The sequence below is a fragment of the Pristiophorus japonicus genome, chromosome 2, assembly GCF_044704955.1.
Source record: "Pristiophorus japonicus isolate sPriJap1 chromosome 2, sPriJap1.hap1, whole genome shotgun sequence".
In the NCBI taxonomy this organism is placed as follows: domain Eukaryota; kingdom Metazoa; phylum Chordata; class Chondrichthyes; family Pristiophoridae; genus Pristiophorus; species Pristiophorus japonicus.
The window spans coordinates 51,322,453-51,466,631 of NC_091978.1; the positions used below are offsets into that span (position 1 = coordinate 51,322,453).

Here is a 144,179-nt window from a genome sequence, read left to right on the forward strand (position 1 = left end):
CCCTCGAGAGCCGGTCGAGGGCACCGGTCAGCTCCGCCAGGCTTAGCGGAGCTTCCAAATTTTCACCGCCCTCCGGGCTGACTTTCAGCAGATCCTCCCACAAAACTCTACGCGCTTCCTCGCTGGACGGATCCGGAGAGAACAGAGCCCCGTAATATTCACGGGCCCTGTTGTTGACGCCCTCCGGATCCGAGACGAGAGAGCCGTCGTCGGCCAGCAGCGTCAAGAGCTGCTTACGGACACTCTGCCTTTTTTCCAGCGAGTAGAAGAAGGGGGAGCCGCGGTCCAGATCCCGCAGGAACCGGATCCGCGACCTCACGAACGCGCCTCGGGACCCGACGAGCTGCAGGTCCTTCAGCGCGGCCTTCTTCGCTTCGTACACCGTCCGCAGGGTCGGGTCCTGGACGACTTGACCGAGACGGGCTTCCAGGTCGAGCACCTCTTTTTCTAGGCGCCCGACTCCGGCCGCCCGCCTCTTGGTCGACCCCCTCGCGTACTCTTGACAGAAGACGCGGACGTGAGCCTTGCCCACGTCCCACCATAGCCTCAAGGAGGGGAAGCCCCCCTGCTTCCTTCTCCAGTCAGCTCAGAATCGACGGAACAAGTCCTGGAACCGCACGTCCTCCAGCAGCCGGTTGTTAAAGTGCCAGTACGCGGACCCCGTCCTCGCGCGGAGCGAAGCGAGCTCCGCCCACACCAGGTGGTGGTCCGAACACGGCACCGGCCGCATGGAGGCCGCCGGGACGCAGGAAACGTACGCCCGAGACACGTAAAGGCGGTCGACTCTAGACCATCCTACTCCAGGCCTCACCCAAGTAAAGGCGCTGGAGTCGGGGTGGAGATTTCGCCAGACGTCCACCAAGTCGAAGGACCCGACCAGGTCCCTCAACTTCTCCATCGCCGTCATGCTCTGCGGGGCACTGGAGCGGTCCCTCGCCTCGAGGGTGCAGTTAAAATCCCCCCCGAGGACAATGCAGTCGCCGACGTCGACGGAGCCAAGAAGAGCAGACACTTCTTCGAAGAAGCGCGTTTGCTGCGGGCCGGGCTGAGGGGCGTACACGTTCACGAGATGGAGCGGCACGTCCCCCAGGCGAACCGTTACGTGCAGCAAGCGGCCTGGCACGGGCTCCTCGACCCCCAAGATCTCCGGCTGAAAATGCGGGCCCAGCAAGATGGCCACCCCACTAGAAGTGGCGGTGAGGTGGCTCATGCGGACCTCTCCTTGCCATTCCAGGAGTCACGTGGCTTCGTCTCCCGGAATGGTGTGGGTTTCTTGCAGGAAGCACACCGCATATTTCCCCTCCCGCAGGAGCGAAAAATTGTCAAATCTACGACGTGCCCCTCTGCCGCCGTTGATGTTGAGGCTGGCTATGGTTATCTTCATGGCAAAAGCATAGTGCAACCTCTACCTTAACCTATTGCGGGGGAGGGAGCGGAGTCTTTTGTTGACCTCCACTCCTTCAGCAGCCCAGCGAGGAACTTTTTGAGCCGGCGCAGCTCAAGGCCTTGCGCCCTTGATAAGGGCCCGCCCGCGGCCATGGTTTTAGCGGCGACGCGGATGGAAGCGATGAGCAGCCCCGGCTCGGACCATCTTTCCCGGGCCAGATGGGCTCGGTTGCGGCGACCCTGGCTCTCGACCAAAAAGTCCCGGAGATCCTCTACGGGAGTGAGGGGGGACTCAGCGGCGGGCACGAGGAGATCCACCGCCTCACTGGCGATGGACTCGAGATCTTCACCCGCGTCCTCCACCGAGTCCCCGTCCTCCTCCGGGAGGTCGCCGCTAGCAGCCGGCCCGTCGACCGCACGAGGTACGGCAAACAGCCCGGCCGCTCCATCCGGCCCTGGCTCTGCCCCGATCCCACCCCCAGGATCGTCGGCAGAGGAGTTCCCACTGGGCTCTTTTAGAATTGGTGCTGGGTCGGGAAGCGACAGCGGAAGGGGTTCCTCCTCCGCCCCAGGAACCGGGGAACAAGGAGAGACCCGGCCATAGAAAATCCCCAGGCCCTCCAAGCGCTCCAGCTCCAAAGTAGGGGGCGAGGGTTGTTGTTCTTCCCCCTCCCCACCGCCACACCCCAGCCCAGCGTGTACAGATTCATTAAAAGTGCTAATACTTTGTATTTCTGCCGAGTCGAGCAAATCCTGGGGGAAGTTGGATATTGGCTGGGCGGGCTCAGGTTTGGCATTTTCGGCCCCGCCCGCCTCAGTCCCCGTGACGCTCGACCCGGCAGCTACGCATTCCTCCGCTGGCCCCACGCCCCCCATGACAGGCAGATCTTTCACGCCATCCCCGGGAGGCAGCGGCTGGGCAGCCTCGACTGCCTCACCCTCCCCGGGGACAGATTCCTCGTGCCTACGGCGCAGTTTGAGGGCGCCGGTGGGGGACACGGGACACGCGGCGGGCACCGACACCTCCGCGGAGGGATGTTGTTCCCTCCCCCGCCTCATTGGAGCGGCGCCTCCTTTTTTTCCTGGGGGGGCACGGAGACAGTGAGACACCGTGTCTGCCGAGGCCACCCGCTCCACTCCCCCCTTTTTCTTATCTTGCCTGCGCCCGAACCCCTCTGCGGTATTAGTCAAGGGCTCGGGCACGGGCTCAGGGCACCCCGCGCTCGCCGGTGATGGGGTTGGGCCGAGCGCGGTGAACAGCTTGTCTGGCGCACTAAGGGGACCCGCCTCTAGATGTTTCGTCTTCTTCCGCGCCTTCTTTCCAGCTGGACGCTCTCCCTCCCCCCCGCCGGAGGCCGTGAAAACAAAGGCCCCCGACGATGCCCGCGCACCCACAGCTCCCGGCACGCGGACGCTACTAGGGGGAGGGGTGGCGGCGGCGCCAGCCTTGGCCGCCCTCGGTGGTTTGGCGGCTTTGGAGGCGGGGCAGTTCTTACGAACATGCCCCACCTCCCTACAGGCATGGCACCGCACGCCGTCCGACGTCCAAAAGACGCGGTAGGCAGTCCCCTCGTGCACCACATTAAAATTGCCCTCTGTCGTCTCTTCCCGCGCCAGCCGGACAAAGAGCTGGCGGCGGAAGGAGAACACGTGGCGCAGGCTGTTCTCCCTGAGGCCGAGCGGTATGGGGTTGATCCCCGACTTTACCTCCCCCAGTTGATGTAGGTGAGGGAGGAGGAGCTCAGCGGGAACAAAGGGCGGGACGTTTGATAGAATGACCCTCTGCGCGGTGGCCTCGAGAGGGTCCACTGGCAGGAACACCCCGCCCACCGTGAGACCCTTTTCAATGGCCAGGGACACCGCCCGCTCCGACCCCAGGAAGAACACGGCCTTCCCAGACATCTTGGAGGCTGCGACAATGGCCGTGGGGCCGACTACCCCAGCCATCGCCCACATGCACTCCTCAATGCTCATTGTGGGGTGAGTGTAGCTCTTGACCCCATGTTTCTTAGTTATAAGTCTGAATGGTGGCAGGGCAGCAGGTGGCGCAGGAGGTGCCGTGGATGTGGATGCCGCCTGCGCATAAGTCCTAGCTGGTCCTGCCACCGGCGTAGATGGGGTCGCCATCACGGGGTCCCTTTAAGGGCTACACCCACCCCAAAGTCACAGGCCTTAATGGTCTTTAAATGGCCTCGTTTAATAGACTGAGCAGAGGAGCTCTTAACGAGGCACACCTCTCCCCTTGTTGACAATTGGGGAGGGGCCTTGCTCCCTCTGCTCAGTTGTCTTAATTGTTTTATATTTTTCCAATCAATTTGGGAGGAAAGGGCTCTCAGAGAGAGAGGGGAGAGACAGAGAGTAACAGAGAAAGAGAGAGGGGTGTGGGAAGGGGGGGAACTGCGAGGGCAGGTCTCCCCTCGCAGCTGTGGGTGGGTGCAATCCCCAGATGGCAAACAAAAAATAGTCTTTGGGGTGGTCTTCGGGTGAGGGGAGAAGGTGTCTTCACCTGGTGCAGCTGGAGCCACACAGGCACCCTCCCAACGATGTTAATTAGGGTGGATTAATTGTTTCTTCAGCTTGGTAGCTCCAGCTATCCCAGGCTAGGCAATGGGGGAGGGATGCTTCAAAGGTGTGTGGGGCCTAGTTGTAAGCAAGGCCCCCACACACACACACCCCCCGCGATGTTCCGGCCCCCCCGACTGGTCTTCTTTCCTCCCCCCACCGATACAGCAAAGTCTTTTAGGGACTGCACCAATACACCCACCTGTAGAATGGTAGAGTCTCCCTCCTTCCACACTGGATGTTGTTGTTGGTCTTTCCCCCTCTCTCCAACTCTTTGTAGAAATGGTGAAGTTGTTAAAGTTTTCTGCTTTTTCCTCCTCTCCCTCTGGGTGAAAGTTGGTGGTGAAGCCCCTTCCTTCCTTCCTTCTCTTCCTGGGCTGATTCACAGGCCCAGCCAGGAGCAAAAGCAGCAGCTCCTTCTCTCACTGCTCACAGCTCCAACTGTTTAGGCCACGCCTCCACTGCTCCACAATTGGCCCAGGTGCAGCAGGTAATCAGGAAGGCGAATGGAATGGTGGCCTTCATTGCGAGAGGGATGGAGTACAAAAGCAGGGAGGTCCTGCTGCAACTGTACAGGATATTGGTGAGGCCGCACCTGGAGTACTGCGTGCAGTTTTGGTCACCTTATTAAGGAACGATATACTAGCTTTGGAGGGGGTACAGAGACGATTCACTAGGCTGATTCCGGAGATGAGGGGGTTACCTTATGATGATAGATTGAGTAGACTGGGTCTTTACTCGTTGGAGTTCAGAAGGATGAGGGGTGATCTTATAGAAACATTTAAAATAATGAAAGGGATAGACAAGATAGAGGCAGAGAGGTTGTTTCCACTGGTCGGGGAGACTAGAACTAGGGGGCACAGCCTCAAAATATGGGAAAGCCAATTTAAAACCAAGTTGAGAAGGAATTTCTTCTCCCAGAGGGTTGTGAATCTGGAATTCTCTGCCCAAGGAAGCAGTTGAGGCTAGCTCATTGAATGTATTCAAATCACAGATAGATAGATTTTTAACCAAAAAGGGAATTACGGGTTATGGGGAGCGGGCGGGTAAGTGGAGCTGAGTCCACGGCCAGATCAGCCATGATCTTGTTGAATGGCGGAGCAGGCTCGAGGGGCTAGATGGCCTACTCCTGTTCCTAATTCTTGTGTTCTTATGTTCTTATGCCCCAGGGAGGGGACAGTGTGTGAAACCTCTCTGGGATGCAGTATGTTTAATGTCTGGTCCTGAGCTGCCCCAGGTAAAAATGAAACTGTCCCCAGTATTCTTGGGAAAGGGGATTAATTCACACCGAGGATAATGAGCAGCCACCCACCAGTCTCTGTGCTTTATTGCCCAGTGATCACCTCACCATCATTCAGAAGATCCTGAGATTTACCGTCGGTGTGTGATGATTGGTGCAATTAATGGTAAAAATAAAACTGTACCTATACCTGACGTGAGGTTAATAAATCTGTCATTCTCTGACTTATTATGTCCTCTGTTTGGAAAGGAATTAAACACTTGCAACTCTCCTGCAAAATTTACATTTTTCTATTTCCACAGTATTCTTTGTGCTGGCTGCCACATTCGCTGTTTCCTCCCCAACCACTTTTAATATTTGTGGGCATCATCTAGTGCAGTAATAACAGAGACAGGGTCTAGTGTAATATAAATAGAGACAGGGTCTAGTGTAATATAAACAGAGACAGGGTCTAGTTTTACACTAGAAATAAGTCTTTAATAATTGAAACAGTTTTTTGCAATAATAACTGAAAGAGGTGATAGTGTTACACTACAGAAGCCGGGTCTACTTTAACAATATCAGAAACATACTCTATTGAATACAACAGAGACAAGGTCTTGAGTTATAATAATAGAGGTGTGCACTAGAACTGGAATAACTGGGGCAGCTTATTTTGTAATAATAGCAGAGGCTGGGTCTAGTGTAACAATTGCAAAGACAGGGTCTCCTACATGATGAGTGGAGGCAGGGTCCAGAGTAACAACAGCAACTGCATGGACCACTGAGAGTAACAAAGACAGTGCTTTAACCAATAATAACAGAGGCAGACTAATGTTATACTGAACACAATGCTGGATCTAGTGTGATGAGCACACAGGCAGTATCTAGTGCACTCAAACAAAGATTGGGTCTCATCTAACAGTGTGTGCAAGTCAGGGCCTATTGCTATAATCTCATTCACCATCACCCCTGTGCTCACTGACCTACACTGGTTCCTAGTTAAGCAACGCCCCGATTTTAAAATTCTCATCTTTGGTTTCAAAACCAAAAACAGCAAGAAAGTTCATTAATATAATGCCTTTAACACAGTGAAATGTCTCATGGCGCTTAACATGATCGATATCAATAAAAAAAACATTTTGGCACCGAGCCACAGAACAAGATATCAAGATAGATTACCAAAAGGTTGATTAAAGAGGTCGATTTTAAGAAGAGTCTTAAAAGAGGTGCAGAGGTGGAGGTTTCAGTGGGAATTAGGGCCTCAGCAGTTGAAGGCCTCGCTCCTCCAGTCCCACAACCCTCGGAGAGCCCTCATTTTATCTGTCGTATTGCCCATCCCTGATTTTAATCACTCCATCATTGACGGCCGTGCCTTCAACTGTAGCGAGTTGGTCTTACTGCAGGAGAAGGGTCCACAGCCAGCGAGGGAATGGAAGACCAGCAGGAAGAGTAGTGCAAGGAAGGTAGTGCAGGGGTCCCCTGTGGTCATCCCCCTGCAAAACAGATACACCGCTTTGAGTACTGTTGAGGGGGATGACTCATCAGGGGAGGGCAGCAGCAGCCAAGTTCATGGCACCGTGGCTGGCTCTGTTGCACAGGAGGGCAGGAGGAAGAGTGGGAGAGCGATAGTGATAGGGGATTCAATTGTAAGGGGAATAGATAGGCGTTTCTGCGGCCGCAACCGAGACTCCAGGATGGTATGTTGCCTCCCTGGTGCAAGGGTCAAGGATGTCTCGGAGCGGGTGGAGGACATTCTAAAAAGGGAGGGAGAACAGCCAGTTGTCGTGGTGCACGTTGGTACCAATGACATAGGTAAAAAAAGGGATGAGTTCCTACGAAATGAATTTAAGGAGCTAGGAGCTAAATTAAAAAGTAGGACCTCAAAAGTAGTAATCTCGGGATTGCTACCAGTGCCACGTGCTAGTCAGAGTAGGAATCGCAGGATAGCTCAGATGAATACGTGGCTTGAGCAATGGTGCAGCAGGGAGGGATTCAAATTCCTGGGGCATTGGAACCGGTTCTGGGGGAGGTGGGACCAGTACAATCCGGACGGTCTGCACCTGGGCAGAATCGGAACCAATGTCCTCGGGGGAGTGTTTGCTAGTGCTGTTGGGGAGGAGTTAAACTAATATGGCAGGGGGATGGGAACCAATGCAGGGAGATAGAGGGAAACAAAAAGGAGGCAAAAACAAAAGACAGAAAGGAGATGAGGAAAAGTGGAGGGCAGAGAAACCCAAGGCAAAGAACAAAAAGGGCCATTGTACAGCAAAATTCTAAAAGGACAGAGGGTGTTAAAAAAACAAGCCTAAAGGCTTTGTGTCTTAATGCAAGGAGTATCCGCAATAAGGTGGATGAATTAACTGTGCAAATAGATGTTAACAAATATGATGTGATTGGGATTACGGAGACGTGGCTCCAGGATGAGCAGGGCTGGGAACTCAACATCCAGGGGTATTCAACATTCAGGAAGGATAGAATAAAAGGAAAAGGAGGTGGGGTAGCATTGCTGGTTAAGGAGGAGATTAAGGCAATAGTTAGGAAGGACATTAGCTTGGATGATGTGGAATCTATATGGGTAGAGCTGCAGAACACCAAAGGGCAAAAAACGTTAGTGGGAGTTGTGTACAGACCTCCAAACAGTAGTAGTGATGTTGGGGAGGGCATCAAACAGGAAATTAGGGGTGCGTGCAATAAAGGTGCAGCAGTTATAATGGGTGACTTTAATATGCACATAGATTGGGCTAACCAAACTGGAAGCAATACGGTGGAGGAGGATTTTCTGGAGTGCATAAGGGATGGTTTTTTAGACCAATATGTCGAGGAACCAACTAGGGGGGAGGCCATCTTAGACTGGGTGTTATGTAATGAGAAAGGATTAATTAGCAATCTCGTTGTGCGAGGCCCCTTGGGGAAGAGTGACCATAATATGGTGGAATTCTGCATTAGGATGGAGAATGAAACAGTTAATTCAGAGACCATGGTCCAGAACTTAAAGAAGGCTAACTTTGAAGGTATGAGGCGTGAATTGGCTGAGATGGATTGGCGAATGATACTTAAGGGGTTGACTGTGGATGGGCAATGGCAGACATTTAGAGACCGCATGGATGAACTACAACAATTGTACATTCCTGTCTGGCATAGAAATAAAAAAGGGAAGGTGGCTCAACCGTGGCTATCAAGGGAAATCAGGGATAGTATTAAAGCCAAGGAAGTGGCATACAAATTGGCCAGAAATAGCAGCGAACCTGGGGACTGGGAGAAATTTAGAACTCAGCAGAGGAGGACAAAGGGTTTGATTAGGGCAGGGAAAATGGAGTATGAGAAGAAGCTTGCAGGGAACATTAAGACGGATTGCAAAAGTTTCTATAGATATGTAAAGAGAAAAAGGTTAGTAAAGACAAATGTAGGTCCCCTGCAGTCAGAATCAGGGGAAGTCATAACGGGGAACAAAGAAATGGCGGACCAATTGAACAAGTACTTTGGTTCGGTATTCACGAAGGAGGACACGAACAACCTTCCGGTTATAAAAGGGGTCGGGGGGTCTAGTAAGGAGGAGGAACTGAGGGAAATCCTTATTAGCCGGGAAATTGTGTTGGGGAAATTGATGGGATTGAAGGCCGATAAATCCCCAGGGCCTGATGGACTGCATCCCAGAGTACTTAAGGAGGTGGCCTTGGAAATAGTGGATGCGTTGACAGTCATTTTCCAACATTCCATTGACTCTGGATCAGTTCCTATGGAGTGGAGGGTAGCCAATGTAACCCCACTTTTTAAAAAAGGAGGGAGAGAGAAAACAGGGAATTATAGACCGGTCAGCCTGACATCGGTAGTGGGTAAAATGATGGAATCAATTATTAAGGATGTCATAGCAGTGCATTTGGAAAGAGGTGACATGATAGGTCCAAGTCAGCATGGATTTGTGAAAGGGAAATCATGCTTGACAAATCTTCTGGAATTTTTTGAGGATGTTTCCAGTAGAGTGGATAAGGGAGAACCAGTTGATGTGGTATATTTGGACTTTCAGAAGGCGTTCGACAAGGTCCCACACATGAGATTGATGTGCAAAGTTAGAGCACATGGGATTGGGGGTAGTGTACTGACATGGATTGAGAACTGGTTGTCAGACAGGAAGCAAAGAGTAGGAGTAAATGGGTACTTTTCAGAATGGCAGGCAGTGACTAGTGGGGTACCGCAAGGTTCTGTGCTGGGGCCCCAGCTGTTTACACTGTACATTAATGATTTAGATGAGGGGATTAAATGTAGTATCTCCAAATTTGCGGATGACACTAAGTTGGGTGGCAGTGTGAGCTGCGAGGAGGATGCTGTGAGGCTGCAGAGCGACTTGGATAGGTTAGGTGAGTGGGCAAATGCATGGCAGATGAAGTATAATGTGGATAAATGTGAGGTTATCCACTTTGGTGGTAAAAACAGAGAGACAGACTATTATCTGAATGGTGACAGATTAGGAAAAGGGGAGGTGCAAAGAGACCTGGGTGTCATGGTACATCAGTCATTGAAGGTTGGCATGCAGGTGCAGCAGGCGGTTAAGAAAGCAAATGGCATGTTGGCCTTCATAGCAAGGGGATTTGAGTACAGGGGCAGGGAGGTGTTGCTACAGTTGTACAGGGCATTGGTGAGGCCACACCTGGAGTATTGTGTACAGTTTTGGTCTCCTAACCTGAGGAAGGACATTCTTGCTATTGAGGGAGTGCAGCGAAGGTTCACCAGACTGATTCCCGGGATGGCGGGACTGACCTATCAAGAAAGACTGGATCAACTGGGCTTGTATTCACTGGAGTTCAGAAGAATAAAAGGGGACCTCATAGAAACATATAAAATTCTGACGGGGTTAGACAGGTTAGATGCAGGAAGAATGTTGGGGAAGTCCAGAACCAGGGGTCACAGTCTAAGGATAAGGGGTAAGCCATTTAGGACCGAGATGCGGAGGAACTTCTTCACCCAGAGAGTGGTGAACCTGTGGAATTCTCTACCACAGAAAGTTGTTGAGGCCAATTCACTAAATATATTCAAAAAGGAGTTAGATGAGGTCCTTACTGCTAGGGGGATCAAGGGGTATGGCGAGAAAGCAGGAATGGGGTACTGAAGTTGAATGTTCAGCCATGAACTCATTGAATGGCGGTGCAGGCTAGAAGGGCCGAATGGCCTACTCCTGCACCTATTTTCTATGTTTCTATGTTTCTATGCCGAGGCCCTAAGCTCTGTAATTCCCACTGAAACCTCCATCTCTGCACCTCTTTTAAGACTCTTCTTAAAATCGACCTCTTTAATCAACCTTTTGGTAATCTATCTTGATATCTTGTTCTGTGGCTCGGTGCCAAAATGTTTTTTTTATTGATATCGATCATGTTAAGCGCCATGAGACATTTCACTGTGTTAAAGGCATTATATTAATGAACTTTCTTGCTGTTTTTGTTGTTGTAACAAATACTTTGCCTCATGTCTAATAACAGAGTCAAGGCCCACTGCAGTATAAATAGATGGAGTTAGTGTAATAACACAGGCACGGTCTAGTGTAATGGAAACAGGGAACAGACCATGTCAGCGTTGGCTCAGTGGTAGCAATCACGTCCCTGAGTCAGGGGATTGGGGGTTCAATTCCCAATCCGGAGACCCGAGCATATAATGTAGGCTGAGACTCCAGGTGCCAGTACAGAGAGAGTCCTGCACTATCAGAGGTGCTGTCTTTCAGATGAGACATTAAACCGATGCCCCGTCTAGCCTTCAAGTTGGACATAAAAAATACCATGGGCACGATTCTGAGGAAGAACAGGTGGAGTTCTCCCCGGTGTCCTGGGCAACGTGTATCCCTCAACTAACATCACTGAAAACGGATTATCTTATCATTACATGGCTGTTTGTAGGATCTTGCTGTGCACAAATTGGCTGCTACATTTTCAACATTACATCTCCTTTCCAACCCCCTCACCCCTACTCTCCAACCCCCCCTTCACCCTACTCTCCAACCCCTCACCCCCAATTCCTCTTTCACCCCTACTCTCCAATCCCTCTTTCACCCTTGCTCTCCAACCCACCCTCACCCCTACTCTCAACCCCCGCTCACCAAAACTCCTCGTTCACCCGAACTCCCTAACCCCTCATCTTCCATTCACTTTAATTGAAAAGAAAGACAGATTGTACCAGTGAGGATTTGAAAGATATTTACAAGATTCCAGATAGTTCTCTATGCTGTCTACTCAAAGAGTTAGATAACAGAATTTCTCCTGTGAATATAGAGCTGGATTATTGGGCTGGGATGGGCTTACTTGTTCATCTTGTTAATTCGAAATCTTTGCCAATTATTTGATGTGAAACATAGAAAATAGGTGCAGGAGTACGTCATTCGGCCCTTCGAGCCTGCACCACCATTCAATAAAGATCATGGCTGATCATTCCCTCAGTACCCCTTACCTGCTTTCTCTCCATACCCCTTGATCCCCTTCGCCGTAAGGGCAATATCTAACTCCCTCTTGAATATATCCAATGAATTGACATCAACAACTCTCTGCGGCAGGGAATTCCACAGGTTAACAACTCTCTGAGTGAAGAAGTTTCTCCTCATCTCAGTCCTAAATGGCCTACCCCTTATCCTAAGACTGCATCCCCTGGTTTTGGACTTCCCCAACATCGGGAACATTCTACCCGCATCTAACCTGTCCAGTCCCGTCAGAATCTTGTATGTTTCTGTGAGATCCCCTCTCATCCTTCTAAACTCGAATGTATAAAGGCCCAGTTAATCCAGTCTCTCCTCATATGTCAGTCCTGCCATCCCAGGAATCAGTCTGGTGAACCTTTGCTGCATTCCCTCAATAGCAAGAACGTCCTTCCTCAGATTAGGAGACCAAAACTGAACACAATATTCCAGGTGAGGCCTCATCAAGGCCCTGTACAACTGCAGTAAGACCCCCCTGCTCCTATACTCAAATCCACTAGCTATGAAGGCCAACATACCATTTGCCTTCTTCACCGTCTGCTGTACCTGCATGCCAACTTTCAATGACTGGTGAACTATGACACCCAGCTCTCGTTGCACCTCTCCTTTTCCTAATCTGCCGCCATTCAGATAATATTCTGTCTTGGCATTTTTGCCCCCAAAGTGGATAACCTCACATTTATCCACATTATACTGCATCTGCCATGCATTTCCCCACTCATCTAACCTGTCCAAGTCACCCTGCAGCCTCCTAGCTTCCCCCTCACAGCTCACACTGCCACCCAGTTTAGTGTCATCTGCAAACTTGGAGATATTACATTCAATTCCTTCATCCAAATCATTGATGTATATTGTAAAGAGCTGGGGTCCCAGCACTGAGCCCTGCGGCACTCCACTAGTCACTGCCTGCCATTCTGAAAAGAGCCCGTTTATCCCGACTCTCTGCTTCCTGTCTGCCAACCAGTTCTTTATCCATGTCAGTATATTACCCTCAATACCATGTGCTTTGATTTTGTACACCAATCTCTTGTGTGGGACCATGTCAAAAGCCTTTTGAAAGTCCAAATACACATCCACTGGTTCTTCCTTGTCCGCTCTACGAGTTACATCCTCAAAAAATTCCAGAAGATTTGTCAAGCATGATTTGCCCTTCATAAATCCATGCTGACTTGGACTGATCCTGTCACTGCTTTCCCAAATGCGCTGATATTTTATCCTGAATAATTGATTCCAACATTTTCCAGACTTCTGATGTCAGGCTAACCGGTCTATAATTACCTGCTTTCTCTCTCCCTCCCTTTTTAAAAAGTGATGTTACATTAGCTACCCTCCAGTCTATAGGAACTGATCCAGAGTCGATAGACTGTTGGAAAATGATCACATAGAAACATAGAAATATAGAAAATAGGTGCAGGAGTAGGCCATTCGGCCCTTCGAACCTGCACCGCCTTTCAATGAGTTCATGGCTGAACATGCAACTTCAGTACCCCATTCCTGCTTTCTCGCCATACCTCTTGATCCCCCGAGTCGTAAGGACTACATCAAACTCCTTTTTGAATATATTTAGTGAATTGGCCTCAACAACTTCCTGTGGTAGAGAATTCCACAGGTTCACCACTCTCTGGGTGAAGAAGTTTCTCCTCATCTCAGTCCTAAATGGCTTACCCCTTATCCTTAGACTGTGATCCCTGGTTCTGGACTTCCCCAATATTGGGAACATTCTTCCTGCATCTAACCTGTCTAAACCCATCAGAATTTTAAACGTTTCTATGAGATCCCCTCTCATTCTTCTGAACTCCAGTGAATACAAGCCCACTTGATCCAGTCTTTCTTGATATGTCAGTCCTGCCATCCCGGGAATCAGTCTGGTGAACCTTCGCTGCACTCCCTCAATAGCAAGAATATCCTTCCTCAAGTTAGGAGACCAAAACTGTACACAATGCTCCAGGTGTGGCCTCACCAAGGCCCTGTACAATTGTAGTAACACCTCCCTGCCCCTGTACTCAAATCCCCTTGCTATGAAGGCCAACATGCCATTTGCTTTCTTAACCGCCTGCTGTACCTGCATGCCAACCTTCAATGACTGATGTACCATGACACCCAGGTCTCGTTGCACCTCCCCTTTTCCTAATCTGTCACCATTCAGATAATAGTCTGTCTCTCTGTTTTTAACACCAAAGTGGATAACCTCACATTTATCCACATTATACTTCATCTGCCATGCATTTGCCCACTCACCTAACCTATCCAAGTCACTCTGCAGCCTCATAGCATCCTCCTCGCAGCTCTCACTACCACCCAACTTAGTGTCATCTGCAAATTTAGAGATACTACATTTAATCCCCTCGTCTAAATCATTCATTAACAATGTAAACAGCTGGGGCCCCAGCACAGAACCTTGCGGTACCCCACTGCCATTCTGAAAAGTACCCATTTACTCCTACTCTTTGCTTCCTGTCTGCCAACCAGTTCTCAATCCACGTCAGCACACTACCCCCAATCCCATGTGCTTTAACTTTGCACATTAATCTCTTGTGTGGGACCTTGTCGAAAGCCTTCTGAAAGTCCAAATACACTACATCAACTGGTTCTCCCTTGTCTACTCTACTGGAAACATCCTCAAAAAATTCCAGATTTGTCAAGCATGATTTTCCTTTCACAAATCCATGCTGATTTGGACCTAGCATGTCACCTCTTTCCAAATGCGCTGCTATGACATCCTTAATAATTGATTCCATCATTTTACCCATTACCGATGTCAGGCTGACCGGTCTATAATTCCCTGTTTTCTCTCTCCCTCCTTTTTTAAAAAGTGGGGTTACATTGGCTACCCTCCACTCCATAGGAACTGATCCAGAGTCTATGGAATGTTGGAAAATGACTGTCAATGCATCCGCTATTTCCAAGGCCATCTCCTTAAGTACTCTGGGATGCAGACCATCAGGCCCTGGAGATTTATTGGTCTTCAATCCCATCAATTTCCCCAACACAATTTCCTGACTAATAAGGATTTCCCTCAGTTCCTCCTTCTTACTAGACCCTCTGACCCCTTTTATATCCGAAAGGTTGTTTGTGTCCTCCTTAGTGAATACCGAACCAAAGTACTTGTTCAATTGGTCTGCCACTTCTTTGTTCCCCATTATGACTTCCCCTGATTCTGACTGCAGGGGACCTACATTTGTCTTTACTAACCTTTTTCTCTTTACATATCTATAGAAGCTTTTGCAGTCCGTTTTAATGTTCCCTGCAAGCTTCCTCTCGTACTCTATTTTCCCTGCCCTAATCAAACCCTTTGTCCTCCTCTGCTGAGTTCTAAATTTCTCCCAGTCCCCGGGTTTGCTGCTATTTCTGGCCAATTTGTATGCCACTTCTTTGGCTTTAATACTATCCCTGATCTTCCTTGATAGCCACGGTTGAGCCACCTTCCCTTTTTTATTTTTACGCCAGACAGGGATGTACATTTGTTGTAGTTCAATGCGGTCTCTAAATGTCTGCAATTGCCCATCCACTGTCAACCCATTAAGTATCATTCGGCAATCTATCCTAGTCAATTCACGCCTCATACCTTCAAAGTTACCCTTCTTTAAGTTCTGGACCAGGGTCTCTGAATTAACTGTTTCATTCTCCATCCTAATGTAGAATTCCACCATATTATGGTCACTCGTCCCCAAGGGGCCTTGCACAACGAGATTGCTAATTAATCTTCTCTCATTACACAACACCCAGTCTAAGATAGCCTCCCCCCTCGTTGGTTCCTCAACATATTGGTCTTGAAAAACATCCCTTATGCACTCCAGGAAATCCTCCAGTATTGCTTCCAGTTTGGTTAGCCTAATCTATATTCATATTAAAGTCACCCATGATAACTGCTGCACCTTTATTGCATGCACCCCTAATTTCCTGTTTGATGCCCTCCCCAACATCACTACTACTGTTTGGAGGTCTGTACACAACTCCCACTAATGTTTTTTTGCCCGTGGTGTTCTGCAGCTCTACCCATATAGATTCCACATCATCCAAGCTAATGTCCTTCCTAACTATTGCATTAATCTCCTCTTTAACCAGTAATGCTACCCCACCTCCTTTTCCTTTTATTCTATCCTTCCTGAATGTTGAATACCCTTGGATGTTGAGTTCCCAGCCCTGATCATCCTGGAGCCACGTCTCTGTAATCCCAATCACATCATATCTGTTAACATCTATTTGCACAGTTAATTCATCCACCTTATTACGGATACTCCTTGCATTAAGACACAAAGCCTTCAGGCTTGTTTTTTTAACACCCTTTGTCCTTTTAGAATCATGATGTAGTGTGGCCCTTTTTGTTTCTTGCCTTGTTTACTAGGCCTTCCACTATTGCTTTTTACCTTTCTACCATCTGTTTCTGACTCCATATTACTTCGCCCTGTCTCGCTGCATGGGTTCCCATCCCCCTGCCATATTAGTTTAAACACTCCCGAACTGCATTAGCAAATGTTACCCCCAGGACATCAGTTCCAGTCCTGCCCAAGTGCAAACCGTCCCTTTTGTACAGGTCCCACTTCCCCCAGAACTGGTTCCAATGTCCCAGGAATTTGAATCTCTCCCTCTTTCACCACTGCTCAAGCCATGTATTTATTCTAACTATCCTGCTCCCTCTACTCTGATTAGCACGTGGCACTGGTAGCAATTCAGAGATTACTACCTTTGAGGTCCTACTTTTTAATTTAACTCATAGCTCCCTAAATTCAGCTTGTAGGACCTCTTCCCACTTTTTACCTATATCGTTGGTACCTACATGTACCACGACAACTGGCTGTTCACCCTCCCTCTCCAGAATGCTCTGCAGCCGCTCCGAGACATCCTTGACTCTTGCACCAGGGAGGCAACATACCATCCTGGAGTCTCAGTTGCGGCCGCAGAAACTCCTATCTATTCCCCTTACAATAGAGTCCCCTATCACTATAGCTCTCCCACTCTTTTTCCCATCCTTCTGTGCAGCAGAGCCACCCATGGTGCCATGAACCTGGCTGCTGGTGCCTTCCCCTGGTAAGTCATCTCCCACAACAGTATCCAAAATGATATACCAATACATCCACTATTTCTAGGGCCTATTTCTAGGGATGCAGATTATCACGCCCCGGGGATTTATCGGCCTTCAATCCCATCAATTTCCCTAATACAATTTCCCGCCTAATAAGGATATCCTTCAGTTCCTCCTCCTCACTAGACACTCGGTCCTCTAGTATTTCTGGAAAGTTATTTGTGTCTTCCCTCGTGACCCAAGTATTTGTTCAATTGGTCTGCCATTTCATTGTTCACCATTATAAATTCACCTGAATCTGACTGAATCTACGTTTGTCTTCACTAATCTTTTTCTCTTCACATATCTATAGAAGCCTTTGCAGTCAGTTTTTATGTTCCCAGCAAGCTTCTTCTCCTACTCTATTTTCCCCCTCTTAATTAAACCCTTTGTCCTCCTCTGCTGAATTCTAAATTTCTCACAGTCTTCGGATTTGTTGCTTTTTCTGGCCAATTTATATGCTTCTTCCTTGGATTTAACGCTATCCTTAATTTCCCTTGGTAGCCACGGTTGAGTCACCTTCCCCATTTATTTTTACTCCAGACAGGGATGTATAATTGCTGAAGTTCAGCCATGTGATCTTTAAATGTTTGCCATTGCCTATCCACCGGCAACCCTTTAAGTATCATTTGCCAGTCTATTCTAGTCAATTCACGCCTCACACCATCGAAGTTACCTTTCCTTAAGTTCAGGACCCTAGTTTCTGAATTAACTGTGTCACTCTCCATCTTAATAAAGAATTCTACCATGTTATGGTCACTCTTCCCCAAGGGGCCTCGCACAACAAGATTGCTAATTAGTCCTTTCTCGTTACACATCACCCAACCGAGGACGACCAGCTCCCTAGTTGGTTCCTTGATATATTGGTCTCGAAAACCATCCCTAATACATTCCAGGAAATCCTCCTCCACTGCATTGCTACCAGTTTGGTTAGCCCAATCAATATGTGATCTGTTTACTTGTATGTATTTTTAAAAAATACAAATGCTGAGTGGATTCAAATTTAAATTGAGCCAGGTTTTCAGCTGTGATGCTCTATTCACACATCGAAGGTGCGAGGGATGCTGTGGGACACACACTAAGTCTGAAAGTGATTAACAGACTGGGTTTTGTGTTTAGTGATCCCAGACATGTTACCGACATCTTCCCTCGATACGGGGCACTCTGGCAGGTAGGGGGAGCTGGGACTTGTCCATGAGAGTAACCAAAGATATGAGAACTGAAATTATCTAGAGTTAGAAAGGAGAAAGGCTCAAAAATGGAGCAGTCGTTAACAGGACATTAATTACTCTCCTCTTATCTTGGAGACATCAAAAATCGACACAGTGTGTTATTTGAAATATTAAATTTATAGGGGTTAGGAACATCATCAGAAACAAAACCCAACCATCAGAGTGAGCATGGTTCAGTCCTGATGTGATTAACAGCAGCAATAACCGCAGAATCCAATACCTTCAGTCACTTGTGGACTCGCTGGTGTGTCAGCAGGCTGGATGACTGCGTGAATCTCTTCCCACACTCAAAGCAGGTGAACGGCCTCTCCCCAGTGTGAACTCGCTGGTGTGTCAGCACATGGGATGATTGAGTGAATCCCTTCCCACACTCAGAGCAGATGAACGGCTTCTCCCCAGTGTGAATGCGCTGGTGTTTCTGCAGAGTGGATGACTGAGTGAATCCCTTCCCACACTCGGAGCAAGTGAATGGCCTCTCCCCAGTGTGAACTCGCTGGTGTGTCAGCACATGGGATGATTGAGTGAATCCCTTCCCACACTCAGAGCAGATGAACGGCTTCTCCCCAGTGTGAATGCGCTGGTGTTTCTGCAGAGTGGATGACTGAGTGAATCCCTTCCCACACTCGGAGCAAGTAAATGGCCTCTCCCCAGTGTGAACTCGCTGGTGTTTCTGCAGGGTGGATGACTGAGTGAATCCCTTCCCACACACAGAGCAGGTGAAAGGCTTCTCCCCAGTGTGAACTCGCTGGTGTCTCAGCAGGCTGGATAACAGAGTGAATCCCTTCCCACACTCAGAGCAGGTGAATGGCCTCTCCCCAGTGTGAACTCGCTGGTGTGTCAGCAGGGTGGATGACTGAGTGAATCTCTTCCCACACTCAGAGCAGATGAACGGCCTCTCCCCAGTGTGAACTCGCTGGTGATTCAGCAGGTTGGCTGACTGAGCAAATCCTTTCCCACATTCAGAGCAGGTGAACGGCCTCTCGCCAGTGTGAACTCGCTTGTGTTTCAGCAGGCTGGATAATAGAATGAATCCTTTCCCACACTCGGAGCAGGTAAACGGCCTCTCCCCAGTGTGAACTCGCTGGTGAGTTAGGAGGTGGGATGACTGAGTGAATCCCTTCCCACACTCAGAACAACTGAACGACCTCTCCCCAGTGTGAACTCGCTGGTGAGTTACAAGGTGGGATGACTTAGTGAAACTCTTCTCACACTCAGAGCAGGTGAACGGCCTCTCCCCAGTGTGACTGCGACAATGAATTTCTAGCTCAGATGGAGAAATGAATCCCTTCCCACAGTACCCACATTTCCACGGTTTCTCCATGGTGCGGGCGTCCTTGTGTCTCTCCAGGTTGGACGCTCAGTTGAAGCCTCAGCCACACACAGAACACGTGTACGGTTTCTCCCCGCTGTGAATGGTGCGATGTTTTTTCAGGCTGTATAACTGATTAAAGCTCTTTCCACAGGCAGTGCACTGGAACACTCTCGCTCGGGAGTGTGTGTCTCGGTGCTTTTCCAGTCACACTGATGTTTGAAATCTTTTCCCACAGACACAGCAAACATTTCTCCTTCCACTTTCAAAGGCCGACGATATTGAGGTCTTGATGAATCGAGTGACTTGGTCAGACCTTGACGTGATGATTAGTTTGAGTTTCCCGTCTGCAAATCTCCACTTTTAATACCCTGTAAAAGGAGATTACAGAACTCATCACAGACAGAAGTCAGAAAGCAACTGTGTTCAAGACAGAAAGTCAGAACAGACAATTCTAGTCTCTATGAAACATTCTTTCTTCTCTTGTTCTTCCAAAGCTGTAAATCCCCATCCGACACATTGTTCCTCCTCCCTGTGCTGAAATCTAAACACTTTGCACATCTCAAGACTATTTGTCCTCCGCTCCCAGGTTTTGCCACCAACTCTGGCTGGGTTCAGTTTCACACTCACTGGTTCCCCTCCCTCTCCTCCCCTGAAGGTGCTGACACTGGCTGGGTTCAGTTCCATACTCACTGGTTCCCCTCCCTCTCCTCTGGTGAAGCTGCTGACTCTGGCTGGTTTAGTTCTACACTTGTAGAAAAGCAAAATACTGCAGCTGCTGGAAATCTGAAAAAAAAAATCTACAGGAAATAATCAGGCAGAATCTGTCAGGAGAGAAACAGAGTTAATGTTTCTGGTCGCTATCCTTTCATCAGGACTCCTTCTACACTGTACATTGAACTAAGAATGGTCTCAGGGACCAGTTCTGAGCTCAAGGGCCAAATCTGGAGTCCTCTTGTTACAATTCTGTGGGCTGTAAACCGTAACCTGGCACTTACCAGCGCCTTCAGGAGAGATGCTGAGAAAGCCCCAGTCTGCAGAGAATTAAATCAATGAGCCAATGACTTTCTTTCCTCGTCACTGGGACCTTGAAGCCCCGTCCACTCTTTCTTCTTTACAAAGATGGCCGCGCATGCACTTTACAGCTCGATGAAACAAAATTACACATTCTCAGCATTCCTTTACAAACATAGTGGCCGTTAGACTGAGCCTGTTACTGGAGTTTGGTGGCAGATTTGAGGCCCTCCTGTATGGCTCAGAGACGTGGACCATGTACAGTAGACACCTCAAATTGCTGGAGAAATACCACCAACGATGTCTCCGCAAATCCCCTGGGAGGACAGACGCACCAACGTTAGCGTCCTCGACCAGGCCAACATCCCCAGCATCAAGGCACTGACCACACTCGATCAGCTCCGCTGGGTGGGCCACATTGTTCGCATGTCTGACACGAGACTCCCAAAGCAAGCGCTCTACTCGGAACTCCTACACAACAAATGAGCCCAAGGTGGGCGGAGGAAACGTTTCAAGGACACCCTCAAAGCCTCCTTGAAAAAATGCAACATCCCCACCGACACCTGAGAATCCCTGGCCAAAGATCGCCCGAAGTGGAGGAAGTGCATCCGGGAGGGCGCTGAGCACCTCGAGTCTCTCCGAGAGCATGCAGAAACCAAGCGCAGACAGCGGAAGGAGCGTGCGGCAAACCAGTCCCACCCACCCTTTCCTTCAACTACTCTGTCCCACCTGTGACAGAGACTGTAATCCCTATATTGGACTGTACAATCATCTAAGAACTCACTATTAGAGTGGATGCAAGTCTTCCTCGATTTCGAAGGACTGCCTATGATGATGATGATGATGATGTTATCGGAAAATGTCCTGGAGCTGTAAACTCGGAACTTGTAGGTTCTTATCCTGGCCTTGCAGCCTGCACAAGGTACTGATGAAGGCCGCCCGCCGCGTCCATTACTCCACTGTGGCTCGTCGCCTCACCTCCCATAAATCCGCGTCTCCAGTTTCCGTCCGTTTCCGCCGCTCGCACACCTCTGATCAGTCATACTGCGCATGCTCCAAATACCGCCTGCGTGCTGGGCTTCTGTCGTGTGAACCGGGCACATTCTCCCGCGCGCGGTATGTTGGGTAAAAGCCCCGCCATTGGAAGCATAAATTAATGAGTGACAATGGCTTTCTGTGATCCCACTTGCGAGAACATTAATGAATAGTTCACACGGAATCCCCACCGCACTGACACTGCGATGGTTCAGTCCTGGGTATGATTAATAACAGAATCCAAACCCCTGCAGTCACATGTAAACTTATTGACGTCTCAGCAGGTGGGGTGTATTTCTTCCCACACACACGATATTGAAACAGTCTCACTACGCTGAACGTGCATTCGGCGCTTTGAACATTGAAAGCTTTTCTCCCAGTCAGAGAATTTAAAGCAACTGTTCTCAATGTGGACACTCTGGAGTGCCAACAGACAATGGAGTGAATCCCTTCCCACATGTGAAGTATCTAAAGAGTCTCTCTTCGGTGTGACTGAGCTGGTGTGTCAGTAAATTGGATTATCAATTAAATCCCTTTCTACGTAAAGAACACTGAACGGATTCTCCCCATTACGAATATGATAGTGTGGTAATAGTTGAGATGAGCAGACGAACCTTTTTCCACACTCTACACTTCCCAATGTGAATGTATTCATGAATTTCCACCTCAGATGGGCAACTAAATTCGTTTCCAATGTCCCCACATTTGCACTATTGATTCAGATGGGCACACGAGTCAAACAGGCTAGACGATTAGTTCAAGGTGCGAGCACACACAGAACATGTGCGCTGTTGTTGTTTGCTGAACCGACCTCTGCCTTCACCAACTGGAGCATGACCCCCCCTACTGAACATCAAGCCATAATTTCCCAGACCGTCACCGACCTCATCTCCTCTAGAGATCTTCCCTCCACAGCCACCAATCTCACAGTTCCCCGACCCTGCACAGCCCGCTTCTATCTCCTTCCCAAGATCCACACACAGGACTGCCCCAGTAGACCCATCATTTCAGCCTGTTCTTGCCCCACAGAACTTATTTCTTCCTATCTCCACTCTATTTTTTCCTCCCCTTGTCCACTCTCTTCCCACCTACATCCATGACTCCTCCGACACCCTCGTCATTTTAACAGTTTCCAGGCCCCAACCATCTCCTTTTCACCATGGGCATCTAATCCCTCTACTCTTCCATCCCCCATTAGGCTGGCCTGAGAGTACTCTGCTTCTTCATCCACCACCACCCTCCTCCACCTGGCTGAACTTGTTCTCACATTGAACAATTTCTCCTTTAACTCCATTCACTTTCTCCAAATTAAAGGTGTTGCTATAGGAACCCACATGGGTCCTAGCTCTGCCTGCCTTTTGGTGGAATAGGTGGAATGTTCTTTGTTCCAGTGCTACGCGGGTCCTATCCCTCACCTCTTCTTCCAGTACATTATTGACTGTGTCGGTGCCGTTTCCTGCTCTCGCCCTGAACTTGAAAATTTCATTCACTTTGCATCCAATTTCCACCCTTCCCTCACTGACTCTGCCCTTCCTCGACTTCTCTATCTCTGGGGATAAGCTTTCAACCAGTATCCACTATAAACCCACTGACTCCCACAGCTACCTGGACTACACTTCCTCCCACCCTACATCCTGTAAGTACTCCATTCCATTCTCCCAGTTTCTCCATCTCGGTCACATCTGCTCTGACAACGCCACCTTTCACACTAGTGCCTCTGATGCCTTCCTTTTTCCTCAATAGAGGATTCTTCTCCACCATGGTACTCGACTATGTCTGTTCTACTTTCCACACCTCTGCTCTCACCCCTTTCCCTCCCTCTCAGAACCCTCACCTTTCACCCCACCAGCCTCCACATTCAACGGATCATCCTCCGCCATTTCTGCCACCGCCAGCGTGATCCCACCACCAATCACATCTTCCCTTCCCCTCGCAGCGTTCCAAAGGGATCGTTCCCTCAGCGACACCCTGGTCCATTCCACAGTCACCCCGGTCCATTCCGCAGTCACCCCCAGCACCCCTTCCCACCGCACCTTTCCGTGCAAGCACTGGAGACGCAACACCTGCCCTTTTACCTCCTCCCTTCCCACTATCCAGGGCCCCAAATACTTCTCCCAGGTAAAACAGCAATTTACTTGTACTTCTTTCAATTTAGTATACTGTATTCGCTACTCACAATGTGGTCCCCTCTACATTGGGGAGATCAATCGTAGATTGGGTGACCGCTTTGCGGAGCACCTCCTCTCAGTCCGCAAGTGTGACCCCGAGCTTACAGTCGTGTCACTTTAATTCTCCATTGCATTCCCACTCTGACCATAGTCTCCTACACTATTCCAATGAAGCACAACGCAAGCTCGAGAAACAGCACCTCATCTTTCGTTTAAGCACTTTACAGCCTTCTGGACTCAACATAGAGTTCAAAAATTGCAGAGCGTAACCACTGCCAATCTTTGGCTCCCTTTCCCCTCAGAGCCTGTTTCTTTCTTTTTATTTTACTTGTCTCTAATGGCAGTTGGCCATTATCCCACCATTCACACCCTATCTTGACTAATGTTTTTCTAACTCCTGACATTACTATTTGAATTTGGGCCATCATCCCTTTTGTCTCTCTAATCTCTCCTGTCTTCCAACCTATCACAGACCTTCCCTTTGGTTCTTTCTTCCCCTCCCCCTTACAGTGCTTGTTAAGAATCTGTTCTTTCACACACTCTCCAATTCTGACAAAGAGTCAGTGACCCGAAACGTTAACTCTGCTTCCTCGCCACCGATGTTGCCTGACATGCTGAAATTTCCAGCATTTTCTGTTTTTATTCCTGTTTCTCCCCCACTGTGATTGGTGTTTTCCTTCTATATCCAAAGGCCGATGATATTCAGGTCCTGATGAATCAGGTGAAGCTGTCGGATTTTGATGTGATGTTTGGTTAGAGCTTTCTAAATTGCAGATCCTGCCTTTCCAATACCCTCAAATGGTGTTTACAAAGGTTGTTACTTAAAGTGCAGGATAGAAATTCGGAACAAACAATTCTAGATTCTATGGAGCATTCTGTCCCCTGCTGTCCCTCCTAAGCTATAAATTCCCCATTCGAAACATAGACAGGGTCTAATGCAATATAAACAGAGATGTGGTCTGGTGCAGTCATAACTGTGATAAGGTCTAGTGCTAAGCTCTAATGTAAACAGAAACCAGGTCTAGTGCTTTAATAACTGAGACAGGGTCTTAACTAATATAGAGACAGGGTCTCGTGTAATAGAAACAGAGACATGATCTAATGCAATAATAACTGAGACAGGGTCTAGTGTAATATAAACAGAGACAGGGTCTAGTGTAATTTACAGAGACAGGGTATTGGCATTAATAACAGAGCAATAACTGAGACAGCTTAGTATAATAAAAACAGAGAGAGTCTAGTGTAATATAAATTGAGACAGGGTCTAGTGTAACAAAGAGAGTCATAGCATCATAGAAATTTACAGCACAGAAGGCAGTCATTTCAGCCCATTTTGTCCTTGCAGACCGATAAAGTGCTGTCCAGCCTAATCCCACTTTCCAGCTCTTGGTCTGTCACCTTGTAGATTATGGAATTTCAAATGCATATCCAAGTACTTTTTAAATGTGATGAGGGTTTCTGCCTGTACCTCCTTTTTAAGATATCGAATTCCAGACCCCCACCACCCTCTGGGTGAAAAATATTCCCCTCAAATCCCCTCTAAACCTCCTAACAATCACTTTAAATCGATGCCGCCTCTGCTAAGGGAAACAGGACCTTACTATTCACTCTATCTAGACCCCTCATAATTTTATACATCACAATCAGATCTTCCCTCAGCCTCCTCTGTTCCAAAGAAAACAACCCCAGCCTATCCAATCTTTCCTCATAGCCAAAATTCCCCAGTCCAGCTGTGTGTGTGCGCGCGAGGGGATTCAAACAGTCATCCTGTCTGTGAGACTGAGACTATACCTACACACACACACATATTCCCCTTTTGAAAGTTACAATTGAATCTGCTTCCACCACCCATTCAGGCAGTACATGCCAGATCATAACTCGCTGTGTAAATAAATGTCTCCTTATTTCCCCTATGGATTATTTTGCAAATTATCTGACATCTGTGTCAGATTTTGTGTGTCCTTCTCACACATTGCTTTTCCTCCCATCTTTGTATCGTCAGCAAACTTGGCTACGTTATACTCAGTCCTTTCTTCCAAGTCGTTAATCTGGATTGTAAATAGTTAGGGTCCCAGCACCGATCCATGCGGCACCCCACGAGTTACTGATTAACAGAAAACTGAGATTCGGGATAAATGGTTCATTCTCAGGTTGGCAGTTAACCAATCCTCTATCCATGCTAATATATTACCCCCAATCCCATGAACTTTTATCTTGTGGCATCTTATCAAATGCCTTCTGGAAGTCCAAATACACCACATCCACTGGTTCCCCTTTATTCACCCGGTTTGTTACATCTTCAAAGAATTCCAGCAAATTTGTCAAACTTGACTTCCCCTTCATAAATTTATGCTGACTCTGCCTGACCAAATTTTGCTTTTCCAAATGTACTGCTACTTTAATAATGGACTCCAGCATTTTCCCAGCCACAGATGTTAGGCTTACTGTAGCCCCCCTCCCTGATTCCAGCCCCAGCTCGCTCAGCTGCACTCCTCTGGGGACAGCACGTCACAATCGGCTCTGGCTCGCCTGAGCTGGACACCAGGCCCCACCCCTTGCTGCGCCGCCATTGGTTGGAGGACCCGCCACCCAGGCTCTTCCTATTGGTCCGAGCTCCTGTTAGTCAGGCCGTACCGGCCGAAAGAGTGAGATCCAGCCTAATTCCATTCCCCAGCTCTTGGTCCACAGCCTTGTTGTTTATGGCACTTCAACTCCTTCCGCCACCTGGAAATTGCAAAAGGAAACTGCAAATGTAACACCCCTATTCAAAAAAGGAGGCAGACAAAAAGCAGGAAACTATAGACCAGTTAGCCCAACATCTGTGGTTGGGAAAATGTTGGAGTCCATTATTAAAGAAGTAGTAACAGGTCATTTGGAAAAGCAAAATTTGGTCAGGCAAAGTCAGCATGAATTTATGAAGGGGAAGTCATGTTTGACAAATTTGCTGGAATTATTCGAGGATGTAACGAACAGGGTGGATAAAGGGGAACCAGTGGATGTGGTGTATTTGGACTTCCAGAAGGCATTTGACAAGGTGCCACACAAAAGTTTACTGCACAAGATAAAAGTTCACAGGGTTGGGGGTAATATATTAACATGGATAGAAGATTGGCTGACGAACAGAAAACAGAGTTGAGATAAATGGTGCATTCTCTGGTTGACAATTAGTAATGAATGGGGTGCCACAGGGATCAGTGCCAGGACCCAACTATATACAATCTATATTAACGAATTGGAAGAGGGAATGGAGTGTAACGTAGCCAAGTTTGCTGACGATACAAAGATGGGAGGAAGGGTAATGTGTGAGGACATAGAGAGACTGCAGGAGGACATAGACAGGCTAAGTGAGTGGGCAAGAATTTGGCAGATGGGAGTATAATGTTGGAAAATGTGAGCTCATACACTTTGGCAGAAAAAAAATCAAAGAGCAAGTTATTATTTAAATGGAGAAAGATTGCAAAGTGCTGCAGTACAGCAGGACCTGGGGGTAGTTGTGCATGAAACACAAAAGGATAGTATGCAGGTACAGCACGTGATCAGGAAGGCCAATGGAATCTTGGTCTTTATTGCAAAGGGGATGGAGTATAAAAACAGGGAAGTCTTGTTACAGTTATACAGGGTATTGGTGATGCCATACCCGGAATACTGCATGCAGCTTTGGTTTCCATATTTACGAAAGGATATACTTGCTGTGAAGGCAGTTCAGAGAAGGTTCACTAGGTTGATCCCAGGGATGAGTGGGTTGACTTATGAGGAAAGGTTGAGTAGGTTGGGCCTCTACTCATTGGAATTCAGAAGAATGAGAGGTGATCTTATAGAAAGATTATGAGGGGGCTTGACAAGGTGGATGCAGAGAGGATGTTTCCACTGGTGGGGGAGACTAGAACTAAAGGGCATGATCTTAGAATAAGGGGCTGCCCATTTAGAACTGAGGTGAGGAGAAATTTCCTCCGAGGGTTGTGAATCTGTGGAATTCGTTGCCTCACAGAGCTGTGGAAGCTAGGACATTAAATATATTTAAGACAGAAATAGACAGTTTCTTAAACAATAAGGGGATAACGGGTTATGGGGAGCGGGCAGGGAAGTGGAGCTGAGTCCATGATCAGATCAGTCATGATATTGAATGGCGGAGCAGGCTCGAGGGGCCTTATGGCCTACTCCTATTTCTTATGTTCTTATTAAGGAGCTGGTTCTCCCCGGTTGTTCATGATGGGCAGCAAGAGGGAGATGAACACCACCAGGCCAATAACCCATTTCTATCACTGCAGGATTGCCTGGGCCTTCCCCAAAGGACTGGACCTGGACCTTGGCCCACAAGCATTCTCATGGGAACTAGGCTGCAAGGAGGCATTCCTTGCTCTTCAGCCCCGTCTCCCAACCCTTGTCTTATTTGCTGTGATTATTCCTGTTCAACCTGAAATGTAAACTCACTTAAAACATTTCAATTCTTGGGGTAATTCTCAACTAAGGATTCCTTCTTTTGTTTACTCACAGTCTGAAGTCACACTTTGTCTCCTCGATGGCTTTTCCCCGATTGTGAACTCTTCAGTTACAATTCGATGAATTAAAGCAATGAATTTTGTAAACAAACTGTTTTCTGTCTCCACAGATTACGATCAATTTACAAGCTGAATTCTGGAAACAAATTGTTTTGAGCACCAGAAATCCTGAGTTTCAAAACTGAGTTATGCTGACAAATGATTTTTATGTCCACAGATTCTGAAGACTTTGGTAAACTTTAAACAAACTTGCCCCTTACGTAGAGAGCTTTTCAGCATCTGCACTTCAGCTACTGGTGAAACCCACTTCCCTTTTAGTTGCCATGGTTTTCCCTATGATGTCATGTGACATAACCTCCTCAGTTAGAATGTAGAAGCTGAATCAGGCCCAGGTTGAGAGCCCATATAAGGACTACAAGCTGTTTGAGGCTGGCTTGGATTAAGCACAGAGCTGAAATACATTGGGAGAAATTTTAATCCAAGCTGCCGTCAGGAAACTGATGGGATCTGGTTCCACGCTGGTTTCGCACCCCGCCCAATCCCACTCTCCATTGAAGTCATCGTGTGGAGCATAAACACCGGCATAGACCTGATGGGCCGAATGGCCTGTAAATTCTACGTAATTGCATATACAAGTACTTTTTAAATGCGATGTGGGTTTTTGCCTCTACCTACCTTTCAGACCCACAGTGCCCTCTGGGTGAAAAATTCTCAACTCCCCTCGAATCCTTCTACCAATTACTTTAAATCTATGCCCACTGATTATTGATCTCTCTGCAAAAGTAAATAGGTCCTTCCTATCCACTCTCTCAGCACCACATCATATTAGACATAAATCTAGGCCGACACTCCAGTGCAGTGCTGAGAGAGTATGCTACACTGCCGGTGCTGCTGTCTTTCAGATAAGACGTTAAACCAAGCTCCCATCTGCCCCCTCAGTTGGGTGTAAAAGATTCCATGGTGCAATTTTGAAGAACAGCAGGAGAGTTATCTCTGGTGTCCTGGCCAATATTTATCCCTCAAATCAATATAATAAAAACAGTTTATCTGGTCATTATCAGATTGCAGTTTGTGGGAGTTGCTGTGTGCAAATTGGCTGCCACGTTTCCCAAACTACAACAGTGATTATACTCCAAAAGTACTTCATTGGCTATAAAGCGCTTTGAAATGTCCAGTGGTCATGAAAGACACTATATAAATGCAAGTCTTTCTTTTTCAATTAGGTCGCCCCTCAGTCTCCTCTGTTCCAAAGAAAACAACCCGAGCTAATCCAATCTTTCCTCCTAGCTAACATTCTCCATTCCAGGCAACATCCTCGTAACTCTCCTCTGTATTCTCTCTAGTGCAATCACATCTTTCCTGTAATGTGGTGACCAGAACTGCTCACAGTATTCTAGCTGTGGCCTAGTGTTTTATACAGTTCAAGCAGAACCTCCCTGCTCTTGTATACTGTGCCTCAACTACTGCATTATCCTGGTCTACTTTTGCTGTTACTGCTTCAAAGAATTCCATAAGGTTGGTCAACATGACGTTCCCTTTTGAAATCCATGCTGACTACTCTTAATGGGGAGATGTTCAAGCCCTCCATACAGTAGCATTCTCCTGGTGTACTCTACAGTGGAGTACTACTCTCCAGCATGGTTATCAAGTCCACATTAAATCCATTGATGTCCAGTTGAATTTTACTATGAGAATTATCACCAGTATGCTTTTATCGACACCAACACCTTGCCTCCCCGTGCTTGCAAACATCGCACCACCACACCTACGCTGTGAATATGCAATCTCCAGACAATACAACCGCTACACCAGCAAAGACATGCCGATCCAGGCCGACTTGAACGATCTACCACTAACCCATCTCAAATCTAGAAGGGCATTTTGGACCTTCAAAGCCCTTCAGCAATCTCTTCACAGCCTTGATGACCGATGAGAAAATGTTTGGAAGAACTGCGACATAGGGAATGGATTTCTAGAGGACCCCACAGTACAACCTGTAGGATCAAACCTACCTCACAAACAGTGGACAACCATCAACTGCTTCAGAACTGGTCATGGTAGATACTGCCACCTTCTCCATTGATGGAAGATTAAAGCATCTGCATCATGCAACTGTGGAGCTCCTAATCAGACCCTGGAGCACATCATTGAGCACTGCTCTCACAGGAAATTTGCAGGCAGCCTACAAGATATCCATGCTGTTACACCAGAAGATTTGGCCTGGATAGCCAACTTGGATATTAATATTTGATTTGCTTTGCTACTGCCATATGAAAGAAGACGACGACTATTCTTAAATTATATTTTCGGTTTCTAAAAGTTTTTCTATTACATCTTTAAGTATAGATTTCATCATCTTTCCCACCACTGTCATTAGACCAGCTAGCTTGTCGTTTCCTGGAATAGTTCTGTCTCAATTATTAAATATAACATTAAAAGATATATCTTCTCCAACTCTGACTAGCTTATTCTGTCTGATATCTCCTCCTATCTGATCTAAACCAACCCCACAGGCCCAGAAAGATTAAACTCAGCCCGTTACTTGGATTGGACTTGTCTCCATTCCTGTGCCGAGGGGATTGCTGCACCAGACGAAGGGGCAACATTCAGGGCTCTCAATTCTCCACCAATTCCCATTCCCCTTCTTTCTGGCGAATAATGGAGGTGCCACTGTGTGTAATGTACAAGTCAGTAAGTACTGCAGCGAGGATTAATCAGCACTTTCTCACTGGAGATGTTAATCGGTGGAACCTTTCAGACACTGAATTGTAGATTTTGTATCAACGATCAATTTAGGATTGGAGTAAAAGTTCATAATTTTATTGTAATGTAATGTAATTAAGCTAGCATCAGTAATGGTGACCATGAAACTACCAGATTGTCATAAAAACCCATCTGCTTCACTAATGTCCTTTAGGGAAGGTAATCTACCGTCCTTACCTGGTCTGGCCTATATGTGACTCCAAATCCACAGTAATGTGGTTAATTCTCAACTTTCAAATGGCATAGCTATCCACTCAGTTGTAGCTACGACAAAGTCAGCACTGTGGGAGTACCTTCACCACACAGACTGCAGCAGTTCAAGGCAGCGGCTCACCCACCATCTTCTCAAGGGCAGTTAGGAATGGGTAATAAATGTTCGCCTCGCCAGTGGCGCCCACATCCTAGCAACGAATAAATAAAAAAAAATCAGCTAAATATCCATATTAAACCAGTTATAAGGGTTGTCATCAGCAGACACTGGTTCAATCCTGGATGTGATTAACAGCAGCATCCAACCCCTGCAGTCACTTGTGAACTCGTTGGTGTGTCAGCAGCTGGGATGATTGAGTGAATGCCTTCCCACACACGGAGCAGGTAAACGGCCTCTCCCCAGTATGAACTCGCTGGTGTTCAGTGAGGTTGGATGAGTGCCTGAACCTCTTCCCACAGTGAGAGCAACTAAACGGCCTCTCCCCAGTGTGAACTCGCTGGTGCGTCAGCAGGTGGGATGATTTTGCAAATCCCTTCCCACACACAGAGCAGGTGAATGGTCTTTCCCCAGTGTGAATGCGTTGATGTTTCATCAAATCCTTTGTGCTTTTAAAGCTCTTGTCACAGTCAGAACATTTAAACGGTCTGTTATCAGTGTGAACAAGTTGGTGTTCAGTGAGGTGGGATAAATAAGTAAATCCCTTCCCACACACAGAGCAGGCGAACGGCCTCTCCACAGTGTGAGTGTGTCGGTGTGTCAGAAGGCTGGATGACAGAGGGAATCCCTTCCCACACACAGAACAGGTGAATGGCCTCTCCCCACTATGAACTCTCTGGTGTCTCAGTAGATGCCTTGTGGTTTTAAAGGTCTTCTCACATTCAAAGCATTTAAAAGGTCTCTCATCAGTGTGAACAATTTGGTGTGAAGTGAGGTTGGTTAAAGAAGTGAATCCCTTCCCACAGATGGTGCAGGTGAATGGCCTCTCCCCAGTGTGAACTCGCTGGTGTGTCAGAAAGGTGGATGACCGAGTGAATCCCTTCCCACATACGATGCAGGTGAATGGCCTCTCCCCAGTGTGACTGCATTGGTGTTCAATGAGGTTGGATGATTGTCTGAACACCTTCCCGCAGTGAGAACAATTGAACTGTCTCTCAGTGTGAACGAATTGGTGTTTAACCAGGTCCTCGGAGCTTTTAAAGCTGTTCCCACAGTCAGAACAGTTAAACGGCCTCTCATCAGTGTGAACTCGCTGGTGTCTCAGCAGGTGGGACAAAAAATGGAATCCCTTCCCACACTCTGAGCAGGTGAACGGCCTTTCCCCAGTGTGAGTACTTTGGTGTTTCAGCAGGTTGGATGACAGAGCGAATCCCTTCCCACATTTAGAGCAGGTGAACGGCCTCTCCCCAGTGTGACTGCGTCGATGAATTTCTAGTTGAGACGGGTAATTGAATCCTTTCCCACAGTCCCCACATTTCCACGGTTTCTCCATGGTGCGGGTGTCCTCGTGTCTCTCCAGGTTGGACGATCAGTTGAAGCCTTGTCCACACACACAACACATGTACAGTTTCTCCCCGCTGTGAATGGTACGATGTTCATTCAGGCTGTGTAACTGGTTAAAGCTCTTTCCACAGTCAGTGCACTGGAACACACTCATTCTAATGTATGTCTTGGTGCTTTTCCAGTCACATTGATGTTTGAAATCTTTTCCCACAGACAGAACAGAAAAGAAACATTTCTCCTTCCACATTCAAAGACCGATTATATTCAGATCCTGAAGAATCGAGCGAGTCGGTTTGGTTTGGGTTTCCCGTCTGCAAATCCTCTATCTAATTTCCTGTAAAACCAGTTTACAAAAGTCATCACTAAGTATAGGACAGAAATTCAGAGCAGACATTTGAACGATACAGCACAGAAGCAGGACATTCGGCCCATCATAACTGTGCCAGCTCTCTAAATTTATTCATTGGATGTGGGAGTCACCGGCAAGGCCAGCATTTATTGCCCATTCTAGAGAAGGAGGTTGTAGAAATGTGCAGGATATGGCAACATAAGATGGGAAGACCTGAGTGTAAGGTTAAGGTGCCTTGAACATAGAAATTAATTACCAATTGAAATTGAAGTTCAGTCAATCTTTCCTTAGCATCGCCAGTAACAAGAATAAACTAATCATTAGGGCAGACGAATGTGTAATCAAAGAGATGGGACAGATTATAGAATAGTATAAACCAGGAGGGGAAACCCCACCTAGGCAGTGAGAACCTAGGAACCACTCTCGAAAGAAGCTGGACCTTAAAGCAGGACACGAGAGAAGCCGGACCTTAAGCTAGGAGCTTAAAGCAAGACACCAGTGGTGGAGATTGATCACCTCTGTTAATGGGTAATACGAGCACAAGTAGTGAGGCTTGTGCGCTATTTTATACATTGTTTGTACTTTAATTCTATTTTGGGAAATAAAGTTTATTTTGCTTAAACGCAAGGTTTGTCGACAACTTTCATTCAATACTCGAAGTCCCACCAAATTGTTGCGACTGTAGTGACTAAATACCCACCGAGTAAACAGTCTACAAACCTACAGTGAGTTTTGGGCAACAGAGGTGCAGTGCCACCTTTTCAGAGGGCATTTAAGAGTCAACCACATAGCTGTGGGTCTCGAGTCACATGTCGGCCAGATAGGTTTTTACAACAATCCGGTAGTTTAATGGTCACCATTACTGATACTAGCTTTCTATTCCAGAATTATTTATTAACTGAATTTAAATTCCCAAGCTGCGGTGGTAGGATTTGAACTCATGTCTCCGGGTCGCTGGATTACTAGTCCAGTGACATAACCCCTATGCTACCCTACCCATCTTTGAAAGATGCGTAGAGTAGCAATTAATCCCACTCCCCTGCTCTTTTCCCATAGCCCTGCAAATGTTTACACTTCACAAGTATTTATCCAATTCTCTCTGTTCCTGTACCAAGATGGCCACACAGGCACCGTAACCCAGGCCTGTCCCCAGGGAGAAAGCCACTAGCAAGATGGCGGCCAGTCACCCCGCTCACCCGAACCCATCACCGCGGTGCAGACACAAGGCCTGTGGGCTTTCGGGCCGTTATTCGGGGCCTGAGGCCACCACCAAGTGTTTATGAAGCTTCCCAGACCACCCAGGGATCCAATTCCTCCCCTGTGCCCACAATCTCGTACCTCCTCCCGGCACGGTGTCTTCCGCCTTAGACTATCTCCACCACTGGCACAGCGCATGCTCAGAGCAGAGTCAAGTCTCACGCTTGCAACCTGGACTCCTGTAATTATGGATAGGGCTCTTTCTGCTGCAGGAGGAATTCTGGGTAAACACCCCACCATTGGAAGGTGAAGAGAACATTTATTTTTTTTGGCATCCGATTGAGATTGGGTCTTTTTCCCCTGCTTGTAGGGATGACAACAAGTTGCCCCAGTGTCACCAAACGGTAACAAAAACCTTTAAGGCAAGTGCCCTCCTACACCACAAATATGAAACAGTAAAAACTATGTACAAACAAATAATAAGTAAATCATAATGTAATTGCGAGGATATATCATCTCCTTAACCTGCGGTGTCCACCGGTCCCAGAAGTTATCAAGTGTACCGGTGGACATTACATGTTCCCTCTCCCGGGCTACATGGGCAAGATCGCTGAAAAGTGGCAGGCAGCCAGAACGACCTCCCAATGGACCATTCTGTAACTAATTTTTTTTTAAAAAGTCAGATCCATGAGCAGGTCCAGTAGAAGATCTCGTGATTTACCCACCCACCCACTCACCCTACCACGCTCTGCACCGAGCGGCAGAAGATTTGGGGTTAAAGTGATGATGATGAAAGTGTATCCAAAACCGAGGAGCGGTCCCTACAGATACAGGGGCTGCAAACTCTCTCACTGAATATATACATGGCCCATAGAATCATAGAAATTAACAGCATGGAAGGCAGCCATTTCGACCCATCGTGTCTGTGCCAGCCGACAAAAAGCTATCAGCCCAATTCCACCAACCAGCTCTTGGTCCATAGCCTTGTAGGATATGGCATTTCAAGTGCATATCCAAGTAAATGGGTGAGGCTTTCTGCCTATACCACCCTTTCAGGCAGTGAGTTCCAGACCCCCACCACCCTCTGGGTTAAGAAATTTCCCCTCAAATTCCTTCTAAATCTCCTACCAATTAATTACTTTAAATCTATGCCCTCTGGTTGTTGACCCCTCTGCTAAAGGAAATAGGTCCTTCCTGTCCGCTCTATCTAGGCCCCTCATAATTTTATACACCTCAATAAGATTTCCCCTCAGCCTCCTCTGTTTCAAAGAAAAGAAACCCAGCCTATCCAATCTTTCCTCATAGCTAAAATTCTCCAGTCCAGGCAACATCCTCGTAAATCTCCTCTGTACCTTCTCCAGTGCAATCACATCTTTCCTGTAATGTGGTGACCAGAACTGCACGTAGCACTCTAGCTGTGGCCTAACTTGTGTTTTATACAGTTCAAGCATAACCTCCTTGCTCTTGTATGCTATGCCTTGGCTAATAAAGGCAAGTATTCTGTATGCCTTCTTAACCACCCTATCTACCTGGCCTGCTACCTTCAGGAATCCGTGGACATGCACACCAAGGTCCCTCTACACTTCTGAGTGTCCTACCATTTATTGTGTATTCCCTTGCCTTGTTAGCCCTCCCCAAATGCATTACCTCACACTTCTCCAGATTGAATTCCATTTACCAATGTTCTGCCCACCAGACCAGTTCATCAATATCTTCCTGAAGTCTACACCTTTTTTCTTCATTATCAACCACACGGCCAATTTTTGTATCATCTGCAAACTTTTTAATCATACCCCCTACATTCAAGTCTAAATCATTGACATTTATATATACCACAAAAAGCAAGGAACTACTATTAAGCCCTTTGAAACCCCAATGGAAACAGCCTCCCAGTCACAAAAACACCCATCAGCCATTACCCTTTGCTTCCTGCCTCTGAGCCAATTTTGGATCCACACCTGGCCTTGGAGCCCGGAAAGGGGCTTAAAAATGTTTGCACACAACTGCTCCATGCAGCAGTCTCCACCCCAGGTCCCCAGTAGTGCATGGGAGGAGTCCCGCATAGAAGGCCCTCCATTGGGAAACCCCGCCTCCGTTGGAAGATGACCCACCATCCAGATTGAGATTGGGCAATAAACAAACTTAATAAATTATACAGAGACTTGAGTGCCCACATCCTCAGCCATGGTGTGAAGTACACGGTGTTCTGAGATGTGAGTTAGTAATGAAAAAGTGTTGGCCACTCAGTCTGATTTAATTGCTAAATATATTCTAACTGTTTTTTCTAACTTGAGATTTGGCCTGTCATTCAGAGGGAATCTTATGAGGCCCCATTTTGTTTGTGCCCCACCCGAGAGGCTGTTAATGGCTTTAATAAACTGGCAACAATTTTTTTTTTTTTTTTAAATGTGGAAAGGGGTAACAAACACCATTAGCGACGCTTCAAAACACATGGGACAGAGCAATCCAGTTCACAGCACCCCTGCCACAGCACTCAATATCCACCCTCTCCACCATGGAGCACTATATCTGCAGTAAATACAGTCTATAAAATGACCACAGTCAGGCCATGTGGCGTCAAGGGCCAATTTGCAGAATGGATGAAAAGATGGCTACAAACCAGAAATCAGAGGGTGTGAGCTAAGTAAAGTTTCTCAGACTGGCAGGAAGTGAGAAGTAGTGCTCCGCAGGGATCCGTGCCGGGATCACTGCCGTTCACCATTATATGGACTCAGAAATTGGAGGCATGTTGTCAAAATTTGCAGCTGATACCAAGTTGGCCCTCGTGGAGACCAAGTTCTGTCTTCACACTGAGAACAACCTCCATCTTATTGTGTGGCACTACCACTGGAATACACTAATAGACTTAGCAGCTCAAAACTGAGCAGCCATAAGGTGCTGTGGGCCATCCGCAGCTGCAGAATTGTATTCCAACACAATCTGCACGCACATGGCCCGACATATTCTCACTCCTCCATTACCATCAAGTAAGCTGACCAATCTCGGTTCAATGAAGAGTGTAGAAGAGCATGCTGGGAGCAGGCACACCTATATTCAGTATCAAGACAGAAATACAGTATCAATTCGATTTGTACAGACCGAACTACACATTATATACCAGTCCAATAATGTCATATACTATCAGACTGAGATACAGTATCAATTCAACCAATGCAGTCTGAACTACATATTAGATCCTAGTCTTAAAACCTCAACAGTACCAGACTGAGATACAGCATCAATTCCATAAGTACAGACTGAACTACACATTATATACCAGCCCAATAATTTCATTTATTAATCGGACTGAGATACAGTATGAAGTCCATCTGTGCAGACTGAACAACACATTGGGGCTGAATTTGCAATCGGCTGGCTTCCCTTGGGCGATGCCTCAGATAAGCAAAAAATGTATGCACTTGCATCCTGCCTCGGGATCAATGGAGAGTTGCGGTCAGGGGCCTCTACGCTTAGGCCTATGTAGGGGCCCAAGTATCCCAGGGGCACATACAGTTCGCAACCGCCCCTGGGATCAAGTGGACCAGCCCGACCAAAGAACAGAATCCCCATTCATGCTTACGGAGATTACGTATGTACAGCATATGTGGAGTGTAGCAGAGCTGGTCTCCAGTTGTCTTGGTTAATCCTTGCCACTAGATCAAGACCTAGCTCCGTCAAGCCCATGTGGTGGTTGGTGTGCAACGGCCACCACACATTAAAAAAATCCACACACAGGCATCTTCCACCCTTCAAGATGTAGTTCGGGACCTGGAATATTAGCCTCCCAGTCACAAAAGCACCCATCAACCATTACCCTTTGCTTCCTGCCTCCGACCCAATTTTGGATTCAACTTGCCACTTTGCCATGGATCTCATGGGTTATTACTTTCGTGACCAGTCTGCCATGTGGGACCTTATAAAAAGCTTTGCTAAAATCCATAGCGCCACTCTCATCGACCCGCCCTAGTTACCTCCTCGAAAAAGTAAATCAAGTTAGTCAGACACGACCTTCCCTTAACAAACCCATGCTGACTATCCTTGATTAATCCATGTCTTTCCAAATGTAGATTTATCCTGTCGCTCAGGATATTTTTCCAATAATTTTCCCACCACCGAGGTTAGGCTGACTGGCCTGTAATTACTCGGTCTATCCCTTTTTAAACAAAGGTACGTACAACATTAGCAGTCCTCCAGAACCACACCTGTAGCCAGAGAGGATTGAAAAATGGTCAGCTATTTCCGCTTTTGCTTTTCTTTAAAGACAAAATAGTTCAGGTACAGTCGAAGTACATTGCCACCAGGGGGAAAGGAAGAACTTCTAAAGTCAGAGCTCCCTGGATGACGAAAGAGCTTGAGTGTAAGATGAAGCAGCAAAAGAGATGTTGTCAGGTCAAGAATACATCTGAGAATCAGGCTGAACATAGAAAGTTCAGAGAAGTGAAAATAAGGGGCAAAGAGAGGGTATGAGAATAGAATGGCAGCAAGCATAAAAGGTAATCGGAAAGTCTATAGGCACATAAATAGTAAACAGGTAGTAAGAGGAGGGGTGTAGCGCTACTAGGACCACTGCTTTTCTTGACATATATTAATGACTTGTACATGGGTGAAGAGAGCACAATTTCAAAATTTGCAGAGGACACAAAACGTGGAAGTATAGTGATAGACTTCAAGATGATATAGAAAGGCTGGTGGAATGGGTGGACATGTGTGAAGTCATACATTTTGGTATAATGGATGAGGAGAGGAAATATAAACTAAAGGGTACAATCTTAAGGGGGGACATGAACAGAGAGACTTGGAATATATGTGCCCAAATCATTAAAAGGTGGCAGGGCAGGTTGAGAAAGCAGTTAAAAAAATCTTATGGGATCCTGGGCTTCATGAATAGAGGTATAGAGTTCAAAAGCAAGGAAATGATATGAACCTGTATAAAACACTGGTTCAGCCTCAACTACTAGAGTATTGTGTCCAATTCTGGGCACCGCATTTTAGGGAGGATGTGAAGGCCTTGGAGAGGATGCAGAAAAGATTTACGAGAATTATTCCAGCATGACAAACTTCAGTTACATGGCTAGACTGGAGAAGCTGGGGCTGTTCTCCTTGCATTACAGAATGTTGAAAGGCGATTTGATCGAGGTGTTCAAAATCATGAGGGGTCTAGACAGAGTAGATAGAGAAACTGTTCCCAGTGGCAGAAGGGTCGAGAACCGGAGAACACAGATTCAAGGTGATTGGCAGAAGAACCAAAGGCGACATCAGAAAAAAAACGTTTTACATAGCGAGCAGTTAGGTTCTGGAATGCACTGCTTGAAAGGGTGGTGGAGGCAGATTCAATTACAGCTTTCAAAAGGGAGTTGGAAGCGTACCTGAAAGAGAAACATTTGCAGGGCTATGGGAAAGGGCACGGGAGTGGGACCAACTGAGGTGACCTCGCAGAGAGCCAGCACAGGCTCAATGGGCCGAAAAGCCGCCTTTTGTGCTGTAACTATTCTATGATTCTATGAAAGCATCAAACACTGGACAACCCCAATAATTGTAGAACACATGAAGACAGGAAAACTGACCTGCTTAAGAGAGTCAGGCTCAGGAATGAAGATTGGATTGCCAGCAGTGGGGGAAAAGTTCCGGTTCCCAGAAAACTGCCATTTAAAAGTAATGTCTCAGGGAATGAGAACTTAACCCAACCTCAGTTTTTGGAGCTGAAAAGTGGAGAAAGATTTAAAGCCACGACTAAGTGTACTGCAGAGAGAGCCCTTTTAGCCAGAACAGTGCCAGCTCAGTGTCAGTCAGGCACACACAGAATACGGAAATAGATTCTCATCGGTGTGCCTGTGGCTTAAAGCGGTACCAAAAAAAAAAAATCACATCGCGACAAATATGAATAAAATGCTCTGTGGGTTTGCAACTGTTCTCCACATGCTGTATTACCAGTAAATATCGGAGGGTTTTAGTTTATTTTAATGATCGCTGCGATTCTTTGATTTGATAAATTTGCAGCTAATTGAAGATCATGAAAAGCAGCACAATGGTCATTGTAGAGATTTAACACAGTGCAGGGTCATCGATTTGAGAATTTAAACTGTTGGGCGCTGCCTTTGTTTCCTCGCGCAGGTTGGCACCTTGCTCACAGTTGGACTCAATGCTTATATTATTTAATCAGCTCCTCTAAAAAGGATTTTGGACATTTCAATACTGCTTAAAAGGACACTAAAGGATTGTCTGGAAACCTGGATTACCGAGCTGTTAAAGGAGCTGAGTTTGATTAAAGGTGTTAATTCAACAAAGGAAATGTTAAACTTACTGTTGAAGGCGGCATGCTGGGAAGCTTGACCAAATTCAGGTGGTCTGGAAAACTACAGATATGGAGGCCTCGAGAGACTGTGGGGAACTGTTGTCAACACCAGGTGCTGTCTAGTAGTGCCAGTCTGCATAACCATGGGGGCGGGGGAAGAGAGAGAATTGAATGTCACTGAAAAGCTTGTTTTTGTCAGCAGGAATGGTATCAGAGCAGCCAATCTAAAGTGACAAAGAGAACACAGACAAACAGGGAGGAGAGCTTGGAGAAACACCAAGGAGAACATCAACAAAGAATAAACCTCTGTGTCTACTGCCTGATTCAGAGATCATTAAATGTTGGATGAAAACATTAACCCGGTTACATTATTGACATTGGAGTTGAAAAGAATATTCTAGGGTGAATAAAGTGATCACATGGAATAAATACTAACAGGTAAAAACATGACATTCTCGGCACTGGCATCATTAAACAGCCAGTGAGTAAGAAACAGTTCAGAACAATGGGGCTGAATCCTCAAACGGGCAGTGAAGAAGCAGTCATACTGTGGGATTTATATTTACACAGTTAGCGATTGTCCCGAAACACTCACTGACTTGCGTAAGGTAGAAATCATCTTTAGTCCCAATATCGTTCAAATCTGGCTGCATTTTCTGTGAGAAGTGCTGATTTCTGTTCTTCTTGGGAGAGGCTGCTGATCGCTTGATTGGATGCTTGATTTGCACACAAAGGAAACCTGCACCGAGATGCTCAGGTCACAGTATCTTGTTAGTGCCAGCCAGGTGGACAGAGCAGCGAGAGACTTTATTCCCGCTCTTGGTTACAGTAGAACAGAATATATTTAAATAGAGACAGAGATATTGAGGATGAACACTCAGCCATTCAATAATTCAATCAACGTCACTTCAATCATCAAACTCCCTGACTGGACAACCCAATGAGCTGTAGCAGGTAAACTGACTTGTAACTGCAGGAGTCAGGCTCAGTAATGAAGATTCGAATGCCTGTGTTGGTGGAAAACTGCTTTTCAAAAAGTAATGTTTTGGACTTTAAGGGAATCAAGGAATATGGGGATCAGGCAGGAAGGTGGAGTGGAGATCAATGATCAGTCATGATCTTATTGAATGGCACAGCGAGCTTGATGAACCGTGTGGCCTACTCCCGCTCCTAATTCTTATGTTCTTAATGTCTCAGAGAATGAAAACTTAACCCAAACTCAGACTTTATTCAGCTGAAAAATAGACAAATATTTAAACCCATGAGTAAGAGCTGCAGGGAGAGCCCTCTCTGCTGGAACTGTGCCAGCACAGCATTGTACATACAATAGGGAAATAGATTCTAAGCTTTGTATCTGTGGCTTAGAGGTAACACAAATCGCAGTAATGGAAATCACATCGCAACAAATATGAATAAAATGCTCTATGGGTTTGCAACTGTTCTCAACATATTTTTTACTGTTAAATATCAGAGGGGTTAGATTATTTTAATGATCGCTGTGATTATTTTTGAATTGATGAATTTTCAGCTAATTGAACATCACAATAGCAGCGCAATAGACATTGAGGAGATTTAACACACAGTGCAGAGTCGCCGATTTGAGAATTTAAGCTGTTGGGCGCTGCCTTTGTTTCCCCACGCAGGTTTGCACCTTGTTCACAGTGGATCTGCTCAGTGTTGGACTCAATGCTTGAAATAGCTTATATTGTTTAATCAACTTCCTCTGAAGGATTTTGGACATCTCAATACCGCTTTTAATGATACTAAAGGATTGTTTGGAAACCTGGATTACCGAGCTGCTAAAGGAGCTGAGAGTTTTGTTGCACAAACGGCAATTTCGCTAGTCGTGTGACTAGTTGCTGCCTGGGACGATTCCTGAGTTAAATATCAAATTACGCACTGGACAATGACAGTACTGTTAATGTTAGTTTAATGCAGGAGTAGTACAAGACTCACTACTTATACTCTATTTAACTCTGCGGAAAGGTGTTCCAAAAGGTGTTCTTTTCCGCTCAAAGTACTCAGTTATCAATACATCTCCGGGTGATCAATCCGGTCCTGACACTGTCCCTTCAAGGGTCTCTCCCCTAGTCCCTGCTTGTCGTGTGTTGTTCCCAGGTTCTCGCTGCCTCGGTGGAGTTTCCCCTCCTGGTTTATACTATTCTATAATCTGGCCCCTGTCCATTGACTACACATTTGTCTGTGCCCTGGTGATTGTAACCTGAATAACCCAATCTGTCCCATTTCCTTGATTACATTTTGTCTGTACCCTGTTGATTAGTATATTCTAGTTACTGGCGATGCTAAGGAAGCATGACTAATCAAATTTCAATTGGTAATTAATTTTATGTTCAAGGTACCTCAACCTTACTCTCAGGGGTCTTTCCATTTTATGTTGCCATAGCCTGCATATTTCCACATCCCTCCCTTTGATCAATCATTAGTTTGATTAAAGGTATTCATTCAACAAAGGAAATGTTAAACTTACTGTTCAAGAAGGCATGCTGGGAAGCTTGACCAAATTCCCGAAGTGTGACTCAGGTGGTCTGGAAAACTAGATATGGAGGCCTCGAGAGACTGTGGGGAACTGTTGTCAACACTAGGTGCTGTCTAGTAGCATCAGTCTGTGTAACCATGGGGGAGAGAGAAGTGAATGTCACTGGAAAACTTGTTTTTGTCAGCAGGAATGGTATCAGAGCAGCCAATCTAAAGTGACAAAGAGAACACAGTCCATGAGAAAGACAAATAGGGAAGCGAGCTTGAAGAGAGTCAAGAAAAACAAGGATGACATTAACAAGTAATGAAGTTCTTCATCTCGCAAAGTAGAAGAATGGGCCATTCTGAGGTTCGAGTTGCACCACTGACTTAAATGTTGTCTGAATCGCCATCTGTCTGCCGTGGCTCAGCTGGGAGTGCACTCGCCTTTGAGTTAGCATGTTTAAGCCCTCTATTAATTTTATATTATGTTTCAAGGAAATCATCTCTCATGCTTCTAAACATGAGTATATAGGCCCATTTTACTCAATCTGTCCTCATAGGAGAACACTCACATCCCAGGAATCAATCTAGTAAACCTCCATTTCATCCCCTCTAAAGCAAGTTTCTCCTCCCTTAGGTAAGGAGACCAATACTGTGCACAGTACAAATTCTCCATTGTTTTCTCAGCTTTGATGGGTCATGAAGGGAGAGACAGCCCGAATTCTCGACATGAAGTTTGCCAAATGGCCTATTGCTGCTCCTAGTTCTTATGTTCTTAAGTCCCAGTGAGCCGAACTGACTCGGAGCTGCGGGTGAAATTAAATAAAGTTCAGCCTTTAGCAGTGAAATGCTGGAGAGTCCCGACTCGGAGAGATTTCTGTTGAATCTTTACGTGAAACACTCATTAAAATCTTTGCCCAGGAATTCAGCCTAAATATTCAAAGCACAAACCGCCCAATATGGGGCCCGAACCCACATCTGAGAATAAGAGGCTCATACTCCAGCAACTGAGCGAGCCGGGCCGATCTCAATCACTCCTCTGTCTGTTGCTGCAGGGTGGCAGATGTTGGCTTTGCCCAAAGGACTTGCCTTGTTCTACAAACCATGAACCAGCTTCCTCATAATTTGCAGGTTTATCAGTAAATTGACCAACACAAGTCCGAGGGATCGATGGATTCCTCTCACTGATCGATAATAAAACTCAGATCTTCTGTTCTTTTCACCTTCCAAACATTGACATACATTTCGCTCAGTATTTAATTCACTCTGCTTTTTATTCTGTTCGTGCTTTTCCTTAAATAATTCAAACAAAATGTTTATATGTGTAGAAATGAACAGAAGATATTTACCAGATTGGTACTAGGGATGAGGGACTTCAGTTATCTGGAGAAGCTGGGCTTGTCTCCTTAGGGCAGAGAAGGTTAAGAGGGATTTGACAGAAGTGTTTAAATTCATAAATGGTTTGATATTGTAAATAAGAAGAAACTCTTTCCAGTGGCAGAAGGGTCAGTACCAAAGGACACAGATTTAAGGTGATTGACAAAAGAACAAAAGACAACATTAGGAACCATTTTTTACGCAGCGAGTTGTTGTGATTTGGAATGCACTGCCTGACAGGGCAGTGGAAGCAGATTCAACAGTAACTTTCAAAAGGGAATTAGATAAATACTGGAATGGAAACATTTATAGAGCTGTAGGAAACAGTAGGGATTTGGAACTGATTAGATAGCTCCATCACAAAGCTCCACGCACACAGAAGGCCCAGGCTCCATTCCCAGCCTATGTTTTTTAAAATTTTGTATTATTAATTCATGTGATGTGGGTGTCGCTGGCAACGCCAGCATTTATTGTCCAGCCCTAATTGCCCTGAAGAAGGAGTAGGCCATATGGCCCCTCGAACCTGCTCCGCCATTCAATAAGATCACGGCTGATCTGATCATGGACTCCGCTCTTCCCTGCCCGCTCCCCATAACCCCTAATCGTTTAAGAAACTGTCTATTTCTGTCTTAAATTTATTCAATGTCCCAGCTTCCACAGCTCTGAGGCAGCAAATTCCACAGATTTACAACCCTCAGAAGAAATTTCTCCTCATCTCAGTTTTAAATGGGCAGCCTCTTATTTGAAGATCATGCTCTCTAGTTCTAGTCTCCCCCATCAGTGGAAACATCTCTCTGCATCCACCTTGTAAAGCTCCCTCATAATCTTATACGTTTCGATAAGACCACCTCTCATTCTTCTGAATTCCAATGAGTAGAGGCCCAACCTACTCAACCTTTCCACATAAGTCAACCCCCTCATCCCTGGAATCAACCTAGTGAACCTTCTCTGAACTGCTTCCAAAGCAAGTATATCCTTTCGTAAATATGGAAACCAAAACTGCACACAGTATTCCAGGTGTGGCCTCACCAATACCTTATAAAGCTGTAGCAAGACTCCCCTGCTTTTATACTCCATCCCCTTTGCAATAAAGGCCAAGATACCATTGGCCTTCTTGATCACTTGCTGTACCTGCATACTATCCTTTTCTGTTTCATGCACAAGTACCCCCAGGTCCCGCTGTATTGCAGCACTTAGCAATCTTTCTCCATTTAAATAATAACTTGCTCTCTGATTTTTTTCTGCCAAAGTGCATGCCCTCACACTTTCCAACATTATACTCCATCTGTCAAATTTTTGCCCACTCACTTAGCCTGGCTATGTCCTTTTGCAGATTTTGTGTGTCCTCCTCACACATTGCTTTTCCTCCCATCTTTGTAATGTAGCCAAGTTTGCTGACAATACACTCAGTCCCTTCTTCCAAGTCTTTAATATAGATTGTAAATAGTTGGGATCCCAGCACTGATCCCTGCGGCACCCCACTAGTTACTGGTTGCCAACCAGAGAATGAACGATTTATCCCGACTCTGTTTTCTGTTAGTTAGCCAATCCTATATCCATGCTAATATATTACCCCCAACCCCGTGAACTTTTATCTTATGCAGTAGCCTTTTATGTGGCAACTTCTCAAATGCCTTCTGGAAGTCCAAATACACACCACATCCACTGGTTCCCCTTTATCCTCTCTGTTCGTTTGTTACGGGGACCCCAGCTATTTACAATATACATTAATGATTTAGATGAAGGAATTGAGTGTAATATCTTCAAGTTTGCAGATGACACTAAGCTGGGTGGCAGTGAGAGCTGTGAGGAGGATGCTAAGAGGCTGCAGGATGATTTGGACAGGTTAGGTGAGTGGGCAAATGCATGGCAGATGCAGTATAATGTAGATAAATGTGAGGTTAGAGGTTATCCACTTTGGTGGCAAAAACATGAAGGCAGAATATTATCTGAATGGTGACAGATTTGGAAAAGGGGAGGTTCAACGAGACCTGGGTGTCATGGTACATCAGTCACTGAAAGTTGGCATGCAGATACAGCAGGCAGTGAAGGTGGCAAATGGCATGTTGGCCTTCATAGCGAGAGGATTTGAGTACAGTGAGGTCTTACTGCAGTTGTACAGGGCCTTGGTGAGGCCACACCTGGAATATTGTGTACAGTTTTGGTCTCCTAAACTGAGGAAGGACATTCTTGCTATTGAGGGAGTGCAGCGAAGGTTCACCAGATTGATTCCCGGGATGGCAGGACTGACATATGAAGAAAGACTGGATGGACTAGGCTTATATTCACTGGAATTTAGAAGAATGAGGGGATTTCATAGAAACATAAAATTCTGATGGGATTGGACAGGTTAGATGCAGGAAGAATGTTCCCGATGTTGGGGAAGCCCAGAACCAGGGGTCACAGTCTAAGGATAAGGGGTAAGCCATTTAGGACAGAGAGAAGGAGAAACTTCTTCACTCAGAATTGTGAACCTGTGGAATTCTCCACCACAGAAAGTTGTTGAAGCCAGTTCATTAGATATATTCAAAAAGGAGTTAGATGTGGCCCTTACGGCTAAAGGGATCAATGGGTATGGAGAGAAAGCAAGAATGGGGTACTAAAGTTGCATGACCAGCCATGATCATACTGAATGGTGGTGCAGCTATTTTCTTTCCTCAAAAAACTGCAGCAAATTTGTCAAACATGACTTCCCTTTTTGTGTGAAATGAGAAAGGACTAATTAGCAATCTTGTTGTGCGAGGACCCTTGGGGAAGGCTAATCATAACATGGTAGAATTTTTTATTAAGATGGAGAGTGACACAGTTAATTCAGAGACTAGGGTCCGGAACTTAGAGAACGGTAACTTCGATGGTATGAGTCGTCAATTGGCTGTAGACTGGCAAAGGATATTTAAAGGGTTGACGGTGGATAGGCAATGGCAAACATTTAAAGATCACATGGATGAACTTCAACAATTGTACATCTCTGTCTGGAGTAAAAATAAAACGGGGAAGGTAGCTCAACCGTGGCTAACAAGGGAAATTAAGGATAGTGTTAAATCCAAGGAAGAGGCATATAAATTGGCCAGAAAAAGCAACAAAGCTGAGGACTGGGAGAAATTTAGAATTCAGCAGTGGAGGACAAAGGGTTGAACTAGGAAGGGGAAAATAGAGTATGAGAAGAAGCTTGCTGAGGACATAAAAACTGACTGCAAAAGCTTCTATAGCTATGTGAAGAGAAAAAGATTAGTGAAGACAAACGTAGGTCCCTTGCAGTCAGAATCAGGTGAATTTATAATGGGGGACAAAGAAATGGCAAACCAATTGAACAATTACTTTGGTTCTGTCTTCACAAGGGAAGACACAAATAATCTTTCGGAAGGGATACTAGGGAACAGGAGGAGGAGGAACTGAAGGAAATCCTTATTGGTCAGAAAATTGTGATAGGGAAATTGATGGAATTGAAGGCCGATAAATCCCCAGGGCCTGATAGTCTGCATCCCAGAGTACTTAAGGAAGTGGCCCTAGAAATAGTGGATGCATTGATGATCATTTTCCAACAGTCTATCAACTCTGGATCAGTTCCTATGGACTGGAGGGTAGCTAATGTAACAGCACTTTTTAAAAGAGGGAGAGAGAAAACAGGGAATTATAGACCGGTTGGCCTGACATCAGTAGTGGGGAAAATGTTGGAATCAATTATTAAAGATGAAATAGCAGCGCATTTGGAAAGCAGTGACAGGATCGGTCCAAGTCAGCATGGATTTTCGAAAGGGAAATCATGCTTGACAAATCTTAGAATTTTGTGAGGATGTAACTAGTAGAGTGGACAGGGGAGAACCAGTGGATGTGGTGTATTTGGACTTTCAAAAAGGCTTTTGACAAAGTCTCACACAAGAGATTGGTGTGCAAAATTAAAGCACATGGTATTGGGGGTAATGTATTGACGTGGTTAGAGAACTGGTTGGCAGACAGGAAGCAGAGAGTCGGGATAAACGGGTCCTTTTCAGAATGGCAGGCAGTGACTAGTGCGGTGCCGCAGGGCTCAGTGCTGGGACCCCAGCTATTTACAATATACACCAATGATTTAGATGAAGGAATTAAGTATAATATCTCCAAGTTTGCATATGACACTAAGCTGGGTGGCGGTGTGAGCTGTGAGGAGGATGCCAAGAGGCTGCAGGGTGACTTGGACAGGTTAGGGGAGTGGGCAAATGCAATGCAGATGCAGTATAATGTAGATAAATGTGAGGTTATCCACTTTGGTGACAAAAACATGAAGGCAGAATATCTGAATGGCAGCAGATTAGGAAAAGGGGAGGTGTAACGAGACTTGGGTGCCATGGTACGTCAGTCATTGAAAGTTGACATGCAGATACAGCAGGCGGTGAAGGCGGCAAATGGCATGTTGGCCTTCATAGCTAGGGAATTTGAGTATTGGAGCAGGGAGGTCTTACTGCAGTTGTACAGGGCCTTGGTGAGGCCTCACCAGGAATAGTGTGTTCAGTTTTGGTCTCCTAATCTGAGGAAGGACAATCTTGCTATTGAGGGAGTGCAGCGAAGGTTCACCAGACTGATTCTCAGGATGGCAGGACTGACATATGAGGAGAGACTGGATCGACCGGGCCTGTATTCACTGGAGTTTAGAAGGATGAGAGGGTATCTCATAGAAACATATAAAATTCTGACAGGACTGTACAGGTTAGATGCAGGAAGAATGTTTACAATGTTGGGGAAGTCCAGAACCAGGGGACACAGTCTAAGGACCGAGATGAGAAGAAACTTCTTCACTCAGTTATTAACCTGTGGAATTCTCTACCAGAGAGTTGTTGATGCCAGTTCATTGGATATGTTCAAGAGGGAGTTAGATGTGGCCCTTACGGCTAAAAAGATCAAGGGGTATGGAGAGAAAGCAGGAAAGTGGTAGAGGTGAATGATCAGCCATGATCTTATTGAATGGTGGTGCAGGCTCAAAAGGGCCGAATGGCTTACTCCTGCACCTATTTTCTATGTTTCCCCTTCATAATGTGATTGGGATTACGGAGACGTGGCTCCAGGATGATCAGGGCTGGGAACTCAACATCCAGGGGTATTCAACATTCAGGAAGGATAGAATAAAAGGAAAAGGAGGTGGGGTAGCATTGCTGGTTAAGGAGGAGATTAAGGCAATAGTTAGGAAGGACATTAGCTTGGATGATGTGGAATCTATATGGGTAGAGCTGCAGAACACCAAAGGGCAAAAAACGTTAGTGGGAGTTGTGTACAGAACTCCAAACAGTAGTAGTGATGTTGGGGAGGGCATCAAACATGAAATTAGGGGTGCGTGCAATAAAGGTGCAGCAGTTATAATGGGTGACTTTAATATGCACATAGATTGGGCTAACCGAACTGGAAGCAATACGGTGGAGGAGGATTTCCTGGAGTGCATAAGGGATGGTTTTTTAGACCAATATGTCTAGGAACCAACTAGGGGGGAGGCCATCTTAGACTGGGTGTTATGTAATGAGAGAGGATTAATTAGCAATCTCGTTGTGCGAGGCCCCTTGGGGAAGAGTGACCATAATATGGTGGAATTTTGCATTGGGATGGAGAATGAAACAGTTAATTCAGAGACCATGGTCCAGAACTTAAAGAAGGCTAACTTTGAAGGTATGAGGCGTGAATTAGCTGGGATGGATTGGCGAATGATACTTAAGGGGTTGACTGTGGATGGGCAATGGCAGACATTTAGAGACCGCATGGATGAACTACAACAATTGTACATTCCTGTCTGGCATAAAAATAAAAAAGGGAAGGTGGCTCAACCGTGGCTATCAAGGGAAATCAGGGATAGTATTAAAGCCAAGGAAGTGGCATACAAATTGGCCAGAAATAGCAGCGAACCTGGGGACTGGGAGAAATTTAGAACTCAGCAGAGGAGGACAAAGGGTTTGACTAGGGCAGGGAAAATGGAGTATGAGAAGAAGCTTGCAGGGAACATTAAGACGGATTGCAAAAGTTTCTATAGATATGTAAAGAGAAAAAGGTTAGTAAAGACAAACGTAGGTCCCCTGCAGTCAGAATCAGGGGAAGTCATAACGGGGAACAAAGAAATGGCGGACCAACTGAACAAGTACTTTGGTTCGGTATTCACGAAGGAGGACACGAACAACCCTCCGGTTATAAAAGGGGTCGGGGGGTCTAGTAAGGAGGAGGAACTGAGGGAAATCCTTATTAGCCGGGAAATTGTGTTGGGGAAATTGATGGGATTGAAGGCCGATAAATCCCCAGGGCCTGATGGACTGCATCCCAGAGTACTTAAGGAGGTGGCCTTGGAAATAGTGGATGCGTTGACAGTCATTTTCCAACATTCCATTGACTCTGGATCAGTTCCTATAGAGTGGAGGGTAGCCAATGTAACCCCACTTTTTAAAAAAGGAGGGAGAGAGAAAACAGGGAATTATAGACCGGTCAGCCTGACATCGGTAGTGGGTAAAATGATGGAATCAATTATTAAGGATGTCATAGCAGTGCATTTGGAAAGAGGTGACATGATAGGTCAGCATGGATTTGTGAAAGGGAAATCATGCTTGACAAATCTTCTGGAATTTTTTGAGGATGTTTCCAGTAGAGTGGACAAGGGAGAACCAGTTGATGTGGTATATTTGGACTTTCAGAAGGCGTTCGACAAGGTCCCACACAAGAGATTGATGTGCAAAGTTAGAGCACATGGGATTGGGGGTAGTGTACTGACATGGATTGAGAACTGGTTGTCAGACAGGAAGCGAAGAGTAGGAGTAAATGGGTACTTTTCAGAATGGCAGGCAGTGACTAGTGGGGTACCGCAAGGTTCTGTGCTGGGGCCCCAGCTGTTTACACTGTACATTAATGATTTAGACAAGGGGATTAAATGTAGTATCTCCAAATTTGCGGATGACACTAAGTTGGGTGGCAGTGTGAGCTGCGAGGAGGATGCTGTGAGGCTGCAGAGCGACTTGGATAGGTTAGGTGAGTGGGCAAATGCATGGCAGATGAAGTATAATGTGGATAAATGTGAGGTTATCCACTTTGGTGGTAAAAACAGAGAGACAGACTATTATCTGAATGGTGACAGATTAGGAAAAGGGGAGGTGCAAAGAGACCTGGGTGTCATGGTACATCAGTCATTGAAGGTTGGCATGCAGGTGCAGCAGGCGGTTAAGAAAGCAAATGGCATGTTGGCCTTCATAGCAAGGGGATTTGAGTACAGGTGCAGGGAGGTGTTGCTACAGTTGTACAGGGCATTGGTGAGGCCACACCTGGAGTATTGTGTACAGTTTTGGTCTCCTAACCTGAGGAAGGACATTCTTGCTATTGAGGGAGTGCAGCGCAGGTTCACCAGACTGATTCCCGGGATGGCGGGACTGACCTATCAAGAAAGACTGGATCAACTGGGCTTGTATTCACTGGAGTTCAGAAGAATGAGAGGGGACCTCATAGAAACATTTAAAATTCTGACGGGGTTAGACAGGTTAGATGCAGGAAGAATGTTCCCAATGTTGGGGAAGTCCAGAACCAGAGGTCACAGTCTAAGGATAAGGGGTAAGCCATTTAGGACCGAGATGCGGAGGAACTTCTTCACTCAGAGAGTGGTGAACCTGTGGAATTCTCTACCACAGAAAGTTGTTGAGGCCAATTCACTAAATATATTCAAAAAAAGAGTTAGATTAGGTCCTTACTACTAGGGGGATCAAGGGGTATGGCGAGAAAGCAGGAATGGGGTACTGAAGTTGAATGTTCAGCCATGAACTCATTGAATGGCGGTGCAGGCTTGAAGGGCCGAATGGCCTACTCCTGCACCTATTTTCTATGTTTCTATAAATCTATGCTGACTCTGCCTGACCGAAGGTGGTGGTAGTGAGCCTCCGCCTTGAACTGCTGCAGTCCATGTGAAGGTACTCCCAGAGTGTTTGGGAGGGAGTTCCAGGATTGTGACCCAGTGACAATGAAGGAACAGCCGATACATTTGCAAGTCAGCAAGGTGTGTTACTTCGAGGGGAACGTGGATATGATGGTGTTCTCATGTGTCTGCTGCCCTTGTCCTTCTGTGTGGTAGAGGTCACGGGTTTGGGAGGTGGGAGGTGCTGCTGAAGAAGCCTTTGGCGAGTTGCTGCAGTGCATCTTGTAGATGGCACAATGCAGTCACGGTGCGCTGGTGGTGGAGCAAGTGATTGCTTAAGGTGGTGGATGGGGTGCCAATCAAGCAAGCTGCTTTGTCCTGGATGGTGTCGAGCTTCTTGAGTTTTGTTGGAGCTGCACTCATCCAGGCAAGTATTCTATCACACTCCTGACTTGTGCTTTGTAGGTGGTGAGACACTCGCCACAAAATTCCTAACCTCTGACCTGCTCTTGTTGCACAGTATTAGTAGCCTGCAGTATGTTCGTTGTTCTCATTCTGCGAGGTACTAAGCCCCACAAAATAAGGAGGGAGGAAGGGTCCGGGTCCCATTCACAGCCTGTGGTGTGGTACTTGTTCTCATTCGGTGAGGTAATGGAGAGGCTGCTGATTGCTTGACTGGATGCCTGATTTGCACACAAAGGAAGCCTGCACTGAGATGCTCAGGTTACATTATCCTGTTAGTGCCAGTCAGGTGAGCAGAGCAGCGAGAGACATTATTCCCACTCATAGTTACAATAGAACAGAGTAAGTTTAAATAGAAATATTAGAATCATAGAATGGTAACAGCATGCAAGGCAGTCATTTGGCACGTCGAGCCCGTGTCGGCTCTCTGCATGAGCACCTCAGCTCGTCCCACAGCCCTGCTAATTTATTTTCTCACTCACCTATCCAACTCACTTTTGAGAGCAGTAATTGAGTCTGCCTCCACCACTCTTTCAGGCAGTGCATTCCAGATCCTAACCACTCACTGCGTAAAAAAGTTTTTTCTCATGAAGCCTTCGATTCTTTTCCCAATCACCTTAAATCTGTGTCCTTTGGTTCTCGACCTTTCTGCCAATGGGCACAGTTTCTCTATCTACTCTGTCCAGACCCCTCATGATTTTCAACACCTCTATCAAACTTTTTCCGCTCTAATGAAAACAATCTCAGCTTCTCCAGTCTATCCAACGTAACTGAAGTCCCTCATTCCTGGAATCATTCTCGCACTGCACCATTTCCAAGGCCTTCACATCCTTCCTAAAGTGCGGTGCCCAGAAATGGACACAATAGTCCAGTTGAGGCCGAACCAGTGTTTTATACAGGTTCATCATAACTTCCATATTTTTGTACTCTAACTCTATTCATGAAGCCCAGGATTCCACAAGCTTTTTTTTTTAAAAAGTAAAAACTGCTCTCAACCTGCACTGCCACCTTCAACAATTTGTGCACATATACCGCATGGCCTCTCTGTTCATGCACCCCCTTTAGGATTATACCCTTTAGTTTATATTTCCTCTCCTCATTCTTTCTACTAAAATGTATCAAGTCACAGTTTTCTGCAATACATTTCATCTACCACGTGTCCGCCCATTCACCAGCCTGTTTATGTCCTACTGAAGTCTATTATCCTACTCACTGTTCACCATACTTACAAATTTTGTGTCATCGGCGGCTTTTAAAATTGTGCCCTTAACACCCACATCCAAGGCATTATTATAAATCAAGAAAGTCCATGGGCAAAACTTTCCACTGGATTGCTAGCGCCCAAAAAATGGGCGATGTTTCAGCCTTCATGATCGCTGGAACATCGCCTATTTTTGGGATCGCGACATCCCAGCAATATGAAATGGGCCCTAGCGATGTGGAAGGCCAGGCTTCCCTAGCAACGGCCTTCTGTGCATGCATTTTTTTTTGGCAAACAGGTTCTCTCGTGATTCGGGAGGGAGAGGGCACAGAGCATTGCTTAATGCGCTGATGGGATGAGAATCTGTGATTATTCCAGCACATGCAAGTCAGTTTGATCATATGTCAGTAGCTATGTTAGTAACAAGCCATTGTATTTGCAAGGCATGATGGAAAGCTTGGCCATTTGTAAGCTAAAGAATATTAAAACCGCAGACTTCAGCAATTTAGACAAACATGTTTCTAAAACCTTGGAACAAAGGACAATGAGTAAAAGGCAAAACTTGTGACTTCAGATACAGTGGATGAAGAACCACAGAAAGGGAGATGCAAAGGCCTTGAAACTAGGACAGTTGAGATAACAGGACACATCTGCCAAAGCCTACATGTCCAGTAACTAATAGTTGAGCAACTATCAGCCTTATATGGATTTGTCTTTGTGAACTGTCGAGGTGCATTTCCGTTGAATTATGTATAACTAGATTGCCACAGCAATTAAAAATGTGAGACTTTGGTACGTTGAAGGGCTTTCCCCGACATGCTTGTAATAATGTTTGTCACATCAAAGCCTACCCGTGACTCTGTGTGGGTTCTTTCCACAACACCTGCCTTGGAAATATTTGATGACACAGTGTAGAGGGAGCATTACTCTGAATCCAAATCAGTGCTGTACCTGCCCCAGGAATGTTCCATGGGATAGTGGAGAGGGTGCTTTACATTGAACGTACCCCTTGCGGTTCCCTGCCCTGGGAGTATGACGGGAGAGTACAGGGGTGGCTTTACTCTGTATTTAATCCGTGCTGTACCTGCCCTGGGAGTGTTTGATGGGACAAAGTGGAGGGAGCTTTACTCTGTAGCTAACCCGTGCTGTATTTATCCTGGGAGTGTTTGAAAGTGAGTGTAGAAGGAGCTATGCTCTGCATTTAACCCGTAGTGTAGCTATCTTGGGAGTGTTTGATGGGTCCGTGTAGAGTGTGTTTTACTCTCTAGTTAACCCGTGCAGTACCTGCCCTGGGCATGTTTGATGGGACAGTGTAGAGGGAATTTTTTGCTGTGTCTAACCCATGCTGTACCTTCCACAGGCATGTTTGAAGGAACTGCATAGAGGGAGATTTACTCTGTACCTAACTCATGCTGTCCCTGCCCTGGGAGTGTTTGATGGGACAGTGCAGAGGCAGCTTTACTCTGAATCTAATCAGTGCTGTACCTGTCCTGGTAGTGATCCATGGGAGAGATTTTTGCTGTATCTAACCTGTGCTGTACATGCCCCAGGTGTGTTTGAAGGAAACTTGTGCTGTCCCTGTCCAGAGTGTTTGATGGGACTGTCTACAGGGATCTTTATTCTGTATATTATCCATGCAGTACTTGATGGGACAGTGTAGATGGATCTTTACTCTGTAGCTAACCATGTTGTACCTGCCCTGGGAGTGTTTGATGGGACAGTGTAGCGAACATAAGAATTAGAAGCAGTAGGCGGCGATTTGGCCCCTTGAACCTGCTCTGCCATTTTTTTTTAAATAGAGGGGCGATGCACACATTGCAAGCAGGGAGGAGGAGTGTGAAATAATAGATGAAATAAACAGTGAGAGGGGAAGTATTAAGGGCATAGCAGCTTTGAAAGTGGATAATCCCCAGGCCCGGATAAAATGTATCCCAGCCTGTTAAGTGAAGAAAAGGAGGAAATAGCAGAGGCTCTGACAATCATTCTCCAGTCTTCTCTGGCTACACTTGTGGTGCCTGAGGACTGCTAATGTTGTACCGTTGTTTAAAAAAGGGAGAAAGGGATAGACAGAGTAATTATAGGCCAGTCAGCCTAACCTCGGTGGTGGGAATTTAATGAAAAAACTTGAACAGGATAAACCTTAATTTAGAAAGATATAGATTAATCAAGGACAGTCACCATGGATTTGTTAAGGGAAGATCGTGTCTGACTAACGTGACTGAATATTTTTGAGGTGGTAGCAAGGAAGGTCGATGAGGGTAGTGTGTTTGATGTTGCCTATATTGATTTTAGCAAGGCTTTTGAGGAGGTCCCACATGGCAGCCTGGTTACGAAAGTAAAAGCCCATAGGATCCAGGTCAAAGCGGAAAGTTGGATCCACAATTGGCTCAGAGTCAGGAAGCAAAGTGTAATGGTTCATGGGTGTTTTTGTTATTGGAAGGATGTTTCCAGTAGGGTTATGCATGGCTCAATACTTGGTCCCTTGAATTTTGTGGTATACATCAATGATTTGGACTTGAATGTAGGAGGTATGATTAAGAAGTTTGCAGATGATACAAAAATAGGCTGTGTGGTTGATAATGAAGAAAGCAAGCTGCAGACTGCAGGAGGATATCGATGGACTAGTCAGGTGGGCAGAACAGTGCCAAATGGAATTCAATCCGGAGAAGTGTTGGGAAGGGCTAACAAGGCAAAGGAATACACATTACATGGGAGAACACAGAAGTTTGGAGGAACAAAGGGACCTTGGAGTGCAGGTCCACAGATCCCTGAAGGTAGCAGGCCAGGTAGATAAGGTGGTGAAGGCATTTTGAAGAGGGAGGGTGAACAGCCAGTTGTCATGGTGTATATAGGTACCAACGATATAGGTAAAAAAACGGGATGAGGTCCTACAAAACAAATTTAGGGAGCTAGGACTTAAATTAAAAAGTAGACCTCAAAAAGGTAGTAATCTCAGGATTGCTCCCAGTGCCACGTGTCAGTCAGAGTAGGAATCGCAGGATAGCTCAGATGAATATGTGGCTTGAGGAGTGGTGCAGAAGGGAGGGATTCAAACTCCTGGGACATGGGAACCAGTTCTGGGGGAGGTGGGACTAGTACAAACCGGACGGTCTGCACCTGGGCAGCATTGGAACCAATGTCCTAGGGAGAGGGGTTAAACTAATATGGCAGGGGGATGGGAACCTATGCAGGGAGACGGGAACCTATGCAAGGAGACAGAGGGAAGTAGAATGGGGCAGAACAAAAGATAGAAAGAAGAAAAGTAAAAGTGGAGGGCAGAGAAACCCAAGGCAAAAAGCAAAAAGGGCCACACTACATCAAAATTCTAAAGGGACAAAGGGTCTTAAAAAGATAAGTCTGAAGGCTCTGTGCCTCAATGCGAGGAGTATTCGGAATAAGGTGGACGAATTAACTGCGCAGATAGCAGTTTATGGATATGATATAATTGGCATCACGGAGACATGGCTCCAGGGTGGCCAAGGTTGGGAACTCAACATCCAGAGGTATTCAACATTTAGGAAGGAGAGACAGAAAGGAAAAGGAGGAGGAGTGGCATTTCTGGTTAAAGAGGAAATTAATGCAATAGTAAGAAAGGACATTAGCTTGGATGATGTGGAATCGGTATGGGTGGAGCTACGGAATACCAAAGGGCAGAAAACGCTAATGGGAGGTGTACACAGACCACCAAACAGTAGTAGTGAGGTTGGGGACAGCATCAAACAAGAAATTAGGGATGCGTGCAATAAAGGTACAGCAGTTATCATGGGCGACTTTAATCTACATATTGATTGGGCTAACCAAACTGGTAGCAATGCGGTGGAGGAGGATTTCCTGGAGTGTATTAGGTATGGTTTTCTAGACCAATATGTCGAGGAACCAACTAGAGGGCTGGCCATCCTAGACTGGGTGATGTGTAATAAGAAAGGACTAATTAGCAATCTTGTTGTGCGATGCCCCTTGGGGAAGAGTGACCATAATATGGTAGAATTCTTTATTAATTTGGGGTGTGACAGTTAATTCAGAGACTAGAGTCCTGAACTTAAGAAAAGGTAACTTCGATGGTATGAGACATGAATTGGCTAGAATAGACTGATGAGTGATACTTAAAGTTTTAACAGTGGATAGGCAATGGCAAACGTTTAAAGATCACATGGATAAATTTCAACAATTGTACATCCCTGTCTGGAGTAAAAATAAAACAGGGAAGGTAGCTCAACTGTGGCTTACAAGGGAAATTAAGGAGAGTGTTAAATCCAAGGAAGACGCATATAAATTGGCCAGAAAAAGCAGCAAACCTGAGGACTGGGAGAATTTTGTAATACAGCAGAGGAGGACAAAGGGTTTAATTAGGACGGGATAATGGAGTATGAGAGGAAGCTTGCTGGGAACATAAAAACTGACTGCAAAAGCTTCTATAGATATATGTGAAGAGAAAAAGATTAGTGAAAACAAACGTAGGTCCCTTGCAGTCAAATTCAGGTGAATTTATAATGGGGAGCAAAGAAATGGCAGACCAGTTAAACAAATACTTTGGTTCTGTCTTCACGAAGGAAGACACAAATAACCTTCTGGAAATAGTAGGGGACAGAGGGTCGAGTGAGAAGGAGGAACTGAAGGAAATCCTTATTAGGCGGGAAATTGATGGGATTGAAGGCCGATAAATCTCCGGGGCCTGATAGTCTGCATCCCAGAGTACTTAAGGAAGTAGCCCTAGAAATCGTGGATGCATTGGTGATCATTTTCCAACAGTCTATCAACTCTGGATTGGTTCCCATGGACTGGAGGGTAGTTAATGTAACACTACTTTTTAAAAAAAGGAGGGAGAGAAAACAGGTAATTATGACCGGTTAGCCTGACATCAGTAGTAGGGAAAATGTTGGAATCAATTATTAAAGATGAAATAGCAGCACGTTTGGAAAGCAGTGAGGGGATCGGTCCAAATCAGCATGGATTTATGAAATCCTGCTAGACTAATCTTCTAGAATTTTGAGGATGTAACTGGTAGAGTGGACAAGGGAGAACCAGTGGATGTGGTGTATTTGAACTTTCAAAAGGCTTTTGACAAGGTCCCACACAAGAGATTGGTGTGCAAAATTAAAGCACATGGTATTGGGGGTGATGTACTGACGTGGATAGAGAACTGGTTGGCAGACAGGAAGCAGAGAGTCGGGCTTAACGGGTCCTTTTCAGAATGGCAGGCAGTGACTCGTGGGGTGCCGCAGGACTCAGTGCTGGGACCCCTGCTATTTACAATATACATTAATGATTTGGATGAGGGAATTAAGTGTACTATCTCCAATTTTGCAGATGACACTAAGCTGGGTGGCGGCGTGAGCTGTGAGGACGCTAAAAGGCCGCTAAAAGGCTGCAGGGTGACTTGGACAGGTTAGGTGAGTGGGCAAACGCGTGGCAGATGCAGTATAATGTGGAAAAATGTGAGGTTATCCACTTTGGTGGCAAAAACACAAAGGCAGATTATCTTAATGGCGGCAGATTAGGAAAAGGGGAGGTGCAATGAGACCTAGGTGTCATGGTACATCAGTCATTGAAAGTTAGCATGCAGGTACAGCAGGCAGTGAAGAAGCCAAAACCTTCATAGCTAGGGGATTTGAGTATAGGAGCAGGGAGGTCTTACTGCAATTGTACAGGGCCTTAGTGAGGCCTCATCTGGAATATTGTGTTCAGTTTTGGTCTCAATCTGAGTAAGGACGTTCTTGCTATTGAGGGAGTGCAGCGAAGGTTCACCAGACTGATTCCTGTGATGGCAGGACTGACATATGAGGAGAGACTGGATTGACTGGGCCTGTATTCACTGGAGTTTAGAAGGATGGGATGGGATCTCATAGAAACATAAAATTCTGACGGGACTGGACAGGTTAGATGCAGGAAGAATGTTCCCGATGTTGGGGAAGTCCAGAACCAGGGAACACAATCTAAGGATAAGGGGTAAGCCATTTAGGACTGAGATGAGGAGGAACTTCTTCACTCAGAGTTGTTGACCTGTTGAATTCCCTACCGCAGAGAGTTGTTGATGCCAGTTCATTGGATATATTCAAGAGGGAGTTAGATATGGCCCTTACGGCTAAAGGGATCAAAGGGTATGGAGCTCGGAGCAGCGCGAGTCCGGGGTCGGCGAGAGGCCTATAAAGGCCAGCGGGAGCTCGGAGCAGTCAGTCGAGGAGGCGGGAGCTCGGAGCAGCGCGAGTCCGGGGTCGGCGAGAGGCCTATAAAGGCCAGCGGGAGCTCGGAGCAGTCAGTCGAGGAGGCGGGAGCTCGGAGCAGCGCGAGTCCGGGGTCGGCGAGAGGCCTATAAAGGCCAGCGGGAGCTCGGAGCAGTCAGTCGAGGAGGCGGGAGCTCGGAGCAGCGCGAGTCCGGGGTCGGCGAGAGGCCTATAAAGGCCAGCGGGAGCTCGGAGCAGTCAGTCGAGGAGGCGGGAGCTCGGAGCAGCGCGAGTCCGGGGTCGGCGAGAGGCGTACCGGTGCAGCTACAGGGAGAAGGCAAAAAAAAACAAAGGTGACGTCACAGCCTAGGGGGTAAGTGATTGGCTGGTGATTGGTGAGTAGTTTTTCTTTTTCTTCTTATATTGGTCAGTAACTTTTAACATTGTTATTACCAGTTTAAGTGTATCTAAGGGTTAAGTCATGGCAGGAGAGCTCGGTCGGGTGTTATGCTCCTCCTGTACCATGTGGGAACTCAGGGACGCTTCCGGTGTCCCTGACGACTATGTGTGCGGGAAGTGTATCCGCCTCCAGCTCCTGACGGTCCGCGTTACGGAATTGGAGCTGAGGGTGGATTCACTCTGGAGCATCCACGATGCTGAGAATGACGTGAGTATCACGTGTAGTGAGTTGGTCTTACCGCAGGGAAAGGGTCCACAGCCAGATAGGGAATGGAAGACCAGCAGGAAGAGTAGAGCAAGGAAGGTAGTGCAGGGGTCCCCTGCGGTCATCCCCCTGCAAAACAGATACACCGCTTTGGGTACTGTTGAGGGGAATGACTCATCAGGGGAGGGCAGCAGCAGCCAAGTTCATGGCACCGTGGCTGGCTCTGCTGCACAGGAGGGCAAGAAAAAGAGTGGGAGAGCGATAGTGATAGGGGATTCAATTGTGAGGGGAATAGATAGGCGTTTCTGCGGCCGCAACCGAGACTCCAGGATGGTATGTTGCCTCCCTGGTGCAAGGGTCAAGGATGTCTCGGAGCGGGTGCAGGACATTCTGAAATGGGAGGGAGAACAGCCAGTTGTCGTGGTGCACATTGGTACCAACGACATAGGCAAAAAAAGGGATGAGGTCCTACGAAACGAATTTAAGGAGCTAGGAGCTAAATTAAAAAGTAGGACCTCAAAAGTAGTAATCTCGGGATTGCTACCAGTGCCACGTGATAGTCAGAGTAGGAATCGCAGGATAGCGCAGATGAATACGTGGCTTGAGCAGTGGTGCAGCAGGGAGGGATTCAAATTCCTGGGGCATTGGGACCGGTTCTGGGGGAGGTGGGACCAGTACAAACCGGACGGTCTGCACCTGGGCAGGACTGGAACCAATGTCCTCGGGGGAGTGTTTGCTAGTGCTGTTGGGGAGGATTTAAACTAATATGGCAGGGGGATGGGAACCAATGCAGGGAGACAGAGGGAAACAAAAAGGAGCCAAAAGCAAAAGACAGAAAGGAGATGAGGAAAAGTGTAGGGCAGAGAAACCCAAGGCAAAGAACAAAAAGGGCCACTGTACAGCAAAATTCTAAAAGGACAAAGGGTGTTAATAAAACAAGCCTGAAGGCTTTGTGCCTTAATGCAAGGAGTATCCGCAATAAGGTGGATGAATTAATTGTGCAAATAGATGTTAACAAATATGATGTGATTGGGATTACGGAGACGTGGCTCCAGGATGATCAGGGCTGGGAACTCAACATTCAGGGGTATTCAACATTCAGGAAGGATAGAATAAAAGGAAAAGGAGGTGGGGTAGCATTGCTGGTTAAAGAGGAGATTAATGCAATAGTTAGGAAAGACATTAGCTTGGATGATGTGGAATCTATATGGGTAGAGCTGCAGAACACCAAAGGGCAAAAAACGTTAGTAGGAGTTGTGTACAGACCTCCAAACAGTAATAGGGATGTTGGGGAGGGCATCAAACAGGAAATTAGGGGTGCATGCAATAAAGGTGTAGCAGTTATAATGGGTGACTTTAATATGCACATAGATTGGGCTAGCCAAACTGGAAGCAATACGGTGGAGGAGGATTTCCTGGAGTGCATAAGGGATGGTTTTCTAGACCAATATGTTGAGGAACCAACTAGGGGGGAGGCCATCTTAGACTGGGTGTTGTGTAATGAGAGAGGATTAATTAGCAATCTCATTGTGCGAGGCCCCTTGGGGAAGAGTGACCATAATATGGTGGAATTCTGCATTAGGATGGAGAATGAAACAGTAAATTCAGAGACCATGGTCCAGAACTTAAAGAAGGGTAACTTTGAAGGTATGAGGCGAGAATTGGCTAGGATAGATTGGCGAATGATACTTAGGGGGTTGACTGTGGATGGGCAATGGCAGACATTTAGAGACCGCATGGATGAAGTACAACAATTGTACATTCCTGTCTGGCGTAAAAATAAAAAGGGGAAGGTGGCTCAACCGTGGCTATCTAGGGAAATCAGGGATAGTATTAAAGCCAAGGAAGTGGCATACAAATTGGCCAGAAATAGCAGCGAACCTGGGGACTGGGAGAAATTTAGAACTCAGCAGAGGAGGACAAAGGGTTTGATTAGGACAGGGAAAATGGAGTACGAGAAGAAGCTTGCAGGGAACATTAAGGCGGATTGCAAAAGTTTCTATAGGTATGTAAAGAGAAAAAGGTTGGTGAAGACAAACATAGGTCCCCTGCAGTCAGAATCAGGGGAAGTCATAACGGGGAACAAAGAAATGGCGGATCAATTGAACAAGTACTTTGGTTCGGTATTCACTAAGGAGGATACAAACAACCTTCCGGATATAAAAGGGGTCAGAGGGTCTAGTAAGGAAGAGGAACTGAGGGAAATCTTTATTAGTCGGGAAATTGTGTTGGGGAAATTGATGGGATTGAAGGCAGATAAATCCCCAGGGCCTGATGGCCTGCATCCTAGAGTACTTAAGGAGGTGGCCTTGGAAATAGCGGATGCATTGACAGTCATTTTCCAACATTCCATTGACTCTGGATCAGTTCCTATGGAGTGGAGGGTAGCCAATGTAACCCCACTTTTTAAAAAAGGAGGGAGAGAGAAAACAGGGAATTATAGACCGGTCAGCCTGACCTCAGTAGTGGGTAAAATGATGGAATCAATTATTAAGGATGTCATAGCAGTGCATCTGGAAAATGGTGACATGATAGGTCCAAGTCAGCATGGATTTGTGAAAGGGAAATCATGCTTGACAAATCTTCTGGAATTTTTTGAGGATGTTTCCAGTAAAGTGGACAAAGGAGAACCAGTTGATGTGGTATATTTGGACTTTCAGAAGGCTTTCGACAAGGTCCCACACAAGAGATTAATGTGCAAAGTTAAAGCACATGGGATTGGGGGTAGTGTGCTGACGTGGATTGAGAACTGGTTGTCAGACAGGAAGCAAAGAGTAGGAGTAAACGGGTACTTTTCAGAATGGCAGGCAGTGACTAGTGGAGTGCCGCAAGGTTCTGTGCTGGGGCCCCAGCTGTTTACATTGTACATTAATGATTTAGACGAGGGGATTAAATGCAGTATCTCCAAATTTGCGGATGATACTAAGTTGGGTGGCAGTGTGAGCTGCGAGGAGGATGCTATTAGGCTGCAGAGTGACTTGGATAGGTTAGGTGAGTGGGCAAATGCATGGCAGATGAAGTATAATGTGGATAAATGTGAGGTTATCCACTTTGGTGGTAAAAACAGAGAGACAGACTATTATCTGAATGGTGACAGATTAGGAAAAGGGAAGGTGCAACGAGACCTGGGTGTCATGGTACATCAGTCATTGAAGGTTGGCATGCAGGTACAGCAGGCGGTTAAGAAAGCAAATGGCATGTTGGCCTTCATAGCGAGGGGATTTGAATACAGGGGCAGGGAGGTGTTGCTACAGTTGTACAGGGCCTTGGTGAGGCCACACCTGGAGTATTGTGTACAGTTTTGGTCTCCTAACTTGAGGAAGGACATTCTTGCTATTGAGGGAGTGCAGCGAAGGTTCACCAGACTGATTCCCGGGATGGCGGGACTGACCTATCAAGAAAGATTGGATCAATTGGGCTTGTATTCACTGGAGTTCAGAAGAATGAGAGGGGACCTCATAGAAACGTTTAAAATTCTGACGGGTTTAGACAGGTTAGATGCAGAAAGAATGTTCCCAATGTTGGGGAAGTCCAGAACCAGGGGTCACAGTCTGAGGATAAGGGGTAAGCCATTTAGGACCGAGATGAGGAGAAACTTCTTCACCCAGAGAGTGGTGAACCTGTGGAATTCTCTACCACAGAAAGTAGTTGAGGCCAATTCACTAAATATATTCAAAAGGGAGTTAGATGAAGTCCTTACTACTCGGGGGATCAAGGGTTATGGCGAGAAAGCAGGAAGGGGGTACTGAAGTTTCATGTTCAGCCATGAACTCATTGAATGGCGGTGCAGGCTAGAAGGGCTGAATGGCCTGCTCCTGCACCTATTTTCTATGTTTCTATGTTTCTATGAGAGAAAGCAGGAAAGGGGAACTAAGGTGAATGATCAGCCATGATCTTATTGAAGGGTGGTGCAGGCTCGAATGGCCTATTCCTGCACCTATTTTCTATGTTTCTAAGAAGGCATACAGAATACTTGCCTTTAATAGTCGAGGCATAGAATAAAAGAGCAGTGAGGTTATGCTTCAACTCTATAAAACACTAGCAAACACAGCTAGAGTACTGTGTGCAGTTCTGGCCACTTCATTACAGGAAAGAAGTGATTGCACTGGAGAGGGGACAGAGGAGATTTACGAGGATGTTGCCTGGTCTTGAAAATTTTAGCTATCAGGAAAGATTGAATACGCTGGGTTTGTTTTCCTTGAAACAGAGGAGGCTGAGGGGTGACCTTATTGAGGTGCATAAAATTATGAGGGGCCGAGGTAGAGTGGATAGGAAGAACCTATTTCCCTTAGCAGAGAGGTCAACAACCTCTCGATTTAAAGTAACTGGTAAGAGGTTTAGAGGAGATACGAGGGAAAATTTCTTCACTCAGAGGGTGGTGGGGTGGGGTCTGGAACTCATTGCCTGAAAGGATGGTAAAGGCAGAAACCCTCACCACATTTAAAGGGTTCTTGGATGTGGACTTGAAATGCTGTAACCTGTAGGGCTATGGGCCAAGAATTGGAAAATGGAATTAGGCTGGATAGCTGCTTTTCGGCCGACCTCGGGGTAGAGAATTCCTGGGATTCATCACCCTCTGAGTGCAGAAGTTTCTCCTTATCTCAGTCCTAAATGGCCGACCCTTTATTCGGAGACTGACGCCTGGTTTTAGACTCTCCAGCCAGAGGGAACATCCTCCTTGCATCTACCCAGTCAAGCCCTGTAAGAATTTTGTATGTTTCAACCCTCATTCTTCTAAACTCGAGGGAATATGGGCCTAGTCTACTCAATCTCTCCTCAAAGGACAATTTCCCCATCCCAGGAATCAGTCTGGTGAACCTTTGTTGCACTCGTTCAATGGCAAGTATATCCTTCCTTAGGTAAGGAGACTGCAAGAGGAGGAAAACCAATACCCGAACTGAAATTGTAGGGCTTATCAGTATTAGGAGGTTCTGAGAAATTGGGAGTTCCTCTGTCTCTATAGCGATTCTAATTGTATGTAAAACTCACTTAAGTAAAGCACGCTTATACACTTGCTTGAATGGGTTTTAAGAAGGGGAAGCAGCAAAGCTTGCTAGGTTGCAAAGCCTGATGGTTAAATGAACCACCATAAATAACCAACAATAGAAATCACACACTGAGTATAGAGACACACTTGCCAAGAACAGTGGAGAGTAAAGTGTTTGGGAACATAAATTGTAAACAGCATCTGTATCTCATGAGAACTAAAGTCCTCTTGGGAACAGGATAAGAAAGCATGTGTTTTGGGAACAAGGTATCAAACCCTGGGAAGCAAGGTTACTTCACACGTCATGAGAAATGGAGGCAAAGGTGACACCAATGAATAACGCATTCCAGAAGGGGGACATCCTTATTAGTCGGGAAATTGTGTTGGGGAAATTGATGGGATTGAAGGCCGATAAATCCCCAGGGCCTGATGGACTGCATCCCAGAGTACTTAAGGAGGTGGCCTTGGAAATAGTGGATGCATTGACAGTCATTTTTCAACATTCCATTGACTCTGGATCAGTTCCTATGGAGTGGAGGGTAGCCAATGTAACCCCACTTTTTAAAAAAGGAGGGAGAGAGAAAACAGGGAATTACAGACCGGTCAGCCTGACATCGGTAGTGGGTAAAATGATGGAATCAATTATTAAGGATGTCATAGCAGTGCATTTGGAAAGAGGTAATATGATAGGTCCAAGTCAGCATGGATTTGTGAAAGGGAAATCATGCTTGACAAATCTTCTGGAATTTTTTGAGGATGTTTCCAGTAGAGTGGACAAGGGAGAACCAGTTGGTGTGGTATATTTGGACTTTCAGAAGGCTTTCGACAAGGTCCCACACAAGAGATTAATGTGCAAAGTTAAAGCACATGGGATTGGGGGTAGTGTGCTGACATGGATTGAGAACTGGTTGTCAGACAGGAAGCAAAGAGTAGGAGTAAATGGGGACTTTTCAGAATGGCAGGAAGTGACTAGTGGGGTACCGCAAGGTTCTGTGCTGGGGCCCCAGCTGTTTACACTGTACATTAATGATTTAGACGAGGGGATTAAATGTAGTATCTCCAAATTTGCGGATGACACTAAGTTGGGTGGCAGTGTGAGCTGCAAGGAGGATTCTATGAGGCTGCAGAGCGACTTGGATAGGTTAGGTGAGTGGGCAAATGCATGGCAGATGAAGTATAATGTGGATAAATGTGAGGTTATCCACTTTGGTGGTAAAAACAGAGAGACAGACTATTATCTGAATGGTGACAGATTAGGAAAAGGGGAGGTGCAAAGAGACCTGGGTGTCATGGTACATCAGTCATTGAAGGTTGGCATGCAGGTACAGCAGGCGGTTAAGAAAGCAAATGGCATGTTGGCCTTCATAGCGAGGGGATTCGAGTACAAGGGCAGGGAGGTGTTGCTACAATTGTACAGGGCCTTGGTGAGGCCACACCTGGAGTATTGTGTACAGTTTTGGTCTCCTAACCTGAGGAAGGACATTCTTGCTATTGAGGGAGTGCAGCGCAGGTTCACCAGACTGATTCCCGGGATGGCGGGACTGACCTATCAAGAAAGACTGGATCAACTGGGCTTGTATTCACTGGAGTTCAGAAGAATGAGAGGGCACCTCATAGAAACGTTTAAAATTCTGACGGGGTTAGACAGGTTAGATGCAGGAAGAATGTTCCCAATGTTGGGGAAGTCCAGAACCAGGGGACACAGTCTAAGGATAAGGGGGAAGCCATTTAGGACCGAGATGAGGAGGAATTTCTTCACCCAGAGAGTGGTGAACCTGTGGAATTCTCTACCACAGAAAGTTGTTGAGGCCAATTCACTAAATATATTCAAAAAGAAGTTAGATGAAGTCCTTACTACTAGGGGAATCAAGGGGTATGGTGAGAAAGCAGGAATGGGGTACTGAAGTTGCATGTTCAGCCATTAACTCATTGAATGGCGGTGCAGGCTAGAAGGGCCGAATGGCCTACTCCTGCACCTATTTTCTATGTTTCTATGTGATGGGAGATGGACAGGTGGGGAAGAGCAACTCAGAGCTAGTCTGATAAGAGTCAACGAATCAATGGCCCAAAGTTTCCACACACGGCAAAACAGGCGCCCCTCCGAGCTGGGCACCCGTTTTTCGCGCTGAAAACTGTGCCTGAAAAAAACGCGCTATTCTCGAGTGCTTTGCAGCTCGATGTCAGCTTGGCGTGGCGCCCAGGGGGCGGAGCCTACCACTCGCGCCGATTTTGTACCCGAGGGTGCGGGTACCATTTAAATTAATTTTTTTCGTGCCGGCAACCCTGCGCGTGCGCGTTGGAGCGTTCGCGCAGTGTGAAGGAAACATTGGCACTCGGCCATTTTTGTAGTTCTTTGTAGCTGTTCAATTTTTAACAATTTTTAATAAAACCACATTGCCCTTCCATGATCAGCACTGAGGCTTCTTGCAGCAGTGAGAAGGCTGCAGGAAGCCTCAGAAGTTGAGGCAGCCGTTTCCCGACGGGCCCGACCGACGGCAGGGCGGCCTTCCCCCCCTCCCCTGCCTTCGGGAATGGCTGCCTCCTCCCTGCCTCCCCCCCGCCGGGAACGGCTGCCTCATCACTGCCTCTCCCCCGCAACGGCTGCCTCCTCCCTGCCTCTCCCCCCCCCACCCTGCCGTAGGAACGGCTGCCTCCTCCCCCTGCTGCCGTCGGGAACGGCTGCCTCCCCCCCCGCCCTGCCGTCGGGAACGGCTGCCTCCCCCCCCGCCCTGCCGTCGGGAACGGCTGCCTCCTCCCTGCCTCCCCCCCCCCCCCCCCCGCCGTCGGGAACGGCTGCCTCCTCACTGCCTCCCCCCCCCTCCGCCGTCGGGAACGGCTGCCTCCTCACTGCCTCCCCCCACCCCCGCCGTCGGGAACGGCTGCCTCCTCCCTGCCTCCCCCTCCCCTGCCGTCGGGAACGGCTGCCTCCTCACTGCCTCCCCCGCCGTCGGGAACGGCTGCCTCCTCACTGCCTCCCCCGCCGTCGGGAACGGCTGCCTCCCCCCCCGCTGCCGTCGGGAACGGCTGCCTCCTCCCTGCCTTCCCCCCCCCCCACCCCCTCTGCCGTCGGGAACGGCTGCCTCCTCACTGCCTCCCCCCCTCCTGCCGTCGGGAACGGCTGCCTCAACTTGAGGCTTCCTGCAGCCTTCTCCCTGCCTGAAGCACTTTCACACAGGTAGGAACATGGTTTATTTAATCTTTTCTTAGCTTATAAATTTTTATTCAGGTTGGAATTATTTGTATAATATTTGTATAAGTATAACTAAGGATTTATTGTAGAATGTAATGACTTCCCTTCCCCCCACCCCCCACCTCGTTCCGGACACCTAATTTGTAACCTGCGCCTGATTTTTTAATGTGTAGACAAGGCTTTTTCAGGCCTACAAAAATCTTCACTTGCTCCATTCTAAGTTAGTTTGGAGTACGTTTTCACTGTGGAAACTTTCAAATCAGGCGTCAGTGGCCGGACACGCCCCCTTTTGAAAAAAAAATTCTGTTCAAAAGTGAAACTGTTCTACATGACTAGAACTGCAGAAAACTTAAATGTGGAGAATTGCGATTTCTAAGATACTCCGTTCTCCACCAGTTGCTCCTAAAAATCAGGAGCAAATCATGTGGAAACTTGGGGCCAATGTAACTTCACTGATAGCAGTAGGCCAATCGATGGTTTTGTAGGCACCACCTCAAGCAAGAGAAGTCTTCCTTCTACCCCAGAGACCAAAACTGTACACAATACTTCAGCTGTGGTCTCACCAGGGGCCTATATAATTGCAATAAGATGGCTTTACTCTTATTTCAAATCCTTTTGTAAAAAAGGCCAGCATACCATTTGCTTTCTTAATTGCTTGCTGTATCTGCATGTTAACTTTCAGTGATTCATGTATAAAAAGACACCCACCTCTGAACACCAACATTTCCCAATCTGTCACCATTTAAAAAATAATCTGCTTTTCTATTTTTCCTACCAAAGTGGATAACTTCACATTTCTCCACGTTATATTCCATTTGCCATGTTCTTGCCCACTCACTTAGCTTGTCTATATCCCCTTGAAATCTCTTTGCATTTTCCTCACAACTTACATTCCCACCTAGCTCTGCATCATCAGCAAACTTGGATATATTACATTTTATCCCCTCATCCAAATCATTGATACAGATTGTGAATAGCCAGGGCCCAAGCACTGATCCTTGTAGCATCCCACTAGTTACAGCCTGCCAACCTAAAAATGACTCGTTTATTCCTACTACCCGTTTTCCGTTCGTTAACCAATCCATGTTAGTATATTACCCCCAATCCCATGAGCCCTAATGTTGTTCAATAACCTCTAGTGGTGACACATCAAGTGCCTTCTGAAAATCCAAATACACCACATCCACTGGTTCACCTCCCCTCCCCTCCCCCCCCATTTCCCTTTCATAAATCTGTGTTGATTCTGCCCAATCCTATTATTATTTTCAAAGTGCCCTGTTACCACGTCCTAATAATAGATTTTAGAATCTTCCCTACTACTGATGTGAGGCTAACTGGTCTGTAGTTCCCCGTTTTCTCTCACTCCTTTCTTAAATAGCGGGGTTACATTCGCTACCTTCCAATCTGCGGGAACTGTTCTAGAATCTATGGAATTTTGGATTCACTATCTCTATAGCCGCCTCTTTCAAAACAATAGGATGTAGGGCATCAGGTCCAGGGGATTTATCGGCTTTTAGTCCCATTAATTAATCCAGTACTTTAAAAAAAAATACTAATTTCTTTCAGTTCCTCATTCTCGCTGGACCCTTGGTTCTCCACTATTTCCGGGAGGTTTTTCATGTCTTCTTCCATGAAGACAAACACAAAGTATGTGTTTAATTTCATTGCCATTTCCTTATTCCCCAATATAATTTTTCCTGTCTCAGCCTGTAAGGAATATACATTTACTTTTGCTAATCTTTTCCTTTTTACATACAACAACTTGTATTCATATAGCACCTTTAACGTAGTAAAAGGTCCCAAGGTGCTTCACAGCAGTGTTTTCAGACAAAACAAATAAATTTGACACCAATCTTCTTTTTTTACAAGAAGAAATTACACAGATGAGCAAAAGCTTGGTCCAAGAGTGGTAGAGAGGCAGAGAGATTTATGAAGGGAGTTCCAGAGCTTAGGGCCCAGGCAGCTGAAGGCACGGCCACCAATGGTTGAGCAGTTATAATCAGGGATGCTCAAAAGGGCAGAATTTGAGGAGCCCGACATCTCGCGGGGTTATGAGGCGGAAATAGATGACAGAGATAGGGAGGGGCAAGGCCATGGAGGGATTTGTAAACCAGGATGAGAATTCTGAAATCAAGGAGTTGCTTAACCGGAAGCCAATGTAGGTCAGCTAGCACAGGGGTGATGGGTGATGGGTGATCGGGACATGGTGCGAGTTAGGACACGGGCAGCTGAGTTTTGGATGACCACAAGTTTACGCAGTTTATAATGTGGGAGGCCAGCCAGGAATGCGTTGGAGTAGTCAAGTCTAGAGGTAACAAACACATGGCTGAGGGTTTCAGCAGCAGATGAGCTTAGGCAGGGGCAGAGGTAGGCAATGCTACGGAGGTCGAAATAGGCAGTTTTAGTTATGCAGCGGATACGTGGCCAGAAGCTTATTTCAGGGTAAAATATGATGCCTATGTTGAGAACAGTCTGGTTTAACCTCAGATTGATGCTAGGGAGAGTGATGGAGTCAGTGGCTAAGAAACACAGTTTATGGCGAGGACCAAAATCAATGGCTTCGGTCTCCCAATATTTAACTGGAGATAATTTCTGCTCATCCAGTACTGGATGTCAGATAAACAGTCTGACAATTTAGAGATCATGGAGGGGTCGAGAAGTGGTGGCGAGGTAGAGCTGGGTGTTGTCAGCGTACACGTGGAAACTGACTCCGTGTTTTTGGATGATATCGCCAAGGGGCAGTACATAGATGAGAAATTGGAGTTAACAACTTTTACAGTCTTTTTTATGTCTCTCACTAGTTTACACTCATTTTATTTTCCCTTTCTTTAATCAATTTCTTGGTCTTCCTTTGCTGAAATCTAAAATCCTCAGGCTTACTACTCTTTTTGGCAACATTACAAGCCTTTTCCTTCGATCGAATACTGTTGTTTACATCTCTTATGTTTGTTGTAAATTATGTATTAATTCTTTAAATGCTCGCAATTGCTTGTCTACCATCATACCTTTTAATGTATTTTCCCGATCTACCTTAGCCAACTCTCCCCTCATACCTACGTAGTTTCCTTTGTTTAGATTCAAGACAGTAGTTTTGGATTTAACTAAATCCTTTTCAAAATTAATGTAAAATTCTATCCTATTATGGCCACTCTTCCCTAAGGACCCCTTTACTGCAAGATTATTAACTCTCATTGCACAATACAGGTGGAGCGTCCGAAATCCGGAAACCTCAGGACCGAGGTCGTTCCGGATTTCAGAACGTCTTACGGGAAGGGCGGCCGAGCAGGGAGGGAGGGGGGGGTCGGGGAGGAAAGAGGCCCAAGGCGGCGGCCCAAGACGAATGAAGAAACATAGAAAATAAGTGCAGGAGTAAGCCATTCGGCCCCTCGAGCCTGCACCACCATTCAATATCATGGCTGATCATTCACCTCAGTACCCCTTTCCTGCTTTCTCTCCATACCCCTTGATCCCTTTAGCTGTAAGGGCCATATCTAACTCTCAAATATATCCAACGAACTGGCAACAACAACTCTCTGCGGCAGAGAATTCCACAGGTTAACAACTCAGTGAAGAAGTTTCTCCGCATTTTGGTCCTAAATGGCTTACCCCTTATCCCAAGACGGTGACCCCTGGTTCTGGACTTCCAACATCAGGAACATTCTTCCTGCATGTAACCTGTCCAGTCCCGACAGAATTTTATATGTTTCCCTCTCATCCTTCTAAACTCCAGGTGAATACAGGCCCAGTCTCTCCTCATGTCAGGCCTGCCATCCCAGGAATCAGTCTGGTGAACCTTTGCTGCACTCCCTCAATAGCAAGAACGCCCTTCCTCACATTACGAGACCAAAACTGAACACAATATTCCAGGTGAGGCCTCAGCAAGGCCCTGTACAAATGCAGTAAGACCTCCCCCTGCTCCTATACTCAAATCCTCTAGCTATGAAGGCCAACATGCCATTTGACTTCTTCACTGCCTGCTGTACCTGCATGCCAACTTTCAATGATTGATGTACCATGACACCCAGGTCTCGTTGCACCTCCCCTTTTCCTAATCTGCCGCCATTCAGATAATATTCTGCCTTAGTGTTTAACCTCACATTTATCCACATTATACTGCATCTACCATGCATTTGCCCAACCACCTAACCTGTTCAAGTCACCCTGCAACCTCTGAGCATCCTCCTCACAGCTCACACCGCCACCCAGCTTAGTGTCATCTGCAAACTTGGAAATATTACACTCAATTCCTTCATCTAAATCATTGATGTAGATTGTAAATAGCTGGGGTCCCAGCACGGAGCCCTGCAGCACTCCACTAGTCACTGCCTGCCACTCTGAAAAGGACACGTTTATCCCCAACTCTCTGCTTCCGGTCTGCCAACCAGTTCTTTATCCACGTCAATACATTACCCCCAATACCACGTGCTTTGATTCTGCACACCAATTTCTTGTGTGGGACCTTGTCGAAAGCCTTTTGACAGTCCAAATACACCACATCCACTGGTTCTCCCTTGTCCACTCTACTAGTTACATCCTCAAAAAATTCTTGAAGATTGGTCAAGCATGATTTCCCTTTCATAAATTCATGCTGACTTGGACCGATCCTGTCACTGCTTTCCAAATGCGCTGCTATTTCATCTTTAATAACTGATTCCAACATTTTCCCTACTACTGATGTCAGGCTGACCGGTCTATAATTCCTCGTTTTCTCTCTCCCTCCTTTTTTTTTAAAAAGTGGTGTTATATTAGCTACCCTCCAGTCCATGGGAACTGATCCAGAGTCAATAGACTGTTGGAAAATGATCACCAATGCATCCACTATTTCTAGGGCCACTTCCTTAAGTACTCTGGGATGCAGACTATCAGGCCCTGGGGGTTTATCAGCCTTCAATCCCATCAATTTAACTTAACACAATTTCCCGACTAATAAGGATTTCCTTCAGTTCCTCCTTCTCACGAGGCTCTCGGTCCCCTAGTATTTCCAGAAGGTTATTTGTGTCTTTCTTTGTGAAGACAGAACCAAAGTATTTGTTCAACTGGTCTGCCATTATAAATGCACCTGATTCTGACTGTAAGGGACCCACGTTTGTCTTCACTAATCTTTTTCTCTTCACTTATCTATAGAAGCCTTTGCAGTCAGTTTTTATGTTCCCAGCAAGCTTCCTCTCGATTTTCCCCCTCCTAATTAAACCCTTTGTCCTCCTCTGCTGAATTTTAAATTTCTCCCAGTCCTCAAATTTGCTGCTTTTTCTGGCTAATTTTCTGCCTCTTCCTTGGATTTAACACTATCCTTAATTTCCCTTGTTAGCCACAGTTGAGCCACCTTCCCAGTTTTATTTTTACTCCAGATAGGAATGTACAATTGTTCAAGTTCATCCATGTGACCTTTAAATGTTTGCCATTGCCTATCCACCGTCAACCCTTTAAGTATTATTTGGCAATCTATTCTAGCCAATTCACGTCTCATGCCATCAAAGTTACCTTTCCTTAAGTTCAGGACCCTAGTCTCTGAATTAATTGTGTCACTCTCCATCTTAATAAAGAATTCTACTATATTATGGCCACTCTTCCCCAAGGGGCCTCGCACAACAAGATTGGTAATTAGTTCTCTCTCATTACACATCACCCAGTCTAGGATGGCCAGCCCTTTAGTTGGTTCCTCGACATATTGGTCTAGAAAACCATCCCCAATACACTCCAGGAAATCCTCCTCCACTGTACTGCTACCAGTTTGGTTAGCTCAATTATACGTAGATTAAAGTCGCCCATGATAACTGCTGTACTTTTATTGCACGCATCCCTAATTTCTTGTTTTGATACTTTCACTACTGTTTGGCAGTCTGTACACAACTCCCACTAGCATTTTCTGCCTTTGGTATTCCGCAGCTCTACCCACACAGATTCCACATCATCCAAGCTAATGTCTTTCCTTACTATTGCATTAATTTCCTCTTTAACCAGCAACGCTACCTCTCCTTTTCCTTTGTCTATCCTTCCTGAATGTTGAATGCCCCTGAAGAGGTCGGCGGCAGCAGCCCGAGGCGGGGGTGAGGTCAGCGGCGGTGGGTCCGAATTTCGGAACATTTTTCGTATTCCGGACGACCCCGCCACGGATCGGCCCGGTGTCCGGAACATTCGGAATTTCAGACGCTCAACCTGTACTCGATCTAAAATAATCTGTTCACTGCATGGTTCCTCAGCATACTGATCTAGAAAACCATCTTGTGTACAATCCATGAATTCATCCTCCACACTATTAGACTGGGGAAACCAAATTTGTAGTATGTAGATTAAAGTCCCCCATGATTATTGCATTACCTTTGTTACATGCGCCTCTAATTTCCTGATTTATACTGTGCCCTACATTACCACTACTGTTTAGGGAGCTATAAATAACTCCCAATGTTTTCTGCCCCTTGCTGTTTCTTAGCTCCACTCAAACTGATTCTACTTGTTTTTCCAAGCCAAGCTCCTTGCTCCCTACTGTCTTTATCCCATCCTTTATTATTAGGGCTACCCGCCTCCTTTTCCATTTCGCCTATCTCTTCTAAAAGAGAAGTATCCTGGGATATTTAGTTCCGAACCATAGTCACTTTGCGATCACATCTCCTTAATGACTAATAGATCCAGTCGTCTTGGTAATCCTTACCACTGGAACAAGACCCAGCTCTGTCAAGCCCGTGTGGTGGCTGGTGTGCAACGGCCACCACACGTTAAAAAAATCCACGCACAGACATCTTCCACCCTTCAACATGTAGTTCGGGACCTGGAATGTCAGGTCCTTCATTGAAACACCTGTGAACTCATCATTTTGTGGTGTGGAAGCAAGTCATCCTCGATACGAGGGACCGCCTAAGACGACCAAACCTGTTAATTTCTATCTGCACTATTAATTCATCTATTTTGTTGCGAATGTTTTGTGCATTCAGATATAATGTCTTTAGTTTTGATTTTTTTTCTATTTATCCCTGATTTCACTTTAGTCAGTGATGTCCTGTTACTTTTGTTACTCTCTCTGTCCCTTCCTAACACTCTCATTTTTACCCAAATTTCAGCTCTGCTCCAGAGCCTTGACATTTCTCTTGCTGCTTTTAAATGCACTCTTTCCCAAATCCTCTACCCTCTTTTCCCCAGTACAGGTGCCAGTGGCTACGACGCAAAACCCCTGCCTCCCACATCATTCTTTGAGCCATGCATTTAACTTTCTAATCTACTTATCCTTATACCAATTGGCTCAGGTAACAATCCAGAGAGGATTACCTTTGAGGTTCTGCTTTTTAATTTGGACCCCAACTCTTCAAATACTTTCAGCAGAACCTTATTCCTAGTTCTACCTATGTCATTGGCTCCTACATGGACCATGACAACTGGATCGTCTCCTTCCCACTCCAAGTTCTTCTCCAGCCACGAGAAGGTATCTTTAACCCTGGCACTGGGGAATCTTCAAAACTCCTGCAGACAACAGTATCTATCCCTTCCTATACTGTCCCCTACCACAGCTACATTCCCTTTCACTCCCCCACCCACCACTTGAGCCTCCTGCACCATGGTCAGCCTGCTCATCCATTCTGCAGGCTTTTACCTCACCCACACAGGCAGCAAAAACCTCATACCTGTTGGATAAGGCTGAGGCTCCTCCAGCACTACAACTGGGGTCCCTTACCTGCCTGAGTTGCAGTCACATGCTCCTGTCCCTGACCACTAACCAGACCCAGTCCACTACCTAACTTGAGGGATGTGACTGCCTCCTGGATCAAAGTGTCTAGGTAACTCTCCCCCTCCCTGATTCCCCACAATGTCTGCAACTCAGGCTCCTGCTCAACAACTCTGAGCTGAAGTTCCTCAAGATGCTGGCACTTTCCACATAGGTGGTTGTCCGGGATCACAATGCTCCCACTTGCTGCAGTTGTGGCACACCACCTGCATTGCCATCCCTATATGACCATGTACTATTTAATTAAATGTAATTACATTTGTATTTAAGTAACTTAATTAGTTAATGAAATTAAATGTCTACCTGCAACACAAAGCTGAACTTTGTTGGTGTCTCAGCAGGTTGGATGACTGAGTGAATCCTTTCCCACGCTCAGCATGTGAATGGTCTCTCCCCGGTGTGACTGCGCTAATGAATTTCCCAACTCAGACAGGGAACTGAATCCCTTTGCACTGTCCCCACATTTCCAGTTTCTCCATGGTGCAGGTGTCCTTGTGTTTCTCCAAGTTGGACAATCGGTTGACGCCTCGTCCACACACAGAACACGTGTACAGTTTTTCCCCGCTGTGAATGGTGCAATGTTTTTTTTCAGGTTGAGCAACTGGTTAAAAATGTTTGGTTTGAGTTTCCTGTCCACAATTCTTCCGCTAATATCCTGTAATAGCTTGCAAAAGTAATCACTGCAAATACAGGATAGAAATCCAAAATAGACAATTTTAGTTTCTGTGGAACATTTTTTCCACAATCAGTGCACTGGAACACTCTCACTCGGTTTCCAGTCACACTGATGCTTGAAATCTTTTCCAAAAGACAGAACAGGCAAACATTTCTCCTTCCACATTCAAAGGCCGATGATATTCAGGTCCTGATGAATCGAGTGACTCGGTCAGATCTTGACCTGATGTTTGGGTTGAGTTTCCTGTCCGCAATTCCTCCTCTTCTAATATCCTGTAAAAGAAGCTTGTAAAAGTCATCACTACAAATACAGGATAGAAATTCAAAATACACAATTTTAGTTTCTGTGTAACATTTTTTCCTCCCTTGTTCCCCCAAAGCTGTAAATCCCCGTCCCACACTTCCCCTCCTCACTGTGCTGAAATCCAAATCGTATCATCATTTTCTCCCCCGCTCCCAGTTTTCTCGCTCCCTTTGCTCTGGTTGGGCTCAGTTCTGCACCCGCTGTGCGCAGAGTGAGGATAAAATGAATGAGCTGCTGATTTTCTCTGCTGGTCACTGGGCCTTTTGTGCTGGCCACCATACAAGAATCAGCACAACAAGGCACCTTCCTTTCAGGGGCCACTGACCTGGGCACAAACATGTCGTCCAATCAAACTGACAGACACACCGAAGCCCGGCCCAAAGGACCGCGCATGCGCCGCGAGAGCCGCCCTGCTCAAGATGGCGGCCAGTGAGCCCGCTTCCCTGGGCGGTCACTGACCGGGCCTGGAACCGGGAAGCAAACACGAAGCCTGCAGGCTCTGATTCGGGGCCTGGGCCCGCAGTCGGGCTGTGCGAAGCCCGAGATCCTCCCTCCCCTCATCTCTCACCTGCTGCGACAGCCACCCCGGCCTGCGCATGCTCAGCTCCCACTGTCCGGAGCTGCCGTCAATCAGAAGAGCGGGGGCGGAGCTGGAGGACCGAAAGTTCCAGAACAAACCGCCTCAAACTGAAGCGAATGGGGCGGATTCAGCCCCGCCCAGCACCCGGTGGGCCCGACCTGACTGACGGGAGCTCGGACCAATAGGAAGAGCTCGGGCGGTGGGTCTTCAAACCATTGGCGGCGCAGCAAGGGGGCGGGATCTGGTATCCAGCTCAGATGCGCTGAGACCAATTCACCCGTCATCCAACCAGCAGACACCAGCTTGTTTACACTGATGAGACCTTTTAATTTTCTGACTGTGAGACGAGCTTTAAAAACACAAGAGGATGTGCTAATACACCAGTGAATTCACACTGGGGAGAGGCTGTTCATCTGCTTCGAGTGTGCAAAGGGATTCACTAATTTATCCAAGCTACTGAGGCACCAGCGCGTTCACAAGTGAGTATAGGGCTTGGGTCCTGCTCATCATCATCATCATAGACATAGACAGTCCCTCGGAATCGAGGAAGACTTGCTTCCATTCCTGAAGTGCGTCCTTAGGTGGCTGAACAGTCCAATACGAGAACCACAGACTCTGTCACAGGTGGTACAGACAGTCGTTGATTGAAGGGGTGGGTGGGACAGGTTTGCCGCACGCTCGTTCCGCTGCCTGCGCTTGATTTCTGCATGCTCTCGGCGATGAGACTCGAGGTGCTCAGCGCCCTCCCGGATGCACTTCCTCCACTTAGGGCGGTCTTGGGCCAGGGACTCCCAGGTGTCAGTGGGGATGTCGCACTTTATCAGGGAGGCTTTGAGGGTGTCCTTGTAGTGTTCCCGCTGCCCACCTTTGGCTCGTTTGCGGTTATCTGCTGATATTGTTGCTGTAAATCATATCCGGGACTGAACCACAATCATTCTGGCAGTTGGGGTTTGGTAATGCTGATGATAGTAACGCCTATAACTGGGCAGGCATTTAATCTATTATTGTCAAATAAATGAATTTTGATGTCTTGACAATAAGACGAGCTGATTAAGGAATTGTGACATTGTACAATCCAACTGTAGAATCCATCTGAGAACTGAGTTTCCACAACTTTTTAAAAGATGGATCTACAAGATGTCCAAGTCTGACATTTCTATTACCTGTATCACAGGGTCCACTACAATCATCCAAGGCAGTGAGTCCCTGTAATATTCGCTTTTAACCTTGGGTCTTAAAAGAAGTGGCTGCAGAGACAGGTTGTAATCTACCAAAATTTCCTGGGTTGTGGAGAGGTCCCAGTGGATTGGAAAACTGCAAATGTAACATTCCTATTTAAAAAAGAAGGGAGACAGAAAGCAGGAAACTATAGACCAGTTAGCCTAACACCTGTTGGGAAAATGTTGGAGTCCATTATTAAGGAAACAATGGCAGGACATTTGGAAAAGCATAACACAGTCAAGCAGAGTCGGCATAGTTTTATGAAAGGGAAATCCTGTTTGACAAATTTGCTGGAGTTCTTTGAGGATGTAACGAGCAGGGTGGGTAAGGGTGAACCAGTGGATGTGGTGTATTTGGATTTCCAGAAGGCATTCGATAAGGTGCCAGATAAAAGGTTACTGCACAAGATAAAAGTTCATGGGGTTGGGAGTAATATATTAGCATAGATAGAGGATTGGCTAACTAATAGAAAACAGAGAGTCGGGATAAATGGGTCATTTTCCAGTTGGCAAACAGTAACTAGTGGGATGCTGCAGGGATCGGTGCTGGGTCCTCAACTATTTACAATCTATATTCATGACTTGGATGAAGGGACTGAGTGTAATGTAGCTAAGTTTGCTGATGATACAAAGATGGGTTGGAAAACAAATTGTGAGGAGGACACACAAAATCTGCAAAGGGATATAGACAGGCTAAGTGAGTGGGCAAAAATTTGGCAGATGGCGTATAATGTAGGAAAATGTGAGGTTATCCACTTTGGCAGAAAAAATAGAAAAGCAATTACAATTTAAATCGAGAAAAATTGCAAAGTGCTGCAGTACAGAGGGACCTGGGAGTCTTTGTGCATGTAACACAAAAAGTTAGTATGCAGGTACAGCAAGTAATCAGGAAGGCAAATGGAATGTTGGCCTTTATTGCAAGAGGGATAGAGTATAAAAGCAGAAGTCCTGCTACAACTGTACAGGGTATTGGTGAGGCCACACCTAGAGTACTGTGTACAGTTTTGGTCTCCGGATTTAAGGAAGGATATACTTGCATTGGAGGCAGTTCAGAGAAGGTTCACTAGGTTGATTCCTGAGATGAGGAGGTTGACTTATGAAGATAGGCTGGGCCTACACTCATTTGAGTTCAGAAGAATGAGAGGTGATCTTATTGAAACATATAAGATAACGAAGGGGCTCGACAAGGTGAATGCAGAGAGGATATTTACCCTCATAGGGGAAACTAAAACTAGGGGACTAGGGGCCCAAGTTTCCAATGCTGGAGAAAACGGCGCATCTACGTGACCTATTTGGGGGGGAAAAAGTGTGCCGAAATCTTACTGGGGAATTTACCGGTCATCCTGGAGCATGGCGTGGCACAGCGGAGTCTCCCTGGGGCGGAGCAAGTCGACCCCAGCCAGCAGGGGGTGGGGCTAAGACCCTGCGTGTTTTTCACAGTCGGCACCCTTGCGCATGCGCATTACAGTGTGCGCACGTGCGCAATGGATCCTCGACCTTGGCAATCGGCCATTTTAAAGGGAGAACGTGGCAGGCACTCATTTAAAGCGAGCTGGGATTTTTGGTTGCAGGTAGGAAAAGGAATGAAAAATATTTTACTGATTCTTATTGTGCAAAGGAGTGCTGCAAAGGTGCTGCACAGGTGCAAGCAAGGTCATTTAAAGGGAGAACGTGGCACTCTGTTAAAGCGAGTTGTGTGATTTTTGGGTGCAGGAAGGGAAGGAGTGAAAAGTCTTAAGTGATTCTTGGAGTGCAAAGGAGTGCTGCACACGTACGTGCAAGGAAAGGACTGTGTTTTTAAAAATCACTGAGTGGAAATCCAGTACAGCAATGCAAGAACATGCAGCGAGAACAAAGAACTACTTGTATGAAGAAGTGGAGATGCTAGTTAATGTCATTGAGGGGAGATGGCAGGAGCTGGACACCAGCAACAGAGGCCGCACAAAGGTGGCACCCAAAGAAATCAAGAAACGCTGGGACCTAGTTGCAACCGAATACTGCGGAGTGGTGAATACCAGGAGATCTGGTGCCCAGTGTAAAAAGAAATGGCAGGACCTTAGTCAAGTCGTTAGTGTAAGTAATATCTTCCTTTTCTCAATGGAATTGCAATTGTAAATGTGACCAGCTGTACATGTTCCACACAGCAGAAAGGCACCCGCTCTAAAAAGTTATATTTTCATCCTTGCAAAAGAAATTGGCTCACAACAAAAGGGAAAGAACACGAACAGGAGGAGACCCGTCAAATCTGCACCAACTGACACCCTTGGAAAGGAGGGTTGCTGCCCCGATGAGTCGTGCCTGGAGAAAAGCAATCAGTGATGCACAAGCTGGGCCCACACGCTTGGGAAAGGGTAAGTCCTGAAAATGCATCGTGACCCTTCAAAATCAACCTGCTGCCTAGTCTGCTATGTGCGAGACTAACCATGTCACCCATCCTGCCCACTCCTGTGCTGCTAACCATTTGACTGTTCAGTTATATTTTGCAGAACATGATGCCAATCCAGAAGATTCAGATGCGTGTGATCAAGACCAAGGCAGTGGGGGAGAGGAGGGAGGCTTGGATATGTATTCAGGGGGGAATGTTGATCGTAATATGGATCAGTCCATAGTGCAGGGCCTCACTCTCCCAGACAATACCATGAGTTCTCGTCCAACATTCCACTCCTTCATTCACCCCTACATCCTTGCGTGGTGCTTTAAGTTCTGATGCGGCATGTCATCATTTTCTCACGTACCCATCCGCGCTTAGTGATGTAAGTTCCATGGTTTTACATCCTCCGAGGTTGCGGGTCACAGTGGTGGTGGTGGAATGCAGCTTGGAACACTGTCAGAGGTAGAGGGTCCCAGTGGTGGAGTTAGAATGCAGCGTGGAACACCCAGGGCCCCACTGTCAGAGGAAGCGGGTCCCAGCGATGGTGGTGGTGGTGGTGGAATGCAGTGTGGAACACCCAGGGCCCCAGTGTCAGAAGAAGCGGGTGCCAGCGATGGTGGTGGTGGAATGCAGTGTGGAACACCCAGGGCCCCAGTGTCCGAGGAAGCGGGTCCCAGTGATGGTGGTGGTGGAATGCAGTGTGGAACACCCAGGGCCCCACCGTCCCACCCTGCACCTCACACTGGAGTGGTGCCATGAGGCAGAGCCGGGGCGAGAGGAAGGAGAACCCGAGTAGGCTCTCCTGAGATGCAGCGTTCAACAAATGTGTTTGACCTTATTGCATTGGGTGTGGAGGGCAATGACCTTACCCGTTCACTCAAGGGCACCATCAGAGGGGTTGGTGATGAGTTGACAGCACTGTCTGGACAAATAGCCACGTGAACGGAGTGCGGGAATCGCTGGAGCAGCGCAAATGCTGGCAGAGGCCATCAGGCAGTTAGCTGCTGCAATAAACGCACACCTCCCGGCCAATCAAATGCCACTCCCACCGCAATCCTAGTATCAGCCTCTGTAAAGACCCAAACTGGGACGACTCCCCCAGCCCTCGAGGCAGTGTGGATGAGAGCTGGGTGCAGCCTTTCTTTGCTGCTGGTGTTGATGTAGTAGATTTGATGTCACTGTTGTAACTGTTTTCAAATTGAAATTGTATACTAAGTTTTGTAACTTTACAAGTATATAAGTGATCTCAGAGTTTTTAAGTGATCTTAAAGTGTAAATGTTTTCATATTTAATAAGTCGTTTAAATTTACTGCGTTAAAAGTTATCTTAAGGTTTTTCAGTGATTTTGTTCACAACTTGAAATTGTTTACTAAGTTTTCTAACTTTAAAACTTTAAGTATTTGGAGTTGTTAAGTGATTTGATATGACTCTTTCCAATTTAAAAAATAATAATTTTATTGCATTAAAGTAAAGTACACTCTAAAGATTTCAATGAAATATATTGTACATTGAAACTGAATCATGACAAGAATGCTTTTTATTATTGCACTAAAGTAAAGTACATTGTAAAGATTTCAATAAAGATTATTACTTAACATTACAACTGAATCATGGTCCATTATCATACCAAACACAACATTTAGGAACACCTGCAAAAGATAAACATTCCTCACCCCTTCAGTCATGCCTGCCTCCCGCACCGAGCCATGACCGAGGGGCGTGCTGGTGTGGCGTGTCGTGGCTCGGAGATCTCTCCTGCTGCAGTGGGATAGGTGTCCGTGGGCCGAGGAAGCCAGCAACTGATTGCCCTGCAGTATCTGAGACGCACAGATCGGTCCTGCTGCTGGCTGCGAGGAGTTCGGATGGGGGCGGGGGGGTGGGAAAGTGTGCTGTTGGGATTGAGGAGAGACACAGAGCGTAGGGGTAGGGCGGGGGGAAAGAGTGCTGTTGGGGTGTGGGAGACAGAGGTGGGTTACAACATGTTACTCTAACAGTCAGTCCCTGACAGAGGCACAATGCCAAACAGTTTTTACAAATGAGAGATAATCTAGTCCGAGGTGAGTCATTCAAGTAATAGGTTGGACTAATGGGGTATGATGATTTCCAAAGGATCAAATTAGCCATAATTAGGTGTTGATGTGTTTGCCTCAGCCGGGAGCCGACACTTGTTTATTTATAAAAAGAGAAACAACTGTCCTCAATCAGCAGATATAAGGCAAAATATCATTGAAAGAGGTTTTAGACCATTTTAAGTGATGTGTTTAATGCTTCAGTCCTTTGTGTTTAATGCTTCCCACCCCCCCGTCTCTGACTGTGCCTGCACTGAGCTTAACTCTAGGTAGGGTTTTTCAGAACTTACAAAAGTGGACACTTACTCCATTCTAAGTTAGTCTGGAGTAAGTTTTCGCTGCCGAAACTTGCAAAACAAGCCTAAGTGGCTGGACACACCCCCTTTTGAAAAAAATACCTGAACTAAAGCAAACCTAAACTAACTCACTAGAACTGGAGCAAACTAAGCGCTGAGAATTGCGATTTCTAAGATACTCCAAACTAAACTAGTTGCTCCAAAAAAATAGGAGCAACTCCACCCAAAACTTGGGCCCGGTCTCAATAAGGGGCTACCCATTTAAAACTGAGATGAGGAGAAATTTCCTCTGAGGGTTGTAAATCTGTGGAATTCTCTGCCCCAGAGAGCTGTGGGAGCTGGGACATTGAATATATTTAAGGTGGACATAGACCTTTGAGCGATAAGGGAGTAAAAGGTTATGGGCAGCGGGCAGGGAAGTGGAGCTGAGTCCATGATCAGATCAACCATGATCTTATTGAATGGCGGAGCAGGCTCGAGGGGCCAAATGGACTACTCCTGCTCCTATTTCTTGTTACGTAAGATGGAGCAAAACATTGTCTGACATTACGTGACTTCATGTAATTTTTTTTTAAACCTTCCCCGATAGGAGAGACAAGTGCTCGCAATTCATCTCAATCTCCCCACCTCGAGCACGATTGTCTTTCATCAGAGAATATGGCATTTTATATTGCCTCTAAACTTTCCAGCATTATTTCCAAACTGTCCAGTATCATTCAATTTAAAAAGGTTTCCAAACCCAAGATTTTCCAATACAACTAACATTATCTCAAACATCTCAAAAGTCCAATTCAAACACCGCAATCTTCTCATCTCTTTTACTGAAGTAGAAACTTTCCCGTAATTTAAAATAAAATTTTCTAAACAACCAAACGGCAACTTTTATTTTTCCTAGCAAAAATCATTATCAACATAGGCTGTCTTTTATTTTTTTCAATTTGGTGAAAGTCTCGTATCCGGATCAGGGACATTCACACTTTGTGGCCACAATGAAAGTCTGGTTTTCATTGGTTAATAAACCTTAATAATTCCAATCACATTCAGACCAATATTTTTTTTTCATAGCTAATATGTTATTAACTAAACACAATACAAAGCTGATAAAATAAAACAAAATAGCGCACAGTTATGTCACTCTTCATATTCTTCTTTTTTCACATGCCTTTTCAGATTACTGTAAAAATACTGAATATAACTGGAGAAATGTTAGTTTTGTATTTAATAAACATTCTACACAAAAGGAAAAAGGGAGGGGAGCTTCCCTTACCTTGAAGCTTCGAGAAATTTAGGTACGTTTTTTTTTTATCTTTCAACCCAATGTACTCAATTTTTAAACATAGAAAATAGGTGCAGGAGTAGGCCATTCGGCCCTTAAAGCCTGCACCACCATTCAATATGATCATGGCTGATCATTTTTGCAACTTTAGGATCCCATTCCTGCTTTCTCTCCATACCCCTTGATCCCTTTACCCGTAAGGGCCACATCTAACTCCCTTTTGAATATATCTAATGAACTGGCCTCGAGAATTGCACAGGTTCACAATTCTCTGAGTGAAGAAGTTTTTCGTCATCTCCGGTCCTAAATGGCTTACTCATTACCCTTAGACTGTGACCCTTGGTTCTGGACTTCCCCAACATCGGGAACATTCTTCCTGCATCGAACCTGTTCAATCCCACCAGAATTTTATATGTTTCTATGAGATCCCCTCTCATTCTTCTAAATTCCAGTGAATGTAAGCCTAGTTGATCCAGTCTTTCTTCATATGTCAGTCCTGCAATCCCGGGAATCAGTCTGGTGAACCTTCTCTGCACTCCCTCAAGAGCAAAAATGTCCTTCCTCAGATTAGGAGACCAAAACTCAAGGAATACACAATATTCAAGGTGTGGCCTTACCAAGGCCCTGTACAACTGTAAAACAGTGCCGGGACCTCTGCACATGCGCACTACAGTCGGCACGCAAGTGCAGTAGCTCCAGGCGCCGAACTGTGTGGGAGGGGCCCGAAGCACGCAGCCCCTAGCCTTGGCTGAATGGCCTCACTGGGGCTGCGTGAATAAGGCTCCTCCCACGACCAGCTCCTGCTTCCCCCCCCCCCTCGACCAGACCCGACACTCGCTCCCCCTCCCCCCCACCGACCAGACCCGACCCGACACCCGCTCCCCCCCCCCCGCCGACCAGACCCGACCCGACACCCGCTCCCCCCCCCCCGCCGACCAGACCCGACCCGACACCCGCTCCCCCGCCCCCCCCGCTGACCAGACCCGACCCGACACCCGCTCCCCCCCCCCGCTGAAAAGACCCGACACCCGCTCCCCCCCCGCCGCCAACCCGACACCCACTCCCCCCCCCCCCCCCCACCGACCAGACCCCACCCGCTCCCCACCACCCCGCCGACCAGACCCGACCCGACACCCGCTCCCCCCCATCTCTTCCCCCCCCCACTCTCTCTCTCCCTCCCCCTCCCCCTCTCTCCCTCCCTCCCCCTCTCTCTCTCTCCCTCCCTCCCTCTCTCTCTCTCTCTCCCCCTCCCTCCCGCTCAGCGGCACGAACGGCTGCAGAATTCTCCCTGGCTGAAGCACTTTCACTCAGGTAGGAAGATGGTTTATTTAATCTTTTCTTGGCTTATAAATGTTTATTCAGATTGGATTTATTTGTATAATATTTGTCGAAGTATAAATAAGGATTTATTGTCGAATTTAATGAGTTCCCTTCCCCCCCCACCTCGTTCTGGACGCCTAATTTGTAACCTGCGTCTGATTTTTTTAATGTGTAGAACAGGTTTTTTCAGTTCTACAAAAATCTTCACTGGCTCCATTCTACTTTAGTTTGGAGTACATTTTCACTGTGGAAACTTTCAAATCAGGCGTCAGTGGCCGGACATGCCCCCTTTTGAAGAAAAAATTCTGTTCTAAACTAGAACTGCAGAAAAAAAAATGTGGCGAATTGCGATTTCTAAAATAGTCCGTTCTCCACCAGTTGCTCCTAAAAATCAGGCGCGAATCATGTGGAAACTTGGGCCCTACAAAGGGTTAAAAAAGCTCCATGTCCGAGAAGTGGGCGAGCTAAGACAAACATACAGACAACCATTTTCCTTTTAAAAGACAGGCTTTTAGATAAATGAAAATATTGTGTTCCTAACACAGATGAGACTGCACAGATGAGTCTCCTAACCTAAGAAATGATATACTTGCCATAGAGGGAGTGCAGCGAAGGTTCACCAGACTGATTCCTGGGATGGCACGACTGTCGTATGAGGAGAGATTGGGTCGATTAGACCTGTATACACTAGAGTTTAGAAGAATGAGAGGGGAACTCATTTAACGTATAAAATTCTGACGGGTTGGACAGACTGGATGAGGGAGGATGTTTCCCTGCCTGGGGAGTCTCGAACAAGGGGTCACAGTCTCAGGATACGGGGTAGGAAATTTAGGACCGAGATGAGGAGAAATGTTTTCACTCAGAGTGTGGTGAACCTGTAGAATTCCCTACCAAAGAAGCTGTGGAGGCCAAGTCACTGAATATATTTAAGAAGATAGATAGATTTCTAGACACGAAAGGCATCAAGGGATATGGGGGAAAAGCGGGAATATGGGGCCCAAGTTTCCACATGATTTGCGCCTGCTTTTTAGGAGCAATTAGTGGAGAACAGACTATCTTAGAAATCGCAATTCTCCACATTTTTTTTTCTGCAGTTCTAGTCAGGTAGAACAGTTCTACTTTGGAACAGAATTTTTTCTTCAAAAGGGGGCGTGTCCGGCCACTGACATCTGATTTGAAAGTTTCCAGTGAAAACGTACTCCAAACTAAAGTAGAATGGAGCAAGTGAAGATTTTTGTAGAACTGAAAAAACCTGTTCTACACATTAAAAAATCAGGCGCAGGTTACAAATTAGGCGTCCAGAACGAGGTGGGGGGGGAGGGAGGGGGAAGGGAACTCATTAAATTCTACAATAAATCCTTATTTATACTTCTACAAATATTATACAAATAAATCCAACCTGAATAAACATTTATAAGCAAAGAAAAGATTAAATAAACCATCTTCCTACCTGTGTGAAAGTGCTTCAGCCAGGGAGAATTCTGCAGCCGTTCATTGCCGCTGAGTGGGGGGGGGGGGGGGGAGAGAAAGCCGTTCGTGCCGCTGAGCGGGAGGTGGGGGGGGCGGGAGAGAAAGCCGTTCGTGCCGCTGAGCGGGAGGCGGGGGGGGGAGGAGAAAGCGGTTTGTTGTTGTGGAGGGGAGGGAGGGGAGGGAGGGGAAGGAGACAGCGGGTTGTTGCCGCGGAGGGGAGGGAGGGGAAGGAGATAGCGGGTTGTTGCCACGGAGGGGAGGGAGGGGAAGGAGACAGCGGGTTGTTGTTGTGGAGGGGAGGGAGGGGAAGGAGACAGCGGGTTGTTGCCGCGGAGGGGAGGGAGGGGAAGGAGACAGTGAGAAGGGAAGCCTCAGTGCTGATGTGCTGATGGCAATGTGATTTTATTAAAAAATGTTCAAAAATTAAACAGCTACAAAGAACTACAAAAATGGCCGAGTGCCAATGTATTTTTTCACACTGAGCATGCGCGAACGCTCCAACGCGCACGCGCAGCATTGCCGGCAGGAATAAAACTAATTTAAATAGTACCCGCCCCCTCCCACTTACAAAATCGGCGCGAGTGTAGGCTCCGCCCCCCTGGGCGCTGCGCCAAACAGACAAGGAGCTGCAAAGCGCTCGAGAATAGCGCATTTTTTTTCTTCCGCCGTTTTAGGCGCGAAAAACGGACGCCCAGCTCGGAGGGGCGCCCATTTTTTATCCTGTGGAAACTTGGGCCCATGGTGTTGAGATAGAGGATCAGCCATGATCATATTGAGTGGCGGTGCAGGCTCGAAGGACCAAATGGCCGACTACTGCTCCTATTTTCTATGCTTCTATTAACTTCTAAAGGTGAGACATTGTCCCTCTAAATATCACAAACAGATGCACAGTGAGGGGAATCAATCTCTGTATCTTTTAACTAACAATGACACGGAAAGAAGGAAATGAATGGCCTTTAAACACCTGGTCCATTTGGCACTGAGCTGTCTGAAACTCATAATAGGAACTCCAGGCAAACAAAATGATGAGAAATGTTTAACTGTTTCCTTGACCCTCTGGCCTCTGAGCTCTCTTCCTGTTGATTCCCAGGACAATCAATCACCACTCACCGATATTACGCTGCCAGTTGAGGCTCAAATGCTCAGAGGAAGAATCTGAGTTGGGAAATACAATTAGAGAAACATGCTTCAATTTATAAACTAAACTATTTAAAATCAAATGAATTACTACAATTAACATTTGTTTTTTGCGCCAAGTGGGCAGCAAGTGATGCGTGGGCTGTGCAGGAGTGTTTGCGCCCGGTTACACAGCATATCCCTGGCTCTCCGCTCCAAGTGCGCTTCTTTCAGCTCACGGTCTCATTCACACATCCAACTGACTGGATTAGCCTCAGCTTTCTAAACCCCATCACAGAAATAGCAACATTTGGTGTTGAGTTGTGCAAAACCTTTATAAAACACTGGTTAAGTCTCAGCTGGAGAATTGTGTTCACTTCTGAATGCCACACATGAGGAAGAATGTCAAGGTCATAGAGAGGGTGCAGAGGAGATTTACTAGATTGGTACCAAGGATGTACCTAGATTGGTACAGGGCCTTGGTGAGGCCACACCTGGAGTATTGTGTACAGTTTTGGTCTCCTAACTTGAGGAAGGACATTCTTGCTATTGAGGGAGTGCAGCGAAGATTCACCAGACTGATTCCCGAGATGGTGGGACTGACCTATCAAGAAAGACTGGATCAACTGGGCTTGTATTCACTGGAGTTCAGAAGAATGAGAGGGGACCTCATAGAAACGTTTAAGATTCTGACGGGTTTAGACAGGTTAGATGCAGGAAGAATGTTCCCAATGTTGGGGAAGTCCAGAACCAGGGGTCACAGTCTAAGGATAAGGGGTAAGCCATTTAGGACCGAGATGAGGAGAAACTTCTTCACCCAGAGAGTGGTGAACCTGTGGAATTCTCTACCACAGAAAGTAGTTGAGGCCAATTCACTAAATATATTCAAAAGGGAGTTCGATGAAGTCCTTACTACTCGGGGGATCAAGGGGTATGGCGAGAAAGCAGGAAGGGGGTACTGAAATTTCATGTTCAGCCATGAACTCATTGAATGGCGGTGCAGGCTAGAAGGGCTGAATGGCTTGCTCCTGTACCTATTTTCTATGTTTCTATGAGGGACGTTGGTTGTGTGGAGAGACTGGAGAAGCTAGGGTTGTTCTCTTTAGAGCAGAGAAGGTTAAGGGGAGATTTAATAGATGGGTAAACAAGGAGGAACTGTTTCCATTGGCAGAAGGGTCTGTAACCAGAGGTCACACATTTAAGGTGATTGGCAAAAGAGCCAGAGGTGATATGAGGAACCATTTCTTTACACAGCAAGATGTTGTGATCTGGAATGCACTGCCTGAAAGGGTGGCGGAAGCAGATTCAATACTTACTTTCCAAATGGAATTGAATAAATACCAAAGGGAAAATATTTGCAGGATTAGGGGGAAAGAGCCTGCACGTGGGACTAATTGGATAGAACATACGAACAATGACAGACAGGTAAAGACCATCAGGTCCATCAAGCCTGTCCCACACAATTGCGATACCTTCTGTATCACAATATATACACTCCACCCAATGTGATGTCCTGGGAGAGGCAAAATACGAGATAAAAAACGCAGGCCAATTTAGACGGAAAAAATCTGGGAAATTCTTCTCTGCCCCATCGAGGCGATCGAAACTAGTCCAGGAGATCACTCTCGACTTGAGTTCCCTGCAGTACCTTACCTACTATAAGAGTTGATCGCTGCAGCTGTCAGAAACAAATCCAGCTTTCGCTTGAAGGACTTCAGTGAGTTTGCATCCACCACATGAAACGGCAGCTTGTTCCAGAGTTCTAGTATTCTATGGGAAAAGAACCACTTCCTGACATCTAACCTAGGTCTAGTCCTATACAACTTAAATTTGTGGCCCCTGGTCCCACCTAACCAATTTAATTGAAATAAACTGTCAGCTAGAACGCCGTCTATTCCCTTCTTTATCTTATAAATCTCAATCAGATTCCCTCTAAGTCTATGGTGTTCTATAGAGTCTTGATAACTAAGATGCTTTAGACTTGGAGTTAGTCTAGTGACCCACGTCTGAACCCTTTCCAGATTCTCAATATCACCCACCATTTGAGGAGACCAAAACTGGGCACAGTATTCCAAGTGCGGCCTGACTAAGGTCTTGTACAAGTATGCCTCATCTTATACTCAATTGTTCTATGGATACACCCAACACCCGATGTGCTCCAACTATCGCTGCAATGCATTGCTAATGCACCTTTAAGGATGTATGCACTAGAATGTCCAAATCTCTTTCTATCTCCACCATCTTTAATGCCTTTTCTTGGCGGGTGTATGAATGTTGAGCATTTGTCCTGCCCACATGAATAACAATGCAATTATCCCAAGTTTTCCATCATTTTTCAGTCTTGAGCCCAATCTCCCAACACATTAAGATCTGCCTGAAGCAGACGAGCATCTTCTACAGTTCTAACACTCGCACAGATCTTGGTATCATCTGTAAATTTGCAAATTGTGCCCCCAACCCCAAAATGCAGATCATGAATAAAAAGGACACAACTATTTGTGCTATTTTGTCACCATGTCTCTGATTGGCTCTCCATTAACACATGACATATTGCTGATTGGTCCCCTTGGAGGATAAGCCACACCCTGAAGTTTCTCTGGAATGTGTAACTGGAACCATCCAGCCCAAGTTCTCACTGACCTCGTAAATTGTAATTTGATCCTTTCTGACTTCTGAAGCCTTAAAGGACAGATCTCGAACAACCCAGCAAAAGCCTCCCAAGTTCCAGCTGAAGTCCCTTACCCCAGCGCAAGTGCATCCTTTCCCCAGCCAAAGTCCCATACCCCAGCGCAAGTACTGCCTCCCCCAGCCGAAGTCTCTTATCCAAGTGCAAGTACTGCCTCCCCCAGCTGAAGTCCCTTACCCCAACGCAAGTGCATCCCTCCCCCAGCCAAAGTCTCTTACCCCAGCGCAAAGGCTGCCTCCCCAGCCAAAGTCCCTTACCCCAGCGTAAGTGCATCCCTCCACCAGCCAAAGTCCTTTACCCCAAAGTCGTAGCAGCTGGCAATAGCCACTGACCCAAATGAGACGGAAATAATGTAAAAAAGTGTAATGAAATTTATTGACAATAAAAGACAATCAAGTTGCATTGTACAAAACTCTCCAGACAGGCTCGGGGCTTGGTTGGAGGCTCGGGGCTCGGTCGGAGGCTCAGTGGGAAGCTCGGGGCTCAGCGGGAGGCTCGGGGATTTGTGGCTCAGTGGCAGGCTTGGGGGGATTGCAGCTCAGCAGCAGGCTCAGGGTTCGGCGGCTTGCGGCTCAGTGGGAGGCTCGGGGGATTGCAGCTCAGCGGCTGGCTCCGGGCTGGGTCGAAGGCTCGGGGCCCAGTCCGGGGCTTGGGGCTCAGCGGGAGGCTCTGGGCCCAGTCGGAGGCTTGTGGCTCAGCGTGAGGCTCGGGGCCCGGTTGGAGGCTCGTTCAATGTGGTCAGTTCAGAATGAACGTGTTCGGGACCCCACTTCCGGTTCCGGTTTCGGACGTGAGGTGTCTGGGCGGGTTAAGTCGGGAGGACGCATGTGCGTTACTACAAATAGTCACTTTGTAATAAAAATAGTAAAAACCAACGGTCCCAACACTGACCCTGCGGGACACCACTGGTGACCGGTCTCTAAACAGATCCAAATCCATCTATAACTACGCTTTGTCTGCGTCCTGCCAACCAGTTCTGAATCCAGCTCAATATATTTCTAATAATACCAGAGGCTCCGATCTTATAGAGAAGCCTTTTATGCGGCACCTTGTCAAAAGCTTTTTGGAAATCAAAGTAGACAATGCCTACTGGGCTTCCCTCGTCCATCAACTTTGTAACTTTTTCAAAAAATACAATTAGATCTATGAGACATGACCTCTTTTTTATGAAGCCATGTTGGGTGTCCCTAATATGTCCCTCCACTATCCAAGTATTCATATATTGTATCCCTTATGATTCCTTCAAGCATCTTGCATATTACTGATGTTAAACTCATGGGCCTATAGTTACTCGGGTCTGTCTTGTTACCTTTTCAAAAAATGGAGACTACATTAGCCTCCCTCCAATCTGTAGGAACCATTCCAGAGTGTAGCGAGCTATAAGAAATACAGGCCAAGGGCTTGCACAGCACATGTCCCATCTCCTGGAGGAGGATGGATATCATCCGACCCGGCTGTTCTATCTATTTTCAAGTTCATCGAACTATAGAAGTTTACAGCACAGAGGGAGGCCATTTCGGCCCATCATGTCCATGCCGGCCAACAAGAGGCTATCCGGCCTAATATCACTTTCCACTTCTAGATCCATAACCCTGCAGGTTACGGCACTTCAAGTGCATATCCAAGTACTTCTTAAATGTGGTGAGGGTTTCTGCCTCTACTACCCTTTCAGGCAGTGAGTTCCAGACTCCCTCAACCCTCTGCGTAAAGAAATTTCTGCTCAAATCCCCTCTTAACAGACTACCAATTACTTTAAATTTATGTTGTTCACCCCTCCGCTAAGCCCTTTTTAGCCACTATAATTATATACACCTCAATGAGGTCTCCCCACAGCCTCCTCTGTTCCAAGGAAAACAAATCCAGTCTATCTAATCTCTCTTCATAGCTACGATTCTCCACTCCCAGCAACATCGTCGGAAATCTCCTCTGTACCCTCTCCAGTGTAATCACGTCCTTCCTGTAATGCGATGACCAGAACTGCACACAGTACTGCAGCTGTGGCCTAACCAGTGTTTTATATAGTTCAAACATAACCCCCCCTGCTCTTGTATTCTATGCCTCGGCTAATAAAGACAAGCATTCCGTATGCCTTCTTAACCAACTTATCTACCTGGCCTGCGACTTTCAGGGATCTGTGGACATGCACTCCAAGGTCCCTTTGTTCCTCTACACTTCTCAGTGTCCTACCATTTAATGTGTATTCCCTTTCCTTGTTAGCCCTCCTCAAATGCATTACCTCACACTTCTCTGAATTCCATTTGCCACTGTTCTGCCCACCTGACCAGTTGATTATATCTTCTTGCAGTCCGCAGCTTTCTTCTTCATTATCAACCACACAGCCGATTTTTGTAACATCTGCAAACTTCTTAATGCCCCCTGTATTCAAGTCTAGATCATTGGCGTATACCACAAAAAACAAGGGACCTAGCACTGAGCCTTGTGGAACCTCATTGGAAACATTTTCCAGTCACAAAAACACCCATCAACCATTACCCTTTGCTTCCTGCCTCTGGGCCAATTTTGGATCCAACTTGACACTTTGCCCAGGATCCCATGGATATTTACTTTCGTGACCAATCTGCCATGTGGGACCTTATCAAAAGCTTTGTTAAAATCCACATACACTACATCATACGTTTTGCCCTTATTGACCCTCCGGTTACCTCCTCAAAAAATTCAATCAAGTTAGTCAGACACGACCTTCCCTTAACAAATCCATGCTGACTGCCTTTGATTGATCCGTGTCTTTCTAAGTGAAGATTTATCCTGTCTTTCCAATAATTTTCCCACCACTGAAGTTAGGCTGACTGGCCTGTAATTACTCAGTCTATCCCTTTCTCCCTTCTTAAACAAAGGTACCACATTAGCAGTCCTCCAGTCCTCTGGCACTACACCTGAAGCCAGAGAGGATTTGAAAATGATGGTCAAAGCCTCTGCTATTTCCTCTTTTGCTTCGCTTAACAGCCTGGGATACATTTCATCCAGGCCTGGGCACTTATCCACTTTCAAAGCTGATAAATCCCTTAATACCTCCTCTCTCACTGTTTATTTCATCTAATATTTCATAGAAAACATCGAAAATAGGTGCAGGAGTAGGCTATTCGGCCCTTCGAGCCTGCACCACTCCTCCTCGATAGCAATTTCTGCAATCTCTTTTGTGAAAACAGAGGCAAAGTATTCATTAAGAACCATACCCTCCACATTACCCTCATGGTCTCTGATAGGCCCTACCTTTCTTTAGTTATCATCTTGCTCTTAATAAATGGGTATGGTCTGAAATAAATGGGTATGATCTGACTGCCATTACAGAGATTACATTGCCTCGGGAAGCAGTGTGGAGGCCCCAACCTGTGTGAGAACACCAGCGGCAGGTTGGGGCCATAAAAGGAGCGGCGTGGAAGCCTCGGGGAGCAGTGTGGAGGCTACGTCAGGGATCAGCGCGTGCTGGTGCAGGAGGGTGACGGCAGTGAAGAGTGACGTCAGCAAGGTTCAGGTCGGTGATTGGAGTGTGGGCGGATACAGCAGGAGTGGCAAGGTCAGGGTGAAGGAGAAGCGAGAGACTGTGGAGGGATGTGATCGGGGCCCAGAGGAGGCATGAGTTCGGGGCCAGGGGCCCAGGGGCAGCACGGGCCAGCCCACACTGCGATATGTGTGCATTCTAGGTCCATGCAGCAGAGCTGGTCTCCAGTCGTCTTGGGTAATCCTTGCCACTGGACCAAGATCTAGCTCTGTCAAGCCCATGTGATGGCTGGTGTGCAACGTCCACCACACGTTAAAAAAAATCCACGCACAAGCAGATGTAGTTCGGGTCCTTCAAATGAAACACCTGTGAATTCATCCTTTTTTGGCGTGGAAACAAGTTATCCACGTTTCGAGGGACTGCCTATGATGATAATGATGATTACAGAAATGTGGTTGCAAGGTGACCAAGGCTGGGAACTAAATATTCAGGGGTATTTGCCATTATGTCAGGATAGGCGAAAGGAAAAGGAGGTGGTGTAGCTCTGTTAATAAAGGATGAGATCAGTGCAGTAGTAAGAAATTATATTGGCTCAGAAGATCAAGATGTAGAATCAGTTTGGGTGGAGATAAAAAGTAATAAGGGAAAGAAGTCACTGGTCTACAGGCCCCCAAACAATAGCCACTCTGTGGCACAGAGTATAAATCAGGAAAAAATGGAGGCTTGTAAGAAAGGTACAGCAATAATCATGGATGATTTTAATCTGCATATTGATTGGACAAATCAAATCTTGAAGAAGAGTTCATAGAGTGTATGCGGGATGGTTTCTTGGAACAATACTTTGTGGAACCAACCAGGGAGCAAACTATTTTAGATCTGGTAATGTGTAACGAGTCTGGATTAATTAATGATCTTTTTGTGAAGGATCATCTTGGCAAGAGTGATCATAACATGGTAGAAATTCAAATTCAGGTTGAGGGTGAGAAAGCTAGATCTCAAACTAATGTCCTGAACTTAAATAAAGGTAATTACAAAGATATGAAGGCAGAGTTGGTTAAAGTGGACCAGGAAAATATATTAAAGGGTAAGACTGTTATCATCATAGGCAGTCCCGCGGAATCAAGGAAGACTTGCTTCCACTCCTGAAGTGAGTTATTTGGTGATTGAACAGTCCAATACGAGAGCCACAGACTCTGTCACAAGTGGGACAGATAGTCATTGAGGGAAGGGGTGGGTGGGACTGGTTTGCCGCATGATCTTTCCGCTGCCTGCGCTTGATTTCTGCATGCTCTCGTCGTTGAGACTCGAGGTGCTCAGTGCCCTCTCGGATGCACTACCTCCACTTAGGACGGTCTTGGGCCAGGGACTCCCAGTTGTCAGTGGGGATGTCGCACTTTATCAGTGAGGCTTTGAGGGTGTCCTTGTAGCGTTTCCGGTGCCCACCTTTGGCTCGTTTGCCGTGAAGGAGCTCCGAGTAGAACATTTCTGAGTAGAGCTTAGGGAGTCTCATGTCTGGCATGCGGACAATGTGGCCTGCCCAGCGGAGCTGATCAAGTGTGGTCAGAGCTTCAATGCTGGGGATGTTCGCCTAGACGAGGACGCTGATGTTGGTGCGCCTGTCCTCCATGGGGATTTGTAGGATCTTGCGGAGACATAGTTGGTGATATTTCTCCAGCAACTTGAGGTGTCTGCTGCACATGGTCCATGTCTCTGAGCCATACAGGAGGGCAGGTATTACTCAGCCCCGTGGACCTTGAGCTTGGTAGCAGATTTGAGGGCTGGTCTTCAAACACTCTTTTCCTCAGGCGGCCGAAGGCTGCACTGGCGCACTGGAGGCGGTGTTGGATCTCGTCGTTGATGCCTGCTCTTGTTGATAAGAGGCTCCCGAGATAGGGGAAATGGTCCATGGTGTCCAGGGCCACGCCGTGGATCTTGAATGTGTGGTTGGTAGTGCTGTGTGGTGAGGACAGGCTGATGGAGGACCTTTGTCTTACGGATGTTTAGCGTAAGGCCCATGCTTTCGTACGCCTCAGTAAATATGTTGACTAGATCCAGGAATTCAGCCTCTGTATGTGCGCAGACGCAGGCGTCGTCCACGTACTGTAGCTCGACAACAGAAGTTGGGGTGGTCTTGGACCTGGCCTGGAGACGGCGCAGGTTGAACAGGTTCCCGTTGGTTCTGTAGTTTAGTTCCACTCCAGCGGGGAGCTTGTTGACTGTGAGGTGGAGCATGGCGGCGAGAAAGATTGAGAAGAGGGTTGGGGCAATGACGAAGCCCTGTTTGACCTGGTCCGGACGTGGATTGGGTTTGTGATCGATCCGTTGGTAAGGATCACGGCCTGCATGTCGTCGTGGAGCAGGCGAAGGATGGTGACAAACTTTTGGGGGCATCCGAAACGGAGGAGGACGCTCCATAGACCCTTGCAGTTGACAGTGTCAAAGGCCTTTGTAAGGTCGAAGAAGGCCATGTATAAGGGCTGGCGCTATTGCCTGCATTTTTCCTGTAGCTGTTGCACTGCAAAAATCATGTCCGCTGTGCCCCGTAGGGGACGAAATCTGCACTGTGACACCGGGAGGCACTCCTCGGTCACGAGGGGGCTCTAGTGACGACCTTCCCAGTGGCTGATAGTAGGGAGATTCCTCTGTAGTTGCCGCAGTCAGACTTGTCTCTTTTTTAAAAATGATCATGATCACTACATCTCTGAGATCCCCCGGCATGCTCTCCTCCCTCCAGATGAGAGAGATGAGGTTGTGTATTCGCGCCAGCAGTGCCTCTCCGCCATACTTCAATGCCTCAGCAGGGATTCCATCCGCACCCGTAGCCTTGTTGCTATTAAGCTGTCTTATGGCTTTTTCTACTTCATGAGGTGTTGGGGTCTCACTGAGGTGGTGGCAGGTAGCATGCTGCGAGATGGAGTTGAGACCACTCGAGTCAAAGGCAGAGTCTCGATTGAGGAGATCTTGAAGTGCTCCTTCCAGCGGGCCCTGACTGCCTCAATGTCCTTGATGAGTGTTTCCCCGTTCTTGGCCAGCAGTGGGGTGGGGCCTTGGGAGTTTGGACCGTAGGTGGCCTTGACTGCGATGAAGAATCCTCGCACATCATGGTTGTCGGCCAGCTGCTGTATCTCCTGTGCTTTCTCCATCCACCACCTGTTCTTTAGGTCTTTTTTGTTGGACCTCAGCCTTGAGCCATCTGTAATGCTGCTTTGCCGCTCCCGCGTTGGGGAAGTCCAGAACCAGGGGTCACAGTCTAAGGATAAGGGGTAAGCCATTTAGGTCCGAGATGAGGAGAAACTTCTTCACTCAGAGAGTTGTGAACCTGTGGAATTCTCTACCACAGAAAGTCGTTGAGGCCAGTTCGTTAGATATATTCAAAAGGGAGTTAGATGTGGCCCCTACAGCTTAATGGATCAAGGGGAATGGAGAGAAAACAGGAATGGGGTACTGAAGCATGATCAGCCATGATCATATTGAATGATGGTGCAGGCTCGAAGGGCCAAATGGCCTGCTCCTGGACCTATTTTCTATGTTTCTGTGCACTTGCGATCTATTAGCTCCTGGATCTCCTGATCATTCTCATCAAACCAGTCCTAGTGTTTCCTGGTTGAGTAACCGAGCGACTCTTTGCAGGCACTGGTTATGAAGGCCTGGAGGGCTGACCAAGTGCTGTGGGCATTCTGCGTCTCGGTGTCGTCAAGGCACGCCAGGTTAACTGTGAGGCGCTGGCTGTATTGGGCTCTCTTAGCTGGGTTCCTAAGTGCTCCGGCATTGACTTTTTTGCGGCACTGTTTCTGCTGCCCCCTCCGCTTTGGCGCTATGTTGATGTCGATGATGGATCTGATTAGGCAATGGTCCATCCAGCAGCCATCGGCTCCTGTCATGACGCAGGTGATGCGCACATCCTTGTGATCCATGGCTCGAACGATGACATTGTCGAGCAGGTGCCAGTGCTTGGAGCGAGGGTGTTGCCACGATTAGTCTCTCTGGCGGAACAAGGTGTTGGTGATGACAAGTTTGTGCTCGAGACATTTTGTCAGGAGTAGAGTATTGCTGGAGTTGGCTTTTCCTACCCCCTCTCTGCCAATCACGCCACCCCAGAGGTCTGTATGCTTGCCAACCCTGGCGTTGAAGTCACCGAGGAGCACCAGTTTGTCGCCTGCGGGGATGCAGGACAGGATTTTTCGAGGTTGGAGTAAAAACCCTCTTTGGCCTCATCAGTTGCATTGAGTGTTGGGACGTACACACTGATGACTGTAGAAACGCAGTGGAAAATATTTAAGGAGATATTTCCTAGCTCTCAGCAAAGATTTATTCCAGTGAGAAATAAAGAAGTTAAGAGAAGGATGAACCATCCCTGGCTAACTAAGAAAGTAAAGGATGGTATCAAATTGAAAACAATGGCACACAATACGAAGGACAGTGGAAGGCCAGAGGATTCAGAAATTTTTAGAAACCAGCAAAGGACAACTAAAAAAATGATAAAGACAGAGAAGGCAGCATATCAGAGCAAACTAGCAAGGAATATAAAAACAGACAATAAGAGCTTCTACAGATATATAAAAAGGGAAACAAGCGCTAAAGTAAACGTTGGTCCCTTAGAGGATGAGACTGGAGAATTAATAATGGGAAACAGGGAAATAGCAGAGACTTTGAACAAATATTTTGTATCAGTCTTCACCAGTAGAGGACACTAAAAACATCCTAGTAATTGATAATCAAGGAGCTATTGTCGGGTGGGGGGGGGGGCGCGGGGGGGGGGAACTTAAAACAATCACTATCACTAAAGATAAAGTATTAGGCAAACTTGGGACTAAAGGTGGGCCTGATGGCATGCATCCTAGGGTCTTAAAAGAAGTGGCTACAGAAATAGTCAATGCATTGGTTGTAATGTACCAAAATTCCCTGGATTCTGGAGAGGTCCCAGCGGGCTGGAAAACCGCAAATGTAACATCCCTATTTAAGAAAGGAGGGAGACAGAAAGCAGGAAACTATAGACATAGAAACATCGAAAATAGGTGCAGGAGTAGGTCATTCAGCCCTTCGAGCCTGCACCACCATTCAATATGATCATGGCTGATCATGCGACTTCAGTACCCCATTCCTGCTTTCTCTCCATACCCCTTGATCCCTTTAGCCATAAGGGCCACATCTAACTCCCTTTTGAATATATCTAACGAACTGGCCTCAACAACTTTCTGTGGTAGAGAATTCCACAGGTTTACAATTCTCTGAGTGAAGAAGTTTCTCCTCATCTCGGTCCTAAATGGCTTACCCCTTATCCTTAGACTGTAACCCCTGATTCTGGACTTACCCAACATCGGGAACATTCTTCCTGCATCTAACCTGTCCAATCCTGTCAGACTTTTATATGTTTCTATGAGATCCCCTCTCATTCTTCTAAATTCCAGTGAATATAAGCCTAGTCGATCCAGTCTTTCTTCATATGTCAGTCCTGCCATCCCGGGAATCAGTCTGGTGAATCTTCGCTGCACTCCATCAACAGCAAGAATGTCCTCCCTCAGATTAGCAGACCAAAACTGTACACAATATTCAAGGTGTGGCCTCACCAAGGCCCTGTACAACTTCAATAAGACCTCCCTGCTCTTATAGCAAATCCTCTCGCTATGAAGGCTGTTATGTATGTAACCCTAGGCAACCTGTATCATACCGCCACCAGAGGGCCTACCTGTTAGAGTCCCAAGGGATCCCAACATCCCTTGGGAGCACTGTGTATAAGCAGGCCTCCCATGCTGTACCAGCACTCTGGAGTTTAAATAAAGGAGCTAAGGTCACACTTACTCATTGTCTACAGTACTCAGTTGCATTACTTTATTATGAGCATAACAATTGGCGACGAGATAACGAACAACCACGTGAAAATGCAAAGAACTGTTGGTATCCTGGAGAAATTCTCAGAAGGGGACGATTGGGAGGCCTTCGTGGAGCGACTCGACCAATACTTCATCGCCAATGAGCTGGAAGGGGATGAGAATGCTGCCAAACGAAGGGTGACCCTCCTTACTGTCTGTGGGGCAACAACCTATGGCCTCATGAAGAATCTTCTAGCTCCGGTGAAACCAAAAACCAAATCCTATGAAGAACTGTGTATGCTGGTCTGGGAGCACCTAAATCTGAAGGAAAGCGTTTTGATGGCAAGGTATCAATTCTACACATGTCAACGGTCTGAAGGCCAGGAAGTAGCGAGCTACGTCGCCGAACTGAGGCGCCTTGCAGGACACTGCGAATTCGATGGATTCCTGGAGCAAATGCTAAGAGACTTTTTTGTGCTTGGCATTGGCCATGAGGTTATCCTTTGCAAACTATTAACTGTTGAAACACTGAATCTGAGCAAAGCCTTAACAATAGCCCAGGCATTTATGTCCACCAGCGATAACATCAAACAAATTTCGCAGCACAAAGAGGTTTCGGCAAGTATGGTACACAAAGTAACGTTGTTTTCAGGCAGGAATGCATATGGCAGAACGTACACGCCTGCATCTGCACGACCTCAGATGACTCAGAGTCTGCCATCAATTGTTAATTCGAGACAGTTAACACCTTGTTGATGCTATGGAGGTGATCATCGAGCCCATCAATGCTGCTTCAAACACTATGCGTGCAAAGGCTGTGGAACAATGGGACACCTCCAGCAAATGTGCACGAGCTGCAAACCCTGCAAACCACCATGTTGCAGAGGAAGATCGATCCATTGTGGATCAGGCTGAACTAGAGACTCGAACCGAGGAGGCAGAAGTGTATGGGGTACACACCTTCACCACGAAATGTCCACCGATCATGTTAAAAGTTGAACTGAACGGAATTCCAGTATCCATGGAACTGGACATGGGTGCGAGTCAGTCTATCATGAGCAAAAAGGCCTTCGAAAGGCTGTGGTGCAACAAGGCACACAAGCCCAAGCTTAGCCCCATTCATACAAAGCTGAGAACTTACACTAAAGAGCTGATTCCTGTTATTTGCAGCGCAGAAGTAAAAGTCTCCTATGATGGAGCAGTGCACGAACTCCCACTATGGATTGTACCAGGAGATGGCCCCACACTGTTCGGCAGAAGCTGGCTGGGAATAATCCGCTGGAACTGTGATGACATCCTAGCGCTTTCATCCGTCGGCGACGCCTCATGCGCTCAGGTTCTGAGCAAGTTCCTGTCGTTGTTTGAGCCAGGCATTGGAAGTTTCTCGGGGGCGAAGGTGCAGATCCACATGGTTCCAGGTACACGACCCATCCACCACAAGGCACGGGCGGTGCCATACGTGATGCGAGAGAAAGTGGACATTGAGCTGGACAGGCTGCAGTGAAAAGGCACCATCGCGCCGGTGGAGTTCAACGAGTGGGCCAGTCCAATTATTCTGGTTCTCAAAGGCGATGACACGGTCAGAATTTCTGGGGACTATAAAGTAACGATTAACCGTTTTTCGCTACAGGACCAGTACCCGCTACTCAAGGCAGATGACCTATTTGCGACCCTGGCTGGAGGAAAGACGTTCACCAAGTTGGACCTGACCTCGGCCTACGTCACGCAGGAGCTGGAGGAATCGTCGAAAGGCCTCACCTGCATCAACACGCACAAAGGTCTCTTCATCTACAATAGATGCCTGTTTGGGATTCGATCGGCCGTGGCAATTTTCCAAAGGAACGTGGATAGTCTGCTAAAGTTGGTTCCGCGCACCGTGGTTTTCCAGGAAGGCATACTGGTCACAGGTCGGGACACCATCGAACACTTGCAGAACCTGGAAGAGGTTCTAAGTTGGCTAGATCACGTGGGACTCAGGTTGAAACGCTCGAAGTGTGTTTTCCTGGCGCCAGAGGCCGAGTTCTTAGGGAGAAGAATTGTGGCAGACGGCATCAGACCCACCGACGCCAAGATGGAGGCCATCAAGAACACGCCGAGACCACAGAATGTGACGGAGCTGCGGTCGTTCCTGGGACTTCTCAACTATTTTGGTAATTTCCTACCCGGGTTAAGCACCTTGCTAGAACCCCAACATGTGCTACTGCGCAAGGGAGATGACTGGGTATGGGGGAAATCACAAGAGGCTGCTTTTGAGAAAGCCAAAAATCTGTTATGTTCCAACAAACTGCTTGTTCTGTATAACCCATGTAAACGATTAGTGCTAGCTTGCGATAAGTCTTCATACGGGGTCGGGTGTGTGTGTTACAACAAGCTAACGAATTGGGAACATTGCAACCAGTCGCCTATGCATCCAGGAGTTTGTCCAAGGCCAAAAGGGCTTACAGCATGATTGAAAAAGAAGTTCTAGCATGCGTTTACGGGGTGAAAAAAATGCACCAGTATCTGTTTGGTCTCACATTTGAGCTAGAAACTGACCATAAGCTGCTCATATCGCTATTCTCAGAGAGCAAAGGGATTAACACCAATGCCTCTGCCCGCATCCAAAGATGGGCGCTCATACTGTCTGCATACAACTATGTAATTCGCCACAGACCAGGCACAGAGAACTGCGCTAATGCTCTCAGTTGGCTACCATTGCCCACCACCGGGATGGAAATGGCACAGCCTGCAGACTTGCTCTTGGTGATGGATGCATTTGAAAATGAAAAGTCACCCGTTACGGCCCGCCAGATCAGGACCTGGACCAGCCAGGATCCTTTACTGTCCCTGGTAAAAAAAAAACTGTGTCCTTCATGGGAGCTGGTCCAGCATTCCAGCGGAAATGCATGAAGAGATCAAGCCGTTCCAGCAGCACAAAGACGAAATGTCCATACAGGCGGACTGTCTTTTGTGGGGTAATCGCATGGATTTGCCTAAGAAAGGCAGGGAAATGTTCATACGCGACCTACACAGTACCCACCCAGGCATAGTAATGATGAAAGCCATAGCCAGATCCCATGTGTGGTGGCCCGGCATTGACTCAGATTTGGGGTCATGCGTGCACCAATGCAACACTTGCTCTCAACTGAGCAATGCACCCAGGGAGGCACCGCTAAGTTTGTGATCATGAACCTCCAAACTGTGGTCCAGGATCCATGTTGACTTTGCGGGCCCATTTCTAGACAAAATGTTTTTGGTTGCTGTGGATGCTTATTCAAAATGGATTGAATGTGTAATGATGTCTATAAGCACGTCCACTGCCACCATCGAAAGCCTACGAGCCATGTTTGCCACGCATGGCCTGCCTGATGTCCTTGTCAGTGACAATGGGCCGTGCTTCACCAGTACTGAATTCAAGGAATTAATGACCCGCAATGGGATCAAGCACGTTATATCTGCCCCGTTCAAGCCTGCATCCAACAGCCAGGAAGAACAGGCAGTCCAAACCATCAAGCAAAGCTTGAAAAATGTGTCGGAAGGCTCCCTGCAGACCCGCCCGTCCCAAGTCCTGCTCATCTACCGCACCAGACCCCACTCGCTCACCGGGGTTCCCCCAGCCGAGCTTTTCCTGAAAATGGCGTTCAAAACAAGGCTCTCTCTTGTCTACCCTGATCTCCATGATCACGTCGAGGGCAGGCAGTATCAACAAAGCATGTACCATGATTGCGCAAACTTGTCACGGGGAAGTCCAGAACCAGAGGTCACAGTCTAAGGATAAGGGGTAAGCCATTTAGGACCGAGATGCGGAGGAACTTCTTCACCCAGAGAGTGGTGAACCTGTGGAATTCTCTACCACAGAAAGTTGTTGAGGCCAATTCACTAAATATATTCAAAAAGGAGTTAGATGAGGTCCTTACTACTAGGGGGATCAAGGGGTATGGCGAGAAAGCAGGAATGGGGTACTGAAGTTGAATGTTCAGCCATGAACTCATTGAATGGCGGTGCAGGCTAGAAGGGCCGAATGGCCTACTCCTGCACCTATTTTCTATGTTTCTATGTTTCTATGATATTGTAGTGAATGACCTGTATTTGTACTCAACTATGGACATGGTCCCAAATGACTTGCTGGCACTATCATAGCCAAAGAAGGGAGTAGGGTGTTTCAGGTCAAACTTGCCAATGGACTAACTTGCAGAAAGCATTTGGACCTAACCAAGCTGCGATTCACAAACAGCCACGAGCAACCCGAAGAGGACACCACCAACTTCTACCCTCCAACACACATCACGGTTGACCACGAAGCTGAACTCACCATCCCCAGCAGCTCGGCAAGGCCAGCTGCCCAGCAGCCCAGCGAAGAACCAACCAACTCACCCATATCGGCATTTGTACCGAGACGATCGACAAGGGAGCGAAAAGCCCCAGATCGTCTCACCCTGTAAATAAGTGTACTATTGACTTTGGGAGGGAGTGATGTTATGTATGTAACCCTAGGCAACCTATATCATACAGCCATCAGAGGGCCTACCTGTTGGAGTCCCCAAGGCATCCCAGCATCCCTTGGGAGCACTGTATATAAGCAGGCCTCCCATGCTGTACCAGCATTCTCGAGTTTAAATAAAGGAGCTAAGGTCACACTTATTCACTGCCTACAGTACTCAGTTGCATTACTTTATTATGAGCATAACAAAGGCCAACATGCCATTTGCCATCTTCACCGCCTGCTGTACCTGCATGCCAACATTCAATGACTGATGTACCATGACACCCAGGTCTCATTGCACCTCCCCTTTTCCTAATTTGTCGCCATTCAGGTAATATTCTACGTCCCTGTTTTTGCCACCAAAGTGGATAACCTCACATTTATCTACATTATACTGCATCTGCCATTCATTTGCCCACTCACCTAACCTGTCCAAGTCACCATGCAGCCTCTTAGCATCCTCCTCACAGCTCACACTGCCACATAGCTTAGTGTCATCTGCAAACTTGGAGATATTACATTCAATTCCTTCATCTAAATCATTAATGTATATTGTAAATAGCTGGGGGCCCAGCACTGAACCTTGCGGTACCCCACTAGTCACTGCCTGCCATTCTGTTTATTCCTACTCTTTGCTTCCTGTCTGCCAACCAGTTCTCTATCCATATCAATACATTACCCCCAATACCATGTGCTTTAATTTTGCACACTAATCTCTTGTGTGAGACCTTGTCAAAAGTCTTTTGAAAGTCCAAATACACCACATCCACTGGTTCTCCCTTGTCCACTCTACTAGTTACATCCTCAAAAAATTCTAGAAGATTTTTCAAGCATGATTTTCCTTTCATAAATCCATGCTGACTTGGACTGATCCTGTCACTGCTTTCCAAATGCGCTGCTATTATATCTTTAATAATTGATTCCAACATTTTCCCCACTAACCGGTCTGTAACTCCCTGTTTTCTCTCCTTCCTTTTTCAAAAGGTGGGGTTCCATTAGCTACCCTCCAATCCATAGGAACTGATCCAGAGTCTAGAGAATGTTGGAAAATGACCACCAATGCATCCACTATTTGTAGGGCCACTTCCTTAAATACTCTGGGATGCAGACTATCAGGCCCTGGGGATTTATCGACCTTCTATCCCATCAATTTCCCCAACACAATTTCCTGACTAATAAGGACCAGTTAGCCTAACATCTGTCATTGGGAAAATGCTGAATCCATCATTATGGAGATAGTAGCAGGACATTTAGAAAATCATAATTCAATCAAGCAGAGTCAGCATGGTTTTATGAAAGGGAAATCATGTTTGACAAATTTGCTCGAGTTCTTTGAGGATGTAACGAGCAGAGTGGATAAAGGAGAACTAGTTGATGTTGTATATTTGGATTTCCAGAAAACCTTCGATAAGGTGCTGCACAAGATAAAAGCTCACGGAGTTAGGGGTAATATATTAGCGAGGATAGAGGATTGGCTAACTAACAGAAAACAGAGAGTCGGGATAAATGGATCATTTTCAGGTTGGCAAACTGTAAGTAATAGGCTGCCACAGGGATCAGTGCTGGGGCCTCAGCTATTTACAATTTATATTAATGACTTGGATGAAGGGACCAAGTGTAACGTTGCCAAATTTGCTGATGATCCAAAAAGAGGTGGGAAAGCAAGTTGTGAGGAGGACGCAAAAAACCTGCAAAAGGACATAGACAGGCTAAGTGAGTGGGCAAAAATTTGGCAGATGGACCATAATGTGGAAAAATGTGAGGTTATCCACTTTGGTAGGGAAAAATAGCAAATTATTATTTAAATGGAGAACGATTACAAAATGCTGTAGTACAGAGGGATCTGGGGGTTCTTGTACATGAAACGCAAAAAGTATGCATGCAGGTACAGCAACTCATCAGAAAGGCAAATGGAAAGCGGGCTTTTATTGCAAGGAGGATGGAGTATAAAAGTAGGGAAGTCCTGCTCCAACTGTACAAGGTGTTGGTAAGACCATACCTGGAGTACTGCGTACAGTTTTGGTCTCCTTATTTAAGGAAGGATATACTTACATTAGAGGCAGTTCAGAGAAGGTTCACGAGGTTAATTCCTGAGATGAAGGGGGTGTCATATGAAACAAGGTTGAGCAGGCTGGGTCTAGACTCCTCGGAGTTTAGAAGAATGAGAAGTGATCTTATTGAAACATATAAGATTCTGAGGGCCTGAACCTTCGAGATCTCCTCCTTGAATGCCTCCCACTGCTCTGACACTGATTTACCTTCAAGTAACAGTTTCCAGTCCACTATGGCCAAATCACTTCTCAGCTTAGTAAAGTTGTCTTTTCCCCAATTTAGAACTCTTATTCCTGGTCTTAATTCTTTCATAGCAATATGTTTGTCTGTGTTCATGTTAATGTTACTAACAAAGTAATATTATTAAATTCTGATATTGGAGCATCATCGTCAAGGCTGAAGACTAATGCAAAGTACTCATTTAATGGCCCTGAAATTCCGAGGAGGGCTTCCCACGGGTAAATCCTGAAAAAATAGAAATAAACTGCGCACTTACCTGGAGCTGCTGCACACGTTGGGACTTCTGATTCACAGGCCTCCTCTCCCAACGACACGCAGCGCATGCATGTCAGGACGACCGCAGGAGTCATGTGTGCCTGGACACCCAATCACAGGTAAGTATTTTCTCATTCATAATAATAGGAGATTCGTAAGTTATGAATCTCCTATGCTATGAATGAGAAAAACCCCAAAATGCACAAACACTATACAAAACATTTAAAAAACACTCACACAATAAACTAATAGAAATTAAAAATGTTACACATGTTTTTTAAATTAAAAAAAATTCCTGATTTTTAAAAAAAGTTAGGGATAGGGTTTAAAATAAAATTATCTGAGTGGGCAGGGTTTTAACATAAATGTGTTTTTTAAATTTTTATTTTAATCATGTTTTTTCTCTTACGCCTGTAAAAGTACGCCTGCTTTTTCAGGCACAAGATTTTAAAGGACATTTACAGGGCAAGATATTCGTAAGTATCGGAAATCTTGCCCTGCAAGTATCCTCGCTCCGGAGATACGGAGGATCTGTCAAGCCAGAAAAACGTGCTGAAAACCGGCTTTTCCAATGCCTTCCCGGGTCCGTAGAAACTTCGTACGGACCCGGGATATCAGAATTTCAGGCCCAATATTTCCGCCTAACTTAGTGTGTCCTTTGTAACCTATCCTTGAACACACTTCAGTGACCCAATGCAGTCTTTGATAGTTCTCTGAAATAGTTCTCTAGTTGTTTGCAATTCTTTTTTCCATTAGCCTTTTTGATGATCTGATAGTAGCCTTCATTATCTTTAGTTGTTCCTCATATTCAACCTGTTTATTTGAGTGTTAAATATTTCTAATTTATAGAAACATTTCTGTTTACATCATATTTATCTTTCTGCATAGCCCGTCAGCCATCTTGGCTTGTTCTTACCGCATTTCCTTCTTTTGATTTTGTGTACATGTTTGTTTTCCACATTTTTAATCTTATTCTTAAAAACTTTCCATTTATATTCAACATCAGTCGCATCACCACCAAGGAGGGTTAGTCAATTTACCCATTCCAAATCATCTGCCATTTTGGAGAAGTTTGCTCTTCTGAAATGTGGTACGAGTTGTAGGTTCTCAGTACCTTTAGTTCTACAAGCCAACTGGAACCGGATAATGTTGTGATCACTGTTGCCCAGATGTTCCCCCACATGGAGGCCTGATACGAGGTCAGGGCTCACTACTAAACACCAGATCCAATATATGATTTTCCTTCGTTACTTCATTAACATATTGAGCAAGGAAACTGTTATGTCTCAAATAAAGCAATGTGACTGAGTACTGTAGACTTGAGTAAGTGTGACCTTCGGCTCTTTATTCTGACTCCAGAGTGCTGGCACAGCATGGGAGACCTGCTTATATGCAGTGCTCCCAAGGGACGCTGGGATCCCTTGGGACTCCAACAGATGCGCCCTCTGGTGGTGCTAGAATGCTAGTTACAAGGTGTTGCATACATAACAGAAACAGTCTTGTATATTTTCAATAAATATTTTCAGTTGCACTTCCCACCACAACAGCAGGAAGTGCAGCTGAAACTGTTACTAATAAAACTAATATTATTAAATTCTAATATTGGAGCATCAACATGCTACTAGTTGCCAGGAAAATTAAAATCATCCACCAGACAAAGGTGGCATTTTATATTAAAAGCATCAGTGATCTGTTTTCATAATAATTCATCACGTTCAAGTGTCTGACCCGGGGGCCTATAACAATTACCGTTAATTAATCCCTGCCCGTGAGCTTGATCCACTTGAACCCAGATGACTTCAGCTGTACCTGATGAGACAATATCAAGTCTCTCTAGTTATTAAATTCTCACTGATAAAAAGAGCAACCCCACCTCCCCTTTGACTGACCATATCCTTTCTGAAACCCTTGTAGCCCTTTAGGTCTGTGCCATCCTTGTCATCTAGCCATGTGTCAGAAATACATAATATGTCTAAATTCTCCAACACAACATAGGATTGCAATTCTAACACTTTGCTTCTAACACTCCTTACATTTACATAAAAGCAATTTAAAGGTCTCCCATCTAATTTCTTAAAGTTATTAATTCTTGTTTGCTTCCTATCTAGTTTATCTTCATGCTTAGCATCTATGTAGGCTCGGTGCCTCAATGCAAGGAGTATTCGGAACCCAGGAGAGGGCTCTGAGCTAGTTAGAGTGAGTGAGAGCTCAGATGAACAGGACCCCAAGAAAGAATGCAAAAGGCAGGAGGCAACAGAGCAGAGTAGCACTGGGGTAAGTGTAAACCACAAGGTGATAGGAAGGGACAATATGTATGAATATAAAGGGGCTGCAGGAGGGGTCAAAACTAAAAATCATGCTTTAAAAACTAGTATTAAAACACTTTACCTAAACGCACGCAGCATTCGAAATAAAGTAAATGAGTTGACGGCACAAATCATTACAAATAGGTATGATTTGGTGGCCATTACAGAAACGTGGTTGCAGGGGGGGCCAAGAGTGGGAATTAAACATACAGGGGTATCTGACAATTCAGAAAGATAGACAAGAAGGGAAAGGAGGTGGGGTAGCTCTGTTAATAAAAGATGATATCAGGGCAATTGTGAGAGACGATATTGGCTCGAATGAACAAAATGTTGAATCATTGTGTGTGGAGATTAGAGATAGTAAGGGGAAAAAGTCACTGGTGGGCGTAGTTTATAGGCCCCCAAATAATAACTTCATGGTGGGGCGGGCAATAATCAAGGGAATAATGGAGGCATGTGAAAAAGGAATGGCAGTAATCATGGGGGATTTTAACCTACATATCGATTGGTCAAATCAAATCGCGCGGGGTAGCCTTGAGGAGGAATTCATAGAATGCATACGGGATTGTTTCTTAGAACAGTATGTTACAGAACCTACAAGGGAGCAAGCTATCTTAGATCTGGTCCTGTGTAATAAGACAGGAATAATAAACGATCTCCAAGTAAAAGATCCTCTCGGAATGAGTGATCACAGTATGGTTGAATTTGTAATACAGATTGAGGATGAGGAAGTAGTGTCTCAAACGAGCATACTATGCTTAAACAAAGAGGACTACAGTGGGATGAGGGCAGAGTTGGCTAAAGTAGACTGGAAACACAGACTAAACGGTGGCACAATTGAGGAACAGTGGAGGACTTTTAAGGAGCTCTTTTTTAGTGCTCAACAAAAATATATTCCAGTGAAAAAGAAGGGTGGTAAGAGAAGGGATAACCAGCCGTGGATAACCAAGGAAATAAAGGAGAGTATCAAATTAAAGACCAATGCGTATAAGGTGGCCAAGGTTAGTGGGAAACTAGAAGATTGGGAAAATTTTAAACAACAGCAAAGAATGACTAAGAAAGCAATAAAGAAAGGAAAGATAGATTACGAAGGTAAACTTGCGCAAAACATAAAAACAGATAGTAAAAGCTTTTACCGATATATAAAACGGAAAAGAGTGACTAAAGTAAATGTTGGTCCCTTAGAAGATGAGAAGGGGGATTTAAGAATGGGAAATGTGGAAATGGCTGAGACCTTAAACAATTATTTTGCTTCGGTGTTCACAGTGGAAGACACAAAAACCATGCCAAAAATTGCTGGTCACGGGAATGGGGGAAGGGAGGACCTTGAGATAATCACTATCACTAGGAGGGTAGTGCTGGACAGGCTAATGGGACTCAAGGTAGACAAGTCCCCTGGTCCTGATGAAATGCATCCCAGGTTATTAAAAGAGATGGCGGAAGTTATAGCAGATGCATTCGTTATAATCTACCAAAATTCTCTGGATTCTGGGGAGGTACCAGCGGATTGGAAAGCAGCTAATGTAACGCCTCTGTTTAAAAAAGTGGGCAGACAAAAGGCAGGTAACTATAGGCCGGTTAGTTTAACATCTGTAGTGGGGAAAATGCTTGAAGCTATCATTAAGGAAGAAATAGCGGGACATCTAGATAGGAATGGTGCAATCAAGCAGACGCAACATGGATTCATGAAGGAGAAATCATGTTTAACTAATTTACTGGAATTCTTTAAGGATATAACGAGCATGGTGGATAGAGGTGTACCGATGGATGTGGTGTATTTAGATTTCCAAAAGGCATTCGATAAGGTGCCACACAAAAGGTTACTGCAGAAGATAAAGGTACGCGGAGTCAGACAAAATGTATTAGCATGGATCGAGAATTGGCTGGCTACCAGAAAGCAGAGAGTCGGGATAAATGGGTCCTTTTCGGGTTGGAAATCAGTGGTTAGTGGTGTGCCACAGGGATCGGTGCTGGGACCACAACTGTTTACAATGTACATAGATGACCTGGAAGGGGGGACAGAGTGTAGTGTAACAAAATTTGCAGATGACACAAAGATTAGTGGGAAAGCGGGTTGTGTAGAGGACACAGAGAGGCTGCAAAGAGATTTGGATCGGTTACGGGAATGGGCTAAGGTTTGGCAGATGGAATACAATGTCGGAAAATGTGAGGTCATCCACCTTGGGAAAAAAAACAGTAAAAGGGAATATTATTTGAATGGGGAGAAATTACAACATGCTGCGGTGCAGAGGGACCTGGGGGTCCTTGTGCATGAATCCCAAAAAGTTAGTTTGCAGGAGCAGCGGGTAATCAGGATGGCGAATGGAATGTTGGCCTTCATTGCGAGAGGGATGGAGTACAAAAGCAGGGAGGTCCTGCTGCAACTGTACAGGGTATTGGTGAGGCCGCACCTGGAGTACTGCGTGTAGTTTTGGTCACCTTACTTAAGGAAGGATATACTAACTTTGGAGGGGGTACAGAGACGATTCACTAGGCTGATTCCGGAGATGAGAGGGTTACCTTATGATGATAGATTGAGTAGACTGGGTCTTTACTTGTTGGAGTTCAGAAGGATGAGGGGTGATCTTATAGAAACATTTAAAATAATGAAAGGGATAGACAAGATAGAGGCAGAGAAGTTGTTTCCACTGGTCGGGGAGACTAGAACTAGGGGGCACAGCCTCAAAATACGGGGGAACCAATTTAAAACCGAGTTGAGAAGGAATTTCTTCTCCCTGAGGGTTGTGAATCTGTGGAATTCTCTGCCCAAGGAAGCAGTTGAGGCTAGCTCATTGAATGTATTCAAATCACAGATAGATAGATTTTTAACCAATAAGGGAATTAAGGGTTACGGGGAGCGGGCGGGTAAGTGGAGCTGAGTCCACGGCCAGATCAGCCATGATCTTGTTGAATGGCGGAGCAGGCTCGAGGGGCTAGATGGCCTACTCCTGTTCCTAATTCTTATGTTCTTATGTTCTTATGTAATCATCACATGCAGTGAGCCTAACTTTGAATTTATCCACACTATCCGCTTGCTGAATTAGTTTAAACGCTTTCTCAAAGCATGCTCAACACCCTCTGCTGGCCTTTTAGCGCCCAAGGGGATAAGATGGAGGCTGTCCCTCCTAAACAACTTACCTTGTCCAGCGACCACCTCCCAATTATCAATTAAGTGAATCTTCTTTTTGCAGCCAGATGTTGAGTCCTACAATTTGGCTATTCCTCTCCATCGATCTAGACATGACTGGTAATAGCCCAGAGACTACCACCCTTGCATCCCTTTGCTGAAGGATATATATGAGGCTTTGTAGGAATCCTGCAAAACAAATGGACTTCTATCCATGACGTCGTAAGTTCCAATGTGTAAACATACTACAGTATCTTGACACTCACCTTTCATTAGTTCATCGACATGATCCCAGAGATCACTTACCTTGGAACCTGGAAAACAAAAGACTGCTCTTGAAAGAGTCTTACCTCTACATAGGGTGCTGTCTGTGTGCCTGATGATAGAGTCCCTTATGAGGATTGCGCATTGCCTCTTAATCTTCCTTGGCTGTTCAATTAAAGTCCTCTTGTACTTTGCAGCCTTCCTCTTATCTTTTCCAAGATGCTGATATGAGCATTGAGGTTCGGTGTCACTGGTGCTGACCTCACTGCCTGTTGTGTTCTCCAAATCGGCAAACAGGGCATTCCTGTTTGAAGTAATGAGAGAATCGAAAGAAACTCTCCCTTTAAATGGGCACAGAGACTCTCTCCCTTGAAACAGGCACAGAGACTATGTGAAACTAAGAAAGAAGCATTATTGGCCGATTAAAAGTAAACCGAATGCTGGCCCTGTAAGTAGCGTTCCACCAGCCAAAGTCCAACTGAAACCCGACTGCTGAAGCTGTCGTTGTCAGTGCCAGGTGCAGGACCAGGGGACGAGGGCCAATTTTTGTTCCGGGATGCTGTGCACGACGATGACGTCAGCTTCAGAGAGCGCAGCAAAGCGGGGTGTAATGTGTTACCGCCGTCGCAAAACTCCCGCCGAATTTAGTGGGAGGTGGACTTCTCACTGCGCCCAGTCGCAAACTCATTTGCACCCCATCATCGCCACTTGGGGGCACTAATGGGAGATACAAAGTAGCCCAATTTCACCCCCTCTCCCTTTAAACATGGACAGAGACACTGCAAATTTAAACAAATGCAGAGACACTGCCCCTCTAAACAGGCACAGAGACACTGCCCCTTTAAACAGGCATAGGCACACTGTCCCTTTAAACAGGCACAGGCACACTGCCCGTTTAAATAGGCACTGAGACACTGCCCCTTTAAATGGGCACAGAGACACTGCCCCTTTAAATACACACAGAGACACTGCCCCTTTAAACAGGCACAGAGACAGTGCCCCATTAAATACACACAGAGACACTGCCCCTTTAAATACACACAGAGACACTGCCCCTTTAAACAGGTACAGAGATTAAAACTTTGAAGAGAGCCTGATCCTGTATTTTTCACTAATGCAAAAGCAAAATAAAAACAGAAAATGCTGGAAATTTCAGCGGGTCAGGTAGCATCTGTGGAGAGAAAAACAGAGTTAACGTTTCAGGTCGATGACCCTTCGTCAGAACTATGAACTTTTCTTGGTCTTGCAACTTTTGTAATTACATCCTTTTCGAGCAGACAGGAGAAAGTGATGGTTGCAATAAACTTTAGTAAAGTGTAGTTGCTAGTCCTGTGGCAAAATGTCCCACTTATCCATGCCTAAAGATGCAGATTTCAATTCATACAAAAAAAATTTTTGTCTAATATTTAGCTTGGTGGTGATTTCTTTAATTCTGTCATGTTGCATAAAGGTTTAAAAACCAGCCTCACTGTCAGAAGATTGCTCCAGCTCATTTTGTCGCAATAGTTTGTCAATTTTTCTGAAAACAGCAATTATCCAATGGAAGGGCTAAGCCACTCAATTCAAATACAATCATTTGTGTGAGTTCTTAAGATGTGTTTTGATTTGCTCTATTAAATTGAAAATGGAGTTGCCATTTAAATTCACAAAACCCGCATCACTATTGTTATGTATGTAAACATTACCAATGTGTAAGGCTTGCCACCAGGGGGCGCATCTGTAGGAGACCCAAGGGTCACCTGCACACCCTGGGCAAGCAGGTATAAAAGGCAGCCTCGTTAATCTGGAGTTACAATAAAGAGACCAAGGTCACAACAGTTTGAGCTTAAGATAGACAGTCTTGTGGAGTTATTCTAAACGTAACAACTATTTTGCTATATTTATTAATTTTTCCTTTTCAAATGTGAAGAATCTAAGCAAACAAAATGTTGTAATTTCTACGGTAAGGATCAAAGAACAACACAAAAAATGTAATTCTAGCATAGCATTAGAATAAGATGCCGAGTCGGGCTCCACGCTGCTCCTTCAAAGGAACAGTGTGGTGGATACCACTCCAGGGTGCAGCGCGAGTCAGTTCAGGAGAGAGACTGGATTGGATGTCACCATAACCCAGGTCAGTGATTGGAGCGTGGGCAGGTACAGCATGAGCAGCGAGGTTGGGGCGCAGGAGCGGCGAGTGATTGTGGAGTGACATGATTGGGGCCCAGGAGAGGTGTGAGTTCGGGGTCTAGAAGAGGCGAGGGCTCAGGGGCAGCAGGCTTATATTGCACTCGACCCTGTCTGTGTTTAGAATGGGGAATTTGCAGCTCAGGAGGGACAGCAGGTGTTACGCCGAATTCGCTAGATGTTTGAAAGATCGAACAAATAGGTTCGCAATTTTCCTTTTAGAGTTCCCACAGTAAGTTTAACCTGAACAAAAGACTATGGCACTAGATTCACAAGCCAACTTATCTTTAATAAATGCTTTAACAAGCACTGCTCATTAGTTACTACGGAATATAGGACTCACAACCTATATGGATTACAGAGTATAGGACTCACAATCTATACAGATATTACCCGATTCGGTCCGAGGTGATCAGTCTCCGACTGACTTCAGCTTAGGGATTCTACCCCAGGTTCCTGCTGTTGAGTGTTGCTCCTAGGTTCTCGCTAAATTCCTTCAAAATCTTGTGTCTAGTTATACCCTTTCCTCTCTCAGCTAAACACGTGTTGGTTTTGACAGATTCTGCTGGCATTTCACCTTTGTACATATACATCCTTCTGTTATCATAATCCTGTCTTGCCTCCAGGAGTTATTACCAAATTGGTGTCTTTGTTACTGTGTATCTCCCGTATCTTGATCAGTTAGGTCTTTTCATCTCTTCCCACCCACGGCTGTTTCCTGCAGCGTATTTCTGCTCAGGTACACCTCCCCTCCCATTTGGCCACATCTGTTATTCCTGCAACTGACCTTTTGTTCGTTCACTAGAATTTGTAGGGACCCTGTTAACTGACATTCCTTATTCACACACACTCTTACACATGGTGACTCTTTTGAATTTGGCTTTACTATTCGGCAGCTTTTATCCTCATCTCCTTTGAAGTACCTGTTGTTTTCAGTTCAAGAGACACTGAGTCTACTGGTTTAACCCTCAAGCATGAATTAAATTCTTATTAATCGTCAATTCTTCCTGATATTTCCACAACAGGGAACAGAACACTCTATAGAAACTAGAATTGTCAGTTCTGAATTTCTAGCCTACACTTAAAGTAACAACCTTTGTAAACACCATTTCAGGGAATTAGAAGGACAGGACCTGCAGATGAAACACTTGTGTCAACATCTGACAGATTCACCGGATTCATCAGGACCTGAATATCATCGGCCTTTGGATATAGAAGGAAAACACCAATCACAGTGGGGAGAAACAGGACACGTGTTCTGTTTGTGGATGCACCTTCAACCAATCGCTCCAAGCACTGGCATCTGCTCGACTACGTCATCGTCCAAGCGAGGGACCTAAAGGATGTGTACATCACCTGCGCCAGGACAGGAGCCAACGACTGCTGGACAGACCACCGCTTAATCCGCTCCATCATTAACATCAATATAGCCCCAAAACAGCAACTGCAACAAAAACAATGTCATAGAAAAATCAATGCTGGGCCACTCAAAAATCCAGTTAAGAAAGCCCTATACAGCCAGCCCCTCACTGCCAACCTGGCAACCTTTGATGACCCCGCAACCCTTGATGCCCACAGTGCCTAATCTCCCCTCAAGGCCACCATTACCAGCGCCTGCGAAGAGACACTCGGTCACTCAACCAGGAAACACCAAGACTGGTTTGATGAGAAAGACCAGGAGATCCAGGAGCTAATAAGCCACAAGCTCAAGGCATTTCTGAACTTAAAGCAGCAACCCAATTCAGGAGCAGCAAACCAGCTCTACAGGTGTCTGAAGGCCAAGGTCCAACAAAAAACTCGTGACCTAAAGAATAGATGGTGGGTGGAGAAAGCACAGGAGATCTAGCAGCTGGCCGACAGCCATGACGTGCAAGGATTCTTCACCACAGTTAAGTCCACCTACCGCCCAAGCACCCAAGGCCCCACCTCACTGCTGGCCAAGAATGGAGAGGCACTCATTAAGGACACTGAGGCAGTCAGGGCCCGCTGGAAGGAGCAGGTCAAAGATCTCCTTAATCAAGACTCTGCCTTCGACACAAGTGCCTACGACTCCATCCCGAACCATGCTACCCGCCACCATCTCAGCAAATCCCCAGCACTGCGCGAGGTAGAAAAGGCCATCTGTCAGCTCCAGCATCAAGAGCAGATGGAATCCCTGCTGAGACACTAAAGTATGGCGGAGACACACTATTGGCACGAATGCATGACCTCATCTCTCTTGTCTGGAAGGAGGAGAGCATGCCGGGAGATCTGAGATGCCGTAATCGTGACCATCTTCAAAAAAGGTAACATGTCCAAATGCAGCAACTACAGAGGAATCTCCCTGCTGTCGGCCACTGGGAAAGTCACCACAAGAATCCTCCTCAACCGTCTTCTCCCTGTGGTTGAAGAGCTCCTCCCAGAGTCACAATGCGGATTCCGTTCACTAAGGGGTACAACAGACATGATCTTCACCGCGCGACTATTACAAGAGAAATGCAGGGAACTTGTACATGCCCTTGTACATGGCCTTCTCTGACCTCACAAAGGCCTTTGACACTGTCAACCATGAGGGACTATGGAGCATCCTCCGTTTCGGCTGCCCCCAAAAGTTTGTCACCATCCTCCGCCTGCTCCACAATGACATGCAAGCCATGATCCTGACCAGCGGATCCATCACAGACCCAATCCACGTCCGGACCAAGGCCAAGCAAGGCTGCGTTATCGCACCAATGCTCTTCTCGATTTTTCCTTGCTGCAATGCTCCATTTCACTCTCAACAAACTCCCCGTTGGAGTGGAACTAAACTATAGAACCAATGGGATCCTGTTCAACCTTCGTCGGCTCCAGGCTAGATCCAAGCTTGTCCCAAACTCTGTCATCGAACTACAGTACGCGGATGATACTTGCATCTGCGCACATTCAGAGGCCGAACTCCAAGCCATCATCAACATCTTCACCAAGGCGTACGAAAGCATAGGCATTACACTAAACATCTGTAAGACAAAGGTCCTCCACCAACCTGACCCCACCACACAGCACTGCCCCGCGGTCATCAAAATCCACGGCGCAGCCTCAGACAATGTGGACCATTTTCCATACCTCGAGAGCCTACTATCAGCAAGGGCAGACATCGATGACGAGGTCCAACACCGCCTCCAGTGTGCCAGTGCAGCCTTCGGTCACCTGAGGAAGAGAATGTTTGAAGACCAGGACCTCAAATCTGGCACCAAGCTTATGGTCTACAGGCTGTAGTGATAACCGCCCTCCTATATGGCTCAGAGACATGGACTATATACAGTAGACACCTGGAGAAGTACCACCAGTGCTGCCTCTGCATATCCTGCAAATCCCCTGGGAGGATAGATGCACCAACGTCAGTGTTCTCGCTCAGGCCAATATCCCCAGCATCGAAGCACTGACCACACTTGATCAGCTCCGTTGGGCGGGCCATATTGTCCGCATGCCTGACATGAGACTCCCTAAGCAAACGCCCAACTCGGAACTCCTACACGGCAAGCGAGCCCCAGGTGGGCAGGGGAAACATTTCAAGGACACCCTCAAAGCCCCCTTGATAAAGTGCAACATCCCCACTGGCACCTGGGAATTCCTGGCCCAAAACCACCTAAAGTGGAGGAAGAACATCCGGGACGGTGCTGAAACCTCGAGTCTTGTCGCTGAGAGCATTCAGACAGCAGAAGGAGCGTGCGGCAAACCAGATTCCCCACTCACCCTTTCCTTCAACCACTGTCTGCCCCAACTATGACAGAGGCTGTAATTCCTGCATTGGACTGTACAGTCACCTGAGAACTCACTTTTAGAGAAGGCAGGCAGATTTGCTTCCATGATGTGGATGCACCTTCAACCAATCGTCTGCCTGTGAGACTCGTGCGCCCACCTGAATCAACAGTGTAAATGTGGTGAGAGTGGGAACAGATTCAGTTGCCTGTTTGAGGTGGAAACTCATCGATACTGTCACACCGGGGAGAGGCCATTCACCAGCTGAGTGTGGAAAGAGATTCATTTGCTCATCTCAGCTATTACTGGTACACTCATAATAAAGGGTGAGACTGAGTACTGTGTGCAATGAGCAAGTGTGACCTTAGCTCCTTTAATAAGACTCCAGAGTGCAGGTACCTCGTGGGTGGCCTGCTTATATACCGTGCTCCCAAGGGATGCTGGGATCCCTTGGGACCCCAACAGGTGGGCCGTCTGGTGGTCAGGTGTCATACAGGTTACAAGGGGTTAAATACATAACATCACTCCCCCGTGAAGTCAACAGTATACTTATTTACAAGGTGAGATGATCTGGGGCTTTTCGCTCCCTTGTCGATCGTCTCGGTACAAATGCGGTTGTGGGTGAGTTGGTTAGTTCTTCACTGGGCTGTTTGGCAGCCGGCCTTGCCGGGTTGCTGGGGATGATAAGTTCGGCTTCGTGGTCAACCATGATGTCAGTTGCCATTTGTGTGTGTGTTGGAGGGTCAAAGTTGGTGATATCTTCTTCGGGTTGTTCGTAGCTGTTGGTGAACTGCAATTTGATTTGGTCCAAATATTTTCTGTACGTTTGTCCATTGGCCAATTTGACCTGAAACACCCTACTCCCCTCTTTGGCTGTGACTGTGCCAGCAAGCCATTTGGGACCATGTCCATAATTGAGCACAAACACAGGAATATTGATCTCAATATCGCATGACAAATTTGCGTGGTCATGGTACACACTTTGTTGATGCCTCTTTCCCTCCACAGGATCATGCAGATCAGGGTGGACAAGAGAGAGTCTTGTTTTTAGCGCCTTTTTGATGAGCAGCTCGGCTGGGGGAACACCGGTGAGTGAGTGGAGTCTAGTGCGGTAGCAGCAGCACTCGGGACAGCGGGTCTGCAGGGAGCCTTCCGACACTCGTTTCAAGCTTTGCTTGATGGTCTGAACTGCCCGTTCTGCCTGGCCGTTGGATGCGGGCTTGAACAGGGCAGATATGATGTGTTTGATCCCGTTGCAAGTCATGAATTCCTTGAATTCAGCACTTGTGAAGCACGGCCCATTGTCGCTGAGTAGGACATCAGGCAAGCCGTGCGTGGCAAACATGGCTCATAGGCTTTCAATAGTGATCATGGACGTGCTTACAGATATTATTGCACATTCAATCCATTTTTGAGTAAGCGTCCATGACAACCAAAAACATTTTTCCCAGAAATGGGCCCGCATAGTCCACGTGGATCCTCGCCCACGGTGTGGAGGGCCATGACCACAAATTTAGCGATGCCTCACTGGATGCATTGCTCAGCTGAGAGCAAGTGTTGCACTGGCGCACGCATGACTCTAAATCTGAGTCAATGCCAGGCCACCACACATGGGATCTGGCTATGGCTTTCATCATTACAATGCCTGGGTGGGTGCTGAGATATGAACGTATCTCTGCCTTTCTTGGGCAAGATCACACGATTGCCCCACAACAGACAGTCCACCTGCAGGGACAACTCGTCATTGCATCTGTGGAACGGCTTAATCGCCTCCTGCATCTCCGCTGGGACACCGGACCAGCTCCCATGGAGAACACAGGTCCTGATCTGGCGGGCCGTAATGGGGGACTTCTCATTCTCGAATGCCTCCATGACCATGAGCAAGTTCACTGGCTGTGCCATTTCCATCCCGGTGGTGGGCAATGGCAGCCGACTGAGAGCATCTGCACAGTTCTCTGTGCCCAGTCTGTGGCAGATTACATAGTTGTATGCCGACAGTGTGAGCGCCCATCTTTGGATGCGGGTAGAAGCATTGGTATTAATCCCTTTGCTCTCAGAGAACAGCGATATGAGTGGCATGTGGTCAGTTTCAAGCTCAAACTTGAGGCCAAATAAATACTGGTGCATTTTTTTCACCCAGTAAATGCACGCCAGAGGCTCTTTTTTAAATGCATGCCAGAGCCTCTTTTTCAATCATGCTGAAGGCCCTTTCGGCCTTGGACAAATTCATGGACGCATAAGCAACCGGTTGCAAAATCCCCGATTCGTTAGCCTGTTGTAACACACATCCGACCCCATATGACGACGCATTGCAAGCTAGCACTAATCGTTTACAAGGGTTATACAGGACAGTTTGTTTGAACACAACAGATTTCTGGCTTTCTTAAAGGCAGCCTCTTGTGAATTCCCCCATACCCAGTCATCTCCCTTGTGCAGTAGCGCATATAGGGGTTCTAGCAGGGTGCTTAACCCAGGTCGGAAATTACCGAAATAGTTAAGGAGTCCCAGGAACGACCGCAGCTCCATCACGTTCTGTGGTCTCGGCGGGTTCTTGATGGCCTCCATCTTGGCGTCAGTGAGTCTGATGCCGTCTGCTGCGATTCTTCTTCCACTTTTTCACACATCATGTAGGGTACTGTCCGTGCCTTGTGGTGGATGGGTCGCGTACGGGAACCAAATGGATCTGCACTTTCGCCCCCGAGAAGCTTCCAATGCCTGGCTCGAACAACGATGGGAACTTGCTCAGAACCTGGGCACATGAGGCGTCATCGACAGACGAAAGCGCTCAGATGTCATCCCAATTCCAGCGGATTTTTCCCAGCCAGCTTCTGCCAAACAACGTGGGGCCATCCCCTGGCACAATCCACAGCGGGAGTTCGTGTACTGCTCCGTCATAGGAGACTTTGACTTCTGCACTGCCAATTACAGGGATTAGTTCCTTGGTGTAAGTCCTTAGTTTGGTGTGAATGGGGCTGAGCTTGGGCCTGTGTGCCTTGTTGCACCACAGCCTGTGAAGGTCTTTTTACTCATTATGGACTGACTTGCACCTGTGTCCAGTTCCAGAGATACTAGAATACCATTCAGTCAACTTTCAGCATTATTGGTGGACATTTCGTGGTGAATGTGTGTACCCCATACACTTCTGCCTCCTCGATACGAGTCTCCAATTCAGCCTGATCCACAGAAGATCGATCTTCCTCTGCAATGTGGTGGTTTTCAGGTCGCCTGCACATTCGCTGGAGGTGTCCCGTTGTTCTGCAGCCGTTGCATGCATAGTGCTTGAAGCGGCATTGATGGGCCGATGATCACCTCCACAACGCCAACAAGGTGTTAACTGCCTCACATTAACGATTGATGGCGGACTCTGGGTCAACTGAGGTTGGGCAGCAGCAGCTGGCATGTACGTTCTGCCATTTACATTTCTGCTCGAAACCAACATTACTTTATGCACAGTACTGGCCGAAACTTCTTTACTCTATGAAATCTGTTTGGTGTTGTCGCTGGTGGACATAAATGCCTTGGCTATCGTTACGGCTTTACTTAGATTCGGAGTTTCTACAGTCAACAATTTGCGAAGGATTGTCTCATGTCCAATGCCCAGTACAAAAAAGTCTCTGAGCATTTGTTCTAGGAATCCCTCAAACTCACAATGTCCTACGAGGCACCTTAGTTCGGCGACATAGCTGGCCACTTCCTGGCCCTCCAATCGTTGATACGTGTAGAACTGATATCACGCCATCAAAACGCTTTCCTTAGGATTAAGATGCTCCCAGACGAGCGTATAATTCTTCGTACGATTTCTCTGTTGGTTTTGCTGGAGCCGGGAGACTCTTCATGAGGCCATAGGTTGTTGCCCTAGTTAGGAGGATTGCCCTTCATTTGGTAGCGTTCTCATTCCCTTCCAGCTCGTTGGCCACGAAGTATTGGTCGAGTCTCTCCACGAAAGCCTCCCAATCGTCCCCTTCTGAGAACTTCTCCAGGATACCGACTGTTCTTTGCATTTTCGTGCGGTTGTTCATTACCTCATCGCCAATTGGTACACTCATAATAAAGGATGAAACTGAGTACTGTGTACAATGAGCAAGTGTGACCTTAGCTCCTTTAATAAGACTCCAGAGTGCAGGTACCCCGTGGGTGGCCTGCTTATATACCATGCTCCCAAGGGATGCTGGGATCCCTTGGGATTCCAACAGGTGGGCCGTCTGGTAGTCAGGTGTCATACAGGTTACAAGGGGTTAAATACAAAACAATTACCACACTAGCATGTTCGTAATGGGGAGAACCCGTTCAGTGCTCTATAAGTGGAAAGGGATTCAATCAATTGTCCCATTTACTGACACGCCAGCAATCACACTGGAGAGAGACTGTTTAGATATTTCACGTGTGGGAAGGGATTCACTCCATTTTCCCAACTGTTGACACTCCAGAGTACCCACATTGAGAACAGTTGCTTTAAATACTCTGTGTGAGAAAGGCTTTCAAAGTTCAAAACAGCCAATGCACAATCAGCACATGGATACTGGAGAGAGGTTGTTTCAATATCCTGTGTGTGGGAAGAAATTCACCCCACCGACTGAGACGCCAGTGAGTTTACATGTGACTGCAGAGAACATAATAAGAACTTAAGAATCAGGAACAGGAGTAGGCCATACAGCCCCTCGAGCCTGCTCCGCCATTCAATAAGATCATGGCTGATCTGATCATGGAGTCAGCTGCACCTGCCTGCCCACTCCCCATAACCCCTTATCCCCTTATCGTTTAAGAAACTGTCTATTTCTGTCTTAAATTTATTCAATGTCCCAGCTTCCACAGCTCTCTGAGGCAGCAAATTCCACAGATTTACAATCCTCAGAGAAGAAATGTCTCCATCTCAGTTTTAACCGGGTGGCCCTTATTCTAAGATCATGCCCTCTTGTTCTAGTCTCCCCCATCAGTGGAAACATCCTCTCTGCATCCACCTTGTCAAGCCCCCTCATAATCTTACACGTTTTGATAAGATCACCTCTCATTCTTCTGAATTCCAATGAGTAGAGGCCCAACCTACTCAACCTTTCCTCATAAGTCAATCCCTCATCTCCGGAATCAACCTAGTGAACCTTCTCTGAACTGCCTCCAAAGCAAGTATATCCTTTCTTAAATATGGAAACCAAAACTTCATGCAGTATTCCAGATGTGGCCTCACCAATACCCTGTATAACTGTAGCAAGACTTCCTTGCTTTTATACTCCATCCCCTTTGCAATAAAGGCCAAGATTCCACTGGCCTATCTGATCACTTGCTGTACCTGCATACTATCCTTTTGTGTTTCATGCACAAGTACCCCCAGGTCCTGATGTACTGTGGCACTTTGCAATCTTTCTCCATTTAAATAATAACTTGCTCTTTGATTTTTTTCTGCCAAAGTGCATGACCTCACACTTTCCAACATTGTACTCCATCTGCCAAATTTTTGCCCACTCACTTAGCCTAGCTATGTCCTTTTGCAGATTTTTTGTGTCCTCCTCATGTATTGCTTTTCCTCTCATCTTTGTATCGTCAGCAAACTTGGCTACGTTACACTCAGTCCCTTCTTCCAAGTCGTTAATATAGATTGTAAATAGTTGGGATCCCAGCACTGATCCCTGCGGCACCTCACTAGTTACTGGTTGCCAACCCGAGAATGAACCATTTATCCCGACTCTCTGTTTTCTTTTCATTAGCCCATCCTCTATCCATGCTAATATATTACCCCAACCCCGTGAACTTTTATCTTGTGCAGTAACCTTTTATGTGGCACCTTGTCAAATGCCTTCTGGAAGTCCAGAGGTTTGGATTGTGTTATTAATCACTTCCAGGACTGAACCATGGCAGTGTCCATGCACTTGCGATTCTGTGTGAATTATTTATAAATTTTCTCTCAATGGGATCATAGAAAATCATTCACCACTCACTAAATGGGCCTTTCAATGGCAAAGCTGTTACCCAGCATGCCCCGCGGGGAGAATGTGCCCTATTCACACTGGAGGAGCCCACTGCGCAGGCGCAATGCCGGGTGGTATTTGAAGCATGCGCAGTGTGACTGTGATCAGAGCAGTGTGACTGCTCGAAAGGGACAGAGGCTGGTGACGGGATTTTGCGCCGCTTGCAAATCAGCGTAGCACAGAGGAACCGCTGAGAGTAGAACTGAGCCAAGCCAGAGTCAGCATCTTTAGGGGAGGAGAGGGAGGGGAACCAGTGAGTGTAGAACTAAACCTAGCCATGTTTGGTGGAGAAACTGGGAGCGGAGGAGAAACTATCTTGAGATGTGCAATGTGTTTGGATTTCAGCACAGGGAGTAGGTTCAATGTGCGGGCAGGGATTTTCAGCTTTGGAAGAAGAGAGGAAAGAATGTTCCATAGAAACTAGAATTGTCTGTTATGAATTTCTGTCTTGTACTTACACTGATGAATTTTGTAATCTCCTTTTACACAGCATTAGAAGAGGAGATTTTCAGATGGGAACTCAAGATCTGATGGAGTCACTCAATTCATTGGCGAAGCAGACTCGAGGGGCCAAATGGCCTGCTCCTGCTCCTATTTCTTATCAGGACCTGAATTTCATCGACCTTTGAATGTGGAGGAGAAATGTTTGCTTAATCTGTCCGAGGGAAAAGATTTCAAACATCAGTATGACTGGTAAAGCACCAACACACACACACCTGAGTGAGAGTGTTCCAGTGCACTGACTTTCAAAAGAGAGTTAACCAGTTACACAGACTGAAAAAACGTTGCACCATTCACAGCGGGGAGAAACCGTACACGTGTTCTGTGAGTGGATGAGGCTTCAACTGATCGTCCAACCTGGAGAGACACAAGGAGACCCGCACCATGGAGAAACCGTGGGAATGTGGGGACTGTGGAAAGGGATTCAATTACCCATCTGGGTTGGAAATTCATCAGCGCAGTCACACTGGGGAGTGGCCATTCACCTGTTCTGTGTGTGGGAAGGGCTTCACCAAGTCATCCCACCTTGTATCTCACCGGCGAGTTCACACTGGGGAGAGGTCATTCACCTGCTCTGAGTGTAGAAAGAGATTCACTGGGTCACCCACCCTGCTGAGACACCAGCGGGTTCACACTGGGGAGGGGCCATTCACCTGCTCTGAGTGTGGGAAGGGAGTCACTCGGTCATCCCATCTTGTAACTCACCAGCGAGTTCACACTGGGGAGAGGCCGTTTACCTGCTCTGAGTGTGGGAAGAGATTCACTCAGTTATCCAGCCTGTTGACTCACCAGCAAGTTCACAAGTGACTGCAGGGGTTATTACTGCTGTTAATCACATCCCGACTGAACCATGTTCATTATGACAGTTGTTTCTACTGATGATACTAACCCCTGTAACTGGGAGCTTAATATTCTGAATATATTGCTGATTTTGTTCTTGGCGCTGCAGTGCTCATTTGATAATCGAGGGGCAGTGCTGTCTGGCGGGGTCAGGTTGGTTGAGGACCTTTGTCTTACAGATGTTTAGCGTAAGGTCCATGCTCTCGTACACCTCAGTGAAGGTGTTAACGATAGCTTGGATTTCAGCCTCAGAGTGTACGCATACGCAAGTGTCGTCTGCATACTGTAGTTCAATGACAAAGGATGGGACGACCCTTTGTTCTATAATTTAACTCCACACCAGCCCCACCCCCAACCGCTTCTCACCACCGTCGATTGTTGGGAGAAAATTCAAAGCGCCGCAAGCCGGAGATCAACTTGTCAGTCAAAGGCCAGCCTCGCCCATTGCACCCTGCTGACTCTCTAATTGGTGGTTACGGGGGCAGGCTGGGTGATAAAGGGCCAATCAGTGCACTGCCCGCCTCTGCCTGGGAGCTGGTGTTTGGTCAGGTGAACAGATCACCTGAGCTGGAAGGAACGTGGCCACAAGGCACCTTGTGTGGGCACTGGGCCTCTTGTATTGGGGAATCAAGCATGAGGGAGTTTAAAAAATACTATTACCGCACTTAACTAGCAAATAACTATTTATTTCAAAACATAACCCCAACTATTTACAATCTACATTAATGACTTGGAAGAAAGGACCGTGTGTAATGTAGCCAAGTTTGCTGATGATACAAAGATGGAAGGAAAAGCAATGTATGAGGAGGACACAAAAAATTTACAAAAGGACACAGACAGGCTAAGTGAGTGGGCAAAAATTTGGCAGATAGAGTATAATGTTGGAAAGTGTGAGGTCATGCACTTTGGCAGAAAAAAATCAAAGAGCAAGTTATTATTTAAATGGAGAAAGATTGCAAAGTGCCACAGTACAGCGGGACCTGGGGGTACTTGTGCATGAAACACAAAAGGAGAGTATGCAGGTGCAGCAAGTGATCAGGAAGACCAATGGAATCTTGGCCTTTATTGCAAAGGGAATGGAGTATAAAATCAGGCAAGTCTTGCTACAGCCATACAAGGTATTGGTGAGGCCACACCTGGAATACTGCATGCAGTTTTGCTTTCCATATTTAAGAAAGGATATACTTGCTTTGGAGGCAGTTCAGAGAAGGTTCACTAGATTGATTCCGGAGATGAGGGGGTTGACTTATGAGGAAAGGTTGAGTAGGTTGGGCCTCTACTCATTTGAATTCAGAAGAATGAGAGGTGATCTTATCGAAATGTATAAGAATATGAGGGGGCTTGACAAGGTGGATGCAGAGAGGATGTTTCCACTGATGGAGGAGACTAGAACTAGAGGGCATGATCTTAGAATAAAGGCCACCCGTTTAAAACTGAGATGGAGAAATTTCTTCTCTGAGGATTGTAAATCTGTGGAATTTGCTGCCTCAGAGAGCTGTGGAAGATGGGACATTGAATATATTTAAGACAGAAATAGACAGTTTCTTAAATGATATGGGGTTATGGGGAGCGGACAGGGAAGTGGAGCTGAGTCCATGATCAGCCATAATCTTTTGAGTGGCGGGAGCAGGCTCGAGTGGCCGTATGGCCTACTCCTGTTCCTATTTCTTGTGTTCTTATAATCTTATGTTCTTAGAAAGTACAGTGATTTGAAATGGAAAGACTTTGGGGCCGAAATTGGTGGCCTTACCGCCCACTGCCGGCAGTTGCCGTCGAGTTTTTTTAGCCACTCTCCACAGATTCTTCCAAGTCTGCACCTGGTGGGAGGGGAGTACTAACAGGAACTGTCCGCTGGCGGCCAAGTCATGTAAGTGACCTGCCGAGCTGGCATACTGGTGTGGGCGGGAGTCGGCGGCAGCAGTGGGAAGGACCGGTGCATGGAGACAGGTCTAACCCCGATGGTAAGTAAGAAGACCTGCAAAAAAAGCTTAGTGAACATGTTTTAATTTTTTTCTTTCAGTGTTTTACCTGTATGGGGTCCCCTGAAGGTGTTCCATTGATTTTTTTGTGAAGATTTTTATTTTTTAGTGCTTCCCCCCCCCCCCCCCCCCCGCCTTCCCTGGGCCCGACTCAATCCTCGGCGGCACTTTGGCGAGGATCACGTTTGCCGCCAAGATTGAAAGCTCCCGCCCGCTGCTACCCAGATTGACAGTGTAAACCATCATTTTGCCACCGGGCTGTACTGCTATCTCTTTTAGAGGGATCTTCTTGGCAAAGTACCACCCAGTCTCTCTGCGGCTATCGGCTGTCATTTGGGTGGCACATGGGCGGGCCTTGGCTTCCATCAAGGTCGGGCCCTTTGCTTTTATATCGTAGCTACTGTGCCCTCAGGAAGTCCCAAAGCGCTTTACAGCCAATGAATTGTGTTGTATTACAGGGGGTCTGTGGAATTTTGATAACATGGGAAGAGGCCTCAGAGCAAAAAGGTGGAGAACCCCTGATCTACACTGTCCTATCAAACACTCCCAAGACAGGTACAGCCCGGGTTGGATACAGAGTAAAGCTCCCTCTACACTGTCCTATCAAACACTCCTGTTGTAATTTATGCCCCTGTGAGGATGCTTACAGGTTTGTAAAGCTGTTGAGTTGGAGTGGACTAGCCCTTCATGTCATGTTCACAAGAATGAATAAAACCCCAACCAGTTGGGTTCGGGGAATCCACGATTAGGCAGGTGGTTGTGAGCCTGGTGGATAAACTGGTAATGTGTAGTGTGATTGTTAACCCTTTTGCTAATAAACCAATGTGTTGCTATGATTTCTTATGCAAAGAACCCATGAAACAAATACATTACAAAATGGCGACGAGTACAGAACAGTGTTGAACTGACAAAAGGAGCTTGTGGAAAGCCATTTAGAGTTATTGAAAAGTAATTCAAGATTATTGAGAGTGATTAGCGGCTATTAAGCTAAGAAGACATCAATGAGTTATGTCTGTAATTTGGGAGCCTTTGATAGCAATAAGGGATCCTTTAGATCCTACAGTGAACTATTGCAAATGTGTTTTTTGGGTTAATGATGGCAATGAAGTCCCAGCAGGTGTGGAAAATTCACAAATAAGGAATCAAGCAGTGCATGAGAAGATGAAGGCTATTCTGTCAGTCATGATTGGTGCAGAGAATTATGGTATCTTAGTGAATTTGTTAACCCCATGAAAGGTTAAGGATGCTTCATTCTCAGACATACTACAGATAGTGGAGAATTATTTTGATCCACAGCTTTTAGAAATAGCGGGAAACTATAAATTCGCAATGAGAAACCAAAGACCCAATGAAACCGTCAGTGAATACATTGTTGCCATAAGAAAATTATCTGTACACTGCAATTTTGGAGGATTCTTAGATAGGGCTCTTTGAGATAAATTTGTATGTGCTCTAACGGATGAATGCACCCAATCAAAGCTGTTAGGTATGGAAGATCTCCCTTTTGAGAAAGCTTGAACAATAACCACCTCCATGGAGATGGTAAAGAATTTCACCCATTACCGGCAGTTCACAGGCACCGGGCTGTAGAAACGCAGAAGAGGGTGAGCCCTAGTCAGAGGTAGAGTTATGAAACCAAGAGGGATAGATGTCATAGGTGTAATGACAACCATACCGCATAACAGTGTCGGTTCAAATGGGCAAGATGCTACCGGTGCCAAGTAAGGGAACACATTGCAGCCACATGTAAATCCAAGGACAGTCCCAATGATAATCAGAGACTTCACTGGGTGGAAACTGATCAGAACAATGTAGGTTTTGGTGTATATGCAGTGAAGAGCAAGGCAGTATATTCCTAATGTCAGAATTTCAGAATGTTAGTACTGATTAATAATGGATTAATATGACAATAGATACAGTGGCTGATTGCTCAATAATGAGTCAGAATGTGTATTACAAGAATTTCAGGGGCATACCACTAAAAGCGAGTTCAGTAGAGCTGAAAATATATTCAGGGGAAAAACTGCAGGCACTTGGACAAATGGTGTGTATAGTACAATACCAGGGACAACAAGCAAGATTACCTATTATTATGGCAAAATACATTAATCGGCTGACACATGGGCAAAGATTGGTTAAGAGTGCTTCAGTTGGATTGGTACGGCGTCTGTAATACAGAAATGGTTAAGTCTCGGCTAGATACTCTGCTGGAGAAATATGCTAACATGTTTGAGGACTCATACAAGGGCGTCAAGGGATACAATGCACATTCGGAATAGGTTGGATGTCAAACCTATTTTTTGCAGACCAAGGCCGGTACCATATGCATTAAAATTGCAGATTGAGCGAGAGCTTGATAAGTTGGAGAAAAATGGCAATTTAATGAAGATGGGTAGGAGTGACTGGGCCACCCCATTGGTTGTAGTTCCAAAGGCAGACAAAATGGTTCGGCTTTGTGGGGATTATAAAATTATCCTGAATCGAGCAGTTGATGATGAACAATACCCTTTACCAACATGACAGGACATGTATGCAGAAATGGCGGGAGATAAAGTCTTCACAAAACTGGATCTCTCCCATGCCTATGCTCAACTCCATGTTGACAAGGATAGTCAGCAGTATCTGACAGTCAACATACACAAAGATTTATATTCATACACTAAGTTGCCCTATGGTATCAAGTCCTCACCAAAGATATTTCAAGCTACCATGGATCAGATCTTGCAGGGAATGAATCACTGGTTGTGCAATCAAGATGTGATGTGTTGATAGCCACAGAGAGGGAAAACCTGGAAATCTTAGATTCAGATGGTCATAATCTGAAGCTGAAGAGGAGTAAATGTGCATTCATACAGCGTGAGGTGGTTTATCTAGGATTGCGGGTTGATGAAAATGGTCTCCAATCAGTTAAGGAGAAAGTGCAAGCCATCATGATGGCTCCGGAACTGAAAAACGTTACTGAATTACGATCCTTTTTAGGCATGGACCAATATTATGCTTGTTTTCTTCCCGGACTAGCGATGGTGCTCGCACCACTCCATTATTTATTAAAGAAAGGTGTGCGTTGGAAATGGGACAAAGAGCAACAGAATGCATATGACACATGCGAGCGACACATGAGCAGTAGTGCTCTTCTCGTTCATTATAATCTGACTTGTAAACTAAGACTAGCATGTGATGCCTCTGGGTATGGTGTGGGACAGTGATCAACCATGTTATGAATGATGGGCAAGAAAAACCGGTTGCCTTTGTATTGTGTACGCTCAACAAATGCGAAAAAAATTATGCCCAGATTGAGAGAGGCTTTGACATTATATTTGGTATAAAAAATTTCACCAGTTTCTTTTGGGATGCCAATTCACACTAGTAACCATTCACAAACCATTACTAGCCATCCTAGGCCCAAAGGCGGCAATTCCATCTATGGCTGCTTCCAGGATGCAAAGATAGGTTATTTTATTGTCTCAGTACAATTACAAAATTGAGTATCACATGTCGAAGCAGAATGCAATGGCAGATGCCCTTTCAAGGTTGCCTCATGAAGATTCTGAAATTGGCCACAGTCAATCTTCACTCTAGATGTCGTTGATGAGGACTTTCTGGTCACTGCCTCTGTTATTGCAGAGCACACATAGAGAGATGCTACCTTACCAGGTGCAACAGACCAGAAGATCAGACGCATGTAAATGAGGGGTTAAAGCCTTTTTAACATCGTCGGCACGAATTATCATGCGAGCAGGGATGTCTAAAATGGGGCCTGAGAGTAGTCATTCCCAGTGCACTATGGGCCAAAGTTTTAACAGAACTTCACAGTGAGCATACTGGTATCGTAGGCATGAAAGTGGTGGCCCAAAGTTTGTTTATGGCCTGGGTTGGATAAAGATTTAGAGGTATTAGTAAGTAAGTGTACTATCTGTCAAGACTGCAGGATCATGCTAGCTAAAATGCCGCTGCATACATGAACTTAACTAATGAGACCATTTCAAAGAATACATATTGATTTTTGTGAGAGGGGCAGCGATAATGTTCTGGTTCTAATCGATAGCCGTTCAAAATGGCTGGAGGTACGGCATATGAGGTCATCTACGACTACAGAGCGTACATTGGATGAATTACAGGACATTTTTGCATGCCATGGCCTGCCGGAAGAAATGGTATCAGATAATGGACCGCAATTTCGGTCCATGCAATTTGCGAGTTTTGCCAGACACAGCGGTATTAAGCACATGTTGGTATCCTGCTTCGAATGATGCAGCTGAAAGGTTGGTCAGGATTGTCGAGGAGGCTCTGCGGAAACAAGTTCTACAGACTGGATCATCAGTGAGCATGAAGCACAGGATAGCGAATTTTCTTTTCAAATACAGAACTACGCCTCATTCTACAACAGGGTACATACCTGCTGAATTATTGATGTGTAGGCTGAGCTCACGTCTCCGTTTATTGCAACAGAACTTGTCTGATAAGGCAAGGCACAATCGGTGCAGAAACGTCATTATCATTCCGGAACTAAAAAGCAGTGCTTTCAGGAGGGTGATCAGGTCAGAGTTCTCAGTCCATCGAAAAGGGCAAGTGCACGCAAATGGGACAATGGTACAATTATTCAGATATGTGGAACCAAGCAGTACTTGGTCATAATTGGTGAATACATCAGGAAGGTTCATGTGGATCAAATGTTGCTAGCGAGTGATGCACCTTCAGTACCATGAGTAGATAATTATGAACCTGACTTGGATGATAATCAGAGTCAGTTAGCAGGTCCAAATACTTTAACGTTCACAACGTCCATATCCCCACCAGCTCAGATACAGCCGACTGAAGGTGGTTTTGCGGGTAAAGGACAATCTCGCAGAGACTCTGTATATTCTTGGGGGGGGGGGGGGTGGGCGAGGGGAGTTGGGGTTCAGTTGAGAAGATCATCGAGGAAGCACAAAACAACTAGACAGGATATTGATAACTGGGTCTTGTGAGGAAAGCTAACACGAGGACGGATGTAAGAGTTCCAAGGAAACTCAAGAGGCCACAGGAAGTTGGAGGTCAGGAATCCTGGGCGACACGCCCTGAAAACAGAAATTCCCCAAAGTCTCCGGAGTCAAATAAGAATATAGAAAATAGTCATAGCCAACCAACTGCAAAGAAATGGAGATCAGAGCAGGAGGATGCAAAAAACTTGCAACACGATACTCAGGCTCAGCAGCTGAATTTGTAAGATTGTAATCATGATAAGTAATCTTTTGAAATATTGAATAAATGCCTTGCTTCTAAAAATAGGGGAAGCAGTGTAATGTATGCAACTGTGAGAATGCTCACAGGTTTGACAAAATAGTTGTAGAGCTGTTGATGCACTTCAGTCCCACGCTCTTGATCTTTGGGCATCCTGTGCGGAGGGGAATAGGCAGGTCGGAAGGCCTCTTCGCAGGACTGCTCCTGGGCATGGCCAAGGTAGCCATCAACCGGTCCAGGCAGCGGGCGGTCGAGGAGGTCGTTCAGCCCGACTGCCTGCCTCCCTTCCGTGGTTACATCTGAGCCAGGGTGTCCCTGGAGATAGAGCACGCGGTATCCACTAGTACGCTCGCAGCCTTCCGCGAGACATGGGCGCCGGAGGGACTGGAGTGCATCATCACCCCCGGTAACCAAATTTTAATTTCAACCACGTAATGTCTAAAGTTTAAATTTGTCAGTTTTAGTGCCCCTCCCCTTCTAGCCAGGGGGCACTTGATTTAACATTTTACTGTTTTACAGATACAACAAAATAGTTGTAGATCTGTTGATGCACTTCAGTTCCACGCTCCTGATCTTTGGGCATCCTGTGTGGGGGGGAGTGGGCAGGTCGGAAGGCCTCCTCGTAGGACTGCTCCTAGGCATGGCCAAGGTGGCCATTAACCGGTTCAGGCAGCAGGCGGTCGAGGGGGTCGTTCAGCCCGACTGCCTGCCTCTCTTCTGTGGTTATGTTCGCACCAGGTTGTCCCTGGAGATGAAGCACACGGTGTCCACTGGTACACTCGTGACCTTCCGCGAGAGGTGGGTGCCAGAAGGACTGGAGTGCATCATCACCCCCGGCAACCAAATTTTAATTTGATTTAAGTTGCAGTTAGAGTTTAATTTGTTAATTTTTGGGTTCTAGTGTCTTTGCCAAAAGGAGGCGCTTGATTTTATGTTCCAGTAAAATAGTTGTAAAGCTGTTGAAGCAGCGGGCGGTCGAGAGGGTTGTTCAGCCTGACTGCCTGCCTCTCTTTCACGGCTACATTTGCGCCAGGTGCTTATCAGTGAAATATGCCAGCTCATCAGGGCAGATCTGCAGCCTGCCAGCACCTTCAGGACTGTCCATCGAGGACAAAGTCACCGCGGCACTGTCGTTCTACGCGTCCAGTTCCTTTTGGGCCTCCGCGGTCGACATTTCCCTTCTGTCTCAGCATGCCACACATTGCTGCATTAGGCAGATCACGGAGGCCCTCTATGCGCATAGGTTGGACTTTATCAGCTTCCCCACGACCACGGAGGCACAGACTGATAGGGATGGTGCATTCTACTGCATTGCTAAGTTCCCCAAGGTACAGGGAACAATACAGTGTACTCATATTGCCATGCGGGCACCTTCTCAGGACCCAGAGATTTTTCGCAACAGAAAAGGATTTCACTCCCTGAAGCTCCAACTAATTGTCGACCACAACCAGATAATTATGACAAATGTCCAGGCAGCTTCGATGAGGCTCAACATCCTGTGTGAGAGCGCTGTCTCTGACATGTTTACGAGTCAGCTACAAGGATAATGCTGGATGCTTGGTGACAAATGATATGGCCTAGCCACCTGGCTGATGAACCCCCTGCGTGACACCCACACCGAGGCTGAGAAGTGATACAACGAGAGCCACAGAGCCACATGCAATGTGCTTTAGATGCCTGGAGCACTCAGGAGGGGAGCAACATGCTGCACAACCTGGCTATCAGGAAGGGACAAGAATTGCCAGAAGGGACTGATGGTCCAACTCAGGAGAGAGAGAAAGAGGAGGACGAGGGTCTGGAAGCTGACCTCGGGCCAGACAATCAGGCTGACTATGCAACCATGCCCACGCCCCCCTCCAGACCACAGGAAAGGGCCCGTGGTGGCTACATAGCTGCAAGACTCTTACGTCAGCAGCTCATAAATGAGCGATTTGCCTGAAAGAATGTTGCTGTTATTGACAAAGCTGACACACTGCTGTGTGTGTGCAGCTCATACATCAATGGTGGGCACCACCTTGGTGCCAGTTAAAGTTTAAGTTGATTCAAGTTAAGTGTAATTATACCCTTTCATGTTAAGGGATCACCAGTGTGTAGCGGTCCAGCTACCTGAGACAATGCACAACAAGGTTATGTTGAATAAAAACATTTTATACGACCATTGGTCTGAAATCACAAGTATCACGGGCAAAAACACCCCACCCCCACCCCACTTTTTCGACCATTGACATCAATCAAATGGTTAACATGTCCAGCAACACAGAACACAAATGCAAACCAACAAGGTGGCCCCCTCCCACCAATACATTACAATAAATTGCATACACCAAGATGGAGATATAATAAAGCCATCACCTGCGGACATGCACCTCACTTTCCTTCCCCCTCGTCCGCTTCTTCTCCCCACCTCTACCCTTTCACTCCTCGTTCCACGCCGCCTGGCTGAGGAGCTCCTCAGGCGGTGCCTCATTGGGGAGGATGAAGGCAGAGCCGGTGGTTGCACGTGTACAGGAGTGGAGGGTACCGAGGTGGGAACATTCTTGGATCCAGAGATGATTGGGAAACCTTCGTGGAGCAACTCGACCAATACTTCATGGCCAACAAGGAGAAGCAAATGCTGCCAAACAAAGGGCGATCCGCCTCACCATTTGCAGGACACCAACATATGGCCTCATGAAAAATCTGCTTGCTCCAGCGAAACCCACAGAGAACTCGTATGGTGATTTGTGCTCACTGGTCCGGGAGCATCTAAACCTGAAGGAGAGCTTTCTGATGCTGAGGTACAGGTTCTACATGTACAAGAGGTCTGAAGGCCAGGAAGTGGCGAACTACGTCACCGAGCTAAGGCGCCTTGCAGGACATTGCGAATTTGAAGGACACTTGGAGCACATGCTCAGGGACTTCTTTGTACTTGACATTGGCCATGAAGTAATACTTCACAAACTTTTGACTGTAGAGACCCCAACCTTGAGTAAAGCCATAGCGATAGCCCAGGCGTTCATCGCCACCAGTGACAATACCAAACAAATCTCACAGCACGTGAATGCTGATGCAAGTACTGTGAACAAAGTAATGTTTTCGAATCAAAATGTACAGGGCAGGCCTCACATGCCTGCAGCTGCACGTCTGCAGATGTCTCAGAGTCCACCATCAAGGGTGGTGAATGCAAGGCCATTAACACCTTGTTGGCACTGCGGGGGTGATCATCGTTTCCCTTCATACCACTTCAAAGGATACGTTTGCAAGGGCTGTGGAACAATAGGACACCTCCAACGTATGTGCAGGCAAGCTGCAAACCCTGCTAATCCTGCAAACCACCATGTTGCAGAGGAGGACAGATCCACGGTGGATCATGATGAACCAGAACCTCAGACCAAAGAGGCAGAGGTATATGGGGTGCACACATTTACCACAAAGTGTCCCCCGATAATGCTGAAGGTTGAATTAAATGAACTCCCTGTGTCAATGGAGCTGGACACGGGCGCGAGCCAGTCCATAATGAGCAAAAAGACTTTCGATAAATTGTGGTGCAGCAAGGCCTCAAGGCCAGTCCTGACTCCCATTCGTGCTAAATTGAGAATGTACACAAAGGAACTGATTCCCGTAATCGGCAGTGCTACTGTAAAGGTCTCCTACGATGGAGCGGTGCACAAGTTACCACTCTGGGTGGTACCGGGTGATGGAACCATGCTGCTTGGCAGGAGCTGGCTGGGGAAGGTACGCTGTAACTGGGACGATGTCCGAGCGCTCTCGTCCATCGCATGTGCCCAGGTCCTAAACAAGTTCCCCTCGCAGTTCGAACCAGACATCGTGAAGTTCCAAGGAGCAGAAGTGTACATCCACCTGATTCTGGGGGCGCGACCCATCCATCACAAGGTGAGAGCGGTACATGATGAGAGAGTGGGTGGAGATCGAGCTGGACCGGCTGCAATGAGAGGACATCATTTCGCCGATCAAATTCAATAAGTGGGCCAGTCCAATTGTTCCAGTCCTCAAGGATGACGGCACCATCAGAATCTGTGGTGAATACAATGTAACAGTCAATTGTTTCTCCCTGCAGGACCAATAGCCGCTACCAAAGGCAGACGACCTATTTGCGATGCTGGCGGGAGGAAAAATGTTCACGAAGCTGGATTTAACCTCGGCCTACATGACACAGGAGCTGGAGAAATCATCGAAGGGCTTCACCTGCATCAACACGCACAAAGGTCTCTTCATTTACAACAGATGCCTGTTTGGGATTCGATCAGCTGCGGCAATATCCCAGAGGAACATGGAAAGCTTACTGAAGTCGGTCCCGTGCACTGTGATCTTCTAGGATGACATCTTGGTTACAAGTCGGGACACCGTCGAGCATCTGCAGAACCTGGAGGAGGTTCTTAGTCGGCTTAATCACGTGGGGCTCAAGTTAAAATGCTCCAAGTGCATTTTCCTGGCGCCTGAAGTGGAGTTCCCAGGAAGAAAAATTGCGGCGGACGGCATCAACCTCGAGACATCCCTGTCTCGCGTCCGCACGGGCAACAAATTGATCCTCCTAGGTGACTTTAATAGAAGGGTTGGCAAGACACAGCCCTCTGGGGAGCTGTGATTGGCAGAGAGGGGGTAAGGAAATCCAACTCCAATGGCACCCTACTCCTGACAAAATATCTAGAACACAAACTCCCCATCACCAACACTCTGTTCCGCCAGAGGGACAAATACAATGCATCGTGGCAATATCCTCGTTCCAAACACTGGCACCTACTGGATTATGTCATCGTCCGAGCCAGGGATCGCAAGGATGTGCGCATCAGCTGCGCCATGACAGGAGCTGACGACTGCTGAACGGAGCATCGCCTAATCCAATCCAGCATCAATATTAACATTGCCCCAAAGTAGAGGGGACAGCAGAAGCAGTGCCACAAAAAAGTTAATGCCGGGGCACTTAAAGACCCAGCTAAGAGAGCCCTATACAGCCAGCGCCTCACAGCCAATGTGGCGTGCCTTGATGACCCTGAGATGCTCAATGCCCACAGCGCTTGGTCTGCCCTCCAGGCCTCTATAACCAGTGCCTGTGAAGGGACACTTGGTTACTCAACCAGAAATCACCAGGACTGGTTTGATGAGAATGATCAGGAGATCCAAGAACTAATAGATCATAAACGCAGAGCATTTCTGAGCCTCAAGCAACAACCCAATTCGGGAGCTACAAAGCAACATTACAGACAGCTCAAGGCTGAGGTACAACAAAAAAAACCCGTGACCTAAAGAATAGGTGATGGATGGAGAAAGCACAGGTGATACAACAACTAGCCAACAGCCATGACATGCGAGGATTCTTCATTGCAATCAAGGCGACCTACGGTCCAAACTCCCAAGGCCCCACCCCACTCCTGGCCAAGAACGTGGAAACACTCATCAAGGACACCGAGGCTGTCAGGGCCTGCTAGAAGGAGCATTTTGAAGATCTCAATCGAGACTCTGCTTTGACTCGCGTGTTCTCAACTCCATCCCGCAGCATGCAACCCGTCACCACCTCAGTGAAACCCCAACACTGCATGAGGTAGGCAAAGCCATAAAACAGCTCAAGAATAACAAGGCTACGGGTGCGGATGGAATTCCTGCTGAGGCGCTAAAGTATGGCAGAGAGGCGCTGTTGGCGCGGATACATGACCTCATCTCTCTCATTTGGAGGGAGGAGAGCATGCCGGGAGATTTGAGAGATGCAGTGATCATGTCCATTTTTAAAAAGGGGAACAAATCCGACTGTGGCAACTACAGGGGAATCTCCCTGCTATCAGCCACTGGGAAGGTTGTCGCTAGAGTTCTCCTCAACCTTCTTCTCCCTGTGACCGAGGAGCTCCTCCCGGAGTCACAGTGCAGATTTCGTCCCCTACAGGGAACAATGGACATGATCTTTGCAGCATGACAACTGCAGGAAAAATGCAGAGAGCAACACCAGCCCTTATACATGGCCTTTTTCGATCTTACAAAGGCCTTTGACACTGTCAACCATGAGGGCTTATGGAGCATCCTCCTCCATTTTGGGTGCCCCCAAAAGTTTGTCAACATCCTTCGCCTGCTCCATGATGACATGCAGGCCGTGATCCTTACCAGCGGTTACATTACAGACCCATTCCATGTCCGGATCGGGGTCAAACATGGCTGCGTCATCGCTCTAACCCTCTTCTCAATCTTCCTCTCTGCCGTGCTCTACCCCACTGTCAACAAGCTCCCCGCTGGAGTGGAACTAAACTACAGAACCAGTGGGAAGCTGTTTAACCTAGCCACCTCCAGGCTAGGTCCAAGATCACCCAAACCTCTATCGTTGAACTGCAGTACGCGGACAACGCCTGCGTCTGCACAAATTCTGAGGCTGAACTCCTGGATATAGTCAATGTATTCACCGAGGCATATGAAAGCATGGGCCTTACGCTTAACATCCATAAGACAAAGGTCCTCCACCAGCCTGTCCTCGCTGCACAGCACTAACTCCCCAGTCATCAAGATTCACGGTGCAGCCCTTGACAATGTGGACCACTTCCCATAACTCGGGAGCCTCTTGTCAACAAAGGCAGACATTGATGCGGAGATTCAACATCGCCTCCAGTGCGCCAGTGCTGCCTTTGAACGCCTGAGGAAAAGAGTGTTCGAGGACCAGGCCCTCAAACCTACCACCAAGCTAATGGTCGACGGGGCTATAGTAATACCCGCCCTTCTGTATGGATCAGAGGCATGGACAATGTACAGAAGACACGTCAAGTCGCTGGAGAGATATCACCAACGATGTCTCCGCAAGATCCTACAAATCCCCTGGGAGGTCAGACACACCAACATCAGTGTCCTCACCCTGGCTAACATCCCCAGCATTGAAGCACTAACTACACTCGATCAACTTCGCTGGGCAGGCCACAGAGTTCGCATGCCAGACACCGAAACTCCCGAAGCAATTGCTCTATGCGGAGCTCCTTCATGGCAAACAGGCAGCGGAAACGTTTCAAGGACACCCTCAAAGCTTTCCTGGTGAAGCGCGACATCACCACTGACACCTGGGAGACCCTGGCCGAAGACTGCCCGAGGTGGAGAAAGTGCATCCGGAAGGGCGTTGAGCTCTTCGAGTCTCAACGCTGCGAGTGTGAAGAGGTCAGGCACAGGCAGCGGAAGGAGCATGTGGTAAATCAGTCCCACCCCCCTTCCCCAGAAGAATATCTGTCCCACCTGTGACAGGGTCTGTGGCTCTCATGTTGGACTGTTCAGCAACCAAAGAACTCATTTTAGGAGTGGAAGCAAGTCTTCCTCGATTCCGAGGGAATGCCTATGATGAAGATGATAATGATGGCCAATATTTTTTCCTCGATCAACATAACTAAAACAGATTATCCAGTAATTATCACCTTGCTGTTTGCAGATCAGAGGCGGGAGCTCGAGGTGCTTCGTGAGGCCTATAAAGGCCCAGCGGCTGCGGGAGGCAGCGGCAGATTGGAGGCGGGAGCTCGAGGTGCGTGGAGAGGCCGATAAAGGCCCAGCTTGTGCAGCTCCAGCCGGGAGAAAAAGCAAAAAATAAGTAGAAAGAAATCAAAAGTTGATGTCACAGCCAAAGGGGTAAGTGATTGGCTGCTGATTGGTAAGTAGCTTTTCTTTTTCTTTTTTATATCAGTAAGTAACCTCTTAACATTGTTGTTGCCAATTTAAGTGTACCTAAGGGTTAAGTCATGGCAGGAGAGCTCGGTCATGTGATATGCTCCTCCTGTGCCATGTGGGAACTCAGGGACTCTTCCGATGTCCCTGACAACTACGTGTGCGGGAAGTGTTTCCGCCTCCAGCTTCTGACGGACCGCGTTGCGGCCCTGGAGCTGAGAGTGGATTCACTCTGGAGCATCCACGATGGTGAGAATGACGTGAGTAGCACATTTAGTGAGTTGGTCTTACCGCAGGTGAAGGGTCCACAGCCAGATAGGGAATGGAAGACCAGCAGGAAGAGCAGTGCAAGGAAGGTAGTGCAGGGGTCCTCTGCGGTCATCACCCTGCAAAACAAATACACCACTTTGAGTACTGTTGAGGGGGATGACTCATCAGGGGAGGGCAGCAGCAGCCAAGTTCATGGCACCATGGCTGGCTCTGTTGCACAGGGGGGCAGGAAAAAGAGTGGGAGAGCGATAGTGATAGGGGATTCAATTGTATGGGGAATAGATAGGCGTTTCTGCGGCTGCAACCGAGACTCCAGGATAGTATGTTGCCTCCCTGGTGCAAGGGTCAAGGATGTCTCGGAGTGGGTGCAGGACATTCTTAAAAGGGAGGGAGAACAGCCAATTGTCGTGGTGCACATTGGTACCAACGACATAGGTAAAAAAAAGGGATGAGGTCCTACAAGACGAATTTAAGGAGCTAGGAGCTAAATTAAAAAGTAGGACCTCAAAAATAGTAATCTCGGGATTGCTACCAGTGCCACGTGCTAGTCAGAGTAGGAATCGCAGGATAGCGCAGATGAATATGTGGCTTGAGCAGTGGTGCAGCAGGGAGGGATTCAAATTCCTGGGGCATTGGAACCAGTTCTGGGGGAGGTGGGACCAGTACATACCAGACGGTCTGCACCTGGGCAGGACCGGAACCAATGTCCTAGGGGGAGTGTTTGCTCGTGCTGTTGGGGAGGAGATAAACTAATATGGCAGGGGGATGGGAAACAATGCAGGGAGACAGAGGAAAACAAAATGGAGATAGAAGCAAAAGACAGAAAGGAGATGAGTAAAAGTGGAGGGCAGAGAAACCCAAGGCAAAAAACAAGAAGGGCCAATGTACAGCAAAATTCTAAAGGGTCAAAGTGTAATAAAAAGGCAAGCCTGAAAGCTCGGTGCCTCAATGCGAGAAGTATTCGGAACCCAGGAGAGGGCTCTGAGCTAGTTAGAGTGGGTGAGAGCTCAGATCAACAGGACCCCAAGGAAGAATGCAAAAGGCAGGAGGCAACAGAGCAGAGTAGCACTGGGGTAAGTGTAAACCAAAAGGTGATAGGAAGGGACAATATGTATGAATATAAAGGGGCTACAGGAGGGGTCAAAACTAAAAATCATGCTTTAAAAACTAGGATTAAAACATCCTACCTAAAGGCATGCAGCATTCGAAATAAAGTAAATGAGTTGACGGCACAAATCATTACAAATGGGTATGATTTGGTGGCCATTACAGAAACGTGGTTGCAGGGTGGCCAAGTCTGGGAATTAAACATACAGGGGTATCTGACAATTCGGAAGGATAGAAAGAAGGGAAAGGAGGTGGGGTAGCTCTGTTAATAAAGAATGATATCAGGGGAGTTGTGAGAAATGATATTGGCTCCAATGAACAAAATGTTGAATCATTGTGGGTGGCGATTAGAGATAGTAAGGGGAAAAAGTCACTGGTAGGCGTAGTTTATAGACCCCCAAATAATAACTTCACGGTGGGGCGGACAATAATCAAGGGAATAATAGAGGCATGTGAAAAAGAAACGGCAGTAATCATGGGGGATATTAACCTACATATCGATTGGTCAAATCAAATCGCACAGGGTAGCCTTGAGGAGGAATTCATAGAATGCATACGGGATTGTTTCTTAGAACAGTATGTTACAGAACCTACAAGGGAGCAAGCTATCTTAGATCTGGTCCTGTGTAATGAGACAGGAATAATAAACGATCTCCTAGAAAAAGATCTTCTCGGAATGAGTGATCAGAGTATGGTTGAATTTGTAATACAGATTGAGAGTGAGGAAGTAATGTCTCAAACAAGCGTACTATGCTTAAACAAAGGGAACTACAGTGGGATGAGGGTAGAATTAGCTAAAGTAGACTGGGAACACAGACTAAATGGTGGCACAATTGAGGAACAGTGGAGGACTTTTAAGGAGCTCTTTCATAGTGCTCAACAAAAATATATTCCAGTGAAAAAGAAGGGCGGTAAGAGAAGGGATAACCAGCCGTGGATAACCAAGGAAATAAAGGAGAGTATCAAATTAAAAACCAATGCGTATAAGGTGGCCAAGGTTAGTGGGAAACTTGAAGATTGGGAAAATTTTAAATGACAGCAAAGAATGACTAAGAAAGCAATGAAGAAAGGAAAGATAGATTACGAAGGTAAACTTGCGCAAAACATAAAAACAGATAGA

The 144,179-nt window shown here is 46.6% G+C and overlaps 1 pseudogene; it reads right to left on the minus strand.

Annotated features, from left to right (window-relative positions):
- Window positions 1-18,013: 18,013 nt before the first annotated feature.
- On the minus strand, window positions 18,014-77,624 carry LOC139238333 (zinc finger protein 850-like; annotated as a pseudogene).
- Window positions 77,625-144,179: the final 66,555 nt, after the last annotated feature.